This window comes from Dromiciops gliroides, chromosome 4 (genome assembly GCF_019393635.1).
Source record: "Dromiciops gliroides isolate mDroGli1 chromosome 4, mDroGli1.pri, whole genome shotgun sequence".
Taxonomy (NCBI): Eukaryota; Metazoa; Chordata; class Mammalia; order Microbiotheria; family Microbiotheriidae; genus Dromiciops; species Dromiciops gliroides.
Window position 1 is genome coordinate 11,616,431 of NC_057864.1, and position 115,666 is coordinate 11,732,096.

The 115,666-nt window shown below is 42.7% G+C and overlaps 1 protein-coding gene across 1 annotated transcript; it reads right to left on the reverse strand.

Annotated features, from left to right (window-relative positions):
• Positions 1-1,426: 1,426 nt before the first annotated feature.
• IL23R (interleukin 23 receptor) lies at positions 1,427-73,410 on the reverse strand. The gene is made up of 11 exons (XM_044005438.1): positions 73,312-73,410; positions 68,712-68,815; positions 67,543-67,845; positions 62,392-62,515; positions 47,148-47,308; positions 46,347-46,492; positions 37,677-37,833; positions 12,738-12,827; positions 7,879-7,984; positions 4,760-4,850; positions 1,427-2,412 (listed from the first exon to the last, which is right to left on the reverse strand). The coding sequence occupies exons 2-11, from the start codon at positions 68,779-68,781 to the stop codon at positions 1,783-1,785; spliced, it is 1,878 nt and encodes a 625-aa protein (XP_043861373.1). The 5' UTR covers positions 68,782-68,815; positions 73,312-73,410; the 3' UTR covers positions 1,427-1,782.
• Positions 73,411-115,666: the final 42,256 nt, after the last annotated feature.

Sequence of the window (115,666 nt, forward strand, 5' to 3'; positions counted from 1 at the left end):
TTGGGCCTCAGTTTCCTCGTGTGTGAAATGAAGGAGATGGTTTCTGAGGTCTCTTCTAGATACAGATCTATGACCCCACAGGAGCTTTCCGCGTGAATATGTATATAGATGTAAATACAGGATCCCCTAAAAAGACTTGCTTTTAGCATCCACGTTGTTTTCCATGTGTACATGACTAGGTCGATCTCATTGAGGGGCTTTGAGCATCCATCATCTTGAGGAGGCCAGTGGTGTTCCAGAGCCCAGAACCATTGGCACAATGTCCTTGGCAGCCCAGATCATAGCTGGGGGGCCCCACGGGTAAGTAATGGCTCTTCTCTGGGGCCTTTGGGTAGGTTCCCTAGGATAGGCCTGAGCAGCTTCGGAGAACAGAAACCTCTGCTTTATGCCATAGTTATGCACAGGCCAGCAGACAATCAAGTTTAGAAGCTCAGAAATGCACAGACTGTGTGTATGGTATTGTGTAATATCTACGTGTTTTATCTTTTAATGCCACAATAATTCAGACTTCTTTTCTGGTATGAAGGGAGGACCGAAGCATTTTAGGTGGATTTTCTAGATCAAGGGGGTACCACACCTCTAATCCCCATGATGTGGAAGGGATAACTATAATAAAATGTATACCAGCACCTACCTCACAGGGCTGTTATGAGAATCAAATGAGATAACGTGTCAAAGGTTTTGTCGGCCAACATAAAAATGCCATATAAATGCTAGTTATCATGATGAAGATGAAGATGACGATGATGACAACACAGCCAGGTAGACACCCTGTTGGTTGACCCATCAGTACCGACCTCTTGGGGGAGATGCTACATATGGATGCTGAGCTGGTCTCAGAATGGACTAAGAGAACAAGGTGGGGATGGATAGATCACCTTTGAGAAATCGTGCAGGACTTTCAATGACCCAGAGCTACTCATGTCTTTGATACCCAGGCTGGAGGATGCCTTTGGAGCCATCTGAACCATGGGGCATGTTGGACTCAGAAGGTTCAGGTGACCAGAAGATGATCTTACAGGTGACCCAAAGGGAAATTATGCCCACTGAGTATAAGCTATGGAGGCATCTGAGAAGTGATGCAAAAGCCGTCCAGACACGTGCATTCAGAAAGCAAAGAAGGCCAGTCCCACAGCAGGGTCAGGGAGAAGTGATGCATAACCCATGTATTTCAGTAATGGCCACAGTATTGTCAAAGGGCCTTGGGAGGATCCTCTGTGGAGAGATATCAGGGAGAGCTGTGTCCCGTGAGGAGTGCTCAGTGCTGGTGAGAGCATTCAGAGGCCTTACCAGCACTGTCCCCATCTCCTGGTTTCCTAGGCCGATTATTCACACATGGGAAGGAGCCATTCTCTCTCTCTCTCTCTCTCTCTCTCTCTCTCTCTCTCTCTTTTTGGTGAGGCAGTTGGGGTTAAGTGACTTCCCAGGGTCACACAGCTAGTAAGTGTTAAGTGTCTGAGGTCGGATTTGAACTCAGGTCCTCCTGAATCCAAGGCAGGTGCTCTATCCACTGCACCACCTAGCTGCCCCGAAGGAGCCATTCTCAATGCAAAGAGCCTTCAGGAGAGACCAGTGAGAGAAAGAAGGCTGCAGCTCAGAAATGAAGGGTCTTTGGCCTCCCTGCTCCTCTGTTCCTATGACCATGAGGCATCTTCCACCCAGACCTAGGATCCACCCCTCCCAACCCCGGCGACAAGACAAAGACCAGACTTCAGGCCAGGCAGCAACTTCGATGGGATCATCTGGGGTGAGACAGAACCTTTCCTACGAAAGGGGAAGATCCTACAGAAACGGCCTTCCAAAGCTCTGTGGAAAATAAGGTTGGACACCTGGGGACTCCTCCTCCCCTGTGGCCCTTAAACAAGAGACCAGGTCATCAGGCAGCAGGATCTGCTCTGGAAGGCTCTCCCTGGATGGTTGCCTTTCCAAGATCATCCCGGTCTCCATTTCAGTCTCCTTTGGCCCTTCTGCGGACCCACTGTGGTCAAAGGGGAGGCCTGTTCCTGCCAGGGAGACAAAGTCCCTCGCGGCATTGGGGCTGGAGCAGAGGAAAACTGGGCTCGGGCAGTTTCTGATCACCACATTCTTACCCAGCCCCAAGGCATTGCCTTGGGATTCCAGGGCCGTGACACTCAGGCCACTGATGTCGCAGGGAGGGTTCTCCACAGGGACCAGATTGGAAACCTGTGGTTTGTAGCCAGTGCTGCGATCAGGGAGATAAATGATGGTCAAGTCCTCAAGTGGGGAGGTTTGCAGGTGCTCCTGGATCGCCACCAGCTCTGTTGTGTTCTCCATTGGGGAGAGCGTGGGTTGGAGCTCTTTGCGGGGGTAGGTTTCCTCTATCTCTGTGACGATTGGATCTGGATCGAGGAATGGCTCGCTGGAATTATTCATGATAAATTCACTTATTTCCTAGAAGAGGGAAAAAATGAGTCATTTCCACAGAAGAAATCTAAGAAGCCCAGAATGGAAGATTAGAATTCTATCTCCATTCAGCTTTTTGATGGCTTCCGCCTTCTCTTATCATTCTTCTTCCTCACCTTATTTCCCCTCATTTCCTACTTTTGTTAGCTAATAGACCAAATATTAATCCAGACACTTCTGTCTATTATTAATATTTTATTTACATTAGTTATTATATTATATATTGTTGTTATATATAGTGTTTATATTGTACATGTGAAAATACATATAAAATACATACATTCTATCATTATACACATGTATGTGTATATATACTGACATACAAACATGTGTATATAGGGTATCCCAAATAGTATTAATGCTTTAATTTAATTGGTATTTTAAGCTTTTACAATTTTAAAATGTATTTTTGGGTCACCCTCTATAGGGAACAGTAAATTTCTTGAGGCAACATGACTGAGGTATTTTGCCACATCATGGCTAGGTTTAGTTATAAAACGGAATGCATGAGAAGGAGTTCAGCACAGGGCTGGGGTCAGTTAGCAGACTCTGGCCTAAGGGCCAAACCGGGCCCAGAATCTGTTCTGGCCCAGCCTGGGGGCTCTCCCTATCAGTGGAGCGGGTGGTCCTTTGCCAGCCTCTGGCAGAGGATGTTGTCCTAGAAATCAGAAGAGACCCAGGTCATCTCTAGCCTTAGACACTCATTAGCTATTTGACTGTGAAGAAATCAGAGGAGTCCCCTGAACCTCAGTCTCTTCATCTTTATGTAACTCGGTATTCTGTGCTTGAATCCCTTTCCCCAACTGTGGGGGAAAACTGAGTCTGATTACCTTCCAGATGGAGACAATCCCTGAAGGTGACAACCTCTTCCCAGGGTTCTTGGGAGGATGAAATATGACAAGCATTTAAAGCACTTGTCAGTGGTGACTATTGTCAACAATGAAACAATGATGTAAAACAGAATTACAATGGTGTCCTTGGGGAAGGAGGCGCAGCCTGACTTTGAGGGGCTGGAGAGATGCTGTCCACCACCTGTCTCTTCAATGGATGCTGGCCTTGTCACCCCCACAGTGGAGGGCACAGGACCTTGAGAGGGATGTAATACCTTAGTATCCAAGGCCCCTGGAGCTGCAGGGGGCCTCTTATGTCGGTCACTTCTCCCCTCTCGCTTTATTTTGTTGGGCCTTATTTAATCTCCTTTTTTCCTGAACAAAAATTGTTTCCCCCCTTCTATTTCCCCTCCTGCTCCCATTAGAAAAATAAGGAAAAAAGGAAAACCAAAGCCTTGGAACAAGTGTGCATAGCCAAGCAGGAGGCTCCTCTGTGGGTCACCTCCAAAACACCCCTGTCTCCTTCTGCACCCTGAGCCAACCCCCTCCTCATCAGGAGGAGGCTCGTAAGCTGCATTGTGACTCCTCTGGACTTGTGCCAACCCCTCATTTTACAGATAAAGAAACTGAGGCCCAAGGATGGGACAAGGCCTGTCCAAGGTCACACAGGCACCAAACGTCAGAAGCGGAATCTGAAGCCGGGTTGCTAAGCAGGGCAAAGTCATCAGAGAACTGTAAGACCACCAGAAAAATAATGGGTGGGTCAAGCAGCAAGAGGGAGGAATGGCCAATGGGCAGCCCTGGTGCTCCGCTAGTGTCCGCCTCAGCCCTCCATGAGGATGGGCCTGGCCGCACCTCTTCTCCCTCTGGGCTGAGCTTCTGCCTCTCTGCACTTTGCCACCCTGGGCCGTCCCGAGAGCACACCCGCCCCTTCTCTGATTCATGAGCTCCCTCCCGGGCCTCTATCCTGGAGAGAGGCCCAGGCCTAAGTCCCAGCTCTATCACTTGTTTGCCATTTCAATCAACAAGCTCTGGATCCAATATGCACAGGGCCTGGCATGGAGTAGATAAACTTAATAAGCTTACAAGAGGAACAGGAAAAGAGCACTGCATATCTACAGACAGTAGTGCTAAACTCAGAAGCCCCTGACACTCACTACCTGTGTGACCTGGAACACTTCATTTCCCTGGGCCTCAGTTTCCCCCTTTGAAAGTGAAGGAGCTTAGTGATGTGTGAATTCCCTCCCAGTTCCAAATCTTTGGTCCTAAGATACGAAACCTCGAATCTCCAATACCTACAGCTTAGGTTTCTGTTGGGAGCATGACCGATTTCACATTTCATAGTGGTTCCAGCACCATCCTGCTTATCTTTGCCTCCTTTTGATCCAAGGGTTAGTTTTTAAGCAAATACTTTCAACAGAAAAGTTGCCCCCATTTTACCCCTCTCCCCAGCCCCAGGAACACCCCCTCTCCCACAACCATCAATAGCTTTTGGCAGCGCCTACCTGTAAGGTTTTCATGGCACAGCTATTCCTCACGTTGGGAATGTCTTCACGAAGCCAATTTGGCAGCAACAATAGGAGTCTTCTTTTAATTCTTAAAAAGCCCAACAACATCCCAAATGAAGTGTTACAAGAAGTGTTTGGTTATGGATCGCCCAGTTCAGTTCTGTTTGGGTGTGACACGGCAGGAAGAGGTGTGAACTTGGGAGCCCAAGAGGCTTGGGAAGCTCACACTCACATTGACTGAGCTATTTGAGCTTCATTTATTCTCCCTGGGTTTCATCTTCCTCATTTGCAGAATGGGGATAATGATACCTATGAACCCCTACCTCATGGGCTGGTTATGAGGAAAGCGCTTTATAAACCTTGAGCTACTAGAGAAACGAGAGCTGTCAGGAATATTAGCACTGGTTCAATTGTGTCTGATGCTTCCTGACCCCATTGGGGTTTTCTTGGCAGACATACGGAGGGCTTTGCCATTTCCTTCTCCAGCTCATCTGACAGATGAGGAAACAGGCAAACAGGTTAAGTGACTTGCCCAGGGTCACATGGCTACTAAGTGTCTGAGGTCACATTTGAACTCAGCCCAGTGCTCTGTGCACTGTGACACCACCTAGCGCCTCAGCAGCCCGGCCAGACTGCCTTTCCTGCTTATGTGACACTCCATCTCCTGCACTTCCTCCTCACCTCTATTTCTCACAATCCTGGTCACTTTAAGGGTCAGCTTAAAAACCACTTTGTACAACAAGAATCCTTGTTCCTGGCCACTTATGAGAATCTTTAGGACAGATCATTGGGCATCTTAGGAGGTACCAAAAATGGGCTCCCACTCTCCCTCTTACTGTTATCTGAAATGTTTTCTATGCTTATTTCCATTTCTGTTTCCCATATGAGGATGTGACAATTCCCAGGTGATTATTAGACAACAGGATATATTCCTGTGTATAACAATTACCTTGACTTTAGAATCACTTCTCTCCCTTTGTCTCCCTCTCCCTTTCCCTCCCCCTCCCTCCCTCTCTCTCTCCCTCTCCCTCCCCTTTCCCTCTCCTCCCCCACTCTCTCTCCCCCCTCTCAAAATGTATTAATACATTAAAAATATTTCCTGTCCAACTCCTGTACCTCTCCTTGCCACCAAAAGGCTGCTCTTTGCTGACACGTTTCCCCATTTGCCTTGCGAAGCTCAATGAGAATCTTTTGTTCATGATGCTAATGTTAATGATTTTATGTTAAGCATGGTTAAGGACAAGGTCTCCGAGGGCTTATGCCTGGCTTAATTAAAAGCAGCCTGAAATTATGGAGCAGGTTCCTGAGCCTTTCTCTTAACAGCTCTGTGAATAGGATTCTATCTGGGTCATTTAAGGCCTGAAATGTTATTACAGAATTAGAGAAGAGACCTCGGAGGCTTCTAGTCCAAGAACGGAAGATTTCCTTCCACAACACACTCAACAAAGGGCCTCTGCTTAAAGACCCTGGGGGGTGGGGCAGTGGATAAAGGACCTGAGTTCAAATCCAGCCTCAGACATTTGACACTTACTAGCTGTGTGACCCTGGGCAAGTCACTTAACCCTCGTTGCCCTGCCAAACAAAAGGACCTCCATGGTAGGAGACGACCCCCCCTCTCAAAGAAGCCCTTCTGATGCAGGACAGCTGCTGGGAAGGGTCTTCTGACACTGAGCCCAAACTGTGCTATCTGCATTTCCCCCATGGATCCCAGTCCTGACCTCTGGGGAAGCAGAGGGTTCTAATCCTTCCTCTAAATGAGGGTGGGTCTTCCAGTACAGGAAGACACCTATCACCCCTCCTCTCCCCACCGCCCAGTCTTCTTTTCTCTGAGCTAGGCTTGCCCTGTTCCCTTTGCCAATCCTCATAGGTCAAAACGTCCAGTCCTCTCCATTTATGTTCCTCCCAACAGCTCTACCAGGGAGCTAGTATAAATAGGATTAGCTCATTTGACAGAAAAAGAAATTGAGACCCCAGCTTTGACATGCAGTTTGGCAAGTGACTTCCTCCAGGACACACATGACAGGTGGCAGCACCAAGTATATAAACACAGGTCCTCTGATTTCAAATCCCAAGGGATGTCCAGCACGGCCACTGACTTTCCCAAAGGATTGACCATCTTCTCTAGGTATGGAGAACAATGTTGGCACTTTGTCTCCACCCTACTAGAGGTTCCTACACTTTCACTCCCTCTTCCCCTCTCCCTTTCTTTTCTTTTCTCTGCTTCCCCACCCCCCCCAACCTCAGCTCTAAGTTTATTGTCCAAACCTCCCAAAATAGCATCTCCTTTTAGAAATTATGATGGTGCTTTAAGTAGGATCATAATGTCAACTTCATTCAAAAAAGCCATAGAAGCCACAAGAACTCCAAAGAACGTTTCAGTAATTGGCATCATCTTCAATGCTGACCATCCCAAGAGTTCCTACCGAGATCTGGTCACATCATCTTCATTGTCCTCGGCTTATTTTTTTAAAGATACATTTCTCTTTTGCAAACACGGAAAGATCATTTAGTAAAGTCATACTTTCTTGGTGGAAAAACAGATGAGTGGTGGTTTGTTTAAAGAGGAAAGAAACAAAAGTTCACTACTCATTGAAGTTGGGGGATTCAGAACCTCAAAATGACCATAGCCCTTTGCCTTTGAGATGATGAAAACCTTGATGTTCTGATGATGGTCTAAGCTGTGTCTCACTCAGATTGTATTTATTCTCTCTACACTTGCACCTGTTGTTTCTTCTGATAAAATAAAAGCTCCCTGAAGGTAAGGACCCATTCATTCTTTCGCTTGAAGCCTTAGCGTTTGGCAGTTTCTTGGCACAGAATAGACACCCACTAAATGTTTTTTGATTGATACATTTGCATCAACTTAAGAAAAAAAATCCATTCAGGAAGCTGGGCAGAAAAAGTTAAAGCAGTTGTTGGATGCTTATCCAAAATATCCAGGGAATTGACTAGATTTTTTTGGATTTTTTGGATTGGATTTTTTCATTGACTTGACTGGCAAACCATATCAGTTTTGTCCTTGTGGAGACAGACATTATTCGAATGTTTGGTGACCGAAGTTGGAGGAGTGGGCGTGTGGTGTAAGGATCGACAGGGTAAGTCCTGGACACACTTACCTGACTCTGAGTGATTGTTTAAATATCACAGTCAAGAAAAGAGTAGACAGCACAGTGACACAGAGGACCACTCCAGACAAAAGCCCAACGGTAGGATTTGTATTGCCTGAAAAGGGGGGGAAAGAGACAAGTGCTTGGCTTAGATGTCTCTGCAATGGGGTAGGAGGTGAGAAGAGAGGAGATTGTGCTTCATGGGCTTCTGTTTTAATAGCCAGCCACACAATGGAGACTGTAGGGAAACAGTAGATGTGGGAAACCACTGTAATGGATGGGAGTGCTCACCTCAGTGAGCAAGGGATAATGGCAATGGTATATAGGAGACATTGTTAATGTTATTCCCTCTATTGCCTGAGTGGAGGGCTGATTTTTTTTTGTTTGTTTGTAAGGGCTGATTTTTAAAGTATATGAACTGATTTACTGTTTAGACAGACATACATAAAAACTGGTTCCATTCCAAGCAAACTCTTCTGGTTTGATAAAACAGTGACCCTGGAGGGAAGGGCTAAAATAGAGAGTTGGAAGCAAATCAATCTACCCACCCATCCATCCATCCGTCCTTCCATGAGTATTTATTGACCATCTGTTTTACCTGCTATACTGAATAAGAGGATTGGGAATAGGAGAGAAGGGAACTTTTCTTTTGAAATATGATTTCTTCTTTCAGTTTCAACAATGATATTAATAGACCAAGTGTAAGAATCAATGTCTGAATTACTTTTTTTTTTTTGGTGAGGCAGTTGGGGTTAAGTGACTTGCCTAGGGTCACATAGCTAGTAATTGTTAAGTGTCTAAGGCCAGATTTGAACTCAGGTCCTCCTGAATCCAGGGCTGGTGCTCTATCTACTGCACCACCTAGCTGCCCCCGAATTACTTTTTAGTTTCTTTTTTCTTTGTACATGGTGGAAAGCATCTCTTTTGATAGGGAAGGTTCTTCTCTGCAAACCACCTTTCAGTCCAGAAAACTTGCATGCATAGAGGGCTGGTGTCAGAGGGTTTCTAGACATGTGATTCTGAAAATGTGGTCAGGCTCAGTCCCTTTCTGTGCTTGTGTGTGCATCTTTTGTTGGGACCCTTTTTGGTGAAGCACCTTATTTGGTTTGTCTGACCCACGGGAGAATTCCCAATCGTCCTTTACAGGTAGCAAAACTAACTTCTGTGGTGGCTGTGGCTTTGGTCTGGGTCTTTGTTGTTTCTCTTAACCTTCTGTGAGAAGTGAACAATATTCGTGTTCAATTAGCTTCCATTTTAAAAGTAAAAAGGTCGCTCCTTCTAATCTGTTGAAAAGAGCATTATGTTGGTCTTAAGAGAACTAGAGGACCAAGCCCCCAAATCACTATTGGCATGCCAGCATTGCCCTGCACTGGATTATAAAAGCAGGACATTTCTGGGTGTGAATGCATCCATTCATTCATCCATTAGCTACCCCTCTTTCTATCCATGAACCCATCCATCCGCCTATCCATCCATTCGTCCATCCATCAGTCATGATGCATACAACATTACTGAGAACCTCCACACCTACTATATACATATAAGATACTTGCTGAAATGCCGACTACACTGTTTTACTTCACTCCTTAGCAAATTTTAATCCCTACCCCCAACTAGAATATAAGTTTTTTGAGGCCAAACACGGTTTTCCATGTTTTATTTCTATGCACCAGCGTCTAGCACAGTGATCTACACATAGTGTGCATGTAATATTTGTTGGCTTGGCTTGGAGAAGACTGGAGAGATCACAGGATTCAGAGCTAGAAGTAACCTAGAAATCTTCTAGTCTACCTTAGGAAGCCCCCTTTTTCAGAGAAAGAAGCCGAGTCCCAGAAGAGTGAAGTCACACAGACAGTTGCAGACTGAGTATGTGGGATTTGAACTTATGCCCTCTGGGGAAACACGACCTAGGAATCTGGGTTCCTAAATTCTGTACTCTGTCACTGGACCATGACTAACTGCCTCTGTATGACCCAACGGGGGTCAACCTAAAAACAGCCATGGGTAGACCAGCCTCATATTAGTTGTTGGGGGAATAATGCTGAAACAGGGTACTTGGACTGGGCAGTGTCTCTCAGGATGAGCTAGTAGACAAAGGTGGTGAAGGTGGCTGAGGTAACAGCATCCTTAGGTGGATTCAGCATTGGCTTTATGCCCACAGAGCCACTAATGTTCCGACATCAACTCCAGCCAATCAATAAGTATTTACTAAGCATCTCCTTTGTGCCAAGCTCTCTCCTAGGTCCTGATAATCCAAACACAAAGAATCTATCATTCCTCCTCCCCAAGATTCTACCTTCTACCTTGGCAGCCAGTCCTCAATGGAGCGGCCAAGGGACCATCACTTGGCTTTGGCTTACAATTTCTGTCAATTACTTGGGTGATGGCATAGATGGCATCTTAAATTTTCAGATCTTCAGGCAGAGGTGGGATGACCCCTTGTCAGGGATGTTGCAGAGGGATCAAAGGACACTGAAGAACATTTCTGGCCTTGAGATTTTAAAATTCTTTAAATCTTAGAATGCAGACCAGACATTCCTAATGGAAGGAGAATGTAGGTTGTTTGGAAATTTTTTGTGGTCTATACAACATTTAAAACATTTTTAAATTATTATTATTTTTTTTTAGTGAGGCAATTGGGGTTAAGTGACTTGCCTAGGGTCACACAGCTAGTAAGTGTTAAGTGTCTAAGGCCGCATTTGAACTCAGGTCCCCTGACTCCAGGGCCTGTGCTCTATCCCCTGTGCCACCTAGCTGCCCCCAACTATACAACATTATAAACTTATTTTTGGTTGATACAAAAATAATTTATTGAGTCATTTAATTACCCTTTACTGAGTTTTTTAAAGTGAGGTTCATTCTTCTCCAGGCTACACTCCAGACCTTCTCTACCATGCCCCAGAAAACCTCTTCATCCTGGATACTCTCTCCATTCCTTGAGTTCACACACTGAAATTACTCTCTGCCCTTGTGGCTTCTTATTCTGATCCAGTGGATCCTTCCAGAACCTCCAGTCAAGGAGGGTGCCCAGGCCAGCCGGGTCTCACTCCACTCCAGGCTACAGGACACCTTCATTCCCCCCTCCCCGGGTTTAAATTTCTTTTTATGTCTTTTCCCATTAGAATGTTCCTTGTGGGCAGGGACTGTCTTTCTTTCTGCTTGTATTTATGGTCCCAGAAGGTGAGCTCAGTGCTCCATACATATTAAATGTTAAATAAACGCTTGTTGACTGACTGAGTGTATTCTATGTTCAATGGAGACACTTAAATATTCAAATCTAGTGTATGCATTATCCCATCAATGTAGATGTTACAGATCTCAACCCATCTATGCCTGTCCATCCTGTGGGACTCTCGTCCATGGCTGTCCATAAGTCCACTACACAGGGTCCATTCAACACAGTGGAGACCCCCCTAAATTTCTCTTGATACCACAAAAATCCTAATGGAGCTCAAAGACTATCTATTATCCTTTGAGTTCATCATCTTTCCAACCCACTGCTTTTTAAGCTTGTGTATTTCTCTGTCATGGAGAATACTGGAGATCTTCCTCTATTGCTCTTAACCTGACACCATGAGGATACCAGAGAAGCTCTCAGAGTCCACCTGTAACTCCTTGCACTTGCCACACCTTTTCCCATCATTAATTTCCATGGTGAAATCCTGTATGTCTGTTGCTCTTCTGAGTTCCTCATTGATTATATAGTGTACCTTGTACCTCTCCCTCGCCTTGTGGGATACTCATTTTAATTCTGCATAAATTTGGGTTTCATTGCTAGATAGCAACACTGTTCAGATTTTGGTTTTTAAAAGATGGGCTATCATTTGGGGGGTGGGGTGGGGCAATGATGGTTAAGTGACTTGCCCAGGGTCACACAGCTAATAAGTGTCAAGTATCTGAGGCTAGATTTGAACTCAGGTCCTCCTGACTCCAGTGCTCTATCCACTGCTCCACCTAGCTGCCCCCAAGATGGGCTATCGTTTTGGAGGGAAACTTGGGGTCACTGAAGCAGCTTTGAAACTTCCTGAAGACTTTCCCTCCCTCCCTTTCCTGTTCACCTGGACCAATTCATTGCCCATCTCAATGCTTCTCTCACACACTCTTATTTTGGGCTAATGCTGGTGCTACGGCTGATAAGGCCACAGCTGTGTGCTAAGTCCAGAATGGGGATGATCATGCACCCCTGGCTCTGATATGCCTCATTTTGGGAAGTGTAAAATACCACTAGCCCCAGTAGTCTGGCCCATGCTGCAGCTAACCAGGGATGGTCAGGGTGGGGGTGGGGTGGTGAAGACAGGCAGCTGGGTTTTGGACATGGTGAGCTGAAGAACATCTCCAGAACATCCAGCCTCAGATGTGTAATAAATAAGCAGCTGGAGATGTGAGGCTAGAAGTCAGCAGAGAGGTTGGGGTTTGAGAATCCTCACCATAGAAATAATAATGGAATCTTTGGGAGCTGATGAGATCACCAAGTGACATAGGACAGAGGGAGAAGAGGCTCCAAGAGAGAGTCCTCAGTCATGGTGTGATTTGGACGAATTCACTGACTGAAATTATGAAAGGAGGAAAATGAGACCATTAGAACGTAAGCTCCTTGGGCGCAAGAACTGTGTGTGCATTTCTTAGTATTGGCGACTCCCTCTGGGGTGCTCTGACTCCGAATCCCACACTCTTCCCTCAGCCCCTGAAAATGTCTGTGCTCGATTTCCAGCACCAACACTTAAGAGCTTTCTGACCCTGGACCCGTTCCTTCTCTGGGCCTCATTTTCCTCATCTTAAGAATGGGAATGATAATAATGCTTGGACTCCCTGTTTCACAGGAAGGATGTGAGACAAACCTTAGAAGCCTTAAAACACTATGGACTTACCGGAAGTCAAATGGTCTTTAAAGATGGAAGCCCTTAGAGGTACAATATGATGAGGTTCATCTTGGAATGATTTCAAGGAGACCTGGGGAGCTTGGAGAAAAAGAAAACAATGTTAACCTGGTGACATTATGCCTGAGGTTGGAGATTTGCCTGAAAACCAGTTTCTCTACTTGTCTGGTGATGATGGAAGTAAGCCAGCAACTTTTACTGGCTTGGAAGGTGAATTAAAGGCAACAACCTTTAAATAGATATTTCTGATCAGGTAAACCAGGAAGAGAAGAATTACCACATGGCCCATAAAACTGCTTAGTGTCAAGAAAACTAGAATGTGGCTTTACTGAGCATGCAAGGCATCTGGACCGGAAGGATCACTGGAGCTTTGTTTCCAGGGGCCAAGTGACCTGGCTCAGATGTCTTGTGCTGGGCTCCTCCCTATGGATGCCTCACCTTCCACAACTCTCAGGAGGCTGTTCCTCCTTGCTTGGCTCTGCAAAAGAAGCCCAGTTTTGTCTAACAGGCATTTTGGGAGATCTCAAGGCAGGGCAGGGATCCTGCTATGTTCTTCCTGCCACCAGAGACCATTGGAATCAACCTTTACTATGAACACTGTGAAAGGCCAACATGGTACCACCAATAAAAGAAAGCAGGGGCTGTGGGCAAAGGGAGCGAGAAGAGGAAGGATGGGGGAAGGGTCCTATAGCAGCAAGTTTTCTCTGACTAGGATGTCCTAAAATTCTTTTCCCCGATGATTCTCCTTTAAAAGCTGCCCCTGGGGCAGCTAGGTGGCACAGTGGATAGAGCACTGGCCCTGGAGTCAGGAATACCTGAGTTCAAATCCGGCCTCAGACACTTAACACTTACTAGCTGTGTGACCCTGGGCAAGTCACTTGACCCCAATTGCCTCACAAAAAACCAAACGAAAACCAAACCAAAAACCAAAAACCAAACAAACAAATAAAAGCTGCCCCAGATAAGGTCAAGGGTGCTGCCCTCTCAAAAGTCAAGAGAAACTCCAAAAAGCAGTCTTTAAAATCAGCTCTCTAATAATTTTGGAAGCTACATGGCTCAGTGTCAACTTTGGAATCATTACCTGAGTTCGAGTTCCGTTTCTGATGATTACAACCAGGGTGTGACTTTGGGCAAGTCACTTAGCTGTCCCATGTTTCCTTTGGCTCATCTATAAAACAAGAGGCTTTGTGCTAGAAGGTCTCCAAGATTCCTTCTGGCTTTAAATCTGGGATCCTCAAATCCGAATTACTCGGTCGTCCTGATATTTCTAGCTGTTCTGCGCCCAAATTATCCCTTTTAAAAACTGACACAGGGAAATGGAGACTCACACATGGGAGCTGCATTGCACTATTGCTGCAGACTTCCCACAAAGTGTAAATACCATGTGCTCTCCCAGGCAGAGTTCTTTTAAAACTGGGCTTCCAGATTTCTGAAAAACAGCTTTGTTCCATTGGGGAATAGCTTAATCGAGTAGAGGTCTCTGCTAAATGACTTCCTGAACATAAGGAAGAGGGCATTTTGCTAAGAAAAGCAACAAAGCAGGACTGAAAGGTTCTTTCCTGTCACAAGAAAACAATTCGCTCGTTATTCAGATTTTCCTACACAAAAAGGAAATGTATTTCTTTGTTTCAAAATTATTACTTGAAATATGACTTTTCTTTCGACTCTTTCCTGGCCTGGTTCCCTTTTTGAAACGGTGTGCATTATTAAGTCATGGAATATTCATAGGCATCCGTCACATCGTCCACTGAAAAAGAATTTTCAAATAAGAACAGGTGACAGGTCTGAGAAGAACGCTCCATCCACTCACTCTCTCTCTCACAACAACCCCCAGGAGATAGGCACTAGTTATTTCCATTCTCCAAATGAAAGTGTAAAACAAGCATGACTGGTTTCTGCATCTGGAGCCAGGAAGACCTGAGTTCAAATTCAGCGTTCAAATTTAAGCTTTGCCAGCTACCGAAGTGATTAAAGCTTAAAACTGCACTTAACATCTGCCTGCTCAGTGATAGCATCTGGTATTGTTGTTGCGAGGATCAGTGAGAGACTCTTTGTAAAGTACTTTACCAGCCTTCAAGTGTTGTATAGACCCTAGCTATAGTTATTATTATTTATGTTTGTGTTGTTGAAGGTTCACAAAGTGCCCTAAATGAATGATCTCATTTGAGCCCCAAGACTTTCTTTTGTTTTTCTTTGGGGGGGGGGGTCAATGAGGGTTAAGTGACTCGCCCAAGGTCACACAACTGGTAAGTGTCAAGTGTCTGAGACCGAATTTGAACTCAGGTCCTCCTGAATTCAGGGCCAGTGTTTTATCCACTACGCCACCTACCTGCCCGAGCCCTAAGACTTTCCAATCATTTTACTAATAAGGAAACTGAGGCTGAAAGACGAAATGATTTGCTCAGGATCACCCACAGAAAGTATCTGATGCGGGATCCGAATCCAGGTTTTTGTGATAGAAGGGTGGGAAAAGCGCTAAGTATTTGTGTGACCTTCGTCACTTCGCCATGGTGAGGCCCAGCTTCCTCATTTGTAAAGTGGAATAATAACGATGGGATTATTATGTCTGTGGCACCTCCCTGCCCCCCTCATACTGTGAAGCTCCATGTTTGTAAGATGATTTGTCAATTTTAAAATGCTCTTTAAATGTCAGCTACGTTAGTTTTTATATCAAATCCACAGAGATGTATGAGTGCCTGCTTACTCTATGCTAAACATTGGAGAGGCTGAGAAAGGCGAAACAGCCTCTAGATTCGGACCGCATACGGTCTAATGAGGAGATACATCGATAGTGAGGTCCATATGTAAGAGTGGGTTCTGTCCTAAGCCCAGTGAATCACAGAAGACGTAGATACCTCACCTGCAACCATTCAGTCAGTCAGCGGGGGAAGCTAGATGTGCAACAACTCCTTTATCGATTAAAGCGACTGGAGTCCTTTGAATATCGGAGGATGACGGTGCTGCACGGGAAACATCAGACACACTTGCAGGTCTATACAGGATGTCCCACAAGTATTTTAAAGCTTTAATAGTGTTATTTGCTATTAGGTTTAACAGCTGTTGAAGTTTAACGCTGCAGTCAGATTTGGGGGATACCATGTATCTAAAAGGATCAATGAGTCCGGCCGTGAACCCGAGCAAGGGATGAACCAGCCCAAGGTGGGAAGGCTCCAGTTTGGAGGACTCCACTGCTTATGGACTTGTCATTGCCTGGGAAGAGAGAGCCTCCCTCGCACACTTAGCTCTGTAACCCCGGGGAAGTCATGGCATTTCTTTGTGTCTGCAAAATGGGCGCAACGATCCTTGCACCGTCTACCTGGCAGGACTAGAGAGAGGAGAGGCGGCGTGTGCTCGCTGCTGGTCCGCCCTTCTCCACCTCGAGCACCAAAGTCAAAACGAAGTGAATGATTGGGCATTGATTAGAATCTTGCATCCTAATTGGTTTGGATGAACAAAGGCCCTTCCCGGCCAGGACCGTTTGTGCTGACTCTTCCAAACTGGCCCGGCCCATGACACTGCTTTTAAGGAGACGCTGAATCCGAAGGGATGGTTTCACCAGAGCACGCCCGGGGCCAATCCCCGGCAAAGCACTGAATGGAGGAGGAAGCATGCGCTCCGGGGATCTGCCGTGGTTTGCTGCCACCTCGTGGCGGCTGCGTGTCCCAACCAGGAAACCCTCATCCATCCAGGATTCAGGGCTGTCTGCAGGGGGCAGGTTTGACTCAGAGCGGATGAGGCCCCATGGGTCAGCTAGTCTGAGCCCCTCATCTCAGAGAGGAGAGGATGGGGCTCAGAGAGGCCAGCATCGCTTGCCAGAGGTTGCCCAAGTGGAGCGTTCTACACTGTGTCACAATCTTTGCCGGCCGGCGGCAGCAGAACAATAGAGACACACGTACAAAACCCAAGTCGTTCCCGACCTCAAGAAGCTTCCACTCCACAGGGATGGGTGGGGAGAGATACAAGTAAATGAGACCAAGCATCCGCAAAGCCGAGGTCCTGTGTGATGGAGAAATGGGGTACTGGGTTCAAAACCACATCCTGGCTGTGTGACCAAGGACAAATCACTGACCCCCTCCGTGCCCAGACAAGTCTCTAAGATTGCAGAGAAGGTGTCATTCGGCTTTGGGGAGGGGCGTTGCTTCCCTGGGAGGTCCACCACAGCAATCACAGAAGAAAATGCTCAATAATAATTTAAAATAAAATAAACATAATTTCAAGAGGGAGAGAACCCAGACACCTGAGGAAGTGAGGAAGGGCCTCTCAAGGCATGGAGGGACTCCTGGGGGAGAAGGAACCTGAGGCTGGATCACAGGGTCATTGATTTAAGTCTGGAAGAACCCTTAAGGATGATCTAGCCCAACCCTCTCACGTCACAGCTATGAAAGCTGAAGGAGGCGAACCGACCTGGCCCCAGCTCCGAGGTGGCATCGAAGGTCAGCTTCTGACTCCAAATGCAGCTCTCCTTCCACGGACCCACAAGCCTTTCGTGACCAGCCCAGCCTCCGCCTACCTTCCCAGTTTTCTTACACTTCAATCTCCCATGATGCCCCTTTCCATGCGGTGACACTGGCCTCCTGGCTGATCCTGCCTTTGGGCACCTGGACCTCTCGCTCCTCATCTCTGCTCCCGGCAGCTTCCCTGACTTCTGTCAAGTCCCAGCTAAAATCTCACCTTCTGTGGGAAGCCTTTCCCAGCACCTCTTGATTCTTGTGCCTTCCCTCAGGTGACTATTTCCTATTTTTCCCATGTATAGCTTGTTCATATTCGTTTGCTTGCTGTCTCTCCCATTAGACTATGAGCTCCTTGAGGGCAGGGACTGACGGTTGCCTTTCTTGTATCCCCAGGGCTTAGCAGGGGTTCTGACACACAGTGGGAGCCTAATAAATGCTCACTCACTGACTGACTCTTCAGTGTATCATGGGTTTAACATCCTGTCTAAATGAGGCTGGTGCTTTTTAACAAACCTCAAAGGAGAGGAAACTGGGAGATATTGTTAACAATTTAAATGTGAGTTAAGACAAGGGAGGTTAGGATCTCTCCAGTTATATCCCCCAAATCAGAACATGGTGGTTTTCCCCTTGTATTCTACTAGGGGAAAATGTCATATGCACAGATAAGTAAATACAGAGAAAATGCAAACGGATTCAAGGGAATTTCTAGGGGGAGAGTAGCTAATAACGCCTGGGGCCACCAGGGAAGGCTTCACGTGGGAAGTGGCTCCTGAACCTTGCTGGGGTTTTCAGAAGGGAGAGCATCTCAGGCAGCTTGTGCCAAATCCAATGGTCTTCCAACTTCTCTTTCTGGGAGGAGCAGAACTCTTCCCACACTGACCCCTGATGGTACCTCGAACATCATCCTAGACTCCTCACCCTTACTCATCCCCGCCCCTCATGCACTAAGTTGGCTTCTCTGGGAATAGGGACCATCTTTTATTTGCTCCTGGTGTCTCCCTTAGTTCCTTCTTCACACAGCGCAGGCACAGAAACAATTATCGAAGGACTGATATAAATCATTTAATACTTCACTCACTTTTTCCTGCAAGGGGAAATGCTTTTTCTTTCAGTAAGTTACAAGGGAGTGAAACTTCAGTTTTGACCACAATGAGTTGATTCTCAGTCAGGAAGCGTCTTCCTTCTCTATCAGTCTCACATAGCTCTGGAAGGGGCCCCCGAAGCCGTGTAGGCTACCCTGGCCCATGACGAGAAGCCCTTTGACTATCCCTGCCTTTGCCTGAAGCCCTCCAGCAGGGCCTCCGGAGGCAGCTCCCTTGGCTTTGGGACATCCCAGACTGGGACAGGAGGCTTTCCTTTTTTTTTTTGACTAGAAATCTGCCTCAGTTGCAACCATTTCTGCCCTTCATGCCTTTCTAATGCAGTCATCTTAAGGGCTTCTCTACACTTAAAAAAATGGCTCAGACTGTCCAGAATTGGTTAAGAGCAAAATCTCCCGCCCACAGAAGCATTCCCTCTGCCATCCTAGATTTCTCTTATTGGCCTGACAAATCGGCTTTTAATAAAGCATCTTTTAATAGCACCATGAAGGTTCCTGATCCACAAAAACCCTAGTGAAGTAGCTAGTACTAATATTACTCAAATATTCAGCCATTCCAATGGATTCATAACTTCAATAATATGGCTATTCCCTCCAACAATGTGATAGTGATCCATCCACGCCTGCCTTTCCTGCATGATGAGGTGCAAGGGTTGGAATCAGGAAGGCCTGAGTTCAAATCCAGCCTCAGATACAAACTAGTTGTGAGACAATGGGCATCACTTAATCCCTGTTTGCCTCAGTTTCCTCATCTGTAAAACGAGGGAGTTGGACTTGATGGCATCTCTTGTCCTTTCCAGCTCTAAATTTATGATCCTAAGTTCACCAGAAGTTGTTCTTCCTCCCTCCTTCCTTTCCTCCCTTCCTTCCTATCTATATCTATAGATTTATAGGTCCATCTATCAAGAGAGACAGAGAAAAACAGAAATATAAAATAGATACAGAATATATAGTGTATACATAGCAAAAGGAGTATATATATGTGTGTATTTATGTATGCACATGCATAGGCATATATATGTATGTATCCACTCACTCACTCACATGTATATGTGTATATATGAATATATATACATATATACAAACACACATGCATATCACACATGTATGTACACACATATGTATATGTGTATTGTGAATATACACACATATGTGTGTGTGTATATGAAAGGCACTAGAGGGACCCAGCCTCAGCATGTACCTCACTTGTCATAGCCAAAGGATTTGTCACCTGGGGGCAAGGTCATGGCCACTCCTTGACCCTCCTCTAGGCTGGTCCTCAGAAAGCAGCTAAGCTGCTCCTACTCAAAGCCTTTCCAGCATCTGTCTCTCTCTGCACCCACATGCATAGCGATACCTGGCACAGAGTAAGTAATTAACAAGTGTTTGTTGACTAATTGACTGACTCTTCAAACCTGCCAGAACTTCTCCTTACTTTGAGCCCAGTCCCCTGGATGCTGCAGGGAGACACCAGAGGAGGAATCTGGAAGGGATTCCCAGCACTTGAATTGTCTTGCAGTATCCAGCTATTCCAATTTTACAGGTACCTTGTTCAGATGCCTAGCAGAGTGCCATGCATACAGTTAGTGACTAACAGCAGTTTGTGGAATTTAATCGAATATGTAAAAGCAAAGGAATATTGACCTAACCTTCTGTTGACTCCTCCAAAAGATTGTAATGATAAGATCATAGCTTTGAGCTGGAAGGGGCCTCAGGGGTCATGTAGCCCACTTCCTTTTTTTCAAGATGAGAATCTTGAGTCCTCGGGGATTAAGGAACTTCTCAAGGTCGCACGGTTACTAATAAAACGACACAGAGTATGTTAAGCTCATTGCAAAACTTAAAATGAAATCTAAAGTATGAAATAAAAGTATGATAGTATTATTAAGATCTACTAAAAAAAGGATAAGGCTTGGGGTCAACATTGTTTTGAAACTCACTGGAGAAGGAAATGGCGAAACACCCCAGTATCTCTGCCAAGAAAATCCTGTGGACATTGTTCACTAGCTGTGGTTCACAGGGTCAGTCTCTCTCTGTCTCTCTGTGTGTCTCTGTGTCTCTCTCTCTCACACATACACACACATACACACAGACACAGACACAGACACACAGACACACACACACTAAAGGGAGACAAATCATTGGAGGGACAGGGCAGAGTGAGACCCTAGGAATAGACATAGAAAGTCGATGAGACTGGTGAACGCAGGCTGGATTAAGGGGAATGTGGATGGTGGGGCTCGCCCTTGGATACTGGACAGAGCAGGTCTAATTTAACTTGTTAGGTCGTAGAAAACCACGGAGGATTCCGAGCAGAACAGTACCCAACCAGATCTGGCATAAGGAAGTATAAAGAATGGATTAAAGGGGGAGGGAGAGGAGACAAAGAGGAGTAGAAGGAAAAAAGCAAGAAGCCCCCTGGAAGTCGGGCTCCTCTCTGGCCCTCAATGAGGAAGTTGGGCTTGATAAACCCTAAGGTCAGCTCCAGCTGTAAATCTATGAACCTTGACAAATCAGCAGAGCCTGGCTCCGGATTGCCACCTGGATGTGTCAAAGCCAACACCGGGACTTAGAACAGGAGAGATGGGGGTGAATGGTAGTGCCCACCCCCACCCCGCAAAGAGTGGTCTGAGGGAGAACCTGGCCCTTTGAAACACTAGTGTCCTCCCTCCCTTTTTGTCCCCCTCTCTCTGCTGCCTCCCTTCCTCCCCACTGCATCTTCAGATCCCTAATACCTTGTGGTTATTTGTGTTTGGTCAATTTCCTTTTAGTTTGCATATTCTTATCTATGTAAAGTGCCAGCCTTTGGAGAAGGGAGACTGTCCCTTTCTCTGTATTTGTTTCCCCAGAGCCTAGCCCAGGACCTGGCTCTTAGAAGGGGCTTGTGGATTGAGGGAGTGAAGGAGGGGCAGGTTTGGAGGGCAGGCTACGATGCTCACCTGGATCTCTTGCCTCCAATGCAAGGCGCGTCCCTAATAGGAGATGCCCTTTAGAGAAACATCACATATGTGCATATATAATAACAATAACTAGCATTTGTATTCTGTATGGCTTTATACACGTGGAAGAGGTTAGGTGTAGAAAGGCAAAAACAAAGCAGTTTGGACCCTCCAGGAGTTCACAACACGACCACAGAGAAGAGAGCATGTAAACTGTTCGATCACTATGGGAAGACAGTTTGGAGCCAGACTGTGGGGGCTTTGAACACCAAACTGTTAGTCTTTTCTCGATGAGGCTGTGGGGAGCTACTGAGACTTCTTGAACAGGGAAGTGATTCTAACAAACTCCTGCTTTTGGGATGTCTAGCTGCCTTGGGGATGGACTAGGGGCAAGGCAGACTGGAGGGGACCAATTTGGAAGCCACTGCATTATTAGTTCAGATGAGAGGTTAACAGGGCAACCAGGACCCCTATGTGGGTGGGGGGCTCCTCATCTGTAAAGGGGGTGCCTCTCTCCCAAGGCTGCCGGGAAACCACCTACAGACAGGCGTGGGAACCTAGAACGGCCTTTACAGATGTCAGCTGTAGTTATTGCACCAGACAACTGGGTAGCACAGGCGGACAATAGGGGCAGCATCCAGGTATTGGATTAGAGCATTTTTTTCATATGACTACGGATAGCTTTAATTTCTTCATCTGAAAACTGCCTATGTCCATTAATTAATTGGGGAATGATTTGTGTTTTTATAAATTGGACTTAATTATCTATTTGAGAAATTGGGCCTTTATCAGAAACACTGGCTATAAAAACTGTTTCCCAGCTTTCTGCTTTCCTTCTAATCTTGGTTGCATTGGTTTTGTTGTGCAAAAACTTCTTAATTTAATATAATCAAAATAATCCATTTTGCCCTTCATAATGTTCTCTATCTCTTCTTTGGTCATAAATTCTTCCCTTCTCCATAGATCTGACAGATAAATATTCCTTGTTCTCCTAATTTGTTTATGGTATCACACTTTATGTGTAAATCATGTACCCATTTTGACCTTATCTTGGTATAGGGTGGGAGATACTGGTCCATGCCTAGTTTCTGCCTTGGGGCAGCTAGGTGGCACAGTGGATAAAGGACTGGCCCTGGATTCAGGAGGACCTGAGTTCAAATTTGGCCTCAGACACTTGACACTAGCTGTGTGACCCTGGGCAAGTCATTTAACCCTCACTGTCCCATAAAAATAAAATAAAATAAAATGTAACTGTAAAATGTTTAACAAAATAAGTAAAAATATAATACAGTAAAGATAATGTTAATTTTTTTAAAATGAGTGAAGGACAAACAACAACTAGTTTCTGCCATACTGTTTTCCAGTTTTCCCAGCAGTTTTTGTCAGATAGTGAGTTCTTATCCCAGAAGCTGGAGTCTTTGGGTTTATCAAATAGTAGATTGCTATAGTCATTTACTACTGTGTTCCTAACCAATTCCACTGATTCACCCACTCTATTTCTTAACCAATACCAAATAGTTTTGATGGTTGCTGCTTTATAATGTAGTTTTAGATCTGGTATGGCTAGGTCACCTTCCTTTGCATTTTTCCATTAATTCCCTTGGTATTCTTGACCTTTTGTTCTTCCAGATGAATTTCGTTATGATTTTTTCTAGCTCTATGAAATAACTCTTTGGTAGTTTGAGCGATATGGCACTGAATAAGTAAACAGGTATTGAAATAGTGCTACTTTGTCAAGGCTCCTGAAAATTACTTCTTTGGGGAAACTTGTGGCCAGAGAGAACTTTGGGAAAATGTTTCCAAGTATTACGTTATGATCCAGTTTGTTATTTGTGTGGATAATGGAAACTCTGAGTAGAGGGTGTTCCAGTACAGAGAAAACATTTGTTTCTGTTAGGGATACGAGCTGCTTTTTAGTCTTATTGCTAGCTTGTTTCTGAAAAGTTCTGAACCAACGGCAGCTCCTGCAAAGTGTGTGCTGATAAAAAGAGGAAGACGTATCACACAGACTCATACTGGGGTTTAAAAAAACAACTGAAGCATCCCAAGAAAAGCCAAAGTTATAGATTTGAGATAATCTTGCAGAGAACACACATCTTTATTTCATGAGTAAAGCAAGCAAGCATTGAAATGGAAGGATCATAGATTTAGACCTGGACCAGAGTCCAACCCTTTCACTTTACTGATGACGAAAGTGAGGCAGGCAGAGGTTAAGTAACTTGTCCAAGGTCACACAGCTAGTAAGGGGCAGAACTAAGATATTCATTCAAATCCAGTCCTTCTAACACTGGCCTTTTAAGGTCCTCTGAAATCTGGCTCCCCTCTACCTTTTCAGCCTTATTGATCATACTTTTCTTGGGTATATTCATTTAGCTGTTCTCTGAACTAAATAATAATAAAATAATTCTAATATAATTATAGATTTGTTGTTGTTTTTCAGTCATACATGATCCTTCATGACCCCATTTAGGGTTTTCTTGGCAGAGATAATGGAATGATTTGCCATTTCCTTCTCCAGCTCATTTTACAGATGAAGAAACTGAGGCAAACAGGGTAAAGTGACATACCCAGGGTCACACAGTTAGCAAGTATCTGAGGCCAGATTTGAACTTAGAAAGAAGTCTTCCTGAGTTCAGGCCTGGTATTCTATCCACTGCACCCCCTATAATAACATGTTATATGATAATATATTAATATATAACAACAACAATAATTTGTGTTCCTTGTTCCTCATACAAGGTGCTCCATTCCCCATCTCCATGCCCTTATCTTGGGTGGTTTTGGTGCCTAGAATGTATCCTTTCCTCACCTCTGTCTTTTAGAAAGTTGGATCTTCTTCAAGACTTAGTTGAAGCAAAGGAAGCGAGGTGATGCAGTGGACAGAGTGGGCTAAGCCCAAGTCCTCAGCTGTTAGTGCTTCCCCATCCTCCATTACACATTTTGTACTCTGCATACATGTATATGTTAACTCCGATCATTGGAGGGGAGAGTGAGGCTGATGACTTTGTGCAGCTTCTGTCTCACTTCAATCCAATTCATGCACAAGACATCTCCCTTGATGTCACTGGTCCTCTTTGTGAATGAAGAACAAACAATAACAAGTCTATGTACTTGTTACTGTCTCTCCCAAGAGAAGGTAAGCCCCTTGAGGACAGGCACTGTTTCATTTTTATCTACATATCTGCAGCACCTGGAACACCTTCCTGGCACAAAGTAAGTACTTTATAGATGCTTATTATTATTGACTTATTGAATTTTAAATGGATTTTTAAAATACTTTTTCATTTTCAGCAAAGATGTTTTTTGTGCCCAAGTGAAAGAGAACGCCAAAACAACAATTAGGCAACAACAACAACCCCCTTTGTGTTACTAAGATGGGCCAGATTGAAAATATGTCTATCCTTCATGAAAGGTCCCATGAAGCTCTAGAGGAGTTATTAATGAATCCAAATCTCTCTGATCGAATTTGGAGGGGAAATACTCTGAGCAGGAACGGTCTGCAACAGATGCTTGTTAAGTAACTGGGTGACCCTGGGCAACTACCTTAACTGTCCTGATCTCTGGCCAACTCTAAGAATGACTTTGAGATCATCTGCAGTCTAGGTGATAGAAGGACCGGTAGAAAGCAGAGGTCTCTTGTCACTAACCAGTAGCTAAAACTGTTTCAGAAATAAACACTTAAGAAATAACTGACATTCAAACAGCACTTTAAATTTGGCCAAGTCATTTACAGACGTTACTTCATTTCAGCCAACAGCCACGGGAGGTGGGCACTCTGGGTATGAGCTGGAGAAGGAAATGGCAAACCGCTCCAGCAGCTTTGCCAAGAAAACCCCAAATGTTGTCGTGAAGAGTTGGGCATGACTAAAACAACTGATCAACAACAATTTCAAGTATGGTTTCCCCCGCCTCTTTCTGGATAGCTAGCTGAGGCGCCTAGAGGTGAAATGCCTTGCCCCCAGTCACACAGTGACACAGGATTTGAACCCAGGGCTTTTTGACTCTAAAGTCAAGACTCTCTCAACTACAGCTGCACAGGGCACATCAGGAGGTTTCACAGAAGCATAAAATGCAGTCTAGTCACTTGCTCACACTTGTCCTAATCTTGAGATGAGTTGGACGAAAAAAAAAAAAAAACCTGGAAAAAAAATCCCTGCAGGCTGAGCCATCATGAAAACAGTGTCTCTGTGGGAACATTTGCTACAGCAAGTAGCAACAAAACCTTCACCTGGGAAACAAGCAACTTAATTAGTTACTGTAAATTTGCCAGCCCAGTCCCTCCCAGTCTCTGCCTTCTCATTAAAGGGATAATAAGCCCTAAGTACTTCCTCCATTAGAACAGCGCTGACACTCAAGCTTTCTCTGCTGCTGTCAGAAACTGCTGACTTCTAATGCCTTTAACACTCAAGCTTGCTTTTGTCTATGATGACAAACCATATCAGGATAATAGATTTAGGACTCATGTTAATCTTACCGATCCTATAGCCCTACCCCTTTATTTTACAAGCTAAGGACCAGGCAAGTTATTGTATCACAGACAGGATTTGAATCTAGTCCCTCCAAGTCCAAAAACCAGTTCATGTTCTAGTATATCATGTTGCCTCTAACTCATTGTGGGCTTGCTATTATATTTCCCCATGTATTATTTCCTTTTATCTTTGCAACAGTCCTGGGAGATAGATGCTATTATCCCCATGTTACAGGTGAGGAAAATGAGGTAGACAGAAGTTAAGTGGCTTGCCCTGGGTCACACAGTTGAGGCAGTGTTTGAATATGTCTTCCTAATTCCAAGACTAACACTCTATCCACTGTACTTATCTGGCTGCCTTTTCTTAATATGATAAACAATATCAATTTTTTGTTTTTGTTTTTGTGGGGCAATGAGGATTAAGTGACCTGCCCAGGGGTCACACAGCTAGTAAGTATCAAGTGTCTGAGGCCGCATTTGAACTCAGGTCCTCCTGAATCCAGGACTGGTGCTTTATCCACTGCACCACCTAGCTACCCAACAATACCAATTTTTAAAAATAAGATTTGGGATTAATGTAATGGGGGAAAAACTAGAGGACTTTCCAATAAGATCAGTGTAAAGCAAGGGTCTCAGTTGTCACCACTAGTATTCAATGTGGTTCTGGAAACATTAGTTTCATAATAAGACAAGAAAAAAACTGGAAATAAACATAGGCAAAGAGGAGGCAAAATTACCTCTTTGCAGATGATAAGAAAACATAGTAGTTTCGTTAAAAGAAGTCGATTATAAAATAAATGCAAAAAAAATCAGCTTTTCTGTATTTTGCTCACAAAATCCAGCATGAAGTAACAGAAAAAAGACATTTCTTTCAAAATAGCTTGAAAATGTATAAAATATCTGAAAGTCAACCTACCAAGATACTCTCATGATATAAATGAACACCACTAAAACACTATTTACAAAAATAAACTAGAAAGATGGTTATTGTTCATAGTTGGTCCACTTCAATATAAAGAAAATGACAATATTATAAAATTAATTTATAGGTTTAGTGTCTTTCCAATGAAACTGCCGTGGGATTAATTTATCAAACTAGACAAACTGATATAAATTTATGGGAAGGAACAAAAGGTCAATAATTTCAGTGAAAATAAAGAAGCAATAAAGGAACCAACATTACCAGACATCAAATTATACTACAAATGTGTAATAATTAAAAGTACTTAGTATTAAAAACTATTGGGGGGCAGCTAGATGGTGCAGTGGATAGAGCACCGGCCCTGCAGTCAGGAATACCTGAGTTCAAATCTGGCCTCAGACACTTAACACTTACTAGCTGTAGGACCCTGGGCAAGTCACTTAATCCCAATTGCCTCACTAAAAAAAAAAGAAAGAAAGAAAGAAAAAAAACTTAAAAAAAGGAAAAAAAACAATAAAAACCTATTAGGTATTAAAAATAAATTGATGAATGAAGTAAACTAGGTAAGTAAGACCCAAAGTAATTTAATATTGAAGCCTTCAGTGTTTGATAAATCCAAGGACACCAACTACTAGAGCAAAGACTTGTGACAAAAGTTTCTGTGAAAATTGGAAAGCAATTTGGAAGAAATTAGGTCAACAGCTTACACTATATACCACAATAATCTTCAGATAGATATAAATTTTAAATATAAAATGTCACATCATTAAATAAATTAGAGGAAAATAGAAGGATCTACCTTTTCTCAAACCTCTCCAAAATAGAATTATGCACAAAAGATAAAACAGGGGCAGCTAGGTGGAGCAGTGGATGTATCACCGGCCCTGGATTCAGGAGGACCAGAGTTCAGGTCTGGCCTCAGACACTTGACACTTACTAACTGTGTGACTCTGGGCAAGTCACTTCACCCTCATTGCCCCACCCCCACCCCCCAAAAAGATAAAACAACTTCAGCTGTCTCGATGATCTAGAACACACAGAATCTAAAAGGAAGCAAAGAATTAAAAAAAACCCCAACACCCATGAACTGATGCTCCCAGACCCTGAACTTACTCAGCATCCCCCCTCTGCCTCCCATGTACCAGTAGTGAGAACATACTAGCAGACTCAAGGATCCAACCCAGACTTACAGTAAACCTGCCTCCATTCCCGACCCCCTCCTTTCCAATGCTATGGAGAACCCTGATTCCAGGCAGTAGATTTTTGTCAGGTCCATGACAGGCAGCCAGGCTTGCTTTGTCCTTCAGGGCAAAAACCCGCCAGGGGCCACAACCTGGTAGCATTAGCACCGCAAAACAGGACAGGACACCAGGAGAGGACACTGAGTGTGTGGAGGTTTGGGGGAAGGAGAGCTATATCGATCTCCACAAAGCTTTGGGAAAGGACACAGCATCTACCTGGGTCCAGTTCTGACCATTCAAAAGTCACTTGGGGCAAAGACATAGGCTTGTGAGCCATGAATTGTCCAGTGTGAGAGGTAGCTGAGATGTTTTAAGGACCAGCCCCCAAGGAAACTGACTTCCAAGGAAAGAGTCAGTGGGTGAATGAAGGAAGATCAGGGGTGAGGGGTGAGGTGGGGGTGAGGTGGAGATTGAAATTACCAAAGAAGAAGAAAACTCAAAGACTGTGAACATAAGCAGATAAACCAGCAGAAGGAAATCTGGCTTTTACATCTAGTAAACAAGTTCAGACATCTATGAATAAATATTGCAAAGCAAAGGAACACTTGAAGAATTTGTGGAATTTGAAGAGAACATGAAATCACAACACACTGTTCCTGAGCAATTCAAAAAAGAAATGAAAAATTTGAGAGCAGAATGTATGACCTCCACAGCAAAAATACAAGGCAGAGTAGAAAAACTGGACTCTGCAATGGCAAGTCTTGCCAAAGTAACTAAAGAAAGAACAACAGATTGAGAATGCAAAGATACAGAAGTGAAGGATAATCTAGAAGAAGAAAAGCAAAAAAAAAAAATTAATTAAAAGAAAATATGCTCACTATACAAAAATGAATGCTTACTTTTCTTTTTTCTCTTTGAAAAAACTATTGATATTTTGTTTTTAACATTATAAACATTTATAGATTACACCTACTTTGTGAGAAGTATCCTGTAATAAAGTAAGACAATTACACAAAACTAATAATACAGAGACCTCATCTGCAGCATTCTATATTTCAAGCACCCCTCCCACCAGTTTCTCTTTTTAAAAAAATTAACAATAATCTATTTTCTCTCCCTTCCACCTTTCACTCCACTGGAAAAAAGAAAAGAAAAACAAATTCATTGCAATAAATATTCATAGTCAAGCAAAACAAACTTGTTGTATAAAATATATATATATATATATATATATAAGAGTGACAAAGTTGACAAAAAAGGAAAATGACAAATGTTGGAGGGGTTGTGGAAAAACAGGCACGTTAATGCACTGTTGTTGGATCTATGAATGGGTGCAACTATTCTGGAAAGCCAAATGAAATTGTACACAAAAAATTACTAGACAATGAGGACCCTTTGACCTACTTATACCACTGCTATATCTATACCCATGCTTCTTCTAGGAACAGGTATTCCTTGATGAAGCTTTCTAATTTAAGGCAACCACAATTTAGATTTTAAACATCACACCCAAAAGAGATTTTTTTTTTTAAAGAGGAAAAAGTATTATTTGTGCAAAAATATTTATAGCAGCTTTTTTTGAGGGTGGTAGAAATCCTGGAAAATAAGGGAGATACCCATTAACTGAGGTATGGCTGAATAAGTTGTGATAAGTGAATGTGACAGAATGCACGGGCTGTAGAAATGAGGAAATAGGTGAATTCACGGAGACATAGAAAGACTGACATGAGCTTATAGGGAGTGAAGGAGGATATACAGCAGAGCAGAGCCAGGAGAACAATATGTAACATCGATGTTATAAACACAAACAGTTCTGAGGACTTCTGTAAACTGATGAAGAACAAAATGAGCAGAACCAGGAGAATGATTTATATAGTGAAAACAACACTCTCAAGACAAATAATTTTGGAGGTAGCTAGGTGGCACAGTGTATAAAGCACTCGCCCTGGATTCAGGAGGACCTGAGTTCAAATTCAGCCCCAGATACTTGACACTTACTAGCTGTGTGACCCTGGGGAGGTCACTTAATCCTCACTGCCCCGAAAAAAAAACCCCAAAACTTTGAAAGACTTCAGGAACTCTAGTCAATAGTTAGCTTTCAAATGAAAACCTGCAAGTTGTCAACAGCCACATGGAAAGATGTTCCAAATCATTAATAATTAGAAAAACTCAACTTAAAACAACTCTGAAGTTTCATATCTCACCCATCAGAGTGGCAGAAATGACACAATATGAGAATGGTCCTGGAGGGGCCATGGGAAGACATGCACATGAACACAAGGTTGGTAAAGTTATTAAAAGGTTTGCCACACTGGGAAACAATTTAGAATTATGCTTTTAAAAAGCCACAAATTGTAGTTGCCTTTGACCCAACAAAACCACAATAAGGTATATATTGCAAGGAAGTAAAAGGAAGGAGAGGTCCCTTGTATACAACAAGAAGATAAAAAAGTGGCTAGAATTGTTGGACTCTCAAGTCAGGAAGACCTGAGTTCAAATCCAGCTTCAGATATTTAATAGCTGTCAGCCTCAGTTTCCCCATCAGTAATAGGGATAATAATAATGCCTACTCACAGAGGTGTGAGGATCAAATGAGATAATATCTGTCAAGAACTTAGTGTAGCACCAAGAACATTGTTGTTCAGTTGTTTCAGTGGTGTCCAACTCTTGGTAACTCCACTTGGGGTTTTCATGGCAAATATACTGGAGTGGTTTGCCATTTCCTTCTCCAGCTCATTTTACAGATGAGGAAACTGAGGTAAACAAGAAGGCTGAATGACTTGCCCAGAATCACACTGTGCCATAGTAGTCTGTTCTCTTCTCTTCCTATGCAAAAATATTTAGAGTGGTATTTTTGTTAGTAGGAAAGAAATTGAAGGAAAATGGACTCCCATTAATTGGGGATGTACAAATTTTGGAAAGTGAATATACTAACATGTTATTGAAATAACTGATATGAAGAATACAGAAAAATGTGAGAACTGCTTATATGAATGGATGTAAAGTGAAGTAAGCAAAACTGGGAGAACAATTTACATAACAACCAAAATAATGTCAAGGAAAACAAACCTGGAAAGACTCCGCAACCCTGACCGATTGATCCAGCAGTATTTTAGGGGAATAGAGGGTGCACTATGGGGACAGAATGTGGCATACATTTTCAGCTATGGCCAATATGTGGATTTGTTCTGGCTTGGCTGTATTTATTTCTTATTAGCAAAAATTGCACAGGGGAGGAGGAGAAAAGGTATGTGATGTTAAATGGGAGATGACAGTGATGTCAGAACTGGGGGGGGAACATCAATAGCAATGTTTGAGAAAATAAAAAATAAAACAGGGGAGGGGAGGTCACTTGATTCTGAGTGTTCCTAAAATTCCATATTTGGTATTAATGGCTGTAAAGAGGACCCTGCCCCTCAAATATCCCATGAGTTCACCAATGCCTAAAAGTATCCAATTAGAGATTCCTTTCTTTGGCTTCAGACTTAGTCTCCTATGAAAATGTAAATACCTCTTTAAGCAGAGGTTCTTAGCCTATCCTGGGTCTCCAGACCTCCATCTCAGAATTGTCTTTTTGTCTACAATCATAACTGGAGGACATGCTAAATTTCTGTTATAGGTTAATGAACATGAGTGCATCCAAATTCACAGACCCCCCTGAAATCTACCCACAGATTCAGTTGCCTTAAAGGGATACATTATGCCTCAATGCATGAGGATCTTGCCACTTCACTCTCCTATTCAAATATCTTCCGCAGTTCCCAAGGCCTCCAGGATGAAATACCAACTCAGCCTGACATTTAAAGCCACCCAAGGTGTAACTTCAACACAACCCTCTGACTTTTTCTATCACTCTTCTCCCTGAGTGAGGCAGAGTGGCTTACTGGGTAGATGCTAGAGCTTTAATTAAAAAAACAAGCAAACAAACAAACAAGAGAATCTAAGCTTGAATCCCACCACTGTTTCTCAGGAGCTGCATTGTCCTGTCTGAGTCATCTCTCCTTTGTGAGTCTCAGTTTCCTCATCTACAAAATGTGGCTTGTGACACCTTTAGTGCCAAACCAAGAGGCTGATTGTGGGGGTCCAATGGGAAATTCACAGCAAATCTTTTTTTTTTTTCCAGGGCAATGGGGGTTAAGTGACTTGCCCAGAGTCACATAGCTAGTGTCAAGTGTCTGAGGTTGGATTTGAACTCAGGTCTTCCTGAATCCAGGGCCAGTGCTTTGTCCCCTGTGCCACCTAGCTGCCCCCGTCGCCAGAGAAATTACAACCCTGGCATATAGGTACATTAAATAGGTATACATAACCTTTTACTGTTGCCAATTTTTTTGCAACCCCCACATTTATGTCATGGGGTGCAGAGCACCCCAGAAGTTCTCTGGGGCACACCAAGGAATCTTCTTGAGAAACTAAACCAGAGGACAGATAATGCCTAGAGAGATAAGCTGAACCAAATCGGACTGAGCTAGCTTGGAATTCCTACCCTTCATTCTGGTCTCCCTTACCCTGGGGAGATAAGTTTGGGTGTGGCTTCGGCCTTTGCGTTCTGAAGAGGGATCTGTACCCACCCGTCACCCAATTCCTGTAGTCACTACCAGTGGGGGATGGTCCTCCACTCCTCACCCAATTCCCCCAGCTACCACCAGTGGGGGATGGTTCACCCTCACTAAAGGAACTTTCCACAGGCAGATGGTCCACCCCCATCAGGCCTCTATAAAAGTACTTTCCAGTCTCCTGTTCGAGGAGATTTGGTACCTCTGAGCCATGTGCTTTATGCCAGTCTCCTCATGAAAAGTCCAAGGATTTCTTTCATGGTTTCCCTCCCCCCACCCTTCCTTTCCCTCGCTCCTAAATAAACTACCACCTTATTCTAACTACTTTTGTGTGCAAGAGGGTGTAATTCCTTAAAAAGGAATTCCCAAGAACTCCAACTCCCACCAACCTATACCCCATTTCCCACCATTACATTTAGTTACATGACCCCATAAGTTTAAGAAGCTTCATTTTAGCCAGGCTGGGCTTGCTATGTTTCCCACGCTCCACATTTCATCTCGGGGCATATTCCCTGCCTAGAATGGACTCCTTCCTTGTCTCTGCCTTCTAGAATCCTTATCTTCTTTCAAAGCCCAGCTCGGCAGCTACCCCTAAGAGGTGACTTTCTGCTTCCTGAAGCTACCTTGTATTTATTTGTAAATATAGAGTCAGAAGGGAGCCTTCAGATCATCCCGACCCTCTCCTCCAGTTCCTGGAGCTCATCCTTTTGTCTGCTGAAGGACGGAAGGAGCCCAGAGAGTGGGAAGTGATTTGCCCAAGGCCGAGGGAGCAAGGTGAGAGCTCTCCAGATTCGCGCCCTTTCCCTCGAACCATGGGTGTGTTGTATCAGATCCTCAGTGGGACAAATGCCGGCTCTTGTTTTCCTTTGTATGCACAGCACAGTGACTCAGTGAAGGCGGTGCCTAATAAAGGTTTGGAGTTCTGAGTCATTCGCACCTTAGTATGAGTGAGGTTGGAAGTTCTCAAGAATAGTATTTGATAGTTCAGGGGGAAAATTTAGCATGATGGGCATTCTTAAACTGGGGACTTGTAAACTTTTTAAAAAGTTATTTTTTTATAACCATTTCAGTAGAATTGGCTTCCTTTGTAGTTCTTTCTCGCTCTCCCTCTCTCTTTCTCTTCATATAAGTCTATATCTGTCTCTATATAATATATATATATACATACGTATGTGTATGTATCTATATGTATGTACCTATATACACACACATACATATACACACACATATTCTTCTGACAAGGGGTCCATGGGCTCCACTGGACTGCCACAGAACTGGGTGCATGACCCAAAAAAGGATAAGAACCCTTGGAAAAGGACGTTTACCTGAGTGGAGAGGTACTGTGTTAGGATGTTCTTGAGGGACCTAAAGGGATTTAGAAAGGAGTCTCTTGTGAAGAGAACCTCACAATATGACAGTGCCAGATCCGAATGTATCTAAAAATTCCTAAATGAAAAATAAAATTGAACCCTGCCCAGGTATAAAAACTAAGTTTAGCCTCAGAGTACAGGTGAGAAAATGTGTTTCTCTCCCTTCATTCTCATCAGGGCCTAAATGTGCAGAATATTGCCTACACTGTCAAGTGTGTTGATTGGATTTACTGAACTGTTTTTCATTTTAAATCCTTATTGAAAGAGAAGGTTTTTTGGGTGAGTGTGTGTGTGTGTGGGGGGAGGTATTTGAAAGTAAATATCGGGGGCAGCTAGATGACGCAGTGGATAAGGTACTGGACCTGGATTCAGGAGGACCTGAGTTCAAATCCGGCTTCAGACACTTGACACTTACTAGCTGTGTGACCCTGGGCAAGTCACTTAACCCTCATTGCCCCACTAAAAAAAAAAAAAGAAGAAAGAAAGAAAAGAAAAAGAAAGTAAATATCATTTTAAAAAAATCAACAGCAAAAGAAAAAAATTCCTAAATGAGAGATTGCCCAACACAATTGGCCCCCAGTGTGGTACAGACTTTCCCATTTCCTTGTCAGAGTTTCTTTCTAAATGAGTTAGCCCTCAGTAAACTGCATCAGCTCTTTGTCTAAAACTCTGAAAAGTTTGAGCTCCTGAGTGGCTTTGGGGCTTGGGAGGGAGGGCATGCATACTGACTTGTACAGCTGAGTCACCAGCTTGTCCACGGACCTGCTGATGCTCTTCCCCAGTGGTACCTGTTTTTCTGCGCCTCCAGGAACAGCACCTTCTTCTTTGGATCTGCCCTCCCTCAAGGACCAATATAAATTCCCGTTTGTCACCTTATTCCCCTCCCTGTCCTCCAGGGTCCAGCCAAATGGGTCTGCTCTATACTGAGCATGGTAGGTTTGGAGCCAGCCCGACTGGCTCTGGTGCCACTGACCTGGGCAGAGCCTCTTTGTTCTAATCTGTAAAATGCAAGGGTGCAAAGGTCCCTCCCGGCTGTAAACACACCATGTTGGGATCATACCAAACTACAGCTACAACAGCCAAACATCAAAAAGGAAACGAAGGTCCCTAGAATCAGAACCACGTAAAAAACTCGGCATGGATTGAGTTCTACTGAAAACATCTGTCTGAGCAGCAATCAGAGGTGTCTGCATCGTGTTAATGAAGGCTATTCACCCCACAAAGCTGTGGTGGCCCCTGACTTATTGCCTATGACCTGAATATTGGGTATTCTTCAACATTAAAAGTATCTACATTTTAAAAAAAGACACTCACGTACTTGGCTACACTGATCAAATCAATCCAAGCCAACAAGCTCTCACTATCTGACAGGTGCTCTGCATGCTGATCAAATTAATGGACATGGGGCAGCTGGGTGGCGCAGTGGATAAAGCACCGGCCCTGGATTCGGGAGGACCTGAGTTCAAATCCGACCTCGGACACTTGACACTTACTAGCTGTGTGACCCTGGGCAAGTCACTTAACCCCCATTGCCCCACAAAACAAAATTAATGGACTAATTACTATTTTATTATTTATTAATATGTTGCATGTAATATTCCATTTCTATTTTTAATTACTTAATTATTTATCAAAATATTTTCACATCCAGACTAACCCCCAGGGCATACACATGAGATTTGTCAAAAATAATGTCTATTTAATTGCACTGGGCCATTTTTGTGCCACTAATCAATAAAAATATAAAGTATTTTTATCTTTATATCTTCCTTTTAAAATGTACATGTGTTTTTTTATAATATTCACAAGAAACTATGTAAGGAAAATAGCACATATATAATTTGTAGGTAACCATATATATATTGGGGGTGCATGCAGACATTTAAAAAAATTAGGTCAAAAAAAGGTGGCTATCACTGGCTATTATTACAAGATAACATTTCCATCCTGAGGGTTTGGGACCCTATGATCTCAAGGCCAAAATGGTCCTAGAAATATTGGGGTGGGGCAGCTAGGTGGCACAGTGGATAAGGCACTGGCCCTGGATTCAAGAGGACCTTAGTTCAAATCCGGCCTCAGGCACTTGACACTAGCTGTGTGACCCTGGGCAAGTCACTTAACCCTCATTGCCCCACAAAAACATTAATATTGGGTCAATAATTAAAGGATAATTGAATTCAACAAATGTTCATTAAGTATCTAAGGTGTGCAAATCACTGCAGACACAGAGACCTAAACAAAACTCCTGGTCCTCAAAGATCTTACATTTCACTGGGTGAGACAACATAAACAGAAGTAAGAAATTACAAAATGTGTAATTTAAAATAATTTCCAAAGGGAGAGAATCCTGACAACTGAGGGAGAACAGGAAAGGTCTCAAGTAGGAAAAGCCACTTGAGCTGTGCCTTGATGGAATCAAAGAGCTCTGAAAGACAGAGGTGAGGAGAACATGTTCTAGGCATGGAGCAGGGACAATTGGTCCAAAGGGAGGGAAGTGGGAGATGCCATGTCATGGATGGTTCTGCGTGACTGGACCAGACTGAGACCCTACGAGCGTGTGACTGACAGTTATGTGAAGGAAGACTCCAAAGGTGAGATGCTAGAACAAAACAGCCCACCATTAGTCTTCAAGACTGCTTTTCTAAGATGTGGGCAGCAGAGGTCGCTCGAGACATTTAATTCATCCTTGTCTTTCTTCAAAAGTCTGAGATTCTTCTGAATTTAGACCAGAATTACAGAATATTAGAGGTGAGAAGGGACTGTCGAGGTCATCCTATCCATCCCCCTCATTTTACAAAGAAGGAAACTGAGGCCAAGAGAGGCAAGCACCGTGATATTGCATAATTACACCCATCCAGTTAAAGACGCCATTCACGAGGGCAATGCACCTACTCATGAAGGGCAGCATCATGAACCCAAGGGACCCAAGCATCCGTAAGTGAACCAAGCAGTGTCATTGTGACCTTTCTCTTGCTCCAAAAAGTGGGAAGGATGACTCAGTGTAATAAATAACTGAACACAATCTGTTGTGAATGGAATAGATAATACGCTTTGTACATGGGGCTGTTGGGTTTTTTCAAATACATGGTGATGCTGTTGTAACGGGTAACACAAATTCATTTAAAGCATTACTGGTTTCATAAGAGCTTTTCACCGTCGTATATTGTCTTGCTCAACAAGAGAGCTGGTATTGGAGTTAAGGATCCTGGGTTCAAATCCCATATCTGTGTGACTTGGGGAAAATCACCAAGCTTCCATCAGCCTTACTTTTCTTGATTATAAAATGAAGGAGTTAAACTAGTTGGCCTTTTCTAAAGTCCCATCTAGCTCTAACGCTATGACTCTACTATTTTTCTAATAGCATAACTACTGTCATGTGAGAAAACAGGATTTTTAAAAAAATTCAAAAGGAGCCCTTATATTGGGGAAATCTATTCACAGCTGACAGGGAGGCAGCAGTGGGAAGATCATGGACTTTGGACTCAGAGAATGTGAATAGACCCTTGGGCAAGCCCCCTAATTTTCCTCGCCTCAGTCTCCTCATCTGTAGAGTGAAGAAGCTAGACCAGATGGCCTTTAAGGGCATGTATGTGATAGCTATAAAATCTTTTATGTAATCTAATTTGGTCCTCACCACAACTCAGTTAAGTTTGTCTCCATTTTGTAGATGTGGAAAACTGAGGCCAAGAGAAGTTAAGTGACTTGCCTAAGGTCATATGGCAACTACCTTAGGCAGGATTCTAATCCCTGCACTAACTGGACTTCAAGCCCAAGGCTCTGTCTCCCGGGGCATGTTGGGAATCTCTAAAGTATCTTTGGCAATGATTATCCATCAGAAGTCGAGGAAAGGAAAACTCACCGTGTGATTGATTGGTCCTACCAGAGAAAGCAAGCACAGAGATCAAGGTGAAGAGAAGGAGCTGAATTAAATCTACTGAAGAGCTCACCTGCTTCTGGGGTTGTGTGGGAAAAGGGCGCACTCCACTCTGGCCGGTACCTCCTTCCCGCCTGCCGACACCGGGCTTGAAACGCAAACTCGGTGCTGGGCTCCAGGTTGTACTCCGTGCGTTGTATTGATGTCATGTTGATTTCCAGTTCTTTAACCTGAGATTGAGAAGCAGAGGCAGATGTAGGCATAGGAGAAGCTTCTGAGCCAACCACTGTCCAAAGGGAGAATGAGCTGCGTGCCTGAAAGTGGGGGCGGGAACCAAGGATTTCTCGCACTGCTGGGTCTTTAAGCACAGACGGTTGACCACTTCCTGGGTATGTTACAGAAGGAATCCTTGTTCAGGTACTTGCTCAGGTACTAAGTAGCTCTGAGGACCCTTTCAGCCCTGAAACATGTTCGTTTTTTAAAGCCGTATCAAGCACCAATCAATCAACAAGTGTTTATTACATTCTGTGCGCTAGGAGTAGTGCTAAGCACACGCAAAGACAAAAATGAAACAGGTCCTGTCCTCAAAGAGCTTACATTCTAACGAAAGAGACAACTTACATAGAAATAGATACAGAGAGATATGGAGACTCGACACAAAATAACCTTAAAGGGGAAGGAAGATGCTGGCTTTAAGGGGGACCAGGAAAGGCATTCTACAGAAAGTGGGATTTGAGCTGAACCCGGGAGAAAGCCAAGGGAGGCAGCGATGAGGAAGGAGAATATTCCAAGCATTGCAGACAAGATGAGGAAATAAGTTAATAAAAAACTGCCAGGGATAGTAGAGTATTCTCAATTATTCTCTCTCTCTTTTTTTTTCTTTTCTTTTTTTTTTTTTAGTGAGGCAATTGGGGTTAAGTGACTTGCCCAGGGTCACACAGCTAGTAAGTGTTAAGTGTCTGAGGCCGGATTTGAACTCAGGTACTCCTGACTCCAGGGCCAGTGCTCTATCCACTGCGCCATCTAGCTGCCCCCCCCCCCTCTCTCTCTCTGTATGTATGTATATAAAATTACGCTTCCGGCTTTCAAGTGTTGAAAAAACAAAATGTTTTTTACCCTGAGCTTTGCAGCAACAACAACACAATGATGATGATGCTACTATTTGCTAGCATAGAGAAAGAGCTTTAAGGTTTGCAAAGAACTTTTCACATGGTATCTTATTTGATCCTCACAACAACCCTGGGAGGTAGGCATGATCATTATCCCCATTTTATGGTTGAGGAACCTAAGGCAGACAGAGGTTAAGTGACTTGCCCAAGGTCACAGCTAATGTGTCTGAGGCCAGATTTTAACTCAGGAAACTGAGTCTTCCTGACACCAGGCCTGGTACTCTATGCAGTATGGCGCCACCTTGCTGGTAAAGGTAGGTTGGTGCAAAACTGGGGCATGGGAAGTGTCAGAGTCAGGATTTGAACCCAAGGCTCATTTCTCTTGCTGATTGTCCAGAAATTTTCAAGTGCCTCCTGCCTTGGACATTATGGATTAGATGTCTGCTCCTGGCTGCTGCTGGTACCACCAGCTCTGACTGCCTGTGGAAATGACTCCTTCCAACTACTCTGAATGAGATACACCTCCCTTGCAATCTTAAATTCCTCATTTTTAGGTTGAATTCTTAATTTCCTTTTCATTGCACAGTGTCCAGATACTATGGAGAGCCTGAGAGGGAGGGTGGTGTATAAGATAGAGATCTGGCCTGATTGCCAGGAGGCCTGTCTCTGACCAGTGCCACACTGGCCATGTCATCTGACTTTTCAGGGACTCAGACAATGCTGCTCTAAATAAAAGTTTTCAAGAAGGTGCTAAGCTGCAAGGGTATAAGGAGTTTCTTCATCCAGGAAGTTCCTGAGGCCAGTGAAATCCCAAGTCCAGGCCCTACCCTTAAGAAATAGATTGTACCCTGGTGAGGGTGGGGTGGGGGAAGAAAACACAAAACAAAACAAAACAGCAGCACAAAAAATCAAAGGGGAAATTGGGAAAATGCAGCTAAAGGCACCCAAGAAAGCAAGTGAGACCTCTCAAGGCACTTCTCCAGGATGTATGTTTGATTGTGAGGCAGAGAAGTAACCAAGCTGCCAGGATCAATAGGGAGATAGGAAATGCCAGGTTGGCACAGAAGATGCAGTCAAATTAACCCCAGTGATTTATCGAGAAATCCGCAGTGAGATCAACAAGTTTGGATACAAGTTCAAGAGAAATTCAGTCATGCTTCAGCCAGGGGGGGAAACTTGGAAACTATCCCCCTCCCCCTCAGGGAGGACCGATTGTTTTTGGAACCAGTTAATTTATTCTTAGCAAACATATTAAATGGAAATACATTTTGCATGACTCCACATGTATAATTGCTAGCATATTGTTTGCCTTCTCAACAGCACCTAGGGGCAGGAAGGGAGAGAATTTGGAACTCAACATTTTAAAAAAATGAATGTTCAAAATAAGTAAATAAATAAAGGATATGATAATAGCTGACATTTTAGTGGCACTTTCAAGCCTTATCAAGCCCTTTATACATCTTCTCTCATCTGATCCTCACATCCACCGGAGAGGCAGGGACTATGAGTATTACCATAGTCTCATTTCACTGAGAAGGAAATAGACAAAGATTTTTCCGTGATCGCACAACCAGCAAGTCTGGGCAACTCAACTCTCTTGATCTTCCCTCTGAGATCATCTCCGGTTTATCCTACAGAAATCTCATTTGTACATAGGTTTTGCATGTTGTGTTTCTCATTTGACTGGCAGCTCCTTGAGGGCAGGGACTGTTTTTTGCTTTTCTTTGCATCCTTAGCACTTAGCATAACTCTAGGCACATAGTAGGTGCTTAATAAATGCTTTTGGGGGGCAGCTAGGTGGTGCAAAAGCACTGGCCCTGGATTCAGTAGGACCTGAGTTCAAATCTGGCCTCAGACACTTGACATTTACTAGTTGTGTGACCCTGGGCAAGTCACTTCACCCTTACTACCCAGCAAAAACAAACAAAAGCTTTTCGACTTGATGATTTGACTCTTATTTCCCAAAGTGTAATTCTTCCCACCCCTCCTAAGTCAAGTGTCTAGCTTTATTGTTCCATAGTTCTCTCCATTCCCCCATCATTGAAATGACTTTATTTTTATGTTACATATACTTATCTGTCGTGTTTCCGTTCCGTAGAATCAATTAACAAGCATTTGGATGGCAGGAATTATTTTGTTTGTGTATTTGGGGTCCCGAGCACCTAGGACAGTACCTGGCACATAGTAGGTTCTCAGTTGATTTGTGACCGACTATTTATCAATTAGCCCACTCAGCACATTTAATCTCCTGACTACCCCATGACACCAACCCCTGCTTCAGTTCTGTCCAGAAATGTAGAAGGAAAAGAGTAAGGCTAATCTCTGGTACTAAAAGTACCAGACTGTGTCCCACCAAATCTTGGACCACTGTAAAGCAAATGTGCAATTGAAGCCTAGGCTGGAGGCAGAAGTCATGGAGAGGAAGGCACCCTTGGCTTTGGAGTCAAAACCCCTGCCTCCAGATCCCAACTTTTACTAGTGATATGTGTGATTTGGGGCAATGGACTTTAGGTTGCTCATCAGTAAAAAGAAGATTCCATTCAATTCTGCAAGCATTGATTATGCGCCTACTGTGTGGGGGGCATTAGGGATACAAAAAAGTCTGCAATATTTCCTGCCCTCACAGAGCTAACACTCTTCTGGAGGGAAACAAGATGCTCACAGATAAATATATAGAAAAGGAGTCCACGGTCATATCAGAGGGAAAGGAGAGCAGTAACTATAAGAGGCAGTGCTTGAGTTCAGCCTTGCAGGGAGTTAGGGATCAAAGGAGGGGGGAGACAAGGAGAGAAAGAATCCCAATTATGAGGAAGATCCTGTACAAAGACAGAGGCCAAGGTGGCCTGCCATGCTTGAGGAAAAGTAATTAGACGGTTTGGCTGGAGCCTAGTATGTATGGGGGGAAGTCAGGTGCACTCATCTGGGAAATATGGGCTGAATTAAGTCATGTCAATAACTATCATTATTTTGAACTCTAGATTTCACAATTTACCTAATAGATATTATCTCTTTTAGTCCTCAGAACAACCCTGGAAGGTAGGTGCTATTGTGTTTAACATTTGATCCTTATAATGACCCTGGAATATATTGTGATCATTTTACAGATGAGGAAACTGAGGTAGGCAAAGGTTAAGTGACTTGTTCAGGGTCACACAGCTAGTAAGAGTGTGAGGTGAACTCAGGGCTTCCTGACTCTAGGTCCAGTACACTATCTACCTAGTTGCCACAAAGTCACTTTGCCAGAGATAGGACTTGAACCCACATTTTGCTGAGGTCAGCTTTCTGTCTACTAGGTAAAAATGCCATATATATATATATATAAGGAACTTAATAAATGTTTGTTGAACAAAGGAATGAGTGACTTCTCATAATGTCATTTTAAGGAGAATTTTTAAACCCCCTTTTGTTAACAGAGGATAATATTGATTTCAACCAATAGACAAAGACCAAACTTCAGAATTTGATGCTCAGAACTTTGTTAGAAAAGTGTGTGTGTGTGTGTGTGGGGGGGACAGCTAGGTGGTGCAGTGGATAAAGCACCGGCCCTGGATTCAGGAGGACCTGAGTTCAAATCCGGCCTCAGGCACTTGACACTTAACTAGCTGTGTGACCTTGGGCAAGTCACTTAACCCCAATTGCCTCACACACACACAAAAAAAATAAAAGTGTGTGTATGTGTGTGTGTGTGTGTGTGTGTGTGTGTGTGAGCGAACATGCACGAGTGCATAGAGCAGGAGCTGGGAGACCTCAATTCTAGTCCTAACGTCATCATTCACTCACTGTGTGATCTGAGGTCAATCACGTCATTTCTGGGAGCCTTAGTTTTTTCACCTGTAAAAGAAGGTCGCGGATGGAGAAACAGCTTTCTACATTTCTTCTCTTCTAAACCCAGGTTATAGAAAGGTTCTCGGCACCACTAGGTGGAGACTGAGTACGTCTTCAAATTCTACTCTCTTGGAAAGGATTGGGTTAGGAAAGCTTTTCACTCTCATTAGATCTAGAGAATGCAAATAATTGAAATCTCCCCAAATGTCCTACATTGCACCTCTATAAACCAAAAGGTCTGTGCTAAACAGCCAATGAGAAATCAGGAATTCTTTTGAGAAAGGATGGTTTCCAACTTTTTAGGTGACCCTTTTTGTGGGTAAAAAAAATGTTGTGTACCCTTAAATCGGGATCCTTAGATTTAGATCTGGAAGGGACCTTACAGGTCATCTAAAGCAATGCCTTCAATTTATAAACAAGAAAACTGAGGTCCAGGGAACTGACATGACTTGTCCAAGGTCATAAAGTTAGAAAGGGGTAGAAGGATTGGAATCTATGTTGTTTGACTACAAATCAATTAGAAGTAGAGAAAACAGATGACTGGGATGGAGACTTTGCAATGATTCATTCCTGAGCTCCTGGGTCAGGGAACCTATAGATTAGCTATCATGGATCTGTTGCTCTTGAGTCATTTTTCAGTTATGTCTGATTCTTCTTGACCCAGTTTGGGGTTTTCTTGGCAAAGATACTGAAGTGGTTTTCTATTTCCTTTTCTAGTTCATTTTATAGATGAGGAACTGAGGCAAACAGGGTTAAATGACTTAAATCCAGGCTTTCCAGATTCTAAGCCAAGAGCTCTAGTCACTTCACACTGTTTCATTGATGGAGCATTCTTTATTTTTAAAATTTTTTTTATAAGGTCTTTTATTGGGGTTAAGTGACTTGCCCAGGGTCACACAGCTAGTAAGTGTTAAGTGTCTGAGGCTGGATTTGAACTCAGGTCCTCCTGACTCCATGGAGGGTGCTCTATCCACTGCACCACCTAGCTGCCCTGGGGCAGTCTTTATTAACCAGAACATTTGAACTGTTCCTCACTTTGAAAAGATGGGAGTCTATAGTTAGTAAATTTTTTAAAAACCTGCATTTTTTTTGAAGTTAGAGCTTTTATTGTGGTGAGGGCTTTGCCTCAAGTCTCTGAATTTAGATGGTGGCAAATTTAGAGAATCACTTTCCTGAGTTCAAATCTAGCCTCAGATATTTACTAATTGTGTGATTCTGGGTAAGTCACTTAAGCCTGTTTGCCTCAGTTTCCTCAACTGTAAAATGAGCTGGAGAAGGAAATGGCAAACCACTCTAATATCTTTGCCAAGAATACCCCAAATAGGTTTATGAAGAGTCAGATATGATGAAATGAATCAACAACAACAACGACAAAATGTAGGAGACTGGGGATCTAGATGGCAAAAAACAATTAATGAAGGGAAGAAGCGGGCAGGTGGATGCCTCTCTCCCTCACCTTTCACTGAACTGCAATGAGCTTTGAAGTCCTGGGCTTCCAACACATACAAAAACATTTCATGTCCTGGCGAGAGGCTTACGTCACAGGGTTTCTGTTTCCCCTTCATAGGAGGATGCCTGTCCTCCAAAATTAAGAGCTTATTTCATGACAACTACCCTGGGGTAGTTTGAGGTGGTTGCCCAGGGTGCAAAAATTCCAAGTGACCGGTCAATTTGAAACATCTCCTAATTTAGAAGAGGCTCCCCTGTAGTCATTCTAAATCAGGGAAGATTTGATTGCACCTTTCAAAAGTCACCATAATGTGAGAGGACTCTACTTGGGTCTCTAATAGCAATATATGAATAGCAGCTACTATTCCTTTCTCATCTGTAAAATGGAGTTAATAAATACCTTCAGTACGTCCCTCAAAGGGTATGAAATAATGTGTAAAGGGCTTTGTGAACCTCAGGGCATTCTTTAAATACCAGTCATTCTTAGTTAGCCTTACAAGTAAGAGGCAGTGGGGAGGGACACGCAAAGGGCTTGGAGCCACCATCAATGTGTCCTGCTTTCAAGAAAAGAAATCACACTTTTCATAAGGTTTTGCCCTTGAGATCTTTGTTCCAGGAAATGCCCTCTGCTCAATTGCACTCTCTGCTGCGCTCCAGAACGTTGATACTGCCCATGGGGAGGACGAAGATGCAGAGTCATCGGGGGAGAGCCTGAAGGGACTTCAGGGATCTCCCGGAGGCCGGAGAATTGCAAGCGATTCCCTCAAGGCCAGACAGACGGTGCCAGACCAGGCCCCTCTGCACACCTACTGATAAAACCTCACTGAGATGACACAGACCTAAACTGAACTGAGCTTTACATTCTGAGATCGGTGGCTTGATTAGAGAGAACGCCTGAGAGACCTTTTCAGAACATCATGTCGGGTTTCTCTGGCAGCTGGACATATTCACAGACCTTCCACATGTGCATCAGACACCAGAGGGGATCGGAGCCTGGGGCTTGGAGTCAGGAAGACCCAGGTATACCTCCTACCCTTTGTTCTTTCTCACTGTGTGATGACCTTAAGTTACTGAGACCCCTGGGCCTCTTTTTCCTCATCCATAAACTAGTGATAATAAAACCTTTAATACTTCCTTTATGGTGCAGTTGTAAACTTCAAATGTACATCATACAAGTGCTTTGTAAACTTTAAAGGGGGAGGGGTCTTAATCTGGGGGAGGGGCATAACTTAAAAAATTTTTTTTGGATAACTACTTTTCAATATAATTGGTTTCCTTTGTAATCCTGTCTATTTTATATTACACATTTAAAAACATTATCCTAAGAAAAGGTTCATAAGATTCACCGGGGTGCCCAAGGTGAGGATGAGGTGGTGGTGGGCGGGGGGACATGACTAAAAATAGTTAAGAACACTAGTTTTAAAGCATTATATATAAAAGTTGTTGTTGTTGTTGTTACTACCATAGGCATAGGGTCCATACGCTACAATGGAGGGAGCACAGGACCTGAATTCAAATCCTGATTTTGTCACCACCCATGCTGGACAGGTGACTTAAAAACCTCACTTTCCTCATCTGATAAGGGAAAGGGTTAGACCCAAATGGCCATTTCCAGCTCTAACTTAACCAGCCATGCAATGATTTCACCAATAAATTGAGGGGGGTTGGACTAAATGACCTTCAAGGTTCCTTCCAGCACTCAGCCTATACAGCTACAATTCGATGTGGGCTCCTTTCTACTGAGGAGTTATTGATTTTACAACACGTTGACCCTGGGTTTAGAGTTTCATCACTGATCATTGTGTCAAGGGAATGTTGGTGGATTCTTCTGGTAAAATCCACCTGGTAGAAATTAATGTCACAGAATTCACCAATTATACCAGGGGTTCTTTGTCTTTGGGTCCCTTGTACAGATAAGTCTATGGAGCTTTTCTTAGAATAAGATTTTTAAATGCATGTAATAGAATGCATAGATTAAAAAAAAATTTGGTGAGGCAGTTGGGGTTAAGTGACTTGCCCAGGGTCACACAGCTAGTAAGTATTAAGTGTCTGAGGTCGGATTTGAACTCAGGTCCTCCTGAATCCAGGGCCTGTGCTCTATCCACTACGCCACCTAGCTGCCCCAAATGAATAGATTATTAAAAAAAACCAATCATACTGAAGTAAATGTCATTTTTTTCATCCACGTTCACAGCCCCTTGGAATCTATACAAGGATAGACCTTTTGGGATTCTGTGGGCCCGGGGGGGGGGGGTGTTAAGGACCCCAGGTTGAAATGACCACACTGACAGGACCACTTTCAGCCAGTCTGTGTTCTTTAAATTGATCACACACTAAAGGAAAACCAAAGTTCAACTCACATTCCAAGATGGTCTTGTGGCTGCTTTGTGTCTCATCTCACAGAAAACTCCATCCATTGAGGTTTGGATTTTCCAGTGGATAATAGTCGTGGGCACTGATGCATTCGTGTCCTCGGCACTTGTAATGACTGGCAGGGCAGGAATCACTGGAAAATAAAACAATAACAGACAAGTTTAGGCTCAGTCAGAAAGGAGAGCATATCAATGAATGAATGAAAAAAAGCCATTTAATAGACATTTTCTAGGTGCCAAGCACTGCAGATGCAAAGAAAGGCAAAGACACAGCCTCTGCCTTCGAGAGGCCGATATTCTGACAACACGGGCAAAGGAGAGGTGGCCAGGAAGGGGTACTGGATCATGGCTGGTCATAGGGTTGGCTGGAGTCATAGGGAAATAGGCTGATGAGCCTTTTCCAGAAGTACTGATTCAATTATGATTTCAGAACTGGAAAGTGAGGGAGGGAGTGTCAGAGGATGAAGGCTTGAACAATACCTGCCGTCTCTCCCTACCAGGGCTGTTGTGAGGTTCTCACGAGATAACGCATGGAGTACTTTGCTAATCCTGACAATAATAATGATAATGAAAATAAGAATAATAACTAACACAAAGCACTTTGTATACATATATCTACATTCTAGCTATATGTTATATGTAGTTCCTATAGTTCTAGAATTCTAAGTTTTTAGCTCTGGCTTTAATGTAATGAAATTGTTGTGACCCAACTCACTGGTCTTTTCCTCCTTCCATTTTCTATGAATTGGGGTTTTTACCAATGCCATGATCAAAATCTGAATTCTTTACCTATGTCATCAAGGTTAACTTGCAGGTGATCTGACTCTTCCATGCCTAGCACATTTGCTGCTTGGACCCAAACGGAGTACATTTTGCCACCGCAGAGTGTGTTGGTTGAAATGTTAATATACCTTGAAGTAAGGTAGAGCTGTTCTTCTCCTGTCTGCAAGCTGAAACAAGATGATGGGCTCAATAAGTCGGGGTGAAATTGTGACTTCTGACTGCCTGTGACTCCTAGACCTCATTGGGGACATCCAGATCTACAACCATTATGAGGCCAATGGAGTTCAGCCCCAAGTCTCACCATGTGTGGGAGATGAACATTCTTCTCGAGAAAATGAACCTCCATCTGGTTTATACAAGAGAAAGAGGGTCGAATCAGAGGTCCTGGGTTCAAATGTGACCTCTGCTAATTAACCACCGATGCGATCTTGGTCAAAGTATTTAACCCGTCTGGGTTTCAACTTCCTCAGCTCTAAATGAGGAGATAGGACCAGATACCCTCAAAAGTCTTTCTCTACATCTAGGATTCTCTGATCTCTCAATTCCTTGGTTCTCTTGTAGCTACTCCCCTTGTCTCCCATCTGTGTCTCTGTGCTTCTCATTTCCATTTCCCCGTGATCTTCCCAAATTATATTTGGTACTAGGGGTTTTCAGTGGTTATAATTTTATGGATGCCTTTCTCCTCTTAGAAACATTGTATGGCATATTTAAAAAATTAAAATTAATTTCTGTTATTTTATGTATAAAACACCTATATCAGATTACCTGCTGTCTAGGGGAGGGGGAAAATTTTGAAATTGGAAATCTTATCTAAACAAATGTTGAAAACTAAAATAAATAAATGAAATTTTAAAAAGAATTTAAAAAAGAATTGTGGTGCATATATATTTGGTGTATATATGTTTGGTGCACATATGTTATGTACTGATGTTACTTCACTGTATATGGTAATTTTTTTAGCAAATTATGGTTTCTCTTCTTATTTCTTTGCTTTTGCTTTCTCTGAAATCATAATTGTTGTCCCTTCTCTTTTTTACTTCAGCTGAAATAAATGTGCTTTGACCCCTTAAAAAAATTAAAATTAATTCCAAATCGAGAGTGGTTCAATTATTTTTAGAATCCCATCCACTATCCAAGAAAATTGGCGAGGCCCTCAGTCATCTCAAACTGAGTTTGATTATTGCTAATTATATGTATGGCTACACAAACAGTTGCTGTTCCTATCTCCCTTGAGTAGTATTTAAAAATTCTGTTCTGGACAAGTGCCTCAGCCTCTTAACAGAGGCTAGAAAAAGGGATACCTGACCAAAGGACTGGGTCCAATTAATTAAATTCGGTGAGATAAGTTTGCCAATTTCGCATCTCTCTAAAAATGATGAAATTTAAAAGTATTAAGAGATGTGACATTTGTTGACACTTGGAGGTGTCAGGATTAGGAGGAATACTTGAATCTTTTTAAAAAAAAATTCTGCCCTGAAAAGAACAATGTGCCCTTATTTATGATAAGATCCATTGGTTACATTATAGGAAGAGGTCTCATTGGGTTTTCCTGAAGTTTTACCCTTTATGTACCCGCTACCCTCCCAGTTATTTTCCCCCTACATTTCATAGCTTAATTTTGGGATGAGAATGTATTATCACTACCCCCTTTTCTCACCACCCACTACTTCCTGAAGCCCTTGAGGGCTGATTCTCTTCCTATTCCACTGAAACCATTGAAGGGTTGCCAAAAACCTTCTCTTTGATCAAGCCAGGGAGAGACCTTTGCTCCCATCTCATCTTCCTGAGCCTCTCCTTTGCACTGAGCTCTGTTGGCCATGCCCTTCTTGGAATTTTCCCTTCTGCTATCTGACTTCTAAGACTATATAATCCTTAATCTCTTAATACCAACTCCCCACAACTTCTCCATCCCCCAGACTTGAGTTTTCTTAACCTGGCTAGCTGAGAAAGAACCATCCCACATAGCTCTCCGCTTCATCTTTCCCTCCCTGCTGCCCTCCCACCCCCTCAACAACATTGCTGAGAGGCCCTTTCTGATTCAGGTCAGTCCACTGGGTATTCGTTAATAAGTGCTTGTTGATTGACAAAGCACCTACTATGTGCCGTGCACTATGTTAGACACTGGGGAATACAACCCAAAAGAAATCAGCCCTGCCCTCAAGATGCTTACATTCTATTGGGGTGGGGATGAAAGGTTCAATATGCGTGCAAGTAAGTTCATGCAAAATGCATACAAATAAAGACAAAGTCATGTCCACAGTAGGGGAACACTAACTACCAGGGGAAACAGGGAAGGCTTCCCTCAAAGGGAATGAGGTTTTCCAAGCGATGGGCACCCACTTGCTGTTGGTTTTTGCTCTCTCTTACACTTACTTTGCAGGTGCTTTCTTTTATTTATCTCTGTAGGTGCTGTGTCTACACACACACACACACACACACACACACACACACACACACACACACACTAAAATTTCGGAAGTCCCTTGAAGGCAGGAAAACACTGTTTCTCATTTTTGTCTTTGTGACCCTGGTGCCTTCCAAATAGCTGGCGTTTAATAAATGCGTGCTGGGAGCGGCTAGGTGGCACAGTGGATGAAGCACCGGCCCTGGATTCAGGAGTGCCTGAGTTCAAATCCGGCCTCAGACACTTGACACTTGCTGGCTGTGTGACCCTGGGCAAGTCACTTAACCCCCATTGCCCCGCAAAATAAAATAAAATAAAATAAAAAAATAAATGTGTGCTGATTGGCTGACTAATGACAGACCGCACTCTTGTTTTCATAGTTCTAGTCCAACACATGGAATTTTCTTTTACCTGTATATACTTCAAAGCCCAAAGCCTGGCTTTGTAATCTAATAGCCCCTCACCCACTCAGGCACTTTGTTGCTCAGTGAGAGATCTTTCTTAGGACAGAAGCATGGCAGACCACATGGTAAGCAAAGTAGGGCACACTTGAATGTTTCCTCCATTATACAAACTAGAACAGGGACGTGTCCTGGATTGGTTTGTGGCTTGTACTTCTCTGACCACACACCCTGAGACCACAAGACAGAACTGAAATAGGCTCTGAGCACGGTTGTGTTAACCATAACCACCAATTAAAGAGTTCTGCTTCTTAAAAAAGCCGATCTCCCCCTCCATTAATGCCTCAGCCACATCTAATAATGCACCACATACATGAGCAGCAAGTGACTAGACGTCAGGCCTGGTCCTCACTTTTCCTCCCAGAATTAAATATTCAAGGTTTTCTTTCTCTCTGTGTCTCTCTGTGTGTGCTCATGTGTTTGACATAGAGGGGAAAACAGAGCGTGAAGTCCTATTAAGTCAGATTATCCTAAGTGTATTTCAATATGAAAATGGAAGAAGAAAAACAAACAGATGAAAAATGAAACAGATCTGTCAGCATTTCTTTAATGAGCCATTTTTACCAGCAGTGACAATGGAATGACCATATTTGGACACAGTAAACTGCTCCCAGATATGCTATAGGGGGAAGAGGAAATGGCGCTGAAGAAGATGAAGATGGGAGGAGCAAAGTAGGTATAAATTCAGAAATCAAGGCTATAGGTGACATAGTCTTGAGGGCATTGAACAACTGCTTCCCAAGACACTGGAAAAATGGGGAAGATATTGAACTAAGAAGACTAGGTAGGGGCAGCTAGGTGGCGCAGTGGATAAAGCACTGGCCCTGGATTCAGGAGGATCTGAGTTCAAATCCAGCCTCAGACACTTGACACTTATTAGCTGTGTGACCCTGGGTAGGTTACTTAACCCCCGTTGCCCCACAAAAACAAAAACAAACAAACAAACAAACAACAGCAACAACAACAAAAGACCAGGTAGGTGATGTAATGGATAGAGCCTGGGACTGGAACCGGGAAGGCCTGAGTTCAAATCCAGCTTCAGATACTTATTAGCTGTGTAATATTGGGCAAATCACTTAACCTCTGCCTGCCTCGGTTTCCTCAACTGTAAAATAGAGGTCATAATAGAACCTACCTCCTGGGGCCACTGTGAGAATCAAATGAGATAATATTTGTAAAGTAGTTACCGCATAGTAGGTAGTTAATAGTAACTACTTACTAATAGGTACTTCATAGTAGATACCTGTTTCCTATCATATAGTACCTACATAGTAGATTCTTGTTTCCTTCCTTCCTGATGGGAAGCAATAATGATCAGAATTCCTGGTGGAAAAGGCAATGACTATGGGTGATTGTGTATCATCTCTACAAAATCTTTTTGAGAATGATTTGCACCAAAACCAGAGATATCCTTGATGAAAAATGAGATGAAACCAGGACCATTTTTTTTTTGTGAGGCAATTGGGGTTAAGTGACTTGCCCAGGGTCACATAGCTAGTAAGTGTTAAGTGTCTGAGGCCGGATTTGAACTCAGGTCTTTCTGAATCCAGGGCCAGTGCTCTAACCACTGAGCCACCTAGCTGCTCCCCAGCCCCCAGGCCCACTTTTGCAAATTATTTCCTATGATAGACAACATAGGATCATAAGATCATAGGTTTAGAACTGGGTCGTTTAGAGGTCATCTAGTCCAATCGTCCCATTTTACAGACGGGTAAACCAGTGCCCAGGAAGGTTCATAAGTTGCTGAGGGTCCTATTTACCAAAAAGGGCACTTAATAAATGCTGGTTGCTTAAGTGAATTAACAAAGACAGCTTTATCCCACTCAGTTTTAGCAGGGAGTCTGCTCTGAACTAGCCCAGGAGTACTCCTACAGCAGGTGTAGACAGAGCCCTGCTTTTCTGTGTCACCAGTGAAACCCTGGGTGTGGGCTGATGTGAGAATGCAAACAAGAGGCATGCATGGGGGCTTTTACCAGAATGCTGAACCCTGCAGGTTGGAAGTGAAAGTCACCTCAGTCATGCCAGCTCAAATCGGTAGCCCAGCTCGCATGGTGGAAGAGACCCGGAGGAGTCCACTGCCCTAAGGTCAATCCCTGGGCCACCCCTGCCAAGCCTACAGGCTCCAAAGGATGTCATTGTACTGATGTGAAAAAATGAGACATAGATCTCAGAAGTGATTCACTCAAGGCCACGAGTGTCATCATCACCCAAATGGGAACCCAGCACCTCTGACTCTAACATCCAACATTTTTCCATCTACCATGGTGCCTTCAGGCGTCAGGGTTCCAGGAGCTGTGATCTCACTAGGAAGGGTGTCTTTCCACCAGTGCTGATCGCAACCCCTCTATGCCCTAGCAGACGGTCTTTGAGGGTTACTGAGGAGGAAGAGTTGCCATGGTGGTGAATGTTGGTGAATTTGGTTAAACCATTCCTCAAATAACAGACACAGAATCTGATACAAGGCCTAGGAGCTACCTGCCAGAGCTTGAGCCCTGGATCACCTTGAAACCTCTAGGAGGGAGGTGATAGAGAAGGGTCTGGGCAGGGGGGAGATCAGTCTAGGACAAATGAGAAATGGGAAAGTAGGGGAAATGTGGGGAACTCTTGGTATGGAGACTCCTTCCACATATCTGTTATTTATGATATGATAGGATGTGATACAACATAATATAAATTAACGTGATATGATATGACATAGCATAATATAAATTAATATGATGTGGTATGACACAGCATAATATAAATTAATATATGATATAACATAATATAAATTAATGTGATATGAAATGACACAGCATAATATAAATTAATAAGATATGGTATTGTGAGATTAAAAATTGGATATTAGATCATAAATCTCCCCTACTTAACCTTTGGATGTTTCTCAGTATGATGTGACATATGGTATGCAATGACATGACATAATGCAATATAAATTAATGTGATGTGCCATATCATATGTGGTAAAATATGAAAGTTTTTAACAGTCGGTTAGGATAACTGAAAGACGCCAGTTTTTCAAGGACCACCCTTTTGGGGAGGAGATGAACAGTCCGCCTGCTGCGCATGTCAGACTGCCTGCCGGGTACAGTCCGCCTGCTGCGCATGTCAGACTGCCTGCCAGGTACAGTGCGCCTGCTGCGCATGTCAGACTGCCTGCCGGGTTTTTTTTTGACTTCCGGGGTGGAGAAAAGGGGAGAGGCCTTTTTTTTTTGCCTGCTTGGGGGGACTCCTGACGGCGCGGCACGGACTCTCTCTCTCCAAAGGTGGCCTTGTCGGTTGGTGGCCTTGTCGGTTGGTGGCCTTGTCGGTTTGGTGAGTTGTTATAAGGAATATAGACTAAGCTTAGACTTAAGACGATTTGTATTGTGTTTCTACTTTCCTATCCTTCTAACCAACATCACCTTGTGACTATCATAACTATAAATAAAAAGGTCTATCTAGAAAACCAAAACCTGCTTCCATTTACTAGTTTGGGAGATAAATTAAGGGAAAGGTTAAGTAGGGGAGATTTATGATCTAATATCCAATTTTAAATCTCACAGTTTTGGCGACCCCGAAGGGACCTTAAGGACCCTCCCACCCTCCCTAGTTTGGCCATAAGCCGGCCAATTCGGTGGATTTTCCAAATTACCCCCCCCCCCCCCACGGACTTTCCCTTTGTCTAATCTCCCTTAAAGACTTTAAGCCTCTAAGAGTCTTGCTTTAAACAGAAAAGCCAGCCCAGTTTAAAGGGCAAGATGCTCGAATATTCTACTATCCCTTTGATTTTTCTCATCGGAATGTATTGGGACAGCATAACATCCCGACTTAGAGGAATAGTTTACTCAATGGTCCTTCATAACATTATTGGTTTTTTCCTCATTCAGGCAGCAAAAAGTTTTTTGTATAATAGTATACGTGAGAATCTTTGGGAAAATACGTTTAATATAAGTAGAAATTTTATGCCTGCAATTGAAATACCTTTTAATACCACATCCATAGTTCATACGACTAAGGATTTTATTTTTTTTTGGTTTTTTTTTGTTTTTGTTATTATCATTGTTTTTGTTATTATCATTGTTATGATATGGGGGAAATTCTCACATATGGAGAGAGACCTCGAAATGAAATTCTCACATATGGAGAGAGACCTCAAAATGGCTGTTTCTACTAGAGATGATCCAAGTTCAGAATCAGATCAGCAGAAACTACTCCCTCTGCAGGAAGCTATAGAACATAGTAAGAAGGGAGTGCCAATTCAAGTCAGAAAATATAGCCCCTTTAGACCAAGTGACTTGAGCGCATGGAAATCAATCATCCCTAGTTTTGAGAAAAATCCTAACACTGTAATTTCACAGTTAAGGACTATATTTAATGCATATCAACCCAGTTGGGCTGATGTTACTTGCCTTTTGGAAACTTTACTGTCCCCAACTGAGATTACAGATGTTATCTCAGCAGGAAATGCCCTTGTTGCGAAAGGTAAGGCCGATGTGGAATGGCCTCTAAAGGATCCAGAGTGGAATTATAATGATGATAGGGATTTCCAAAGATTAAAAGATGCTAGAGAAACACTTCTGAAGGGAATGGAATCTTGCTCTAGAAAACCAGAAAACTGGCAGAAATTTTTAAGCCTACCTCAGGAGGCTAATGAAAGACCAAACAGATTTTATGATAGACTTTGTGAGGCCGCTAGACAGTACACCAGATTGGATCCAGTAGATTTAAGAGATTCCTGTATCATTCTCAACACATTTGTTTATAATTCACTGCCAGAAATACGCAGATACTTTCTGAAACAATGTCCAGACTGGAGAAATCTCTCAGTAGATAGAATTAAGGAACTTGCAAATTATGTCTTTGACTCACGTGAGGAAGATCCAGATCACCCTAAACAGAGCATTCTGGCACCAGCGATTACTAGTCAGCCATGTGGATACCGGAGCAAGGACACTAAGGTGTGTTGTTACTGTCGTAAGGAGGGGCATGAATTGAGAGAATGTAGGACTTGGAGAAGAAATTCTAATTCTAATTACAGGCGAAATCAAAATAGAAATAGATCTTTTTGGAGGAATACAGAAAGGCAGTACCAGAATAATGGTAACCAAGACCCCCCTCAGAAGAGGACACAGGAATGATGGTGTCTTGGGGAGGAATGGAACATAGATAATGAAAGCCATATATTCCCAGATCCGGATTTTTTGAATGCACTTGTGCCAGTCCATTCACCTCCCCAGAGTAATGAACCACATGTCACCTTAAAAGTGGGGGAGACTTATTATGATTGTCTGCTAGACACAGGAGCCTCTAAATCAGTATTAGTAAGCAAACCAGATGCTGGGTGTAGACCTGTAGGATATTTGAATGTAGTGGGAGTCTCAGGAAAGAGCCAGAGAGTGGCAAAATTGAATCCTCGCATGGTATCTATGGGGCCCTTAACAGTAGAACATTCATTTTTACTCATGCCTGATGCCCCTGTAAATTTATTAGGTCGTGATCTCCTTTGCAAGCTTAGAGCAACCATATCTTGTGCTCCAGATGGGGCTGTCTCCTTACAATTGCCAGAGGATACTGTTCATTTATTACCAATTTTACTTACAGAAGCTCAAGGAACAGCAGGGGAGGTATCCAAAATCCCCTCTGACATTCCTGAGTCTTTATGGGCCTCATCCCCTAATGAGGTGGGGCTCCTTAAGTCTGCCATGCCTGTTACCTTTAAAGTTAAGGGGGGACCACCCCCCTCCATTCCACAGTATCCATTGTCTAGGGAAGCAATAGAAGGGATCACCCCTATAATTGAGGCTTTGAAAAGCCAGGGTATTATTATTCCATGTCATCACTCTCCATGCAATACTCCCATTTTGCCAGTTAAAAAACCCAAGCCTGGGCCAGATGGTAAACCTGTTTATCGCTTTGTGCAAGATCTTAGAGCGATTAATAATTATGTTATTCCTAGACATTCTATAGTCGCAAATCCGGCTATGATAATTTCCTCAATTCCCTATGAATCTACATGTTTCACAGTGGTAGACCTTTGCTCTGCCTTTTTCTCCATACCAGTACATGAGGACTTCCAATATTTATTTGCTTTTACCTGGAAAAATAGACAGTGGACCTGGACTAGACTCCCACAGGGATTTGTAGACAGTCCCACATTATTTTCCCAAATTTTACAGCAGGATCTGGCCTCTATTACCTTTAAAGCCTCCACACTAGTACAATATGTTGATGACTTACTTTTGGCCTCTCCTAATGCTGAAATTTGTCAGGAAGATAGCCGTCACTTACTGCTGGAGCTGCACAAGAGAGGACACAAGGTTTCCAAGACAAAGGTACAATGGTGTTTGCCCCAGGTAGAATATTTAGGATTTATTTTGGCTGCTGGAACTCGCTCTGTCTCTTCTAAGCGAGTCCAGGCCATTCAACAACTCTCTGCCCCCACTACTAAGAGGCAGTTGAGAGCCATTCTGGGAGCAGCTGGGTACTGTAGACAATGGATACCCTCTTTTGGTGAAATTACTAAACCCCTCATAGCTCTTACAAAAAGTTCTGTTCCAGACATTTTACAGTTGGATCCCCAGCATCTCTCAGCCATAAAAGAATTAAAACGGGCCTTGTTATCAGCACCTGCCCTAGGACTGCCAGATTATAGTAAGCCTTTCACTCTCTTTGTGCATGAACAAAGGGGGGTGGCTTCTGGAGTCCTGACTCAGTCACTGGGGCCTAACCAGCGTCCTATAGCCTACTATTCAATTCAGCTGGACCCTGTAGCGGCTGGAGTGCCACCTTGCCTTAGAGCAGTGGCGGCCACAGCGCTTTTGGTAGAAAAAGCCTCTGATTTGGTCCTAGGTAACCCTCTAACTGTGCAATGCCCTCACGAAGTGGAGGCTCTCTTACTACGTCACAGGACACAAGCCTTTTCAGATCAAAGGCTGGCTAAGTATGAAATAACCCTGTTAGGTAATGAGAATATCACTTTAAAACGCTGCACAGTTCTTAATCCAGCAACACTACTCCCTAATTTACCATTCTCGGGGGAACCGTTGCATGACTGTGCTTCTTTAGTTGATATGGCTGAAAAACCCCGTGATGATCTTTTTGATACACCTTTAGAAAATCCTGATCTTGTCCTCTATACAGATGGTTCCTCATTTATGAGAGAGGGAACCCGTTTTACTGGAGCTGCTGTAGTTTCTGATTATGACACCCTCTGGGCAGCTTCTCTGCCTTCCCATTTTAGTGCACAGGCTGCTGAACTTGTGGCTCTTACACAGGCCTGTAATATAGCTAAAGATAAGAGTGCCACCATTTTTACTGACTCGAAATATGGCTTTGGCATATGCCACTTTATTGGTATGATTTGGCGTCAACGAGGCTTTCTAACATCCTCGGGCAAGGCTATTGCCAATGGGGACCTTATCAAGGACCTCTTAGATGCCCTAAAACTGCCTTCTTCCCTAGCCGTTGTACATTGCCCTGCCCACACAGGGAATAGTGACCCTGTTTCAAAGGGAAATGCACGAGCCGATTCTGCAGCCAAGCTTGCTGCATTAGAAGCTCCTGAACATGTATTTAACCTTTCACCTTCTGAGGATATTCCTTCCAACCTAACCTATGACGATTCTGAAGTAGAAAAGTGGAAAAAGAAATTTAAGGCGAAACAGATCAATGGCATCTGGGTGTCTCCGGAAGGTAAGCCATTTCTTCCCCGGAAATTCTACCACCAGGTATGCCTCTCTGTTCACAGAAAAGGCCATTTTGGTACACAAGGCATTGTAGACTCTATTAAGAGAACCTGGATAGCACCAGGTGTGACTAATACAGCATCTCGAATCTGCTCGGGCTGCTCCACATGTCAGTCTTATAATCAGTATGCTTTTAAGGCCAAAGCTTATGGAGGGCGTCCTCTAGCATATACACCTTTTGAGCACTTACAAATTGATTATATTACTATGCCAAAAGCAGGACATTATAAATTTTGCCTTGTTATAGTTGATCAGCTCACTCGGTGGGTGGAGGCCTTTCCCAGCCCCCGAGCCACAGCTGCCTTTGTTGCCAAAATTCTTCTTAAAGAGATAGTACCTCGTTTTGGCCCACCAGCCCGCATCGATTCTGACAAAGGCACACATTTCACTGATTCGATTTTATCCCAAATCTACTCTTTCTTGGGAGTGACTCCAAAATTCCACACGCCCTACCATCCACAAAGTTCAGGCCAAGTCGAACGTATGAATAAAGAGCTTAAGAGTATGATTGGCAAATTATGTACTGAAACCCATTTGAAATGGCCTGATGTTCTACCATTGGCATTATTCTATCTACGAAGTAGACCAAGAGGAGAACTTCATATATCTCCTTATGAAATGCTTTTTGGTCACCCTCCTATCCAAGCTAAAACTTTTTCCCCAGTTTATACATCACTGGTGGGAGGTGATACTTCTGTTGCTTCCTATATACAGGAATTACAGACCAGGCTACGTGAACTCCATGAGGCAGGAGCTGTGGTCCAGGCAGGACCATTAGACTTTTCATTGCATAACTTCAACCCAGGAGATAAAATATATGTGAAGAATTTTCAGAGAACCAGTGGAACTCAACCTGCCTGGGAAGGACCTTTTCAGGTATTATTGACAACTCCTACCGCCATTAAAATTGGTGAAAAAGACTCATGGATTCATTGCTCTCATATAAAGCCTGCACCATTCATAGGTGAAGAGATTTCAGATAGACCTGAGGTAGACGCTAAAGAGGTAAAAACCCTAACGATAGCAACTGTTAAAGAGCAAAGAAAGTTCAGAGGAAACAGGAAGTTCCCATTTAAGAATCCCACTGATCAGTTAAATGCTTTGGGACTCAGTCTTCGTAAAGTATCAGGAGACGGAAATTGCCTTTTTAGGGCTTTAGCAGACCAGCTAGAAGGTCACTGTAGAAATCATCTCAGACACAGACAAGAAGCTGCTTCTTATATGATTAACCATAGACAAGAGTTTGAGTCTTTTATAGTAAATGACTCCCCTTTTGAAGAATATGTTGATGAATTAAAGAAATTTGGAAAGTGGGGAGGAAATGATACAATTGTAGCATTTGCTAAGCAGCATCAGCTGAATGTTGTGGTTCATCAATTAAATCAGCCTTTATTGAAAATCAGTGGCACAGACAAAACTGATGCTACAGAACTCCACATTTTCTACCATAAAGAACATTATGACAGCATTAGAAAGATCAATGACAATTCAGAAACCCCTGCCACTTTGGCATGCAGAGAATTGGGGAACCAGTTAAAACAATGTGGCATACCCCAAACTCTAGCAGCTTAAATACCTTATAATTTAACAAGCATTTCCTTCTACAGGCAAAAGCACTGAAGTACATGGCCTAGTTTTCTGGCCTACCTCAACTATTTTTTTTTTATTAATTTTTGGGTTTTTTTGTTTTTGTTTTGACTTTTGAAAGGCACTGAAAAGACCTGGAATTGACTGCACCTTTAAGTTCTTTAAGAGCACAAAAGGGTGCTTAGCGAATCTTTTGCTTTTTATTTTTTATTTTTGGTTTTGCTTTGGTTTTTTTTTTACTTTTGTTTCTTTTGCTTTTCTTTAAAACTAAATTTTGTAAACTAAGTGATTATTCAAAGACATTTTAAGTATATGCTGTGGGTGAGGCTATCGGGCCTCAGAAGCTACCAGAATTCTTCTTTTTTTTTATTTACTCTTTCTTTTTGAGAGAACCATGAGTTCTAATGAGTTTTGTTTTATTTATTTATTTTTCTCCTTTCTCTTGTATGTTGTTCTGTTTAACTAAAAAGTACCAGAAATTGCTTGATACCTCACTGAAAACATTGAATATTGAATCTTGCTAATTGAAGTCTTATTTCTTTTTGATGAATTAATCACCACTTTAAGTATCTGCTACTGTTATACCAGAGAATTCATGTATAAGATGATGTGGTCTACTTGCTAAAAGAAGATTATGTAATAATGTCTAAAAGAAGATTATGTAACAATGTCTAATATAATCAGCTATTTACATTCGTTTATTATTTATATGTCATTATACTCTGGGCATGGTTTGGAATTATTGTATATATCACTAATATATTCTCAGTTATGCAGCATAGCACACATTTTTACCATCATATTGTCTTTGGTGAAATTAATGAGATTTCAGAAATATGGAAACTTATCATTTCAGAGACTAACTTGCTGTGAACTCTGACGCAGGCCCTGGAGAGAATATATGTGCAACAAAAGGAGAGACAGGTATACGTAAGTCCATGGTTTGCTTATGATGGTGACTATGTAGAGCACAATTACTAGGCACAGTCCAGTATTCATCCTCTCTCCCTCCTAATTTAACCTAATTTAACTGAACTTATTTATCTTTTTATCTCACTCAGTTGAATTCACCTGTGGCCTAGCACAATCACTGGCTGTCTCAGAACCATGAGATATGGTATGATAACCTTTCCATAACATTTTCAGGTGTCATGAACACATACTAAATTTGGCTTTGATCCAGACACATGGTGGTAAAAAGTGTTACACATTGCATAACTACCTCAACCCTCTATTACAAGTCTAACCATATAAAGGAGGGAATGTAATGGAATTTATTAATTTGATCATTGACAATGCTATGCTAAGGTTTTAAAAATACAGCAATTCAAACAGTTAAAGAAGATAATCCAGCTTTCCAGACCAGAGTCCAGAATCCAGTTTTCCAGACCAGAATCCAGTTTCCTCCTGATGACATCTTACCACTTCAAGAAGACAAGAGAACTCAGAGACTTTATATGAACTGTTTTGCTTTATTAGCTTTTACTATCTCCTTTCTGTTATATACTATCTGTAACATGTACTCTCTGCAGAGGCTCTCCCTTTGCAAGACTAATGTCAAAGCGTCGGTTCATGAGGAAAAAAAAAAATCGCCCCTCTGGACAAAACTTTCCTCTCTTCCTTTTCTGTATTGTTGTTCGCATATTATTAGTCAGCAAAAGTTATTATATTCTTTTTACTGTTCCATCAAGGAAACATTCCGTTTCTTGAGGAAGCAAAGGGGGGAAATGTGGTAAAATATGAAAGTTTTTAACAGTCGGTTAGGATAACTGAAAGACGCCAGTTTTTCAAGGACCACCCTTTTGGGGAGGAGATGAACAGTCCGCCTGCTGCGCATGTCAGACTGCCTGCCGGGTACAGTCCGCCTGCTGCGCATGTCAGACTGCCTGCCAGGTACAGTGCGCCTGCTGCGCATGTCAGACTGCCTGCCGGGTTTTTTTTTTGACTTCCGGGGTGGAGAAAAGGGGAGAGGCCTTTTTTTTTTGCCTGCTTGGGGGGACTCCTGACGGCGCGGCACGGACTCTCTCTCTCCAAAGGTGGCCTTGTCGGTTGGTGGCCTTGTCGGTTGGTGGCCTTGTCGGTTTGGTGAGTTGTTATAAGGAATATAGACTAAGCTTAGACTTAAGACGATTTGTATTGTGTTTCTACTTTCCTATCCTTCTAACCAACATCACCTTGTGACTATCATAACTATAAATAAAAAGGTCTATCTAGAAAACCAAAACCTGCTTCCATTTACTAGTTTGGGAGATAAATTAAGGGAAAGGTTAAGTAGGGGAGATTTATGATCTAATATCCAATTTTAAATCTCACACATACATCATACATCATATATCATACCATACCATATACTACCCTTCATATCACATCATGTCATAGAGTAATGTGATCTTCTATAACTAGTCAAACATGAAGCCGCTGCTCCCTTCCCCGGAGAGCTGCCCAGCACTCACTGGATTAAAATGAAGGTGGTAGATGTTTAACAAAGTAAGTACAAACACAACGTGACAGATGATGTGAGCAGGTGGCTTTCTAAGTTCACGGGTGGTTCGGGCGGCTTAGGGGTCCTGTTGCCATTGGAGCTGACACCCTTGCCAGGGAACCGGGGGACAAACAGAACAGGTCCACCGTGAGGCCCCTCAGATGCTGTCACATCCTTTTGGAGGGGTCTCTTTTCCAGGCTAAACTCACCCGGTTCCTTCAAAGGATTATTGTCTTTCTTTTTTCTGGGGCAATGAGGGTTAAGTGACTTGCCCAGGGTCACACAGCTAGTAAGTGTCAAGTGTCTGAGGCCGAATTTGAACTCAGGTCCTCCTGAATCCAGGGCCGATGCTTTATCCACTGCGCCACCTAGCTGCCCCTAAGGATTATCGTCTTTCATGAACCCCAGACCCTTCCCTGTCCTGGTCGCGCTCCTCTGGGCTCATTCCCTTCCTTCCTAAACCATCGTGTCCAAAACCCCACACAAGATTCCAAGGACACTCTTTGCAGGGCCCATGCTAGGAGCTTGTCCAGGGTTCACTGAATGAATGAGGGGTTGACTCAGGAAAGGACGCGGGGCTGGCACTCACCTCTTCACATGCACGGTGTATCTGGTGTCCAGGTAGGTGGGCGTCCCTGTATCCCAAGTACATGTCATGTTGCCGGAATGCTCATGAATAAAGCATGTCAAGTTGGCAGGAACACTTGGAAGATCTGCAATAAGACACATCCCTTGGACAAGTCAGGGGGAGAATCAAGAACCTAATATCTCAGTAAGATGACCCATGAAGTGGTGGATGGAAATAGGAAAGTCTTTCCTAGTGTGGTCAAAGTCAAGTAATGTTTGGGGTTCCATTGCCTCCCTCAATCAAGAACTCTAGTTTACTCATAAAGGTAATTATGGTGGGATGGTGGGAAGGACCCTGAGGTGAACATCAGGAAATCTAGGTTCTGAACCCAACTCCACACCAACCAGCTGTGTGAGCCTAGGGCGAGTCATTTCATTCCTGGCTCATCTGTAAAATAAGGGGTTTGACTGAATTTAGAGGAACGGCAAGGATCAGTTCTCTGGTGCCAGAGACCCCTCCTTGTTTGTATGGAAAAGAGGGGCTCTCCAGGTACAGAATGTTGCCCATGCTGTCTCCTTTCTCCCTTTTCCTCCTCTCCTCCCTCCCTCCCTCTCTCTTTCCCCCTTCCCCCCATTTTTCCCTCCCTCCCCTCTGCTAAAGCTTCTTCTCTTCTCAAAATGGGAAGAAATAACAGATGGAAAACATTCGAGGCTTTAGGACAATGTTGCAATATCTCTGTGTGATAAGAGGATCTGGGCAGGCAAATAAAGAATTGTATCAAGCAACTCAATGCATTGGCAATGAATTTATGGAGTTGTGACGTGAGTTGTACATGATGATAATTTAAATAGTATAGAAAAAGGTCTTTGCTAATGGCTTCCTGATGGGTCATTGAGAGGAATACAGACACCCAGGAACATACAAACATCAGGTGAAAATGAGGCGTGTGCATGCGTGTGTGTGTGTGTGGGGGGGATGATTAGAAGAGGCAGATAGAGCCTGGGTCTGTGATTGGTTCCGTTGGTCAAAGGAAATCCCAGGTTAAGAAGCTCAAACTCCAGAATGTGTATCAGAGGCAACATCTGAGCCAAGGTCTTCTCAGTTTCAAGGCTATCCACAATGACATGCTGCATCCTGGAAGACTCGGTACAAGAGGGTATAATATACCATAAGAAGAAATGAATACGAAGACAGAAAAGCATCAGGAAGACTTATATGAAATGATGCAGAATGAAATGAATAGAACCAGGAAAACACAATATGGGATGACTATAGCAATGTCAATGGAAAAACCAGAAAAAGAAACTGAATGATTGTCATTATAATGGCTAAGTCTGGTCCCAGACTTAGGGGTGAGAAAATGTACCCTCTCCTTTCTTTAGAGAGCTAGGGGATGATGGATATGGATTATTGCCTATATTCTCAGACTTTGTTGATATGTTGATCGACTTTGCTGAATTTCTTCTTTCTTTTTTAAAATTCTTTTTTAATTCTTTGTTAAAAGCATGGCTCAATGGGGAGAGGAGAGAGGGGCATACTTGGCAATGAAGGGGAAATAAGAACAAAAAAGGAATGATAAAAGTCTATCATGTTTGGGCAAACAACTGTTAGGAAATAGAATTTACTGTAAAGTCAGGGCTACACATCATGGGGAAATCTGTTTGTGAAACACTAAGGAGAAAGTAATTAATTCCTGGATTGCTCAAGCCCCTAGAATATAAATATGCTGAGTAGCAACCTCACAGACAAAATGGAGAAAAGTACAGAGAAGTCTAAGCAAATGTAAAATCACTGACTCTGACCTGGTGGATTAGGTCTACATTGAAGCTACCTCCCCCCTTCAGCTCCCACTACTGAGAGGCAGCCCATTGGGTAAAGCACTGGACTCAGAGTCAGGAGAACTTGGGTTCATAAACTTTTTTTGACACTAGGTGGGGGACCCTGGGCAAGTCACAAAACTAGTGTGAGCCTGAGCGTCCTCAGTTGTAAAATGGGGATAAGAATGTCATAGGATCAAAGGTCTGGACAGGACTTTATAGGCCAGTGAATCCAAACCTTCATTTTACAGATAAGTAAACTGAGACTCAGGGACATTTGCTGAGTTGCCCAAGATCACACGGGCATTAAGTGGCTGAGTCAGGATTTGAACCCAGGTCTTTTGACTCCAAATTCAGCATTCTTTCCATTATTCCACATGGTCTTCTCACATGACTGAACCAATCTAAAATAATATGTCCATTCTTGGTTCCAAGGAATTCAGAGACTATTGTTTCATGTTGTGACTAAAAGCAGAAAATGTGAAAACATAATCTACAAATGGTCATATGTATTGAAAAATCCCAGTCTCTTTTCTATAATTATATTATTAATCAATCAATCAGTCAGTATTGACTAAGCACCTAGTATATGCCAAGACTTAGTTACTGGAAATGCAAAAATGAAAAATAGCCCCTGCCCTCAAGAAGTTGGCATTCTACTAGGTCCTAGAACTAGGAAGATACAACATGTTTACAGATAAATAGAGAATAGGTACAAAATAAATGCATAATGAATTGAGAAGGGGGCACTAACAATTGGGGGAATTGGACGAACCCAATAATGACAACAATGATGGATTCAATTTTCTCTTCTCATCCTTATTACAAACACACACACAAACACACCCATTTTACTATGATGGTAGGAGTACTATTGAATTACTGGTTTTAGATACTTCCTGATAATCTGGCCAACAAGATTGTCAACTAGAAACTTTCTGTTCCTCATGACCTCATAAACCTCTCCAAGATAGGAATTATGCACAAGAGATAAAGTAATTTCAACTATCTCCATGGTATAAGACACCAAGAACACTAATGAGGTAACAGTTTGATAACCTAGCAGCAGAGAAGGCTAATTTCTAACCTCTAACGTATTCACTCAGGACCCCTCTCCCCAACAGCCACTACACTTTGGCAGGGATGCACAAGCTGACCTATGGGCTAGCAGCAGCTCTCTGTCCCATCCTCACTATGCCAAGGAAAACTAAAAGATAGACATTTGTTCTGGCTGGGACTATAGCATGGCTGTTTTGTAACAGCAGGTAGCCAGAAAACTGAGAAAAAGGGGTAGTGGGGCAGGATACTAAGGTGTCAATTTGTCCACAAGACCTGAGAAAAAGGGGACTGACATCCAACTGGGGTCAGTTTTGTTTCCTCCAGAATTCCCTAAGGGCAGAGATAGAGGTTGATGAAATATATATTGTCCCATGTGGAAGGAAACTGAGACAATTTTGAGGTTTAGGTCCACTGGAAATGCATATTCAAAGGGGAAAGGGTCAGAAAATGAATAATAAAGGCATATAAGGAAAAGAGACTGAAATGACCACAGATTTCAGGAGGAAGAGCTTGAGCATAAGCAGATAAACGAACAGGGAAGATCTTAATAACAGAGGGAAATATTGCTTCCAGATCACCTAAATGAGTCCAGACATCTATGAATGAATATTGCAAGACAAAAAAAAAATGAATCAACACCTGATGAGGCAGAGGATCATGTGGATTCCCAAGAAAATATGGAACTACAGAAAGATGGTCCTGATTAGTTTAAAGAGAAATAAGAATTATGAATGATTTCCCAAATGATTATATAGAATAACCAACATAATAGAGTAAAAGTGCTGGGATTTCCAGGAATACATTAAAAAAATTATTCTTCTTTGAACTACTTAAAGCATTGTTTGTTCATTTAGTTCAGACCTATCATTTTATTAGAGTGGAGAATTCTCAGTGTTGAAAACTGTAGAACCTCACTGTTAGCCAACAGAGGCACAGGTCACCATCCCGCTACTGGAGTTCTGACCAGGGGCATGCCTGTAGGAATTCAGCGATCAGGATTTGAACCCAAGTCCTGCCCAGACCCACCAGGATCAGAAACCTACGAAGCTCAGTCCAAGAAGCCAGGGATTAGACAATGCCCAGGATCAGGCACAACAGGAAGACAACATACCCCAAATTTAAAGATGTAGACAAAGCAAATCATGAGGGAAATTTTACATCTCTAAATACTTTCCGCAACAACAGAAAGAGCAAATCAATGAACTTGGTCCAACACCTAAAGCAAACTAGAAAACCAACAAAGTAACTCCCCCCCCCCCATTTGATAGATGAGGAAACTGAGGCTTACAAAGTTGAGTTACTTGCCCCTGGTCACATAGCTATAAGTGTTTAAGTGCAGTCTTTTGATTCCAGGTTTGCCACCTTTTCCATTATAGGAAGAAAAGGAAAGAAATAAGCACTTTAAACACCTACTATATAGCAGGCACTCTGCCAAGTGCTTTACAACTATTATCTCATTTGATCCTCACAAGGACCCTGTGAGAAAGGTGCTATTATTATACCCACTTTATAGTTAAGAAAATTGAGGCAGACAGAGGTTAAGTGACTTGTCCAGAGTCCCATAGTTAACTAGTAAGTATCTGAATCTGAATTTGAACTCAGGTCTCACTAACTTCTCCACCAGTACTCTATAAACTGGGCCACTTAGCTGCCTAGGATATTGCTTATGTAAGATTTCCCCCTTGTATAAATGCTAGCAAATATTATTATTGAGCTAATGGAAACACAAAAATCCCCTTTGGAGGATTTCTAGGAAGAAAGTGGGTGGGACTCACATAGGATAGATAAGAACTTGTGGATGGATTGAGATCTGTACCAGTGGGAGGAAGGGCCACAGCAACCTGAGAGATCCATGAAAGTAGAATTTTTTAAACCCAAAGAAGCTACTAAGTAGGCTCAAATAAGCTTTTCATTGTCCTAACTAGAATTTTCAGGAAGAAAGACAGATAGGGAGTGGCAATTCAGGGATGCAGTGGATGAAGCAGTAAGTTTGGTACCAGATCTGAGCTCAAATTCTGCCCCAGATACTAGTTGTGTGATACTGGGCAAGTGACTCAATGTCCCTCAGACCCCCTTTCCTTTTCCATGAAGTAGAGTTAATTATAGCCCATTTCTCCTAGTGGCGTTGGGAGGCTTCAGTGAGATAGACCTACCTAAAGTGCTTTGCAAACCTGCAAGCACTGTATAAATGCTAGCTATCGTTATTTATTATCATCATCATTAGCCGCCTGTTCATTTCTGACTCGCACGTGGTTCTCCCAATGCCTGAGAGCCCAAGGTAGTGTCAAGTACTTACACCCAGAAGCGATGTCTTCTCCGCAGATGACTGTCTCTCCATCTCTCTTGGAGCATTCCACCGTGCAGATTACAAAGGCCTGTGGCTCTCGAAAGTTGCTCAGCTGTAGCCGGGCTGTCGTTTGGTTGATCTTTGCCATTTGAAGCCTGTCCTGGGTCCCTTTACTACTTCTGTGGAGATGGAACTTCCGTGGCTGGCAGTTTCGGAGAGCTGACTGGCACACGATAGAGACGTTGGACCCCATTTCAAAGATGGGCGCCGGCTCCACCCAGACCCGGCCCGAGCAACTGATGGCTGTTAATTCTGAAAAGAGGCAGAAGAATGGGTGCTGATAAAGAGTACAATGTCACTATAGGAACCTGGGAGTGTGGCTGAGGGTTTGGTTCCTACTTAGGACACTGGAAAATAGCATTTTGGAGTTCAGTGTCTAAAATATTACCAGATCCATCAAATGCTTCCCAGTTGCTTAATAATAATTCTTTGCTATGTTTCTGTAATACTTTAGGATAATATTTCAGGAGACATTATCTTGCAGGTAATATCTATTTATGTATAGAAAATAGAATAGGTGGTGCCGTGGTGAATAGATCGCCGGGCCTAGAATCAGGGAGACCTGAGTTCAAATCCAGCCTCACACACTTACTAGCTGTGTGACCCTAGGCAAGTCACTTAACCCCTGTTGCCTCAGTTTTCTCATCTGGAAAATGATCTGGAAAAGGAAACGGCAAACCTCTCCAGTGACTTTGCCAAGAAAACTCCAAATGGGGTCAGGGAGAGTCAGACATGACTAAAACAACTGAGCAACAAAGACTAGAGTTGGGGGTCATAAAAAGACGGGATCCCAGATCTAGAGCTAGAAGGGCCCTGAGAAGCCGTCTAGTCCACTCTTCCCATTTGGCAGATGAGGAAACTGAGACCCAGTGAAATTAAGTTATTTACCTCAGGTTAGTAAATATCAGAACCAGGATCTGAACCCAAGTCCTCCAAGTCCAAAGCTACTATTGCTACTGGACTATAGTCTGAGAGTGTTCCGGAGACTGGAAATCCACCTTTCGAGGCACTTCAGCAGGGATTCCCGGCTTCGCCTGACCTAGATGATCAGCTCGAACTCGGGGATCCACTGCGCCCTTTCCACCCTGCAATGAAAACAGAAGGCCGGAGCGCGATACCTCCGGAACTCCAGTCGAGGAGGGCGCAGAGCATCATCACGACTTCCCATTGGCTGAGGGCTCTTCTCATGTCAGAGAGTGGTCAGACACCGTGAATCTTTCCCCTGAAGAAGAAATGGAAGCTTTTATCTTCCCCCAGCGCGCAGTAGTTTAATCACCTGTTCTGAGTTAGAGGATTTATTAAGTGCCTGCTGCGTTCCAGATACCGTGCAAAGGACTAGGGAGATAAAGAAAGGTTTCAGACAGTTCCTGCCCCCAGGGAGCTCCCAGTCTAATGGGGAAGATGCTAAAGGGATGGGGGAATGGGGAGAGAGGTACCCTGCATAAGAGTAGGATGGAGTCCTACAGCCTTGGTGGGATATGGTCTGAGTAGGGGTGAGGTAGAGTTGAATTCATCTTACAGAATAATGAGTTTCTGAAGATCATGAAATCCAGATCAGCCAGGTGGGAAATGGTGAGGAGAATTCCCTGCTTGGAAGTCCAAGTCTCAGCCCAGGTATCTCCACCCCCCCCATCTTTTTTTGCGAGGCAATGAAGGTTAAGTGACTTGCCCAGGGTCACACAGTTAGTAAGTGTCAAGTGTCTGAGACCAGATTTGAATTCAGGTCCTCCTGAATCCAGGGCAGGTGCTTTATCCACTGTGTTACATAGCTGCCCAAAGAGTATCCCCTTTTTTTCAAGAGCTCTTTCCTGCTGGCCCAAAAGTTGTTAGTGATCCTCACAAAATCATCAAAATCCCTTTTTATTCATGTGTAGTGTCTGTGAAAGTGCTGTGTTCTGGGGCAGCTAGGTAGCACAGTAGATAAAGCACCAGTCCTGGATTCAAGAGGACCTGAGGTCAAATCCAGCCTCAGACACTTGACACTTACTAGCTGTGTGACCCTGGGCAAGTCACTCAACCCTCATTGCCCTCCCAAAAAAAGAAAAAAGAAAAGAAAGTGCTGTGTTCTTCTCCCTTCTCTACCCACCCCCACCAAGTAGAATGCCAATTCCTTTGAGGGAAGGGACAATTATCTTTGCATGCCCAGATCCTGGCAACCCTTGGAGAAGGTGCTGACGCAACCAACGTACATACAGAAGCTCAGCTCAAGTGCTGCCTCTGACATGGAGCCTTTCTCGGTCTCCATCTTGTTCTGGAGCCCTTCTCTCCAAAATTACTTTTAAAAAATGTAATAAGAATAGCTAGCATTTACAAAGAGTTTGCCTTGCATATGTTGTCTCCTCTGATCTTCACGACAGCCCTGGGCAGTAGGAGCAATTATTAGTCCCATTTGACAGATGAGGAATCTGAGAAGAATATTAAGTGACTCACCCAAAGTCACCCAGTTAGTAAATGCCTGAGGCAGGATTTGTACTGGGGCATGGCTAACTCCTAATCCAGCCTGCTCTCTATTGCACCATTTAGCTCACCATTTGCTTATGTGCTTTTATGTTGTCCTCCCCTCCCCACAAGATAGAAGGTAAGCTCCTGGAGAGAAAGGACTCTCGCTTTTGCCCCACTCTGTGGCACCAGTGAGTGCCCAGCATCCTCCTTGGCACAGAACAGTCCCCATTGATCAAGTCTAGTGGGCTTCCCACAACATCTTGATGGCTGGATAGAGTAAGGAAAGGAGAGAGAGCTGAAATGAGCCCAAACAGAGTGGCTGGAATTAGGGGTAGCCCAGAACCCCAGGATCTCAGTGTTGGAAGGGGCCACCTTTTCCAACCCCTCCCTGAGAAGGTATTCTCCCTACGACATATGGTGCAGAATCACTTGAGTGGCTCAAGGCTGGAAGGTTGTGTTTAAGCCTAGGATTTCTGAAACCCAGAGGAGAGGACATCTTTAGGGAACAGGGAAGGAGTTATTCTTATTAATAGAGAATGAGTTTTGTGCAACGGGGTGAGGTTTACAAATCAATTCACATGATCTCATTGGATCTCATCGGTTTCTTGCAACAACCCTCTGAGATGGGGGCTGTGGTATCATTCTTCCCATTTTATAGATGAGAAAACTAAACTAAACCTTGGGGAGTTGATGTGCCTTCCCAAGTTCACGCAGCTAGGAAATGCAAGAGGTGTGTGTGGGGGGGAGTAGTAGTAGTAGTAGTAGTAGTAGTAGTAGTATTCATGGTGATAATTAATAATAATGATAATGAAAATATCTAGCAGGTCTATAGCCCATTAATGTCTGCAAAGCAAATTCGCCAATATGATCTCATTTGATCCTCATAATAACCCTGGGAGGTAGGTGCTCTTATTATTTCCATTTGATGGGTGAGGAAACTGAGGCAAACAGAGGTGAAGTGACTTGCCCAGGGTCACACATCTAGGAAATGCAAGAGGTGGTGGTAATAATAATAATATCTAGAAGTTCTATAGCCCTTTAAGGTTCACAAAACAAATTAAGAAGTATTTACTCATTTAATTCTTACAACAACACTGAGAGGCTAGTATTATCCCTTTTTTAGAGAGGCTTGAAGAATCTAAATGACACAACTATTCCCCAGCTAGGCTGGATTTGAACTCAGGTCTTCCTGATTCCAAGTCTATTGCTCTATCCACTGTCCACCCCCCCCCCCACCACCACTGGCTGCCTGTGTAGCATTCAAACCTACATCTCCTGCCTTAGAGCCTACTGATCTTCCAGGTAAAGCACTGCTACTTTTAGTGAAACATTCCTTACTTTTTTTAGACCAGTCCTATGATTTAATTAGTAGATAGCTTCGTGATACAGTGGAGAGAGTTGGACTTTGAGTCAGGAAGACCCGAATTCAAATCCTGCTTCAGATTCTCCTAACTGTGTGATCCTGGACATTTAACTAAGTCATTTAACTCCTCCCAGCCTCAGTTTCCACATCTGTGTAAGGAAGATCTGACAGGGTTTTTGTGAGGTTCAAATGAGAAGATGTTTGTAAAGCACTTCACAATCCTTAAAATGCTCTATAAATACTAGACTTTTTAATTATTTAGTGTATTCCTGGGGCACTGAGGCTGAGCCACTTGCCCAGGGTTACCCAGCCCATCTATGTCTGAGGTGGAGCTCACCTTAGGTCTCCCTGCTCAGAGGCTGCCTCTATCCACTCTACTGCCCTGCCTCCCAAATGCTCCTTCATATAAACAGAAAAAAGAACAGGATGCTCAGAGAAAGCTTACCAAATAAAGTCATGATAACTCCCCCGCCCATCATTTTAGTCAAAGGGTTCAGTGTCATTTCTTCAGCCACTTTTCAACCCCACACTGCAGCTTTTTCTAAGTCTGTCCTGGTTGTGTGCCCAGGGACAATGACGCCACACTTCTAGAAAAAGCAAAAACCCTCTGACTTTGATCTGACTTGGGCAGAGAAAGTGATGTCTCCAGGCTCATGAGACTACGGAGTCTTACTTAAGAAATGAGTCAGAAATCTATTGAAGTTATCTCTGTTATTATTAGCAGGCTCCTGGGTCATCGCTCTACGGTTGGAAAGGGCTTCAGAAACCATTGTGTCCAACGCCTTCATTGCATAGATGAGCGACTGACAACCCAGGGAGGGGCAGTGACTTGTCCAAGGTCACACAGGCAGCAGGTGTCACTAGTGGGATGGGAACCCTTGGACCTCTGACTTTTTGTCTAGTGGGCTTCCCACAACATCTTGTTAATGCTGCCCTTTCTTTTCTGCACAAATTTCTTAGAAGATAATAGGAGATAAAAGAAAAGAAGACAGAGGAAGAAGAAGATAAGAAAAGAGGAGGAAATAAGAGGAAGGCAAGGCAGAGAAAGGAAAAGCAAGGAGAAAGAAGGAAAGGATAGCAGAGGAGAACAGAGTAGAAGGAATTAGAGGAATAGAGAAGGGAGAAGAGGGGTGAGGAAAGGAGAAGGAAGGGGAGGAAAGAAAGAAAGGAAGAGAGGCGAGAAAACAGGGGAGGGGAGAAGAGAAGAGGGAATAAGAGAAGAAAGGAGATGGGAAGGGAAGGTAGGGGAGGAGAAGAGAGAAAGAAAGGGGAGAAGAGACCAGAGGGGAGGGGATTAGAGGGGCAGAAAAGAAGAGAAGAGAGGAAAGGAGAAGAGAGAAAAGGAAAAGGAAGGGAAGGAGAGGAGAGGAGAAGAGAGGAGGGGAGAGGAGAGGAGAGGAGGGGAGAAAAAGGGGAGAAGAGGGAAGAAGAGAAGAAAGGAGATGGGAAGGGAGGGTAGGGGAGGAGAGGAGAGAAAGAGAGGGGAGAAGAGACCAGAGGGGAGGGGATTAGAAGGGGAGAAAAGAAGAGAAGAGAGGAGAAGAGAAGAGGGATGAGAAGAAAAGAGAGAAGGAAGAAGAGATGAGAGAAATAGAGAAGGGAGGAGAGAAGACAGGAGAGAAAAGAGGGGGAGAAGAGGGGAAGAGAAGAGAGGAGAGAAGAAGGAAGGGAAGGAGAGGAGAGAAGAGGAGAAGGAAAAAGAAGAGAGGAGAGAAGAGAAGAGAGAAAAGAAGGAAGGGGGGGGGGGGGCGGGAAGGAAATCGCTTTCCCCCAAGCTGCCAGGACATTTGTGTTCCTCCTCCCCTTCCATAAGCCCCGGCGCAATGATCACAGCCCCCAGAAAGCCCCAAGGTGCTGGCAGGGAGGCCAAAGCTTCCCTCTTCAGGGCCCCGCGGCTGCTGCTCTCTCCTTACCTCCTCGATGCTCCCCTGAGACCTGTGCTCTGAGGCAGATGGAAAAGGCAGCAGAAGCTGACCTACATCTGGGCTGCTTCAGGAGGAGCCCTCGAACGGTCCGGCCTGAGATGACTGGCTCAGACTGTGTCGTGATCTGGGAAAGCCCAGATCTCTTCGAGCGACGTTTGCTTCGTCAGGACCTTTCATGTGGTTCCAGGCTCTCGGGCCTCTCCACGAAGTAGGCAATGGGGCTGGGCTTGGTTTCTCCCCCTCTTCAAGCGAATCAGGCAGGGGCGACGACTTGCAACTTGGCCACATCATTCCCGCTTATTAAGCAAAGCCGAGTCCGAATCCTGGCTCTGACGCGCTTTGTGTGACCCCGGGAGACCCCACCTTTCTGGGGCTCAGTTTCTCCAGGCGCACGCCAGCCTCACTGGGTTAGAAGCAGCCGGCGCTGCTGAATGATTAGCAAGTGCAACGACAAGTTTGAAGGTTGAGTCTTCATTATGAACAGTGTGTAGCTCCCCTGTGCGGGTGGCTCCCTACAGGGGCTGCGCTTCGTTTTAAAATGCGTGGTTGGTGTTTTATCACACTGTGATTTATTTTGTTAAATACTCCCCAGTTACCTTTGCATCTGCTTCTGGTCACACCTGGGAGGGCTGTGGGCCGTGGACCGCCTAGGCAGCACATTTGATAGAACAATTCATCGAGGCCTGATGTGGAGTGTCTGCCTGTTTCCACGGTGCAAATGCTCACAATGAAAATTCACCTATTGCCTCTCTTGGGCCTGCAGGCGCAGGCTCCAGGTTCAGCAAAACCACTTTGGAGGTTGAACGGAGTGGGGAGAGATGAGCGGGCAGTAGCTACGACAACAGTCCAGATGTGAGGGATGAGATGCGGGCACGGCAACAGTCCAGGTGTGAGGGATGAGGCCTGCGCCGGGGGCAGGGGCAGGGACCTAGCAGGGAAAGGGGTGCATTGCGCAGATGCTGCCGAGGTGAAATCGCAGGCCTCGGCGCCCTATTGAATATGGGGTGGGGGGAGAGAGAGAGAGAGAGAGAGAGAGAGAGAGAGAGAGAGAGAGAGAGAGAGAGAGAGAGAGAGAGAGAGAGAGAGAGAGAGGAGGGTATGGCCTTTGACAGGGATAGGGAAATTTCGAAGGGGGAAGAGTTTAAGGAGAAAGAGAGCGCGTTCCCTTTTGGACACACTGAGTCTAAGATGTCTACGTCAAATCCAGTTCGAGGTGTCCGAAAGGCGGTGGGAGATGGGAGACGGGAGGTCAGCAAAGAGGCTGGGGAAGGACCAGTAAATTACAGAACCTTCAGCATAGAGATAGTCATTAAATCCATGGGAGCTGATGACATCACCAAGTGAAGGTGTATAGAGGGGAAGAGTAAAGGGACCAGCATAGACCCCTGAGGGACACCTCTGCTTAAAGGGCAGGATGTGGAGGAGGATCCAGCAAAGGAGGAAGGAGGGTAAGACACGGAGGAGGTGAGCCAGGAGAGAGGGGGGTGGGGGTGGGGAATGACAGCACCTCTCTCCCAGGGCTGTTGTGAAACTCAAATGAGATAATTTTTGCAAAGCGCTGAGCACAGTTCCCGGCACATAGCAGGTGCTTAATAATTGCTTGTTACTGAAGATACTGTAGTTCAAAGAACAATGGACGGAGTTAAAGACCTACGTTTGAATCTAGCGATGCTATTTATGACCTATGTGTCCTCAGATCACTTTTCCTTTCTGAGCCTCAATTTTCTCATCCGTAAAAGGAAGGGCGTGGACTAAATTGCCTCTAAAGTAGCCTTCAGCTCCACAGCGAACCTAAAACGTGACCTGGATGAGCCTCAGTTTCCTCATCTGTAAAATGGAGAGAGCCGACCAGATGGCCACTCAGGTCATTTCCTGCTCTAAATCTGTGACCATCCTCTGTGTCAGGTGTGAGGCTGGAGAGGGAGGATTCAAAGACAAAATGGATGGGACAAGTATGCGGCACTGGAAACCACCAACTGTTAATCAAGCTAGAGAAAAATGGGCAGGAGATTACGTTTGGAGAATATAGGGAAAACACTGACAGACAAGAATCCGCAGGGATGGGTTTCCACGGAAACCAGCACAGAGATGAAGTCAGACCTCCATGGAGGGATCTGAGACATCTCTGTTTCTGAGGGCAGGAAAGTGTGGAAGATGCACTGGAAATACTTCCATCTAAACAGGTCAACCCAAAAGAGAATGTGTGTATGAAGCCGGTAAACCAGTTATCTAGAAAACCTGGTTATCTGGACCGCCCCTTTCCCCAACTGTGACAGAAAAAGGAGTCGGGGTGTATGTGAGAGAGAGAGAGAGAGAGAGAGAGAGAGAGAGAGAGAGAGAGAGAGAGAGAGAGAGAGAGAGAGTGTGTGTGTGTGTGTGTGTGTGTGTGTGTGTCTGAATGTCTGCATGTGTGTGTGTGCACGGACAGAGCACTATTACCCTAAAATAACTGAATTAACTTCCTTGATACATCTGAAGAACAATATGGCAACATTGATGAAGAAAGATAAGTAAGCATAAGGCTTTTTGCCGCATCCAAAGGAGAGCCCCTCAGTTCTCAGCCCTGAGCCCCTTCCTATTCATTAAGGGACTTCAGTCAGACCTGAAAGAAGGGAGAGAGTTACTCAATGAGTCATCTCCACCACTTCCTGTTCCTCCCAGTGGGTTGGAGAAGAACATGTAAGAATTTCTTTTCTTTCCAAAAAGAGCTCGCTATACATTCAACAAAGTCAGCACTAAGTCAAGAGTTCGTGGGTCTGGAGGCAGAAGGGACCTCAAAGGCATCTAGTCCAACTCCCTAATCTTACAGAAGAGGAAACCGAGGACCACTGAGGGAAAGAAAGTACCAGCTGCCACCTTTCCAATATACTACATGATTTATTAGCATCACTGTGTTGTTTCCCCCAACCAGAACGTGAGCTCTTTGGGAGTAGGGTTGGTCTCACTCATATCTACCATTTGTACTCCAGCACGAGCTGAGGCAGCTAGGGAGTGCCACAGTACACAGCAGACTGCACCTGGAGTCAGGGAGACCTGAGTTCAAATCTCACCTCAGACACAAGCTGTGTGACCCTGGACTAGTCACTTAACCTCAATTGCCTTAAACATCCAGGGCCAACTCCAGTCCATCCTGATGTATATATTGCCACTGGACCCAGATGGCTTCAGAGGAGACAGTGAGGTTGGTGACCTTGAACAGCCCTGCCTCACTTAAATCCAATTCACTGTACGTCATGACATCACCTCAATGTCCTGATCCTCTTTGAGAACGAAGGACAAACACACATATAGCCTGTCTGGCCTGGAAAGACTTGTATGGACTGATGTATAGTGAAGTGAGCAGAACCAAGAGAACCTTGTGCACAGTGACAGCAATATTGTTTGATGAAGAACTGTGAATGACTTAATTATTCTCAGCAATACAATGATCTAAGACAATCTCAAAGAACTAATGGTGAAAGATACTATCCATCTCCAAAGAAAGAACTGATATTGATTGAACACACAGACTGAAGCATGCTATTTTTCACTTTTATTCAAGTTTTCTTATACAAAATGACTAATATGGTAGTGTTTTATATGATTACACATGTATAACCTATATCTGATTGCTTACTGCCTTAGGGAAGAGGGAGAGGAAGAAGGAAAGGAGGGATAGAATTTGGAACTCAAAACTTTACATAAAAATGTTAATTATCAAAAAAAATTAAATAAAGGAAGGCAAAAGATTCATGATGGAAAATGCTTTCCACATCCAGAAAAAAGAACTGTGGAATCTGAATACAGATTGAACCATACTATTTCTACTTCTTTTGTTATTTTTTCTTTTTTGAGGTTTTTCCCTTTTGTTCTGATTCTTCTTTCACAACACGACTAATGCAGAAATATGTTTAATGGGATTGTACATACATAACCTATATCATATTATTTTCTGTCTTGAGGGGGAGGGAGGGAATGAAGGGAGGAAGAAAATTTGGAACTAAAAATCTTATGAAAACAAATGTTGAAAGCTACCTTTACATGTAACTGGAAAATAATAAAAATACTTTTATGTTAAAAATAAAGGAAGAAAAATCATTGAGCATCATTAACATTTTACAGGTCAAGAAAGAGAAGACCAGAGAAGTTAAGGATTTGCCAAAGATCACACAGGTATCAGAGGCAATATGGGGAATCTAAGTCATCTGACTCCAGTCATGCATTTTCCATCCATGATTCTCCTTTAAATATGTTCTAGGTCACAGATGACACTGGCAATGGGTCTCTTCGTCCCCTTTGCCATTAGCATCTCTGAGATGGCATATGAGGACCAGGCAGCTCCCTCAGCCTCCCTTGTCCAGGGTCTTCCCATTTGGTCCAGGGTTCTGCCTCCATCTCTCCCCCACTCATTCAGTCCCTACCTTTCCCCCTTTAGTGTGAAAAAAAGGATCAGGGAAGAAAAGGAGAGAAAGCAAAAGTTTGCATCAGCCAGCTAGAGGCTGTCAGGTGCCTTTGTTCCGACCTCCATTTTTCTCAGATTTCTCAACAAATGAGGACTTTGTGAGCCTGACTTATTGAGGATCATGGCACCATAAATAAACAGCTAGAGGGGATCTCAGAGGCCACCTAGCCCAACTCCCTCATTTTACATACGAGGAAACTGAGGCTCAGGGAACAAATACCAGAAGCAAAACTTGAATGCAGGCCCTCTGACTCCAGAACCAGTGCCCAGAGCTAGGGAGTTCTTGAGTCCCAGAGGCCTCTTGTTCTTGCTAGTGTTTCTCTGTCCCCAGAACCAAATTTGTTTAAATCGAGGAAACTTGGAGCTGTCAGATTTCAGAAATGCTTTTACAAGTTGCTAAATGTCTCCAGCCTCTGCCCTTTCCCTGCCGCAGGAGATTGAGGCACAGGGCACGTTTGTCATCTCTGCTCTCTGCCACCCGACACCCCCATGCCCTTGTGTGTCTCTCTCACTAGTCATGATGGGCTTTATTTGTGGGGTGCTGAACAAACCACATGAAGACAGCAGGGCAGGAGCAAGAGATTGGCAGGCGGGGATTACAGGAAGGAGCATTCTGACTCCAGTATTTGCCCCAAAGTTTGGGGGTATCAAAATGAAACAAAATCACTGGTGGAATCCAGAATTTCTTCACTTCCAGGCTCTCTCTTGTCAGTGCCATTGGACTTGGTGTTGGCCAATTTTCCTGCCCTACAAAGCTCCTAATGAAGGCTTTGCTTATAAGAACCGCCTACCCTCCCTTTCTGCTTCTGCCCACGGTTTCTCTGAAGAAAAAACATGACCAACAAATGAGATGTGTTGTTAGAGAGATGGATAAGCAGGAAATCAATGCTCCACCACAGATGGCAAAGCCTGAGTTCTCTAGGGGGAAACTACTAAATTAAAAAAAAAATCAAAAGAATGTGATGGAATAGTATTGTTCCATTAAAAAAAAAAGGGTAGTTTCAGCCCCAGCTCAATTCTCTCTGCATTTCCAAAGGACCACCAGAGGGTGGAGCCAACCAGATCCACTCATACTAATGATAAAGATACCTAGAATTTACATAGTGCTTTTAGGTTTGCAAAGCACCATACAAACGTTACATCATTTTATCCAAACAACAACCCTGGGAGGTAGCAGTTATCATTATTCCTATTTTACAGATGGGGAAAATGAGGCAGATAGAAGTTTAGTGACTTACCCCAGGTCACACAGCAAGTAAGCAGAATTTGAACTCAATTCTTCCTGACTTTTCTCACCACTGAATTACCTAATTACCTAAAGCCCTTCTCCAGTTCCTCAGCCCTCCTTCTGCTCGGATGATACCAGACTCTCTCCTTCCCAATGGTCAGAGCTGGGACCACCCCAGCATCCTGTCACTCAAATTGTTTTGATGAGCAAGGAGTAGAACTAACTCCATTCTTTAAAATGGAGAAACATTTGAACTTGCTTTCTACTGGGCTACTGTAGGGATGGAATTTAATTGGTCCCACAGCCAAACTCTCCTTTCTACATTATCTCCCTCTATTGCAAAGTGGGGGCAGCTAGGGGGTGTGTCATTGGGCTTGGAGTCAGGAATGCCCCAGTCCAAATCCAGCCTTGGACACTTGCTGGTTGGGTGACCCTGGGCAAGTCACTTGATCCTCTGTAAGCCTCCATTTTTACATCTGTAAAAGTGGGATAATAGTAGCACCTGCCTCCCAGGGTTCTTCAAATGAGATAATATTTATAAAGCACTTAGTACAGTGCCCTGAACATTGTAGGTGCTACATAAATGCTAGTTATTATTATAATATCTGTTAAGTCTAGACAACCAACAAGACAATGAATCAAGCCCTGGTTTGTGGATATCTGAGTTGAAAATGCTCCTGCTGACAATAAGAGCTGGTTGAAAGTGACTGGAGCGGGGCAGCTAGGTGGCACAGTGGATAGAGCACCGGCCCCTGGATTCAAGAGGACCTGAGTTCAAATCTGACCTCAGACACTTTACACCTACTAGCTTTGTGACCCAAAGCAAGTCACTTAACCCCAATTGCCTCACCAAAAAAAAAAAAAAAAAAAAGGGACTGGAGCACAGACATCCCTCCCTCATTGACGTTTTAAATCCTGGAGGAGTAAGCCAACCTTTTTCTCTAGTCCTCATTTGAAGGCATAGTTATGAAATTTCGACCCCAAAAAGTCCTGAAGCTGACTGGGAGGGAACTTTCTGGATCTGTCTTACATAATTTAGGTTCCAGCTCAAACATTCTATTATTCTGTGATTAGTCTATAATTAGGCTGCATTGTGCCCCATTTCTACCCAGGGGATTAAAAGATTAAATAAACAGGTTTATAAGAAAGTCTTTTTATAACCTCAACCAGGCTGTTAATTCTCTGCCTTCTTGCCTTTGCTGGAGCAAATCAAAACTGGTGCCCTTGTTTACAGCCTCGTATGGTGCAAGGGCTCTTAACCCTTTCTCTGCTATAAACCCCTTTGGTGGTCCGGTGAAGTCTTCTTAGGAATCATGCTTTAAAACAACTGAAGGAAATTATAACTTTCAGTTAGAGGCTAGTAAAAAGCAAGATGATTTTTCCCCCATTCAAGTTCACAGCCCCTTGAAATCTATTCATAGAACCTAGGGCCCAAAGGCTCCAGATTATGAACCCCAATAGGGAATAGAGTCCTTGGGTAAGGACGTCTGAGATCCCTTACCCTCTCCAGCCTCATTTGTCCAATCTGTAAAATGGAGATGCTGACACCACAATGTTGTGCAGAAAAATCTTTGTAAAGGGCTATTTGAGAGTGTTGTGGGAATAATAAATTAGGGGTGTTTTAAGGCCCCCCTTTTCTTCCACTGAATCTAGGACTTGGCAATTACCCCTCCTTATTTTACAGAAGATAAAAGGGTGCAGAGGGGTCAAGCTATTTGGCAAAGATTCAGCAGATGGTAAATGGCTGAGCCAGAATTTAGATTACCTTCTCTTTACACTGCAAATGGCTACCTTCATCTTGTCTTCTCCATTGGAATCCAAACTCCTTGAGGGCAGGAACTGTGTTTTTCCTTTTTTTTTTTTTAATCCCTACTGCTTACAGCAAGTGCTTAATAAATGCTCCTCTGACTCAAATCCAGTGCTGTTTCTGCTGTGCCTTATCTCCTGTTGAATCCTTTCACAGATGCTAATGTTTACGAATGTTGTGTTGCTGCTCAATTGTGGCTGACTCTGTGACACCATTTGGGGTTTTTGTGGCAAAGATACCAGAGAGCTTTGCCATTTTCTTCTCCAGTTCTTTTTGCTGAAGCAAACAAGGTTAAATAACTTGTCCAGTGTCTGAGGTCAGATTTGAACTTGGGTCTTCCCCAATTTTACAAATATGGGACTCATAAATCATAAAAAGAAAAAATGAGAATATGAGTGAATAAAAACACAGCTTAATCTAATTGAAAGATCTATTAAAGATCAGAATCTATTTGTTTTTTCTCATAATAGTTTAACAGAACCTGTTTTTGTTATTCAGGAAACACTGAAGCACCTACTGAGCCAGTGATAGGCACTGCACTAACCTCTAGGAATACAAAGAAAGGTAAAAGTCAGTCTCTGCCCTCAATGAGCCCATAGTCTGATTCTAACCCTAATTTTTGCATGTTTTCTCCATACCAGACACTGAAAGCTGAGATTTCCTTTCCTTTTCTTTCTTTCTTTTTTTTTAGTGAGGCAATTGGGGTTAAGTGACTTGCCCAGGGTCACACAGCTAGTTAGTGTTAAGTGTCTGAAGCCGGATTTGAACTCAGGTACTCCCGACTCCAGGGCTGGTGCTCTATCCACCTCACCACCTAGCAGCCCCAGATTTCCTTTTCTTGATCATTTATCATAATGTTAGCCTCATTAGGTCACTGTAACTACAGGTGATGGTTATCACCAAATCAGTCTATGTACCTTGATTTCAAAATATCAAATGCACAAAACAAATCCAGACTATTTCTCTACTTCTGCACTTCCTTCCACATAAAAATCAAAATTGCTGCCAAATGGTAGCCTTCAAAGCATTTTCAATTAAAGTTTTAACTGTTCCCTAGTGATCTACCTAATGATATAAATTCATTTGTATCATTAATTATTAAGTAGTGATGCAACTCTAAATTTCCTCACCACAGTTTCTTGGAGTACCAACCAGTAACATATTATTTCCTGTTCATCAGAATATAAACAATTTCAGTTTTGATAAATTTATTCAAGGCTTGCCATGGCCATGGTCTTCCAATTCTTTTCTTACAGGATTTACCCGATGTAAACATGATGAATTTGTGTAGCCTATGTAGCTTTTGCCTTTCTTATTCTTTCTCCTGATCTTTATTTTTCAAAATTTTTTCACTGTCCTTATCTATTCCCACCCTTATCTATTCCATTGAAGTAGCTAAGCATCAAAGGTGATATCAATTTGAAAGGTCTGAGTTTGTTTTTTTTAATAGAATTTTAAAAAACAGAATTTCACTGCCTTTTCATCCTCTGAAATAGCAGTTAGAAGGTGTTTCAATTATTTCCATCACTGATTTAAAAAAAACACACTCATCTTGAGTTCTGCAATATGAAAATACCAAAGATCCCATGAAATGATGTTTCTTGCTAACCTTTGGGTACCTGATAAAGTCAACTCTTCTATCTTTCTCACCAAGGAGAACCTGTGAGCCATTTTTCCATTTAACTACATTTTCTTCCATTTTCTGGTTTCATTTAGATTGAGAATATAAAAATAGATACATTTTAGTTCCTCCAGTGGTATGTCAACTTGCTGATCATTGGATGAGACTCTCATGTTTAGAGCACCTAAAGCTAAGCTGTCTAAAAACTATATGATTCTTGGCTTAGATTCTTCTGCTATCACTATTTTGCCATAATCACTGCAGAATCAGAAGGGGGCCTCATGGGACTGAGGGACATTTGTATTTTTCTTTGCTCTATGGGTTTCCATAAATGAATGATTCATCAAGTGGCCAATCTGCCCAAAAGGAGACTCTTTTTACTTGATAGGCTAATGAGGTGCCTTTCAGCTCTGGATGTATGGACTTATAAATGTTCATCCTTTGCTTTGAAGAGGAGCAATAACATCATAGGGTGATGTTTTGATTTTCCTATGAATTGGATTGTCAACTGGATGAAACCAGCCTCTAACCTGTGGATGGCTGGAGCCAAGTAGCAGGCTAGAGATAGGAAACTTCAGAATCAAATAGAAGGTTTAATTTCAAAGTGAGGGAAATTGTAAGCAAGGAGGGGCTACAGACACATGTACCAGGGCCCCACCCCTAGTGGGGGACCTGAGGCAGTGCGGGGAGATCTCAATATTTATACCAATGGCTACATAGTGAGCTACATTCCTGACAATGAGGGCCAACAAAAATAATGTGACAAGTTTGATTCATAGCAGGACTTCATGTCCAAGCCTGTCCAGTGCTTTTCGGAGCTCAGGGGACACCTGGTGCTGGTCAAAGCAATATAATAATTATGTGATTTTGCCAGAGGGTGAGTGCAAAAAATTATTGTTATGCCAAGCTCAGGGCACAGCTTGCTTTCTGGGCCTTAGCTCTGGAAAACAATGTGTCTCCCAATACCTTGTCAGGATTTAAGTGAGGCAGTTTTTCAAGGATGTTAGCCTCACTCTCTCTTCCAGAGTCATCAAAGGTCAGTGGCAAGACAAAAGTCAGGATGACTAGCAATAGCTTGAGATGCAGTGGGTAACCTTGACATCTTCAATGTCTCACCAAGTGCTACATCACCTGTTTCAGCTGTTTGAAGGCTGTTGGAACAGATTGTTTTCCTTTGCCCATTCTTCCAGAAGACTTCCATGCTTCTATTCCCCTAACTGATCAATAGGTTTGAGGCCGATGAATTACCCTCCACCTGGTTTAGCCTGTTTGCTGAGGTGATTTTACCAGGGTGTGGCCCTAGGCATGCTACAGCTTCTTGGAGCCACAGATGAAGGTTGGGTGCATCAGGTGGGCACCAAAGGCAGATAAGCAGCCCAGAAAAGGGCTCAGCAGCCCTCACACCGAAGGTGCCAGTCTTCCCTGAAAACCCCAAACACTCCAAGAACAGTTAGGGGCAGTGAGGAGGTGCAGTGGATCGAGCACTGGGCTGGAGTCAAGAAGACCTGAGTCCAAATCCAGCCTCAGACATTTACTAGCTGTGTGACTCTGGGTAAGTCACTTAACCCTGTTTGCCTCAGTTTCCTTATCTGCAAAATGAGCTGGAGAAGGCAAACCACTCCAGTATCTCTGCCAAGAAAACCTCAAATGGAGTCAGGAAGAGTTGGATATGATTGATAAACAGAAAATGAACTTATAAATATATGGCCCTGGAAAACAAGTACAATCTATTGTCAGAATTGTACTCAAAGTCTCTCTTGATTGTAGAGATTCTTCAAGATGCTATGCTCATTGTATACATGGAAATGTTTTCCTTTCTTTTCTAATGTATTTAAGTTTAAAATAAATTTTTAAAATTTACCAAAAAAAGATGCTATGCTCATCTCCACAGTATAATGAGGCATTGAAGAAAGACTTTGTAAAGACAATACTAATAGACACAAATTTGAAAACAAAGCCAAGAAGGACCAAAAGAAGAAGAAGAAGAAGAAGAAGAAGAAGAAGAAGAAGAAGAAGAAGAAGAAGAAGAAGAAGAAGAAGAACGGGGAGAACAATGGTTATGTAGTTACTACTGTCTTAAAATCAACACTCACAGCTTTAGGGTCAGGGCTAACAATGAGTAAATAACAGAAATTGGAGTCACATGTAAGACTCTTTACAAGCCTTTTGTGTTTTTCTTGGTTTCTGCTTTGCATCTGTGTTTTCATTTCAGTTGTTTTTGCTCTTAGTCATTTATTTAAATATCTAGACTTGTCAATGAAAGCAAATATAAAATTAGCATTAGCAATAGAGAACAAATATGTTCACCTAAGACATTTCCTAGTCTCATAAAAGATTTCCTGAGCATAGTCCAAACAGAATTTTCTATTTAATAGGAAGGTCTCCAGATATTACTATTCATAGACATTGCATCAAGACTTGGAACACTACAAAGCTTCCTCCAGAATCATTCAAATGAGGTCCATGGAACTATTGACACTTAAAAAGCAAAGTGAATTTTTTGAAAATGTTTCCCAGTGTAACATCTTGTTTTTTAAGATATAATTTCAGTTTTATTGATGTTTTGTTTTTACATTAACTTTTACTGATTACTCCCACTTCACTTCTAACAAAGTAAAGTTAATAACACAATTATCTCATCTGAAAGTGCATTCAGCATTCTGCATCTGTAGCACTTTCCCTCTATTTAAAAATAAAAACAGAAATTTATTTTCTCCTTCCCAACCTCCACCCCAATGGGAAAAAAGAGAAAAAAGCAAATTTCTTATAACAAATTTACATAGTTAAGCAAAAATAAATTTTTCCAGTGGTAGTATACAAAAATGTACATGTTTCATTCTACACACAAAATTTATCATACCTTAATTATGGACAGGATGTTTATCATTGCTCCTCTGGAATCATGAAAATTCATTGCAATGATTGTGGATCTTAAAACTTTACAAATTGTACATTTTTACACTGCCATTATATAATTTTTCTCCTGTTTCTGCTCATTTTGTTCTTCAGTTCACAAAAGTCTCCCTAAATTTTCGTATTTATAATATTGATGCTATAGTATAAATTGTTCTCTTGGTTTTGCTCACTCCTCTCTGCATCAGTTCATATAAGTCATTCTATTTTCATGGTTCTTGCAGTGCAAAAGTTCTCCACCTCATTTATATACCATCACTCAGTTGTTGTACATCTTCTTGGTTTCCTGTTTTTTGCTATCACAAAAAGAGTTGCTATAAGTAATTTTGTACACAAAGGACTTTTTCTTCTTTCTTTCATCTCCTCTGGATATAGGTGTAGCAATTGACAAGGGAGGGAGGGGAGGAAGCTTGCAGTGGTCCTTAGGTATTCCTCAATAAAGAATTACACTCTTGAACACTGTCCAATTAGAATTAAAATCCTCTTTATTTGACACTAGGGAAAGTAACTGAGGAGTAAGTCAAAGACTTAACCCCTTGGGAAGGAGGTCTTAGAAACATTCTCCTCCTCCCAGAACAGAGGGAAGGCAAAAGCTTTTATAGAGGATAGATGGAGTGTACTCTTGAAAACTAGTAAGTTCCCTTTCAGGGTGGAGTGGGGAGAGAGTTTAGATGCTTGTCATATTCCTGAGAGTTGAGGGAAATTTTTTTGAAATGATGGTTCTGACCTTTGGGATTATCTCTGTCTCCTAGCTCCCTTCAGGTAGTAGCCATGCCTAATTGACTTTCTAGCTATAGAATTTTATCTGCCCTTCTTTTTTAGGTATGTCTGCCCTGATATCTAGTTGGTCAATCTAAACTTTAACAGTCCCTTGATTCCTCTGTCCTGTTATGTGGTCATCTTTGATTTTGCTTCTTACAGGAGAAACTTCTGATTTGTTCCAAGTCCATGTCACAATGGTATGGGCTAGGTCAAAGGTCACAGGCTATTTAATAACCTTTTGTGTATCATTGCAAATTGCTTTCCAGAATGGTTGTAACCATTTACAGGTCCACTAAAAATAGATCGATGTGCCATCCCCCCAACCCTTCCAACATTTACTGTTTCCCTTGTTTGTCATCTTTACCAATATGAGGGGTATAAGGTGGAATCCTAAAATTAATTTGCATTTCTCTGATTAGTACTGATGAGTAAGACATTTTTTTTCTTAATAATCTGATATAATTAACTAATTCAAAGCCCAAAGACAATAGAATTGCTCTGAAGGTCCATGTGGTTCCCTCCTCTTCAGCATGAAGAAGTTTATTTTAGACTAAACATTTTTAATTCAATTACCATTGCTCTGAGTCCCAAGGTGGGAAAATTCTTAACGTTTTAGACAGAAGTTGAGCTCTATGACCAGCTTTACATTTTATATATATATATATTTTACCCCCTTGTTTACTCCCAAGCCCCCTTGAGATTGAAGCAAAAATTCAATTTAGTGAAAACTACTTGGATAATGAAACAGTAGGTTATCATATAGTATCTGTGATGTGATGTGATATTGATGTGGTAGGCATCAGGTGGGGAAGTTGAGCAAAGAGTCAGCTTTTTCATAGGACTTCCCTTAGCCCGGATCTTCTGCTCCAAGATTCCTATAGAGCCAACGCTTTTCTGCTCAATGTCTCTCTTCTCTGCCCTGCCACAGTCACACCTTTGCTCCTCGGGGGTGTGCTATGATACTGTTTACTCCAACCTTTCAAACAAATTTCTTCTCAGCTTTCTTCATCATTTATAGGGGCATGTCCAAATTTTCACAGCCTAAGCAAATACAGTTCTTATGCGATGTCATTTCAGTGGGATCTTGGCTTTAGGTCTATGTCTCTATGTGGAGCTGAAATGGGATGGAGGAATAACTTGTAATAGAGAATGAGTAAGTCAAGGAACTAGGAAGTAAGGATGTTTAATAATATCTATTTTGAAGTTCCCTAGTATTAGGGCAGACTATGATCTAGGCACTGAATTCAGTGAGGAAAAAAAGGGGAGTGTCCTAGTGGTTTATAGACAACAGCTACCAGGATTTAGACTAGGATTGAGTGAACCTTAAAAGAGAAGAGGTTACCAACTGATGGAGGCATAGGGAGAGGCAGAAGTGTCAGTGAAGAGCAAGGAGTATTTCAACTCCCGCACCCCAGCCATTGAATGGGGAGAATGACTGAGAGTGAACCTGGTGCTGGAAAGTGTGGCCAGGGAGGTTGTTTCATCAGGAGAAAGCCAGGTCTCAGTGAGAACTAGGAGTGGGAATAGAAAAGATTTAAAGTTAAATCAGGTTTATTACTTATAGAGCATGTGTTCTGGAGAGCACAGTGGAAGAGGTGGGGAGCTTTACACATGGGAGGGGCTCATGATTGAGGGGGATGTGAATAAGGCAGCAGTGAGGGATGGAGAATGGGATTTGTATGAAGACAGCAGGATCCCTGAGATGGGGAAGTATGTGACTGAAAGGGAGTTTATTAATATTTGCAAGTAGGGAAATTAGAGTTTGGAGGGGGATATCTACATGTTTGTTGAAATCCTGTATGACAGCTAGAGTTAGGGTAGAAACACTGAGCCAGGCATTGAATTCATTGAGAAAGGAAAAAGAATGTCCTGGCTATTAATTGCCACCAACATCTGGATTGGGTGGTCAATCTGGACACTATGAAGCTCAAAGGAGCAGAGATATACCATATGAAAGTTATTTGAAGGACCCGGAGGTCTTTAGGCTAGAAATGAGAAGATTTAGAAGGCAAATCATCTCTGTCTTCAAGTATTTGGAGTGCCTTTATGGAAGAAAGATTAGTCTGTTTGCTTATGTTGGGAGGCCAGGACCAGGGGCAAAAGGGTGTACATGAAGAAACAAACTGAAGCTTGGTACCTGGAAAAGCTTCCTAACTGCCATTCCCAGCTATCAAGGGGGAAGAATAGGCAGCATCAGTCTGTTCTGGAGGCTCTCCCACCAGCAGACTGGTCAGTATGTAATAGCTAGGATTCAGTGCCCCCCAAAGTAGCTTTCAACTTGGGGATCCTTTCATGTTGTGGGGCTTGAATCCCAGGGCCCAAGCACAGTGTCTGCCCCTGGTAGACACTCACCTACTGCTCTGTGATTGATTCTGAAGAGTTGTTCTAGAGGTGTCCAGTGGGCTGAAGGGAAGAAGAGCCACTACCCAGAAAGCGCCCAGACACACAGATGCTTGTCCATTTCTTTTAAACATTCTTTAACTCGCTTTCCCCTGACTTCTCTGTTTTCAGCCTTCTTCAAGGCTTCCTTTAGGCCAGGGTTGGGGCTTTGGGCTGTGTCTAAGGCAGGGGCTCTTAACGTTGTCGTGTGTTGTGGATCCCTCTGGAGGCTTCAGAAGCCAAACGAGGGAAGGAGGAATTTGAGGGAGGGTCTCAGATAAGGGAGGGAAGCCATTGGACCCTGCTCAGAATCATCGTTCTAAATCATTGAAGAAAATGCTCGATTTCACTTAGAGCTTAGTGCAAAGGAAGTTAAAATTCCTTTTCCATCCAAGTTCACAGACGCCCTCAACTCTCACCGTGGAAGAGGTCCATGGCTGCCAGGCTAAGAAACCTTGATCCAAAAGTATGGGTCGGGGAGGGAGACCCCTTCCGAGGGCTGAACCCTGAAGGACTGGCTGCGACAGGTCTAAGCACTCCCTCCCCTTCACCACAACCCACTGTGGGGAGGGGCCCGGGCCCGTTTCTATGGGGCTGGCGTCGGCCAGTCCCATTGTTGAGTTCTTGGTGCTGAACTGAGCTGGGCTGGGCTGGTCGGACCAGACCGTGCATCCGAGGCGGGCACACGAACTATAGAGTGGGCTGCGTTTTGTGTTCCTGGTGCACCCGACGCTGGCACAGGGAGGACAGAGTGTGTTCCTGGAGGGGTGGAGTGGGACGGGGTGGGGAGGACAGCTGGAGGGGCTGGAAGTCAGCAGGGAAGAATGTAGGCCACTTAACATGGCCATCTCCCCTAAGCCACAGGTAGGAGCGTCCCAGAGCTGAGACACTGGAGGAGACCGGCTCGGAGGATGAGACTGAAAGCACTCTGAGGGGTCCAGCTGTCTGCTGCAGCTGCTGGGCGGTGGCTAGTGTCCCCAGCCCCACCAGCACGTTGCGGGCGGAAGAGAAACGCTGTGGACTTATTCCTGCCAGCTCATTTAAAGGTACTAGTGGGGACTCGGGGGTGTGGGGCTGGCGGTGTGGAGAGGAGGAGGAGGAGGAGGAGGAGGAGGAGGAGGAGGAGGAGGAGGAGGAGGAGGAGGAGGCTTATGGTCCATTCTGAACGTAGATTTCCACGCTGCCGAAATTGCAGCCCAGTCCTGAGTCTGCCTGGGATCATCCCAGGACGGGAAAAAAAAATGAGAGTAGGAGGTTTTACATTTTCTTGCCATCATAGAGGTCTCACTCATATCCTCAATAGCTCTCCCCTTCCCTGCTTTTCCTCTCCCTCTTTCCCCCTATCTCTCCTCCTTTCATCTCCTCTCCTTTTCCCTCTCTCCTCGGCCTTTTCTGTCTTCTCACCGCCTCACCCTTTCTTATCTCCTGTCTTTCCCCCTTTTATCCTCCTCCCCTTCTCCTCCCCCCTTTCCCCCTTTCCCCTCCTAGCTTGTCTTTCCCCTCTCATCTTTTTCTTCCTCCCTTCTCCCCATCTTTCCCTTATTTATTGGCTTTACACGACAGGACTAGGAGCTATGGGGTGTGAGGTGCCAAGGCGCCAATGTAGGCTAGCTGTCAGGGAAATGTGAACCACAGGAGGTCTCCAACAATAGAATGACTGCTTCTGGAAAGTGGAGAACGCCCTGTCCCCAGAGTTGTTCGTGCAAAGGCGCGATGGCCCCTTGCGGGTTTATTGTCTTGAGGATTCTAGTTCAAGCACTTGGCCTTTGAGGTCTTTGAACACAAAGATTCTGCCTTGATCCTTTCTTTTCCCCGCCCTAAGATGTCGTCCCCCACCTAATAAAGGACAAAATCTGCCAGCGCACAATGGACCCTAGCAACAGTCTCCCCCCATCCCCCTCTCAGCCCTTGCCCTTTTCTTTCCGTGGGGCGGGTGGAACGAGAGACTGGGTGAGACTGGGCGACACTGGGCTTACGGGGTGAGGTGCGAGACCCTGATGCCAGGCTGAAAGACAGCTTCCGGGGGAGGCTGGGTGCGAGGCGGAGGCTGCCATTCCCTTGAAGGAAGAATAGGCAAAATGGGGGCGGGGGGGTGGTGGCGCTCAGGACTTCCATTTGAATAAAATTCTTGCTTGCAACGATCTCACCCGACTGAGATGCATTTTATTATGGACTAAAACAAAACAAAGTCACCAGAGTGGAAAGAACACCAGATTTGGGGGTCACAGAACCTGGGTTCAAATCCTGCCTCGAAGCTTCAAAGGTGAACTCAAAGTGTTTGAGGCTTGGGGAGGGTGCGGAGTGGAGGGCACTGCCTGGGTGAGCTCCTGGAGAAAGTGAGGGAGGAGACAGGAGATAGGAGACAGGAGGCAGGATGAGGCTGGAGAATAGCTTTTTCATCCAGTTTGCCTCATATAGAAGTTATGAAGCAACACTGTAAAAGGAGTTTGGAGCCAAATGTTCAAATGCCTGTATTTTATGCTGTTAATCAGTCGATCAACAAATACCCCCTAAGTGCTTACTACTACACACCAGGCACTGCCTTAAACTCGAGGATACAAATACCAAAGGGAGGCGCTACCTGGGCACTAGCAGCAGTGGTGAGCCACTGGATGATTCCAAGCGGGAGCTGGAGGGACCTCAGGGACCACACGGATCTCCTTTACAACCTTCCCAACGAGTGATCACCCGGTCTTTGCTTGAAGGGCAGCTCACTGCCTCCCGCAGGGGCCGGGCCACGTCTGGACAGCTTCAGACCGTGAGTTCTGAAAAGCAGGGACTATTCTCGCCGTGCCTGGGGCACGTGGTGGATGCTGCGCAAATGCTTCTTGACTTGACTTTGGAAGCTTTTCCTGTTAACTACTCTCGGCAACTTCCCCCACCCAAGGCTCCTAGTTCTCTTTTTGGCCAAGTAGAAAAAGTCGAATTCCCCTTGCACATATTAAAAATAATAGCTTATGTGTGTACATAGGTCTATACGGACAGTTATTTTATATATGAACAATTTTATTTGATCCTCATGAGAACTCTGAGAGGTAGGTACTATTATTATCCCATTTTGCATTTGAAGAAACTGAGGCAGACAGCAGTGAAGTGACTTGCCTAGGATCATAGAAGTAGTGTCTGAGGTCACACTGGAAGTCAGACCTGCGCTTTAAAAGGATTACTTTCTCAGCTATATAAAGGATAAATTGGAGAGGGGAGAGACTAGAAGCAGAGAGACTACTTAACTAAAGAAGGTGGTCAACTTAATTCAACCAAAGAGTGTTTCTAAAGTATCTACTATGTGCAAGGCACTGTCAACATTATCCAGGGGCAAGTGAGAAGAGTCAGATGAAGGCTTAGTGGAGATGATGAGCTAGATTCAAGAATTACCTTCGGAGGTAGGGGGTGGGAAGGGGGAGGGGTAGGATGATTGTGTTTGGTAACTGACTGGAGGTAGGAGTTTAGGGAATGAGTTGAACATGATTGCCAAGTTTTGACCCAGGGTGGTTAGGAGGAATGATGGTAGTGCCATCCATTGAAAATAGATCAGTTGGGAGGACTGGCAGGTTTGTAGGGAAAGGTAAATTTAGTTGAGAATGTATTAAGTTTGAAATGTTGGCAGGGTCTCTGGGTGAATCTGGAAATGGAGTCGTATTGGGAGCTTCAGGGATGGAGATTTCCATTTGGGCATGGAGGATCATCAGGGATGAAAAAAGAAGAAGATCGAGGGCAGAGAACTGAGGAAGAGCCATGCTTAGAAGGCAAGGAGTAAAACTCAAATAGAAATGGATCCTTGAAGACGACTATTGATTTAGAAAACCACAAATTAACATTATCTATGTTTTGTTGTATTTTGATTTATTTTTTTTCCCCAATTACATTTTCATCTGTTTGGGGCTGAACTGGGGAGTTCTGGGGGCAGTTTGGATCCTTGACACCTGGTATATCACAGAAAGAGCTAGCTTTGGAGTGAGGAAGATCTGGGACCCAACTTTTCAGCCTCTAGCACATCTGGACTGTATTTCTCCTGACCCTCAGTGCCCCAGGCAATTCTCTAAACTGATAAATTACAAAGTATGTACTAATCTGCATTAGCAAAAGGAGTTTCCTCTCCTGAGCTTTCTTGGTTCCAGTGAGGTCACAGATCCATCCCCATTCCCCATCCTACCTTATTTCACAGTCTACCAGGTTTGAAATCAACATTCCATCTCTTAGCCCCATTACTTTTCACAACCTGTCCCCCATGCCCAGGATGTACTCTCTCCTCCCATCTTCCTCTTGGAACTCTTAGCTCCCCTTTCACTTAAAGTTCCTTTGAATATGTTTCCACCTGAAATACATCAATGAGACAAATTTTATTTTGGTCTGAATTTTGCCTCAGTTTAATTCATTTGGGGAATGTCAAAGACCTCGATTCATTCTGTGTCAGCTTCTCATGCTGAGAACCTATTCTGTGAATGGTGACTTCATAGAAGTGCATTGTGGATATGCTAAGGTGTTTTCATCTCCAAGATGTTAAAGTATTCCAATGCAGTCCCAGAATGGGCACTGAAACACTAGCTTTTGCTTTGGTCATTTTAGTACCGATTCAATTTTTACTTCATCCAGGACTATAAAGTTGAAGACAGACTTGAATTTAGGATTATTCAGTGTGATGGGAACTTTCAGCAAGGTACTCTCCTGGATGACCAAGCTGAAATGTGAGTATTTATGAATGTAGTGTATAGAGAGTTGACCTTGGAGTCCTGAAGACCTGAGTTCAGGTCTCACCTCTGACACACACTGGTCTGTGGAATACTGGCAAGTCACTTGAAACTCTCAGGGCCCCAGGTAACTCTTTGGACAGTTAGTGTCAAGGAAGGTGTAGATCTAGGGAGTTTCTTCATGTGGGAGCTCCCTTTACCCATGAAATCATTGGTTCAGTCCCTAACCCTGTGAATACTTATGACCAAAGATTTTCTCCTAGAGCAGTTAGACAACACTCTGTTTTTTGTTCTATTTCTTTTTTTTTAACCTTTAAGAAACTAGGGTCCAGGGATTGAGGGTACCATTCTACTTTCCTTTGAATGTTGTTCTTAAATCATAGCTGTTCAGTTATTGCGCAGTCATTTCAGTCGTGTCTGATTCCCAGGGACCCCATAGACTGTAGCACACAAGGTGTTTCCAGCCTCCACCAGCTCTTGAAGTCTGTCCAAATTCTTGTTCACTGTTTCCATGATACTATCTACCCATTTCACCATCAATGGTAGAAAAGAATGAGAAAGCTGAGGGGGCTAGAAATTCTGAAGAGGACTTTCAGGTACTTTCAGCAGCTTTAAAGATGGATAATATTCATTCTTTTTTTTTTTTTTTTTTTTTTTTTTTTTTAGTGAGGCGATTGGGGTTAAGTGACTTGCCCAGGGTCACACAGCTAGTAAGTGTTAAGTGTCTGAGGCCGGATTTGAACTCAGGTACTCCTGACTCCAGGGCCGGTGCTCTATCCACTGCGCCACCTAGCTGCCCCGATAATATTCATTCTTAAAGGTTATTTCACTTCATAATTTATACTATTCTTTTTCCTTGATAAAAGTATATCACAAGATCCATAATTAAACTTATTCACCATATTTAGAGTAATTTTTGGCTCAAAGATGGGATGGAAAAAGAGCAAAGGGTTAGGGTTAGGGTTTCCTGAAATAATTTTATAAGAAAAACAAAACAGAGGTTGTATGAGGCAGAATTAAATGGACCATCAGTAACAATACAAAGGAAATGAGGAGGATGTGTCAAGCCTTAAAGGGGGAAGAATAGAAGTGGTAGGGAAGAGAGAATGAGTAAAATAGTTATCAGCACCAGCTACCAACTTGGGTTAGGACAGTTTTCCTTCATTGCTGCCCTCTTGAATCAGGGAATACATTGGTCTTCAATATGTATGTGATGTTTAAAAGTCAAGCATATGTAACTTACTGAGGACCTGAATCAACATTTCTTAAAATAGGCTGATTTACTGGACTTTCTCATTGTTACATGCTATAAGATAAAGAAAAGGATATTTGTGGTGAAGGACATTTTCTGTGTGTAGAATATTGAGGGTCAAAGATGAGCATTAAGAACAATGAGGGTTCACTTAGATATATTAGACTGTGTCTATGAATATGATTCTCCACTTGTGGGAAAGCCCCCAAATCATTCTCATTGAGCATTAGAATACTGGAAATTCTAGTACTAGTTTCCCCTTTTGAGTTAGAATACTGTCTTACTAGGGGCAGCTAGGTGGCACAGTGGATAGAGCACCGGCCCTGAATTCAGGAGTGCCTGAGTTCAAATCCAGCTTCAGACACTTGATACTTACTAGCTGTGTGACCCTGGGCAAGTCACTTAACCCCAATTGCCTTGCAAAAAAAAAATAGAATACTGTCTTACTGACAACCTTATTTATACTGTGATGGAAATTTTAACAAAGGGGTAAACTGAGGCAAATCTCCAAGCAAGATAACATTTATTAGCAGGGGCATGCGTGCTACTATGTCAATAAATGGGGCCATGGGGGCAGCTAGGTGGTGCAGTGGATAGAGCACCGACCCTGGAGTAAGGAGGACCTGAGTTCAAATCCGGTCTCAGACACCACTTAACACTTACTAGCTGTGTGACCCTGGCAAGTCACTTAACCCCAATTGCCTTACCAAAAAACCCCCCAAACCTCCCTCAAAACAAAACAACAACAACAAAACCCACCAAAAAACAAACAAATAAATGGGTCCATAACTTGCCTCCATTAATGCCAAAGACTCCAATCAAGGGGACAGTTTCCCTTATATATGGTTTAGGGGATTAAGAACAAAGAACAGAACAGGGTAGATGACATCATGGAATTAAGGGCAATAGGACTGGTTGGAAGTTTGGTAATGGGGGTTGGCAACAACTTCCCTTCTTCTCTTATGAGACTAAGAAGTGTTCATTGAGTGCAGGTGTGAGATAATGGCCTGGACTTCTGGACAGCCAGCCAGACATCCTTGAGGGATATTGGTGGAATAAAACTATCAGGCCCAAACTCCCTTGCTTTCTCATATATTCTCCAAGGTCTGTTAAATCCCTTGAGACCAGAGAGCTGGATTTTTAAAAATTAACTTATTTAGGCCTGCTGAACTCTGAACCAAGTTCAGAGACAAAAAAAACAAAAAACAAAAAAAAACCCCATGACTTAAGCAATTACAGGACAAAATCAATTACTTGTAAATAGGATCAGTAAGAAAATTATACAGGATCAATTTAAATCTTCTCAATTCTTCCCTTTTGATCATGAGGGACAAACGTGTCTCTTATTGATCACTTATCTACAATCTAATCCATAAGATATTTAACAGAAGCATTATCAACAGTAGGACATACAAACACACATTTCTCTGGTAGAAATTCTGAACAGCCTTTAACATAGTAACCAAAGCAAAGATGAAAAAGAATAATGAGAAGACTGATTAACCATAGCACAATCCATAGTGAAAAAAAAAATCTAAAATGATGGACCGAATTTAGAAGGGAGATTTACACATCTCCAAGATAACTGAAAAAACTCAGCAAACACAGATGCTTGTGAAGCAGAAAGGAAAAGAAATACAACGATGGTCATTAACACTGACTAGTATCCCACTAATGCATTCTCAATGTCCATTTTGTCAGCATGTGTCATCTCAGACGTCCCAGGTCTTATAAGTCCTCGAGGTCCTTGGGACAGCTCTGAAGGGGTCTCCCCTTCAGTAGATTGACTTCTCTGGTGCCATATTGTTTGTTGGACCTTGGATGTTCTTGCCAAAACCTTTTACGAAACAGATCTCAACACAATTTAGTAAACCTCATAAAGATTCCTTCTCCAATAATTAGTTAAAACCAGCTCAAACCTTATGGTTCTGATAGCATTAAATAGGAATCTATAGTTCACTTAAGAGAATTTCACTTTTAAACACCCCTTACTGTTTCTGTTTTATCTAAATTTTGTACCTGACATAAACTTTTGTTTTGTTTTGTTTTTTTGCGGGGCAATGAGGGTTAAGTGACTTGCCCAGGGTCATACAGCTAGTAAGTGTCAAGTGTCTGAGGCTGGATTTGAACTCAGGTCCTCCTGAATCCAGGGCTGGTCCTTTATCCACTATGCCACATGGCTGCCCCCTAATGGGAAGAATCTTAAAAAAATAAAATCTATGATAATCTGACTTGGAAATGAGTCTTTCTTGTTAAAGAATTAATATTTACCAAAGTAGACATAGAAACTGGGGCAAAGAGGTGCTGTGATTTTTCTTGAAGCCATGAAACATTGGCTCAGGGACACATCAAACCTGAAAACAAAGCTCAAGAAGAAAATTCAAGGACCCAAAAGATTTTACCTCAAAGAGCAAAGTCTCACCAATCACCGTAGGGCTGGCTACAATTATTATCTACACTCTCAAGTTGTTGCAATAAATTAACTAGTAAATACAAATTTATCAGGCCTTCTAAAAAAAATCACAAAAGATTTTACTTAACATTTCCTTCTTCTAGCATTTGTCCTCAAATATAGCTTAAAACTCATCTTGAAGTGAAAAGACAGTAATTAGAATTTCATAAAGTAATCACAGTCTGTACATTCACATATATGGTAAATATATGATAACTTACTGACCCCTTTAAAGCAAGAATATTTCTGAAACTTGAGTCTATTTTGACTAAGTTGGTTAAAGATGTAACTTCAGTACAGGCCATTCCAAGTATAACATAATTATCATAACCACAAATCATTTCTATACTATAAACACACTTTAAAACATTTCCCCCTTATTCAATGAGTGTTTCTAATGGGGAAGGAGGCTCCTATTCCCCAATCTTTCACATGGGGGCTGTAAATTTATGACCTTGCTGAAGCTGGCAGGTTTACAGATAAGGAAGGTTTTTTTCTCCCTATCAAGGTCTTGCTTCCATTTCCCTTTATTTTTCCATAAAGTGAACAATTCTTCTCTTTTAAATATATATTAAATGCTTAATCAGTTTTTAACATTATGACAATAGTTTCTAATAATCTAAATTAATCATTCCACAGTTTCCCAATAAAAAGGAGTTAAAATCTCCTATAATATAAAATTACTATTTCTTAACAGCATTTCTTATATACAGTGGTTTCTCAGAATTCACAATACAAGAAAATTTAGAAACATGATACATGAATTTCAAACATGAAACAACACTCTGTACTAATCAAATGATATTAATTCAGTTAAATGCATTTCTAAATTACTTTCATACAGAAAAACATTCATGCTACCACAAGTGGCTTTTAAATCCACAATCCTCAAGGTCTGGAAAGGCATTAGCACAAAACAACAGTCCATCAAAAACTCAATTAGCAAAAGCTAACACATTACACAGGCCAAAGGAAATCACATAAGACAAAAAGGCTTTTTTATGAGTGTAAATTAAGTCTTAGGTTAACTCAGAATATGCTAGGCTAAATGGGATAAATCATTGATTAGAATACCTTACTTCATAAGATATCAGGCTGTATTTCAAATCCTAAAGAGATTTATTCTGTATAAAAATCACAGTGAAGACATTATCATCTATTGCATTTCCAAATGAATAGTTTCAATTTACATAATTTTAAAACAATTTAATCTATAACACTTTATAACCCCAAAGAATCCAGAATTTACCATTTTAACAATAGTTCTATTAAAATGAATTATCAATTTTATGTTAGACACTTTCCTCATTGATGTTACAAATTGGTAAACTGAGATTATTTAGTATCATACAATTAACAAATTTCCAGATCCATGCATTTCCCCAATTTGTCTTAATGCCAAATAGTACAATAAATCTACAAGCACCATAAGCATCTTATTAAGAGAGGTGCATTTCACTTAAAATGAGACCAGAATACATTAATATTACACCTGGATCTATTTTCCAGATGGTATCACCCATATCAATTTATAATTTTAATTATTTAGCATTATTTTTCACTGGGGCCATTTATCCCCCACATTTCCAGCCAATCCACTGCCAAGGATTCTACAAGGGGCAATCTGGTAGGTTTTGATCTATCCTAATCATCACACTTAAGAGGACATTGTAAATTCATTCAAATCTGGGTCCTAGAATCTCAGGAAAAAACTTATTGCTTATTGATGTATTCTATAACAAAGTCAAGGTGCAACTGTTTATTAGGGAAATGTGGGTTCCCTATAAAATAAATGCATAAAGTTCACACAACCTTCCCATTTAAGTAAAGCCCAAACTGCCTTCATACCTTTGTTTCAAAACACTCAAACCTTCTCCTTGGTATACATCTCCCCCAGGGACTGAACACCAACAACTTTTGTTCTTATTTCCATATTCTTCCCTTCCTTCTTATTCCAATAGTATCTCAGACTATCTCATTAATCTTTACTTCACTGAGTTTCTCCTTTAAAAATTGAGCATACATACTCACTAAACAAAACTAATGATTTATTCAGACTTTTATTCTCCAGGCTGTTAATGTCTATAACAGTTAAACAGGTGGATTATGGTAGTTTTGTTGTTTCCTAAGAGATCGGAATCACCAAAAATCCTTTAAGATGCTTTTAGCAAGTATAAAAATCTTTTAACAGCTTACAAAAAACTCGGTCTATTCAACCAACAATGAAGTTCTAGTATATTATTCACATGAGATGCAGTCTACTTTTTTTAATGTCACTATTACTCCTTACAAGCTTTTTTCTAATCAGAAAAATGGTCTTCCTTTCTTAGCTATAAAACAATAAATCTGTCATTGGGGGAAGAGGTGCTCTTATTTCTCTCAAAATAAAGTCTAAAAAAGATTAAGTCCAACACTCACTTTAATATTTCAGCATTTATAAAAGCATAATAGTGAATTTACATTTCAGTCATATATTTAGTTTCTAATTAGTTTAAAATGCCATAAAATAAAATTCCCTCTTATCTAAGTTTTCTCGCCTATCTCCCAGATAGACATTGGCATTGAAATCCAGGAGAGAGAGAGAGAGAGAGAGAGAGAGAGAGAGAGAGAGAGAGAGAGAGAGAGAGAGAGAGAGAGAGAGAGAGAAGGAAGGAGAGAGGGAGAGAGAAGGAAGGAGAGAGAGAGAAAGGGAAAGAGAGAAATTCTTCTTCTTTTTTTTTTTTTGCAGGGCAATGAGGGTTAAATGACTTGCCCAGGGTCACACAGCTAGTAAGTGTCAAGAGTCTAAGGCTGGATTTGAACTCAGGTACTAATGAATCCAAGGCCAGTGCTTTATCCACTGCTCCACTTATCTGCCCCATAGAGATTAATTTTCAAGGAAAAGATCCCTTTAAAAAGTAAATATAGGGGCAGCTAGGTGGTGCAGTGGATAGAGCATTGGCCTTGGATTCAGGAGGACCTGAGTTCAAATCCAGCCTCAGACACTTGACACTTACTAGCTGTGTGACCCTGGGCAAGTCACTTAACCCCAATTGCCTCACCAAAAAAAAAAAAAAAAAAAGAAAAAGGAAAAAGGAAAAGTAAATATAATTAATTTTAGATCCCATTATATTTTTCCTTTTCTTTTCTTTTTTCTTTTTCTTTCTTTTTTTTTTGTGGGGCACTGAGGGTTAAGTGACTTGCCCAGGGTCACACAGCTAGTAAGTGTCAAGTGTCTGAGACCAGACCTGAACTCAGGTCCTCTTGAATCCAGGGCCGGTGCCCTATCCACTGCGCCACCAAGCTGCTCCCCCCCCATTATATTTTTTTTAAAAGTCAACTTGAGCAAACAGTCTCAGACAACTACTCAGACAAGCAGACAAAAATCATTCAAAGGCACGAGATAGTAGTCGTCTCTTTACTGACCATCATGTGAAGCTGCAGCGATCAGCCTCCCGAGTATTTTACCCAACTCATCTGATAAATCCCCCTCCTTCTTGGAAAAGGTTTGAAGTCAAACTGACAATCTTCACCTAAGAAATTACAGAACATTGGATTACTTACCACCTCAGGGAGTGGGGAATGAGAGAGGGATAGAATTTGGAACTCAAAACTTTAAATAAATCAATGAATATTTTTTAAATGACAGAACTAACTAACATGTAGCTACTGTTAATGTAGTGATTCACTAGATGTTGCCTGAGACCATGCTATCACATTTCCCTAGCTGAAAGACTCATGTAGATAATGACATATTTTTAAATATCAAATTTGATTTTTGATAGTGAATCCCTTTAGGACCAACTTGGGTACCAGGGTGTGGTGTGCCACTGGGTCCCTCCATCCCCATAACTAGAAAAGCACCAAGACCATGATCACCAAGACTCACTGACTGGAAAATATAATTTTCTCTACTCTCCAAAAAAAATTTATGGTGGGCACCTCACTAAGGAACAGCTCAGTGTTCACACTGGTAGGAAGACAGGACCTCCTCAGCCTTTCACATTCTAGGACACACCAACTGGTCCATCTTCCCATCATCTTCCAAAAAATGAAGGACTGCTTTCATGGCTAAGCCCAATTACCTTCAAAGGTAATCCCCCAATCCTGTTTGGATAGATCTTCCTCTAAGGGACTGGTCCAGGAGATGTACCTGGGTTTTAAATATTGTCAATTATTTCCAAATCTTATAGATTGCGATCTTCTAACCCAAACTAGGACACAAGCCAGATACAAAACAGAACACACAAATTCACTTCCCCGTCCCATACATTTCTATGCAATTTCCAGCCAATTACATTGTTCCTCATTCCCATGATGCTACACACTTTCTAGCCAATCATACTGCTTCCCCCATCTGTGATGCTACCTTCTATTATGGGTGTTCCTCCTTTTGTCCATGAAAGAAAGCTGTTCCCCTGATTTGGTGTCTTAGCTTTTCTGAGGGGGCTGAGACCCTGTTTGTTGGCAAATTCACACTTTGTCAATAAATTAATAACTTTGTGATTACATTTTCCTTTATTTTGATCATAGCAGCTAGAATCTTGTTGAAGTTATTATTTCCATCCATTTTTCATTCTCTAGGGTTTTCCAAGTACATCATAATATCTGCAAAAGTGATAACTTGGTTTTCTCTTTTCCAATGCTCATTACCTCACTTTCTTTTTTGTTTTTCCTCCTACAGTTTCTAGCGCTATATCAAGTAATCGTTGTGATAGTAGACATCCTTGCTTTTTTTCTTATCTCACTGGAAAGGTCTCTATTTTACCCAATTGCATATAATGTTTGCTCTTGCTTTTAAAGAGATACTCTTTATCATAGTGAGAAAATATCCATTCATTCCTATGTAATCTAGTCTCATTTTAAAAGGAATGGATGTTGTATCATCATGGGTCTATCTCATTTAATTTGTTGCCAAAATGCACACAAAGGAAGAAAAAGTTTGGGAAATTCTGATGTACTGACAATTGAGAAAGAAAGAAAACAAGTTTTCAAGGACAATAAGGAATACAATGTCATAGAACTTTCCATCTGACAAAGCTCATTTGTTTATGTGACCTCACTTAAGGCTTGCCCTGACTTTCTCACTAGATACTTTTACTAGAGAGACTGGCCATTATTCCGCCAGGCAGAATTTGAGACAGTGACCCATAAATGAGAAGGTCTAATCCTGTTTGCTAGCCCTAAATAATTTAATCCTCATATCCAATCCAGCATTTACTGTCTGCCAAATGAGAGCCACTGTGCTAGGTGTTGGGGATTCAGAGACAGAAAACAAGTGCTTGCCTTCTAGGGGCTTATAATTTATTGAGGAGGTAGAATATGGCTTCAAACAAGTTAATACAGATTATATGCAAAATAATGCAAATTAATTTCAATAACTGGGGAAATCAGGAAAGTTCTTGTGTTGGGAGTAATTCCTGAGTTGTTGAAGGAAGTTAAAGATTTTATGAGGCAGAGACGAGGGGAGAGAGGACCAGTGCTCAGTGATGCAGGCAAGAGATAATCTGAGAGAGAGAGAGAGAGAGAGAGAGAGAGAGAGAGAGAGAGAGATGATCTGTGCAAGATGTGGGGTTATTGAGATAGAACAATGTTTGGAGAACAGGGAGCAAGTCAGTCTGACAAATATCAGTCAATAAATCAACGTGTATAAAGGCACATGATACGAAATAGGACTGCAAAGGTAGGTATGGGGTGCATTAGTTGTGGCTTTAATTGCTGGATAAGGAATGTGTATTTGATCCTTGAAACCAGAGAGACCCATCCAAGGTTTTGGAGTAGGAAGGTGACATGATGAGATTTATGTTTTAGGAAGATCAGTTTGCTGTGGGGAAGATGGATTGGAGAATAAACTGGAAACAGGAAACCCATTTAGGAAAAGATTGTAGAAATTCAATGGGAAGGTGATAAGGACATGGACTTAGACTAGAGGCTGAGTGGAGAAAAGAGAGGAGAGAAATAGAACATAGTATATGTGGCGGGGAGATAAAATAAATCTCTAGATTTGCAGGACAAATCTCAAAACTCATGAGATATAGATCCAATTCTAAATACTTGTTAAATTGCTTACTGTGTGCAAAGTGAGGGTACCTAGGTGATGTAGGGGATGGAGCACCAGGCCCGGAGTCAGGAAGACTCATCTTCCTGAGTTCCAATCTGGCCTCAGGCACTTCCTAGCTGTGTGACCCTAGACAGGTCACTTAACCCTGCTTGCCTCAGTTTCTTCATCTGTAAAATAAGCTGGATAGGTAGCGCAGTGGATGGAGCACCAGCCCTGGAGTCAGGAGGACCTGAGTTCAAGTCCAGCCTCAAACACTTAACACTTACTAGCTGTGTGACCTTGGGCAAGTCACCTAACCCCCATTGCCTCACTAAAAAAAATTTTTTTTAAATAAGCTGGAGAAGGAAATGGCAAAACCTCTCGGGTATCTTTGCCAAGAAAACCCCAAATAGGGTCATAAAGAGTCAGACATGACTGAAAACAACTACGCACCACCAACAAAAAACACAAACGCATTTAACAAGAATGTATTCACTTCCTGACAAAGTTATCCTCCATTTCCAATCAACATGTTGTATTTTGAGCTTACAGAGCTTGCAATAAGTCATTGACTCGTTTTAGAAAAACAAAAAAAAAACCTTCAGTGATGTATAGCTTTTTAAAGCGGAGGGAATTTGGGGTTAGTTAGGGCGCCATCTGCTGGCTACCTGTGATATAGCAACATCCTTTAATAGACGTAAAAACCTAGAGATAAGACAAAACCCAAAAATGTGGGACCAGAGGAACTCTAACATGGGAAAGGTTACTAAGCACTGGGAAATGGCTAAAAGTAGAGGCAGGAAATGATAGGAGAGAGGAAATCCCTGGATCAGATAGTGGTTCAAAGTGTTTCTATTAATACATAACACCAAGCACGATTGTGGAGCCTCTTAATTGACATTTCTAATTAATTCTATTACAAGGACTTATCACAGACAAAGGTCTCCTACTGGTAGAAAAATGGGAAGGCCCCTGTGGAAGCTCACTTTAGAACCACCTATGTCTAAATCTATTTTTTTTTTATTCTTTTATCTATGAGTGTTGGCATTGTCTCTGCTGATAGAGAGCACAGCCTTGTAAATTTTTTTATCTTGTGTGACTTTTCCCCATATTTTTCCATAAATGCTCTTAGGCCCTCTAACTTACACCTCAAAAGATTTCCTTTCCCCCCTTCTCTTGTGTTTTCTTTTCCTTTTTTCTTATCTTCTTTTCTCTTATCATCTCTTCTCTTTCTCCCTTTCCTTTCACCTTTTCTTTCCTGTTAGAAATTTATCTGTAACTTATTCTCTTAGAGGGTTGCCTGAGGCCCTGAGGAGTTAAGTGTCCTGCCCAGAGTCACATAGTTAATACGTTTCAGAAGCAGATCTTGAGCCCAAGTCTACCTGTTTCTAAGATGGACTTCCCTATTTACTACACACTGTGACCTCTCTTTTAATATTTCAGGGATGATGTTATAATGTTTAGGCTGTCTGTCTGTGGTTGTCCATTCTCACTGCATTTTTAGTCCACCACCTATGAGGCCTCTCCCACCCACAATCCTCCCCCAGATCAGTGAGAGCATCCTAGTCACCACTTCCTTTAATCTTCTGGAATGTGATTGATCTGAACGTGGTGAATGAATTCAGTGAGGGCAGCAAAGTGCTCCCCCCCCCCATCTCTCTTCCCTTTGGAGTGTCAACTTCCTGCTTGCTAGTTTTGTTCTGCCCTTCCTGGCTTGAGAACAAACAGGGCACCTCAGTCATCCTCATCACCCCATGGGCCTGGCCCTTCCTTGATCTTTCTTTTGCCTCAAACAGATGAAAATGGAATTTTTGCTGGCCACAGTCTTAGCTCATTCATATCATTTGTACAGAATCCCATTACCTTTTGTATTTATTGTCTCTTCATCTGCCCTTTCTTCCATCTTCTTGTTGTTGTATCATTGTGTGTGTGTGTATGTGTGTGTGTGAGAGAGAGAGAGAGAGAGAGAGAGAGAGAGAGAGAGAGGAGAGAGAGAGAGAGAGAGAGAGAGAGAGAGAGAGAGAGAGAGAGAGAGGAGAGAGAGAGAGAGGGAGAGAGAGAGAGAGAGAGGGAGGGAGGGAGGGAGGGAGAGAGAGAGAGAGAGAGAGAGAGAGAGAGAGAGAGAGAGAGAGAGAGAGAGGAGAGAAATAGAGAGAGAGAGAGAGAGAGAGAGAGAGAGGGAGAGAGAGAGAGAGAGAGAGAGAGAGAGAGAGAGAGAGAGAGAGAGAGAGAGAGAGGGAGAGAGAGAGAGAGAGAGGGAGGGAGGGAGAGAGAGATCAAAGATCACTGATAAATTCCCCATATATTCCTGTTGGACTTTTTACACACCTGCTCCTTTTCTTAAGGTTGTTTGTGTTTAAGTCTTCAAAATTTAATTCTTCAGAACTCCCTGTGCCTCTTGGGCTGATCTTCTCTGTAAAATTTTAAGTCACTCAGGTAGTCAACAAGCATTTATTAAGTGCTTACGTGTACCAGGAACTGGGCTAAATGCTACAAATACAAAGAAAGGCAATAGCTAGTCCCTTCCCTTCAGGAGCTCACAGTCTCACTGGGGAGACAACATGTAAACAATTATGTAAAAACAAGCTTTCCACAGGATAGATTGGAAATAATCTCAGAGGGAATGCATTAACATCAAGGCAGGGGCAGGGATGGCGGGGACAAGACCTGGAAAGGTTTCTTGCAGAAGGTGGGATTTTAGTTAATACTTGAATGAATCCAGAGATGTGAGGAGGAAGGAGCAGGTTTCAGGGGTGGGGGCCAGCCAGTGAAAATCGTGGAGGCTAAAGAGGGAGGATCTGGTGCAAGGATCAGCTAGGAGGCTGGTGTTCCCTGGTCACATATTATATGGCCAGTAGACTAGAAAGGGGGAGACCATAAAAGGCTTTGAATGACAGAGCATTTTGTATTTGATCCTGGAGGCAATAGGAGGACAGCCAAATAACTGAAGTCTCCCGCCTGCACAACAGCCTGGTGATCTGTTTCCTGACCTACTTTATCTGTTTCCTCCTTCTCTCCAGGTGGTCTGTAGAATAAGCATGCTGGACAATGTTGCTTCTGTCCTCTGTTCATCCTCACCTGATTGTTTTACACCATGCTTACTCATTCTGTTTCCTGGATTCCCTCACAGAAGTATACCTTCTCAATATTCAATGCTACTATACTCCCCACTCCCTTCCATTTATTCTGTTCTTTTTAAATATAGTACATCCTTCTCAATCTCATTCCCCTCATGAGTCCAGGCCCTACCAAATCTCCATGAGGTTGAATTTTCCTCCTTGCATTAAAATCTATAACTCCAATTTTTAAAAATTACCTGCATTAATTTTGCCTGAGTCTATCGCTTTTATTGGTGGTTTTCTTCTTGAATTTTGTATCCTGAAAATTACTGGTCTTTTCTCCTGATGTTCTTCTTCCTATGTTTGTGTAATAGTCTTTGGGGTTTTGAGCTTTGCAGATATATATGGGTAATTTTCTCCTTTCTCCTCCAATTTCTGCTGAAAGCCCTCTTGATGAGATTTCCAATGCTCCAAGCAAATATATTTTAACTGGCCCTTGCTATGCTCACTCCATCCCTGGACAAGAGCCAGCCATTCCTGTGTCTTATCTTGCGGTCAATAAATGAATCTAGAAACATTGATTAAATGTTTACCATATGGCAAGCACCATGGTAGGCTTTGAGAACACAAAGCCAAAATAATGGCTCCTGTGCTCAAAAAGATTACATTATAATGTTTGGGCAACAAGTCCGTATAAGGTGCTGCTTCTTTGGATGTCAACAGTTTGCTTACTTAACGGAGCAGAGTATTTGTGTAAAGAAAGCTGGTAAAAAATCAATTCGTGGCTCTTAGATAAACTGTTGAGGAGAGACAGACTCTTCCTAGGATTCGTGAGAGAAACGCCCTTCAGATGAATAGACTGAGAGGACCTGTTTGAAGACAGTGCAATCAAAAACTGAGAAATGGTGGCTACACAGCATTGTGGTCCATTAGACATTAGAAGTTTATTACTAAGAATCTGTAAAGCAATTGGCTATTTGGGGAATATGGGGGACTACAGAAATACTGTGGGGTTCATATGTGATAGAAAGGTAGATTTCTTGAGTTTTACCTGAAAAGGTAAAGATGAGTCACTGACAGCAAGAAGGCTGTGACTGGAGAAATGAGGAGATACAGCCAGAGGGAAGAAGATACATGGAGAAAAAGAAGACGCCATAGGGAGAGATAACCCAAATTAGAGACAGGAGACTGAGCTGAGTGTAGAATGAGTCACAAAAATTCAGGGACAGAAGACATAAGACTTCCAGCTGGGAAGCTGACTTCAGACCAACAGGCTCCACGGCTGCTCTGCTGGGAGCCTGCTGATTTGAAGAGTCGTGGCTTTGCCGATTAGCTGGGAAAAGGCTGAATCCCCTGAGAGGGCTCTTTGCTGCTATGCTTTTTGGAGGAAAGCTGAAAACGACAATCTGAGCTTACTGATTTCTAATGCTAGTGACAGGATGAGGGAGGAGGAATCTCTCAAGGTATCTCGTTACCCTCCACTTCTCTCTGTGGTTTGAGAGAGAATCAGATGGGAAACAGAGTGTTTGCATCTGTTTTGCTGTGAGCTGCTTATTGGAGAAGAGGCTTGGCTTTGATAGAAGCCAGAGAAGGCAGAATCCTGTTGAGAGAAGAGCTGGTTGGGCTTGTCTGTATTACTTAGAGACCCAACCTGAGCAGCTTCGCAGTTTCCTGGCTTAAGGGAACTATTTATCATTAAACAGATGCGGTGTTGACGTATCTTTGGCTAAAAGAGCATAACATTTTATTATCATCCTGTTATGTGTGGTTGTAAGGTAAAATAGCTTGTCCTTCATCAGCTTAAGAGTAAAGGAAGAGGGACAGCTAGGTGGCGCAGTGGATAGAGCACCAGCCCTGGATTCAGGAGAACCTGAGTTCAAATCCGGCCTCAGACATTTAACACTTACTAGCTGTGTGACCCTAGGCAAGTCACTTTACCCCAATTGCCTCCCTAAAAAAAAAAAAAAAGAGTAAAGGAAGAGCTGCTTTGTCCAATGGGAGAGTGGTAAAGAAGGACCAGAAGGGGAGGAGCTAAAAGAGAGATGGGTTCTTGTGGTACAAGGTTCTGGGGGATCCAAGGATGTCAGAGACTGAAAATCCAGAGTGTGAGTTCCCCTACTTCTGTGTCCCCTTGATAGGTTTCTGTAAGTGTGTGTACAATCTTCCCCATGGATACTGTGTGCATTGGAGGGGGAATGTGACTTAAGTTTGTGGGGGAAGGGTGCTGTGATGTTTTGCTTATTCTTTCTTTTATTTTCTAATGAATAAATGCTATAACTATTCTTGCTTTTATCGTGTTTGATGTTTAAAAGTCAGTAGTGTTGTTGTGACTGATTTTGTGGAAATGTGAAGGACAGCAAGGGTGGCATGGGGACAAGAGGGGAAGTAGTATGAGTGAATACACACACACACACACACACACACCAGGCTTACCCTTAGGATCCTGAAAGAGTGTGTTAAAGCCATAGCTGGCCATTGCACTGGGAAAACATCCAAGATATGCAAGCATCAGTGCAGGTTGGCTGAGTGATTCAGCTCAGGGAGCACAAATGATGTTGCAGGTGTCACATTGGGCAACACACCCATAGGCTATACTGCCTGAGTCAATAGGTCTGGCTGTGGCCACATTGGAGTAGAAAAGCTTATATAAGTACAAATACATAAAAGGAAACTACACAGGAATATTTGGTGGGGGGAAAACTAACAGCTGAGTTGATGATAAAAGGAATATACAATTTCATCATGAAAGACAAATCACACACCATCTTATCTGTTCAATTTCCAACTCTTTTGTCTTCTGAAGCCCTACCCTTCTACAAACAGCCTTTAGGAAAACACCAGTTCTGCCCTGTTGGACTTCCATTTCTTGCCCAGAACATCAGAACCCTAAGAAGGATTCTCTAGCTTCTCCACACAAACCCCCAGAAGGGAACATGATGCTCATTTAACAGGCTTCAGGAGGTTTCCCATCACATCCTGGTTATAAACCTTGGCAAGACATCAGACTTCTTTACTGCTCATAACAGGCCTACATATGGCTGCCCCCAGACCTGTGATTCATCAGCCCCCACCTCACTCCTTCTCTTCCTCTGACCTGGCTTCCTTGACCTCTCCTCTGGAGGCATTTCAATCTTTTGTTGTTTTTCTAATGTAATTTTATTTTTAGTTCCAAATTCCATCCCCTCTTCCCCTTGCCCCATTGAGAAGCAAAGAAAAACAAAACCCATTACAAATATGTATGGGCATAAAAACAAATTTCTATATTAATTAGGTTCCAGAAAGAAAAGAAAAATAGCAAGAAATAGAAGAAAATATGCCCCAACATCTATTCCAAGTCCATCAGTTCTCTATCTAGAGGGGGGACACAAGTTTCATGATGAATCCTTTGGAATTTTGGTGGATCATTGTGTGGGTCAGAGTTACCAAGTCTTTTGCAGTTGATTATCTTGACAACATTGTGATTATTATATAAATTGCTCTCTTGCTTTTGTTCACTTCACTTTGCATCAGTTCATACAAGTCTTCTCAGGTTTTTCTGAAACCAATCCCCTACATCATTTCTGAGAGTACAATACATTCCATTACATTTATGTAATATAACCTGTTCACCCATTCCCCAATTAATGGGCATCCCCCCAGTTTCCAATTCTTTGCTACCAAAAAAGTTGCTATAAATATTTTTGTATATGTGGGTCCTTTTTCTCTTTCTTTGATTTCTTTGAAATATAGACTAAGTAGTATTACTGAGTCAAAGAGTATGTACAGTTTAATAGCTTTTGGGGCACAGTTCCAAATTACTTCCCACAGTAGTCCATTGTAACACCTGCTTCCCCACATCCCCTCAAGCATTTATCATTTTCCTTTTGTCATGTTAGACACTCTGATGGGTATGAGGTGGTACCTGAGAGTTGTTTTAATTTGCATTTCTTGGGCAGCTGAGTGGCACAGTGGATAAAGCATTGGCCCTGGATTCGGGAGGACCTGAGCTCAAATCTGGCCTCAGACACTTGACACTTACTAGCTGTGTGACCCTGGACAAATCACTTAACCCTCATTGCCCCTCCAAACATTTTTTTTTTGCATTTCTTTATTAGTGATTTAAAACATTTTTATATGGCTATTGATTTCTTTGATTTCTTCCTCTGAAAATTTCCTATTAATATTCTTTTACCAATTGGGCAATGGCTTTTATTTTTGTAAATTTGACTCCATTTCCTATATATTTTAGAAATGAGACCTTTATCAGAGAAACTTGACATAAAATTTCCCCCCATTTTACCTGGCTCTGGACTTAGTTAGCCATTTATGGATTATTGAATTTTTTTAAGATAGAGTTATTGAAGCTTTCAGTTTCTTGTTATTTTAATCTGAACAACTTGATTTTTTAAAAAATATATATTAATCTATTTCATTACATGTGTCAGTTTTATTGACATATGGTTGGGCAAAATAGCTTCTATTAATTGCTTTTATTTCATCTTCATTGGTTATCCACCTTTCCATTTTTGATACTGATAATTTGATTTTCTTCTTTCTTTCAGCAAATCATTTATCTATTTTATTGTGCTTTTTTCCTAAGAAAAACTTTCAATTTTGTTTATCTCACCTTTGTTTTTTTAGGATTTTTATTTTGGTGTTTAATTTGGGGTTTTCAATTTGTTACTTTTTCTAATTTCTTTGGTTGCACACCCAATTCCCCATGGTACATCTTTGTCTGTATCCCATAAATTTTAGTATGTTGTCTCATCATTATAATTATCTTTAATAAAATGATTGTTTCTATGGTTTGTTCTTTGACCTACTCATTTTTATAATTAAGTTATTTAGTTTTTTATTAATTTTAATTTATTTTTCAAAGCCCTTGATCAAATATAATGTTTATTGTATTATGGTTAGAAAAAGATACATCTGCTTTTCTGCATTTGTTTGTGAGATTTTTATATCCTTATGCATGGTCAATTTTTGTGAAGCTGTGTCATGAACAGCTGAAAATAAATATACTCCTTTTTATTCCCATTCAATATTCTCCAGAAGTCGTATCTAACTATTCTAGAATTCTGTTCATCTCCTTAATTTCTTTCTTGTTTGTTTTATGGTTAGATTTATCTACTTCTAAGAGGGGTAAATTAAGATCCCTAACTATTAGTTTGACTATTTCCTCTTGTAACTCATTCAACTTTTCTTGGTGCATATATGTTTAATATTGATATTAATTTGTTCTCTATAGTACCTTTTAGTAAAATATAGTTTCCTTGTTTACGTCTTTTAATTAGGTCTGGTTTTGCTTTTCCTTTGAGAACATAATTGCCACCTTTGCCTTTTTTATTTCTTATTTCGGCTAAAGTATAATAGATTCTGCTCTAGCTCCTTATTTAAATTCAATATATGTATATTTCTGTTTCAAGTGTGCTTCTTGTAAACAACACATTGGTTTTCTAATAATTCTGATATTCTCTCCTGTTTTATGAGTGAGTTCATCCCATTCATGTTCACAATTATGATTGCTTTCTGTGTATTTTCCTCCATCCTATTATCTTATACTTATCCTTCTCTTTTTTGCCTGGTCCCCTCTTTAAGAATCTGTTTTGCTTTTGACCACTGCCACTCTTAATCAACTCTTTCTTTTATCCATTTCCCCTTCCCTCACTGCAATTTTTCTCTTAACCACTTTCTACCCTACTTTTCTGTTGGGTAAGATAGAATTCTATACCCAATTATGTATGTTAATTCTCTTTCCATAACTTCCTTGGATTCTGCTTTATTTTTTCATTTTCCCCCTTTATTTGTTTAAAATATTTTAAAACATTTTTTGCTCTTTCTTTAGCTTTTCTAGGAACTCTTTTTGGGTTTATGTTTGATCTGCATTTGTCTTTGAGCCTTTGCTTGTAGATGTTTTCATGTCATTGTCTTTTGTGTTTATGTCTTAAGCTTAGCTCTCACCACAGTAGCATTTTATAGTTTCTTTTTTGTTGTTTGCTCATCCTTCCAGCCTGTTTCTTGACTCTGGACTTAATGTTAGTGTCAGACTTTTCTCGCTTCTAGAGGAGATGTCTGGCCTGAGCTTTTGTCTTTTATATTCTTTTACTTTTTTCACAGATCAGTCAGGGGTGGGTATGCAATATTGATGCTTTCAAAGTGGTGGGGTCTAGGGAGAGATCTATTTACTGCTCTCTTTGTCTGAGTTCTGCAAGTTCTTGACCGAGATTTGCCTCTGTTGGTTTGTGTTTAGTTGATTTTTGGTAGGCTCTGACTGGACTCAGTCGGGGAGGTTCTATAGATTCAGAGAAACTTAACTGCTGGCTCCCTCTGGTCTTGGTCTGTTTTCCTGGGTTTACCACTGCAGGCTAATGTGCTGGGGTAAAGGTTAGAAATGAGTCCCTGTTCTGCTCCTGGGCTCAGCTAAGTTTCCAAAATTTGTTTTGTGCTTAGCTAGGGTCCCAACTTTGGTCGCAGCCACCCTTTTCTGTCCTGGATCTGTGACTCAGAACTGGGTAATGAGAGCTAATCCAAACTTTTTTTCCAACTTTTAAACATTTTTATTTAATGTTGTGAATTCCAAATTCTATCTTTCCTTCTCTCCTTTCCCTCTCCTCTCTCTGATATGGTAAGCTTTCAAATATAGGCTATCCATGTGAAATTATGTAAAACATGACCATATTAGTCATTTTGCTTAAGAAAACTTGAATAAAAAAGTGAAAGAAAGTGAGAAATAGCCTGCTTCAGTCTGTGCTCAATCAATATCAGTTCTTTCTCTGGAGGTGGATAGTATGCTTCATCATTAGTCCTTTGAGATTGTCTTGGATCATTGTATTGCTGAGAATAGTTAAATCTTTCACAGTTCTTCATCAAACAATATTGCTGTTCACTGTGCACAATGTTCTTCTGGTTCTGCTCACTTCACTATACATCAGTTCATACAAGTCTTTCCAGGTTTTTCTGACATTCTCCTGTAATATTCCATCACAATCATACACCACAAGTTGTTCACCTATTCCCCAATTGATGTACATCTCATCTCTTTGATTTAAAATTCTTAGTCACAACAAAAAGTGCTGCTGTAAATATTTTTGTACAAGTATGTCTTTTTCCCTTTTTTGGATAAATCAAATAGGGCAGGAGTTACTACTGTTTTCTAGCTGAGAAGCTTCAAGAGAACCTTATTCAAATGAAAAGACCCTGGAATTGTTCACGGATTATGGGGCAGCATCTAATATTGAAAGACCCTTGGCCTTGGAATCAAGACCACCTGGTATTGAGTCCTGCCTCTTCCTGCCCCCCCCCTTAATTAGCCATGTGATTGTATACAAGCTTGTCTGAGTGTCAGTTTTCTCTTATATTAAATGGGAATGATAATACCTGGTGGGAGAGGCAGCCTGGCCTAGAGGATGTAGGCTTAAAATCCCAAAGCCCTGGATTCAAGTCCCTCCTTTGACCCATACCGACTGCGTAACTTTCAACGGGTCATTTCACCTCTGTTTGCCTCAGTTTCCTCATCGGTATAATGGGGATAATAATAAGGATGATACCTCCCTCCCAGAGTTGCTGTGAAGATCAAAGGAGAATTGCATGGGAAGTGTTTTACAAACCCAGCAGTCGTGTTGGTAAATGTCGACTGTTGCTCTTCATCTCAGTCCGTGTCCGAAGTTCAAAGCCTATGCCACCAACAACGAGACTCAAAATAGAAAACCCAAGGAGGAGAGCCAGGAAAGGTGATGTCCACGCAGCAGACGGCCCTGGTTGGCTGAATCTGTTCTGGTTGCTTTTCTAAGGTCTACATTTGTATGTAAACGTCAGGGAAAGAAATGTATTTTTATGGAAATATGGAGGTTGGTTTGACAGGAGCTTAGACATGTGAAGAGAGCTGGTGACGGCATCGTCACGATCCATAGCAGCCATTTGCCAAATACCTACTATGCGCCAAGCACTGGGGATGCTTTTGTTGTCCAGTTGTGTCCAGTTATTCGTGACCTCATTTGGGGCTTTCTTGACAAAGAGGCTGGGGTAATCTGCCATTTTCCTTCTCCAGCTCATTTTACACAGGAGAAAACTGAGGCAAACAGGGTTAAGTGATTTGCCCAGGGTCACACAGCTAGAACGTGTCTGAGGCCAGATTTGATGAGCCTTTAGGAAGACAGGTCCAGCACTCTATGCCCTGTGGCGCCACCTAGTGGCTCATGCTGGAGGTGCAAAGAAAAGCAAAAACAAAGTGCCTGCCCTTGATCTAATGAAGTCAACTATATGCAGATAAGAGAGGGATGGGGAAGAAGTGGAATGAGTACAGAGAAATGTATGGGGTAGGGCCAATTGTGTGCTTTGGGAGGAGCACTATGGGAGGAGCTTACCAAAGTACACAGAGATAAGGGAATAGAAAAGAGATTGAAGTGATTTTGAGAGGGCAGGGGCTGAAAGAAATCTGGGCATTCTAAGGGTCTGGGGAGGGAGGATGGAGCATCCTCCCTCACCTGGGCTGAGGCATGGAGGAGCAAGATGGAGCGCCAGTGAGGAGGTGGGTTTGGCAGAGAGGAGAGTGTGAGAAATGACTGCTAAGGTAGCTTGGAGGTGCCTGCTCTGTGGTGAGCTTTAAATACCAAGCTGAAAGTCATGTTTTTTTTTTTTTTTATATATATCAGAGGAAAGCAGGGCCACTGAAGACTGGGGAAGAGGGGAGCGTGGCCAGATTTGTTCTTGAGGAAGATTATTTTGGCATGGGTTGAGGCTGCTCAATCGATAGAGCCCTGGACCTAGAGGCAGAAAGACCCAAGTGCAGATCTAAGCCTAGAAAAGGGACTTAGTCTCTTCCTCTGTAAAATGGGGATGATGATAGCACCCACCCCCCCCAGGGCTGTTGGGAGGATAAAATGAGATCTTTGTAGAGCACTTCGTCAGCCTCAGAGATCCATAGCGGATGTAGAGACTGAATGGGCGAGAGAAGATCCTGGAAATAGGGGCACCAGCTAGAAGGCTATTGACATAGGAGTGGCCAGAGATGACAAAGACCAGATCCAGGACAGAGGAGAGACGTCTGTCATGACAAATATTGAGCATCTCTTGGCTGGCAAGTTCCGACAGCTGATGTGTTACCAGGGGTGAGGGACAGTGAGCAGGCCAAGGACAACCCTGAGGTCACAACCCTGGGTAACCGGAAGGAATCGGAAAGTCTGAAGAAGTGCTGAGCCTTTAGGCTGAGCAGGGAGGAAAGAGCGAGTTCTGTTTTGGCCGTGAGTGTGAGATGGATGCCTTTTGGGTGGAGATGTCCTTCAAGAGTGGTGATGTGGGATTCGAATTTTCAGGAGAGATTTTAGGCTGATTTCTTGAGATTTTGGAGTCATCTACGTAGAGATGATAATTGAATCCATGGGAGGGGAGATGATATGGTATAAAAATAATAATAATGTGTTTACCTGATGTTTTTCATAGCACACAGGTAGAGAATTAGGCTCCTATCTCAGGCATTGACTAGCTGTCTAACCCTGGACGAATCAATTGACCTTCCTGAGTCTCAGTTTCTTTGTTCGGGGAGGGGGAGAGAGAGGGAGAGAGGGAGGGAGAGAGAGAGAGAGAGAGAGAGAGAGAGAGAGAGAGAGAGAGAGAGAGAGAGAGAGAGAGAGAGAGAGAGAGAGGTTGCATTTGATGACCTTCCAGCCCTAGATTCATAATTTGGATCAGCTGATGAGATCACTGAGGGAACAAATGAAGAGAAAGAAGGGCTAGAACAAAGTCTC

What these genes read in the sequence shown, in the direction of transcription:
- IL23R (XM_044005438.1), bottom strand. Translation starts at nt 68,781, where the DNA reads ATGAGAAGAGCCCTCAGCCAATGGGAAGTCGTGATGATGCTCTGCGCC. An exon ending in AGAAGACATCGCTTCTGGGT is followed by an intron (nt 62,516 to 67,542) that starts GTAAGTACTTGA and finishes GTCTTATTGCAG; the next exon opens with ATCTTCCAAGTGTTCCTGCC. An exon ending in TAAAGACCATTTGACTTCCG is followed by an intron (nt 7,985 to 12,737) that starts GTAAGTCCATAG and finishes CCCCCTTTTCAG; the next exon opens with GCAATACAAATCCTACCGTT.